Raw genomic sequence first — 144179 nt, 5'->3', positions numbered from 1 at the left:
TCTGTTCAAGCCCTGGCACCTGCCTACCTTTCTGACCTCTCCCTCCATTCCACTACCCGTTGCCTCCGCATAGCCGCCTCTGGTCTCCTGCTCGTCCCTCATCCCCTCTGGTCCACCATTGGTGGCCTTGCTTTCAGCCACTACACCCCAAAGCTTTGAATCTCTCGCTGGATCCCCCTGCCTTGCCACCTCCTTCCCTTCTTTTAGATTATAACTGAACACCTTCCTCTTTGACCAGACCTCCTTCTTTCTCTCGGCATTTATACGGTGCTCTTCACGTAGGGCAGTGTCTTGGAGCATTGAAAACCACGAGGGGTGGGCAATAAATGTTGTCCCTGTCAGCATCGTCCGAGATGAGTTAAAACAAAATCCAATGACCTTTACCATGTGAGAACAGCTAGAAGTCAATATTATGAAGAGATTCTTATGATGCCCAGTAAGAATAAAGGATCCAGTTTTGGACTTCCTGCTTAAATTTGATTATTAATGTGTGAGAGAAGTCGAGAGATCTTTATAACACTTCACACACTCCATCCTCTTGGAGGAAGGTAAGAGATAGATGGATTGAATGCATAGATCCATAGATACATTCATCATCATGTGATAATAATAATCCCTGCATTTAATATAGTGCCTTATCACAGCTTTGACACGTCTCAAAGCGCTTCACAGAATACACTGTAAAGTGAATTGACTGTATATTTTGTGGGTGAAACGCAGCAGTCAATTGCGCACAGCAGCGTCCCGCAAATAGTCATTGATTGAGTGACCATTATTATTATTATTTAATTGAAGGAATTATTACCCATCAAAAAGCGATCCGCCCATCGACTAACATCCAGGTTCCTACTTAGTGCTGGGTATACAGAGGCGTGTGGAGTAAGGAAACTTGCCCGATATTTTGCCCTAGGTTCTTCCTTGCGAATTGCATGCTCTAATCACTGAGTTACAGGACTCCTGTGATGCAATGGAGTATACAAGTACTGTTTTGTGTTATCATTTTGGGACTTATTCCGAGTCTTGTGATTGTATTCCAAGTGTGGTTGAATCAGAATTACATTGTTATAGCATAGGAACGGGCCATTCAGCACAACCGGTCTGTGCTTACACTCCACATTGACCTCTTTCATCCTGTCTTCCGTACGTCTGTATAGTATTCCCTTCTCCCTCTTTTTGCATCAAGTTTCCTCTTAAATACACTATATAAGATCTCGCTTCATTTCAAATAATTATATTTTGTACTTGCTTTGCAAAATTTATTTTCGTATGAAAAATGAGAAACATACATAAGATTTCGAAACCACAAGACATTCCGGCTGACGTGTCAAAATACAACAATGATGTGGTACAGGTTTGGGGGTCGATGTGAGAGCATTTCAGAAAACATCAAAGGTCAGGGTGTACATAACCAACACTTGTAAATGTAAAGCAGCATGTTGAGGTTTCTCTTTAAACATGTAATAACAAATTATCTTACAATATAATCGTGCAGGTAAGATGTTTGAGTGTCAGCAACCAAGGCTAATGAGAGCAAGGGATTAACAACAACAACAAAATTACATTTGTAAAGCGCCTTTCACATCGGGAGGACGTCTCAAGACACTGAACGCTCGGCCCGAGTGTGGGTGGTGGGGGGGGCGATGCAGGGTTGGGATGAGGGGGGGCAGAGAGGTACGAGGGACCAATTAAGACCAATTTGAATTCCTACCTGGCCTGGCAAGGAAATCATGCCCTAAATTCCATTTGTATTCTCAGTTTCTGAACTGAAATAATGCAGCTCACGGCTGGAACACATTGAATCGAATCCCAACAGGCAAATAAATGCAAGTCAACATTCGAGGGACAGTCCTTTGAGACTCAGGGTAAAGCTGGAGTCTATTCAATTCCACTGCAAACGAACAAACAGAAATACAATAAAAATGAAAGCATATGCTATATTCCGATGGTAAAAAGGTGTATTATCAAAGAATCATTGCACAATATTAGTTTGCGGACAGCTCAATCACATCACTAAAGATTTGGCCTTGCTCTTCAAACTCAATATTGTGCAATAACAGTGTGTTACCAAAGGTGCACAGTGTGCAGGGACCGTATGAACTTGTTATATGGAGCGCTTTAATCAAGTCAATTTCATCAGATCCCTAGGAACTCCTTGGGGAAGACTTGTGGGCCCCTTCAAAGACATTGTTACTAATTTACTACAAATGTATTTGATAAAGTACAAAATAGTTTGACTGTAGCCTTAACATGTCAACAAAAAGTAGAAATTCTTTGAAAAGTGAGCAAAACCCACCAGTCCATCAAACGCTCCACAACCTTGCGGTTGCGACGACGACGATGATGATGATGATGATGGTGATGATGGGAGGAACTCGCTGCTAAACATTTTTAAGACTAAGACAGTGAGAGAATGTTTCACAACCAGTGTATTCGTCTTTCTCACTGTTTTCTCCTGCCTACAAAACCGTAACTCAACACAGATCATTGATTCAAACCTGCGACATTCTGGGAAGGCATGGCCACGTGCTGCATTGGGCAGGGCGAAACTTTAGGCAAGTTTCCTAACTCCATCTGCCTCTGATTACCTAGCAGTAAGTTGTTAGTCGATTGCCGGATAATAATCCCTTCAAACAAATAAATAAATAAATAAATAAATAAATAAATAAGGTGGTCACTTAATCCACGACTGTTTGCAATTGGCTGCTGTGCTTCACCCACAATATATACAGTCGATCCACTTTACACTATATGCTGTGAAGCGCTTTGAGAAGTCACAACTACGTGATAAGGCGCTATTTCAGTTGCAAGGATTATTAGTATCGGGCAGCGACACTCAGCTGTCTCAGTTGATACAGCGTGGACAGTAGGGTTTTCGGGAGGGATGAGATCAAACGGAGCAAAGAACGTTCTTCCGAATGCCTTTTGTGATCTCGTGAACACCATCCTTTCTACATCCTTTGCTCTGGGGCCACCTTGAGTGGTAATCCCAGTTTTCAGGTCATTCAACCGTTCTATATTTTTTGAGTTGAACAAACAGAGGGTGTAAATTTAAGGAGATTAGGAGAATTGTTTTTACACAGAGGGATATTAGGACTTGAAATCCCCAGCAAAAACGATTGTAGAAGTCAAATCCATACACGCTTTGAAAGGGGAAATTGGATAAATATCTGAAAAGGAAAAATATAAAAGGTTATTGGGAAAAGATTGTGGAGCTGGACTAAAGTGATCACCTTTACAGACAGGCAGCCCAAATATTCTCCTTCAATTCTATGATCCCCTTGAGTGCAGAAAACACACCTATTTATACTCTGTTTACTTGTGTTTGCTGTTAAATGTTTTTAATTCCCGGAGAGAACAATTTCCTTCCTTTAATCAATTTGATCAGACGTGTGAAATATGTATAACCGACCACAGTTTAGCAGGTGCCAATACACACTTTATCAATGTTCTAACGCAGTGTTGTTGAACCCAGATTTGCACTGAGACACATGTGTGGCTCACAGAACCAATAGTGTGAGCCACACCGGTCGAAAACTGAAACACGTCACAACATTTCATCCGAAAGATTTATTTATAAGGAGGTCATACTCTTTTGCAACAAAGATAACTCCAAGAATTACCACATCGACAACAACAAAACTCAAACATAAGCACATTTTAGCGGTATAAAAACAAAATGACGTATCAGGGTGTGATTTGACAGTTGTTTTTCTCAAAGAATTTCCGAAGACGATTGCGCGTCCTCACAATGCAGTTCTGCCACCAAATGTGCGTCTGCCTGACTCACTCGGTGGTAGAGCTCTCGCCTCTGAGCCAGAAGGTTGTGGGTTCAAGCCCCAGGTCAGGACTCTGAATCCCATAGTCTAAGCTGAAACTCCAGTGCAGTCTGGGGGTTGATGGGGTGTGGGAGGGTGCTGAGGTTTTGGAGGTGCCGTCCTTCAGATGAAACATTAAAATTGTTCACTTCAACCCGCGACTGTTTGTGGGACGCTGCTGTGCGCGATTGGCTGCTGCGTTTCGCCCACAAACATACAGTCGATTCACTTTACAGTCTACTTTGTGAAGCGCTTTGAGACGTCTCGAAGGTGTGAAAAGCGCTGTATCAAACGCAAGAGATTATTATTATTACTAAGGTCCCGTCTGTCTGTTCAGGTGGACATTAAAGATCCCAATGCACTACTTGAAAAGAGAAGGGAGTTTCTCCCGGCGTCCTGACCAACATTCCCCCAAATAAACTTGGTCACTCTCCCCTTGGCTGTTTGTGGGACATTGCTTGTATACCGTTTCTCGCCATTTGCCCTCCATGGGCTTTAACCTCACACGTGGAACCTTATCAAATATCCTCTGAAATCCAAATATATTATGTGGCACTTGTCAACTACTTTAGTCGCTGTTCAGTAGATTTGGGAAGCCCACTTATTGCTTCGAAAAGGATTACGAGTTGCAATCCTCTTCATTGGTTGTTAACGACATTGTTAAAGGCACCTGCTGGCGCCCTCTGTCCACGTGTGTTTGCACGCGGTTTACACAACTCGTAAACGAGACCCCGCTGTCTTCTGAGCTTCTCTTGTTTGGTGATGGTGAAACCAGCTGACGGGGTGGGGTTCTGTCTCTGAAACCCTTCACAGCCGTCGTTCTACTCGCCTGTGTTTTGTTCCGTTATTGAGTAATAGTCGGAGCAGAACGAGCACGTCATCATTTCGACTACACTCCGCAAACTGTGTTGTCAAAGGTTTTCTCCCCCCACGCACCAACCCCCCTCCACCCGCACCGCCCCCCCCCCCTCCCACCCGCACCACCCCCCCCCCCGCATTACGGGATTCTTAAATTCAGTTTAATAAAAGCTGCGGTGAAAAGGTCAGGAGTCGATTGGTTCTAATTGCAAGCACACAGCACGTTGCAGAGCGGCACTTCAGCGATCTGAGGGAACATTTGCCTCTCAACCGAAGGGCTTTGCTGAGGCACAATGAAATCAGTCAGCGCAAAAAGGGCCATATCGCGCAGGCATCAGCAACCAGCGAAAAAAAAAAATCACAAGGACGTGCTTTAAATTTTAAAAGGCGAATGGAAAACCTGCCTTTTGTTTGTTTTTGGCACAGGTTTGTGCTCTCAAGGCAGCAAGGTGTAACAGAGTATGGCCACAGCCATTATTAAGAAATACAGGAATTATTGTAAGCCCACATTGGAAGCGAATTTGATTCCCTTTAATGGAACAGGCAGGTTCAGTGGTTAACGAAACTCCCTTTAAATCAAAGCCGATGCTGCTCAGGTCACCGTATTGGGTTAACTGCAAAAGCCTCCTGCCCAGGTCCCTGGGTGATACCTGACACATCCAGGCACAAACCCGTCAAGCTGCAGGCAGGGAAGATAAGGTGCAATCACAATGTGGTTGCTTTGCATTTGACCCAGCAGCAAAGTTTAAAAAAAAGTACAAATAGAGTGTACTGAGTAGCGGCTAAATTACTTAAATGTCAGGCCTTTATTGTTAAGTCCGTATCTAAGTATCCTGTACTATCATGTATACAGGCCAAGGCAGATAGAGTACATTTCACATTAAATGTGTACCTGATAAGTGAAAATGGAACTGAAAGACAGTATGGTTTGTTTTAGCAGTCAGCGAAAAAATTTCTCAGCATTTTAAATAAAGACTGCTGTATGAGAATTCCAGTTTACGGTTTTATGAGAAAAATCCTGTCTTATTTTCCCCCAAACGTACTTCACGTTGAACTACTCTGTTCACTTCCCAAGTCTCCCTTTTCACTCCTAATTTTACCGTTTTAAAATGAAATATAATCTCGAGTTCACTAATATTGAGCTTGATCGGCGTCTGGGCGCCTTGCTTTATATTGTTTCTCGGATTTTGTTAAAATCCCCACAAAAATGCTTACAGCCTCGGTAAGAACTGTGGTCACCAACAGAACTCACGCTTCCAGTTCTCACCCAACAATTTTCACGTAGCGTTGAGTTGGAAGTTGATAGTGAGCATTGAGAGCTGTTGTCGATATGTCTAAATGGAGATGCAGGAGAGATACATATTGGATCACAGGCCCTTTGGATGTTCACAAATTGCAGCAAGGTACTATCCCGGGTCCTGGGAATGAAAAGAGATGACCGCATTGCAATGAGCCTTCTTGGAAGCAGTGCAAGTGGATGGCAATGAGTCACCCGAGATGCTGTAATGGAGAAGGAGCGGAATTTAATCTTCGATTGATTACCAGAGATTAGTACTCCAGTACATCTGATTTGCAATTAAGACCACATAGTGGGGGTGAAATTCCTAGCATTTCATAACCCAAAACATGATAACTATCACGTTGAATCTGTTTTGAAATGTGGCCATTCTTCTGATCTGTGCTTTTATTTTATTTTATTTTATTCACTCTCCCTTTCTCTGAAGTATTTTATCTGTTTTCCGGTATGAATCCTATCTGTGGGAAAATACATGCAGATACAGTCACACCACTTTATGGTATAAGCTGTGAAGTGCTTTAAGATAGCTCGATGACACGATAAGGCACTACATCAAATGCAATGATTATTATGATTATTATTGCTGTCATTATTATAATGTGGATGGGCAGCTTGAAATACTTAAAGGTTTTTGACTCTAAAGCCATTTTGTTTTAAAAGTTATAATCAATAAAAATTATAATCAATCATGTCTGAATTCAAGCTGCATGTTAAAACCCCATTACTGTTATTCTTTCTGATATCTCCCCAATATCAATCTCCTTTTGAATCAGGGACGCTGCTGAGCACAGTACGTCACGGTAATAACCAGCTATTACTTACTTTTCTCACAATACGTTGAAGCATTTTTCTTCAAGCTGTTATGAGAGGGCAAATCAGTCTTGGTTAAAGCTACCATAACAGCCTTTCCTTCAAGGGAGTGAAAAGAGATTGCACTTGCTAGGTAAGCAGATCCAGGAGGCAGATTAACACACTTGAAAAGGTAGCATGAATCGGATAACGCAGAAAAGAAATTTGAGGTGTTTACATGTGTCGCAGCACATCATTACTGAAAGGGCACAAAGTTAAGACAATTACAAAAGGAATTTTAGAAACCAAAACTTTACACTGAGGTTGTTTGAAATGCGGACTTCTCTGCTACAAACCGTTGTTGAAACTACATCCATGAATTCATTTTGAAGGGAATTAAGTCGACGCTTGAAAAATAGAAATATTAAAGGATGTGGAGAGTGACATCCGATTAGATGATTCCTGTGAACAGAAACATGAAGCAATTCGAATATCAGTATTCACGTTGCCATGTTAAATCCAGCCCAGGTAGCAATGCTAATCTGATGGCTAATATATAACAATGCTAATCCCAGAGTTAACATAGGAATGCTAATCCGAGGGGTATACTAATTTCAGTATTAATATTGGAATGATAATCCAGGACTAAAATAGCACTGTAGATATCAGTATTAATCTTGAAATATTAATCTCAGTACTAACACAACAATCCTAATCTCAGTATTAATATTACAATGGTAATCCCGGCACAAGGCAGTGTTCTCATTCAACAGATTAAATGCATTTCCATTTGGGTCTTGTTGCAGTGAGCCTGGAAGAAAGAGTGCTACATGATTGATAGTTTGTGATAATTTAACATGTAGTTGATTTGGGGTTTCGTACCAGAACAAATCTTCTGCTGGTAGTCTAACAAATGTAAATCGATTTTGTAACTGTGAACTTGTAACGGTGCAATGAAGATATATACGTTGGATTTGCCAAATTTGCAAGACAATAAGTAGCGCTCTTTGCAGTCGATAAATAACAAGGTCACAGGTCGAGTTGTTTATGGGTAGCTTTTTGCTCACTACAGTTCCCGGCTCTGTGATATGTTTTTAACTTCAATGATCTTTATCTTATACTTCACTGAGAGCATATGTGATGCAAAGTGCGAATAAGCAGCGGTAAATAAGTTTCACCCATTTGGTTTTGTTGTTTCGAGCAAAGCGTTTTGCAAGTGCTCTTTAAATGGATCTTTAGTCAGATATCAGACAATGGCATAGAATTGAAGACAGTCACAAACTGGATTTGTGGCACTCTCCTTTACAGATTCACAGTTTGACAGATTAGTCCCCACGTCCCAGCCCAGACGCACTGAAGCCAATTGTACCACCATCTCTCCACCGGAGATCACCTAACTTGGTGTCCTCCTGACGTGAAAGGCGCTATACAAATGTAATGTTGTTGTTGTTGTCCTCAAGGTTTTTTTTTAATGAGGGCCTGCTACGATCACAGCAAATTAGAGCAAGGTCCCTGGGTCCAAAAATCCCAAACTAGTGGCCGAGGTGGTAGCTATCAACCTCAGGAGCTGAGCAGAGACAGGACCTGACAGATATATTAATACTAGCAAGGAATAGGATTCCTGGGATATAGTTCCATGCACTGGTTCCTGGGGTTTGGTTCCACAAACTGTTCCCTGGACTGTTTCCCCCTCCCTGGTTAGCAGTATCTATACCTATCCTCCTGAGATTGCCTAACGGCTTTGAAACCTGGGCTGCTCTTGGTACGTGGGACTCGGTTTCATGTCAAGGCAGTATCTTTGGAAGTGAACGATTGGAGGAGTCCGATTGTTTTGTGCTGCTTATTAATTTTCTAGTGCCGTGCTCTGAGGTGAAGAAAAGCAGCTGTCTCCGGTATTGAATAATTTTCACACTCCTATGACCGTATTCGCTCGGTCAATGCCATGTGTCCTGTGGTGAGGTGAATCTCTCCACACAATGGAAATTTTAAAGCAGTGAATTAATGCTCTGTAAACAGAGAATGCAAATAACCGGGACGAACGAAGAATACTCTCATGAACCAAAAATGCAACATAACAACAATGCCCTTCCAGGTAATCAGTCTTGGAGTGTAATATTTTGGAGTAGGGACGTGGGTTCCTGTCCTTATTTAGTGAACTGCACAAAACTAGAACATTTCCAGGTCCCCGTCACTATATCATAGAGTTTAATTAGCATGATAGCAATTGTGCACCATGACAAGTTTTCGTCTCTGGTTTCCTCACAACTTATACGATCATCTCGAGGCTGATTGGAAGAATAAAAAACAGACCTGTTGCTGGCGCACCACGACATTCAGTTAGACATGTTGGAAACACAGATAGGATTGATAATGAGCCATTTCAGAGGCCACTAAAAGCTAGTTAAGAGGCTAACAAGGCCCATTAGAGCTTCTTTCATGCATACGATGAAAAAATACACCACCACGAGATCCGCTGGATTGTCTTGCCTGGATAGCAGCACGCATTGTGTCTGAAAGCCTTCTGCTTTAGTTACTCCTCCTCAGTGTTTACGCTCTGCTGCTTAGCACAAGTCTCAAGTACAGTAGGTAGACAGAGGCAGCTTTGTGACAGGCTCTGCGTGACCCATAGAGAACACAATGTGTGACAAGAAAAGGGACAACAAGACAAGAGCTGCCTACGCACGTCAGTCTCCTGTTTCAAGTTTAGCATCAGTGTCTCTGATAGTGCTTCGGCTCTGATGGTGTTCAGACAGAACCCAGCTCTGACTCCCCAGTTGTAATAAACAAAGGTAATGCTGCTCAGAGCTTTTGTAACTAATTGGTTCAGACAAGTAATTGCTTTTCTATTTGATTTGCCTTCTGAAGAATTATTGCACAACTCGTGGTACCTTAATTGTACTTTAGGGCCAGCTATTAACTCTTTAGCATTGATGAAAGAGCATTAGGAATATGCCTGAAACTTTCGTAACTAATTTCACCTCGCAGGCAATGTAAGAGAGGTTTTCTAACCACCTGACGGGGCTGGATTCACAGCTATTTCCCAGATGAAAGGACAGCTGTAGCATTTTTTACAGTGAAATGAAAAGCGAATGCAAGGTTTCACTTAGGGAGGATGTCCCAAGGCACTAGTCCAGTGAATAATAGGTGTAGCATTAACCCATCCAGACCAGACCACTGCAGGTTTAATTCTGGTCTATGCTGAGTTAGCTGATCTCTGATGGGGAAATAGTTGAATTGCTTCAGATGTAATTGCTTGCAAATGTAGTGACTGTGTATTTGTGGGCACACAAGGAGGCAGCGTAGACGGCCAAGAAGTGAATATCTAATATCTAAGAGAAAGACTCTTCCCTTTTTGAATAGTGTTATGTGGTTCGTTGATTTAATGGCTTATCTGAAGGTCAGCATCTCCAACACTTGAACAAACAGCCTTCTGACCCAGAGGCGACCGGGGCAATGTGATCTGCGGAGGTAAGGAGGCAAAAGATGAAGTGGAGGTGGATAGATATTCTGGTTTGCCATTAAGGTCCAGGTGGTGTCTACAGAATACTTTCCCCCAAAGATAGAGTGGGTGGAGTGAAGCACAATCCTTGGGAACCCCACTCTGACACATTATAATTTGGGAACAGAATTCCAGTGGCTCGATGAGAATTCTAACAGGATTCCTTATTGTGCAAAGTAATAATGCAAATTGGACCAATATATACTCAAATAAATGTAAATATTTTTCGAGTCCATTACTCACATGGCATAATAGGAATTCTGTGAAGTGTTTTGAAATGTGACAACGTGCTATATCAAATGCAAGGATTATTATTATTATTAATATTGATGATGTATTAACATTAGTAATTTATTAATATTAATTGTGTGAGACAGGATGGACAAACTGGGGGAGGGGGACAAAATAAACACTTGAAAAGAGTCTAACAAAATATCAAATTGTATATATACTTTTGTATAAATAGTATCTTATATATATATATATCCTGTTCCTAGTGGGCACAGAGCATAGCACAAAAATCACCCACAATACAGCACAAAAAGGGCATCTTGGACAGGCCATAAGAAAGTGAGAAATCAAATTGCCCAAACGTTCTATTGAAATTAGGATTAAGGACTGACTGTTGATGGATTGGAGTACAGGCAACTTCACTCTAATACCTCATCCTTCTTTTCGTGCCCCAACAGCATTTGATATTAATAATAATCCGTGCAATTGATATAGCGTCTCATCACGTCTTCAAGACGTCCAAAGTGCTTCAGAGAATATACTGTGAAGTGAATTGACTGTATATTTTGTGGGTGATACTCGGCAGCCAACTGCTCACAAACAGCCGTGGATTTAGTGACCAAATATTTTTTATTTGATGGGATTATTACCCCTGGAAAAGTGATCCGACGATCGACTAACAACTACCTACTGCCAGGTAAACAAAGGTGCGTGGAGTAAGGAAACGTGCCTAAGGTTTCGCCCCGCCCGGGAATCGAACCCGGGTCCTCTCGCTTGAAACGAATAAACAAAGCTTTTTATGACTTCTGAAAATGTAGGAAGCATTTTATACACAGAGCAGCAGTTGCACCTGTGTTTAGCCTTGCACTGTTTGCCTAACATTTCAGAGCAGGCAGAATGTGGCAAATTCTTGAATTAAATTGACTTCCAAAATAAGAATAAATTTAGGAATTTTTCAAAAACCTGCACACTTTTGCATTTTCAGACAACAGCCAGACTTAAGACGAAGTCAAGAGAATTTTTGATGATTTGCTTTGTGCTATTCTGTGAATGATTTAAGATCAGCAGAACTGATTCATATTGCAAAGTCTCTAAAGTGTGAAGCTAAGGTCCCATTATTGAAAGTCAGACTTCCATAAATGAATGCACATTTTTTAAACAGTGAAACCTGAATGAATCGGAACGCTCCACGCTTCTGCTAACTACTAAACAGGGACTTCTTCTCCACCTTCTGTGCAAACAAAAGAATAAATGTAATGGATCAGCCACAGATCAGAGCTTCTGCAACCAAGCTCTGCATTTTCATATGAATCTTTTTAGTCCGAACGCTTGAAGAGAAAGAGTAATAGTTGCCGCCAATAGAGTGGTCACTATGCAAAATGAATGGAAAACAGCTCATTGCCAATAATGCAATGCTATCTTGCATTACTCCATACAAAAGATAAAATATTCTGTGCCTCTGTGTCTTGAAAAGATTTCTGTACAAATTATAATATATATTTTACAAACAATATCTGTTTGGTACAAAGCAGTAACAAAAGCTGCTTTATGTAGTAACTAACACAGGCTGATTAGCTGATCAAAAAGAAAATTGAAGAACAAAAAACTCTTTTAAGACTTTTACCTACAAAAAAATGATGAAACACATTTATGAAGAATACATTTTGTCACCCTGCAAAGTCTGAATGTGTCTGGCAGGCAACAAAACGTGGCTGTCAGTTCTCTATAGTCATCATAACAGGAACCCTCCCTTTGTCAAACAAAGCACTTTGAATTTCTCGTTTCCACTATGTATGTGCATTTCCTAACAAAATGCAGATTTTTGTCTGTCTTTACCTGTCTGTTAGAAGAAGACTGTCTGTCTGACAAATAGAATAAATGGCGACTCTCCCAGTCTCCTGCTATGCCAAGTGCCCTCCCCCAACCTGTCCCATGCTGGTAAGGTCCATGTCAGACAGCAGCCCCTGTCATGTACCTCTTTATTTTCCTGTTTGCATTTGAGAGCTGTCACCACCCCCTGGCAAGACTGTTTCAGCACAGACAAGGACCATACCAGCCCTGGCAGCGGGGGAGCCGAGAGGAATCCATTGACATTTTGGATGCTTTTGACTCCTTACTGCGGAAGAACCAACAATGTCTGAATGGGCACAGACACTGGAGACATGTTCTCAGACAGATAACGACTGGGTTAGGTACACACCCGGGTACTTTTACACAGCATTTCAAATGTGACTATTATTCATACACCACATTTTATAAAACCTTATACACATATATATAAATATGTTCCCTTACAACTTTTTCAAAACTCACTTTATGATTTTTTTTAAAAAAAAGACTTAATAAGTCACCTGATGAATTTCCCTTTTTCTTACCTTAGGGAAGTTTATGATAGGTGTCAAAAAAAATAAAATAAAAATTCCGTGACATCCTGTGGCAATTCACAAATCCACAGAGCAGCGCAGAAAGGATTCTGTGGATTTGTGAATTCTTAGGTTATTTTCATGGCACGAGCTGACATCAATATATTCAGCTTCAATGTGCCCGTAGTTACTATGTGCTGAGTATATTACAGCATTACTGAGTTAAAAAGGAATTATCCGAGGCAGGGGGTAGATAATTTGCTAACACATCAATGTACTGCTCTGATACTTTGACAAACACATTGGCAAGAGGGAAATTGCAAATAGGTTTACATGATGTCTATGTTTTGAGAAGCATCTGAAAGAGAACCCGGTTTTGCTTAATCAATGACAGCAGGTGGTCTTCTGACAGGCTGCCAAGACGTTTTAGAGAAGGTGCAGAATATCTATCAAAAATGCAGATTTCAGTAAGTGTAAATAATTTAGATTTAAAGGGGAAAAAGGTGGACAATGCCGAAAAATGGAAGTTATAAACAGAATAGAAAAGCAAATCTTTCCATTTTACACATCTATCCCCTGTGTGTCTAGGTTTTGCCCCACAGCTTCCTTTTCAAATTCATAATTTTGGGCCAATCTGCTAATACTGTCATCTTTATGAAAACGTATGTGAAATAATAATAATGATAATAATTCTTGCATTTGATACAGCGCCTTATCATGTTGTTGAGGCGCTTCACAGAATATACTGGAAAGGGAAATGACTGTATATTTTGCTGGCGAAATGCGTCTGCCAATTGCGCACAGCAGTGTCTCACAAACAGTCATAGATTGAATGACCAAATTATCATCATTTTTTCTTAAGGGATTATTACTCCCGGAAAGTAATCCGCCAATTGACTAAGAAATGGGTTCCTGCTTACTCCTCGGTAAATGGAGGCGTGTGGAGTAAGAAAACTTGACTAAGGTTTCGTCCTGCCCGGGAATCGAACCTGGGTCCTCTCGCTTGCGAGGCGAGTGCTCTAATATGATGCAGGACTCCATGAAAAACAAAGAAGAAAGGTCATGACAAGCAATTCACCCAGTGAATAGCACATATATTAGAAAATGCAAGTAAATCCATCAGGTAAATTGATTCTAAACTATCTTAGAACTTTTAATTCAGTTTTTTCAAGAACTATTGGAATTCTAGGTGGGTCGTTCTCATTTGAAACCTGACAGAGGTGCCTTCCTTCAGACGAGACATTAAACTGACATCATGTCTGCCTGTTCAGGTGGATGATAAAGATTCTGAGGTACTATTCAAGAGATGAGTGAGTTTCTCCTGGTGTCCTGGCCAACAATTCCCTAGATAAAATTTGACATTTGTTTCAGCGGTTGTTTGATGGACGTTGCTGTGTGCAAATCGTCTGCCTTGTTCGCCTGCAACCTATGCACTACAGAAATCCTGCAAGAAAAAAACTTTGAGATGTTCTTTGGATGTGAAAGGAGCTACAGCAAACGAAAAGATCAATATTGGAGCGGAGCGGGAGAAGGGACTAACAGGAGGCCAGCCGAGCGGAGGCAGCGAGTGGTGGAGTGGGGGAGTAAGCAAATCGGATAGGTAGGGAGGTGCGAGGGCATGAAGGTATTTGAAAACGAGTGAGAGGATCGATCCGTTCAGTCATTGGGAGTTAGCGGAGCCTGGCAAGGACTGGTGTGAGGGAGTTTTGTGCGGGCGAGAATCTGGGTGGCGGAGTTTTAAATTAGTTTAATTTTGTGTCCGGTGGAGCTGGGGAGTCCAGTGAGGAGGGCATTGGAATAGTCCAGCCGGGAAGTGACAAACTGTATGCAGTAATCAAAGTGCGTTCTGACCAGCGCACTATACAGAGCTGCCATCGTCCAGATAAGACATTAAACTGACTGAGTATGACATGTGGGGATGTAAACTCAGAACTGATTTTGTAATTTAGCCCAGGACCCGTTTGCCTTGTTTATTGCTGCCTCACATTGAGATGGAGAGCAACGAGTCAACTAACACCCCGAGATCTTTTTCAGATCCCCCCCACCCATGGCAAATTCAATCCCTTTTGAAAACTGCATTGTCACATTCACAATGTCATCCACCCAAGGCAGGACACTGGCGAAATGGATATATTGAGGAGCTCAAGACACAAAGGATAAATAGCACTATGATGTCCGAAGTCTCAAGAGCTAAAAACACCGGTCAGGGGAAGACTGTGCGGGGCATCATCTGTGTGTTTTCTTTTATCAATAGGCAATGATCACTCACTGCTTACTATTGAGGGAAAATGGACTGGACGCAGAAGGAATAATTCAGTTATTTGATCATTTTATAATCCTAACAATCCTACCATTTGACATAGTGCCTTTTCACACTGTTGAGACCTCTCAAAGCGCTTCGCAGAATATATTGTAAAGTGAGTTAACTGTGTATTTTGTGGGCAAAATACGATTTACAATTTTTTTTATTAATCTTCAAATGAAAGCATAAAAATCCTATTAACAATGCAAAATAGCACAGGCACAATATCCAACAGGAGTTTGCGAGGCTGCCAAAGCATTTTAGGGTCTAAGATAATAGTTTGTGAATGCTGGATATCTGAAATCAAAGAGAAAACACTGAAAATATTCAGCAAGATAATCAAAAGCTAAAAGGGAATGGAAGGTTAATATCTTGTGGATGATTCTTCCTCACATTCTCCCTCTCTCTCTCTCTCTCTCTCTCCCAGCAGGAGAGGGAATAGGAGAAATATCTGGGAACTATTTCCACTCCCAAAAAGGGGCAGGGATGGAAACAGGGCCTGAACAGATGGGGCCTGCGACCAGTATGATTACTCTATTTATTATTATTATTATTATTCTCCCTCAATCCCTCCGCCTTGCCCCCTCTCTCCTCTTTTTTATGGAATGCCTGAAAACCTTCCTTTTCGATCGTGCTTATGGTCACCTTCCCCCCCCCCCAAAAAAAAACCCAACACCCCGGCTTGGAGTCAGGGTCCGCCACCGTTAAGCACTCTGAGATGCTATCCTGCGTGGAGGGCGCTATATAAGTTGCAAGTTGTTATTATTATTATTATTATCTGTTATTAATCTAGCCCTCCAGCAAAAATTTGCAGGTTTCTACAATTGCTTGCAATTGGGCCACTTGTTGGTGTGGGAATAGAAATTAAAACATTTATCAAAAAATCTCTGATTTTCCATCTATACACTGTCTTAGTGCCTAAAGGTTTAATTTTTTTAACAGGTAGTGAGAAGCGATCGGAGCAAGAACATGCCTTTTTAAAGTCTCGAGTTGTCCCTCATTTTCAGTAGTTCTTTCACCAAAATGTTAAACTTAATCTCTAAACTGTGTCAACATTTAGTTGCATTATATCTCCTGGTCAGTGTCCTTTACTACCAGTGGAAAGAACGCCCGATTTACCGGGGGTCAAGCTCTTCATTGCCTGTTGTTAAGCTGATGGTTAATTAGTTTACTACTTGGCATAAATTAACTCTATAAACGACAAGGCCAAAGTGTACGTTGTAGACTGATGGGTCTGTACCACAGTGAATCACATTAGATCACATCTGGAATGCAGCCCTGTCAATCCTTAATGGTTCAGATTTTCATTCGGCTGTAAACCCCGTCAGCTTCTGTCACTTTTTCTGAGTGTTTTTCCCACTTTGGGCGGAAGAAAAGAAACACATTTAAAAGCTTGAAACGGTTAAAGAAAATGGGTTGGACGCAGTGTAAAATTCTGGCCAAAGCAAAGTTAAAATTGAAACAAAATAGGACATGAGAAAATAGGCAACGAGGCAGAATAGGAGGAAAAAAAAAGGATGTTCGTGAAAATACAGGTAATATTTTCAAATTTTCTTCTTTTGTAATTTAAATTGCTGTCGTATTTATTTCGTGGGTTAGAATTAATAATTACACCAATGAAGTTTTTTGAATAGCTTTATTGCTGACATATTTGTTTAAGTTGTTTGCAGCTTTAACACAAAACAAAACTTAAAGTGCCCCCCAAAAAACAATGAGATACACAAAATATACCGTCCATGCACACAAGTACACAACACAATCAATACACACAGTCTGCGGACAAACACACAATCCAGGCACACAAACAAAATACAAATGCACTGTCCGTACACACAAACGGTACAACAAACAAACAGACATTGCAAACAGCACACGTGAAATGGCCAAACCAAAAAAAAGACGCAAATACACACACACGAAACACAACCACATAAATAAAACATAAGACTCACTTAAAATTTACATAAACACTTATGATATTGGCTTACCTGCTTCTTTTCAAAAAGTAATAAGCTCATGTTCACCCCATTTTCTATAACTTGTCATGACTGTTCACGTGATATATCGTTGCACAGTGTATATCCCATCATTCATGTCCTGCCATCATAATGGAATAGACTGATTGGTCAAAGGGCTGTCTACATCCAATCTCTGCTGGAGCAGTAATGAATATGCATTCGGGTTTCACTCACAGCAGAGTTAAGGGTCGTTAAAATCAGATTTTATCCACAAAGTTAAAAACCTGGGTATTGCGGGGTCTATTCATGACAAATGCAGGAGAGAACCGAGGGGTAAGCATTTGACACAAAAAGGCTGGTGAAACTCGGTGTCTGGATTTCTTTTGCAACAAAAACTAAAACCGAGGAATCAGCACAAAATGTTTTACAGTGCAATTCCGAGCATCTCTTTCACCTCCCAGATCACTAGTAACAAATGTGGCTTATACAGCATACAATTGCTATGAACCAACTACTGCAGTCGTGACAGTACAAAATCAAGCACCAACAAATGCTGTCCTGTCCCTTGTAAAAGACAGTAAACCAAAGGCCCCAAATTATTGATGATTTTAGGTTCAAAGACCGTTGATCTCTTAACAATTTATAAATCTGCAGAATTTTGGAAAATTCTTCAATCCGGTCTTGATTGGAAAGTACTCAATGAACTACAGCAAGCCAGCCTCCAAATTAAGACCAAATTTAAGAATTTACCATAATTAGAATTTTGGTGCCAAGAAACATGCTCGGGTGTCAAAAACCCACCCTTGAAGCGAGTCACAAACATACAGAACTGTGCACCATCACAGAACACTGAAGGCTCTGAGATGCGGATAAGATTAAGGTGACAATCAGCAGCTCTGATATTGGTGCACATAACAGAAGCCCTAAAAATTGGAAAACTTGAGGGTTGAAAAAAAATAGCTTTAATAATCAAAAAGCTTGATTTTTTTTGTTGAAAATGAGTAAAACTGACTTTGTCAGTCTCTACGGCCAAATATTTAATCTTTTACGAACATGGCAGCTAATTTGCACACAGCAATGTCCTATAAATAGCCATGAAGTCCTGTAGTTCAGTGGCTAGAGCACTCGCCTCGCAAGCGAGAGACCTGGGTTTGATTCCTGGGCAGGACAAAATGTTTTCCTTACTCCATACACCTCTGTTTACCAACAGTAAGTAGCAACCCGGTTGTTAGTCAATTGGCGGATCGCTTCTCCGGAGGTAATAATTCCTTCAAACAAAAAAATGAGTCACTCAATCCACGACTGTTTGTGGGACACTGCTGTGTGCAATTGGCTGCTGCATTTTGCCCAGAAAAATATACAGTCAATTCACTTTACAGTATATTGTGTGAAACACTTGAGACATCTCAAAGACATGATAAGGCACTGTATTAAATGAAGGGATTATTATTATTATTATGAAGTGAATGACGAATTTTGTTGGCCAGGACATTGGGACAAGCTTCCTCCTCTTTCTGCCACAGGATCTTAATATCCACCTGAACAAACAGATGGGACCTTGGTTTAACGCCTGATTTGATGGATGGCACCTCCAACAGTGCAGCACTGCATTGGAGTGTCAGCCTTGATTACGTGAGTTCAAAGTTCTAATGTGGGGCTTGAACCCATAACCTACTGACTCAAAGGCGAGAGCCAAGATGAGGCCAAACAGGATTATCACCTGTGATAATGCTCAGATAATGGTAATGACTGCAAATTTTAGTCCAACAATCTTTATGGACTGGTTATGCATGGCCCAACTCTGCCAACCTGCTTCCCGATTTGCCACAGTGATTTGGACCAAAGACTCCAACCGTGTTGCCCTCACCCACATTTGAGTGCCGCTTCATGGAACTCAGGTCTTACCTGATCTCGGTTGGATTCAAAGGATTGAACATTCGGCTTAAACAGAAATCTTACAAAGGGTTTTTGTTCGAAACTATTGTGATTCCTCTGACATTGGAAAGTATCAACAGAAAAAACTTTCATTTGAATTACGCTACTTTTAGACTACACATACGCCGTCACTGCACCTGACAGAAAACTCTGTGAAGCACTTTGAGATGTTTTAACGTGATAAGGCGCTATATCAAATGCAAGGATTTTTAAAAACTCTCTTTCGACATTTTCAAAACAATTGCCAATTCATAGTGAATTCAAACAATTCAGATGTGCCAAGTGCAAACATAATTCCTTTTAATCCTGTTCAGACTTCTTCTTGAAAAGATGTGAACCGTTTCCTCACTCCTACAGAGTTGAATAATAATTGCGATGTCGTGTTGCCGAGCTGTATTTTAGAGGTACCTTTGATGATAAGTGATTGAACAACTGATCCCAGGTGTGGAGCGATCTATATTAAATAAATTGCAAGAGAGCTGCTCTGTACGTTTCAAAAGATTTCATACACTTCAGCCTTGATTAACTTATTAGACTGCAGTAAAGTCAAATTGAACTTCGAAGCAATTGACATTTTATTAGAAAACTGAAGCAATTGTGGCTGTTGATAGATTTGTCACCTAAGCTGCCACGTTTGATAAAATCGTTCTGTTCCTGTGGATGAAGACACATCTACTAAAGCTGTGTTCCATACCCAATAATTCTATTTTATTTTAGGTGCGTGTTCAAACTTAAGACTGCAAAATGAAAAAAAAGATATATGTGCACCACTTTATTTTGCAGCGAACAATATATACTCCAAAACAGAATGAAAAAGACTTAATGCATTTATGACACATTGAATACAGCTGTAATAAAATAAATGAGAAGGACTAATGCAATTCAGAACTACAGTAACCTGTGCTGGCATAGTGCCTCTTTTATAGGGCCTTTTTAATACTGTTATCATTTCAGCTCTGGGAATTCCCACAATATATTAAGCCCGGTGTGACAATAAGCGCACACAGTGCATGTCTCTTTTGACACACATTCCCTTCCCACACTCATTTTACCAGGGAAACAACTGGGCTGAGGTTTAATTAAAAATTACTGCCCTGAATTAGTCCAGGTCTGAGCCCACCGACTGTGAGAAGCTTTGAGGTGCCTCCAGACAAAATGTCCCCAGTGTCATCAGAGTCTGAAGGAAACATGTGGGGGGGAGGGAGAGGGGTGGGGGAGCAAAAGATACCCCTCACCAGTTAAGGAAATTATATTGCCAGATTACACGTGGAAATTATTGGGGATAACTTAAGACAAGAAAACTTCGGACAAATTAAAGCTTTGCTGCTTTCTGAATCCAACAAGACAAGTAATCACATTGGTTGCTTACGAGTTTATTCATTGGCTGGAAAAAACTTGCTATAGTAAGTTTTTTAGGAAAAATGGGACTACATTTTTTCAAATGATTGGGGTACTGTAATGTTCAAATGTTTTCTAACAACTTGCACTTATATTGCAAGTTGTAAAATGAGCCTCTCAAAGTAATTAACAATTACGAGTAATGAGCAGGGAAAGTATGGCCTAAAATGATTGTTTTATGGATGGTTTTCAGGATGGAGGGAGAGAGCGAGAGAGTGAAAGAGAGAAGAAAAGAAGTTTTGGAAGAGAGTTACAGAGGGTTAGGGTCATGGTGACTGAAAGCTCAACCACCAATGGTTGGACAAAGTCAGCGAGGAAGGAGCAGATCAGAGTTAGCGGAGAACAATCAATATACACTCCAAGACAGAATGAAAAAGACTTGATGCATTTATGACACATTGAATATAGCTGTAATAAAATAAATGAGAAGGACTAATGCAATTCAGAACTACGGTAACCTGTACTGGCATAGTGCCTCTTTTATAGGGCATTTTTAATACTGTTATCATACTTTGTTCTATTGACGGAAAAGTGGATTAATGTAGGAGAGGGGCAAAGAGATCGTATGAGAAAAGATTAGCAGGTAACATAAAAGGGAGCCCTAAGGTATTTTATAAGCATATAAAGAATAAAAGGGTTAGTCAAAGATAGGGTGGGTCCAATAAGGACCAAAGAGGAAACCTTCTTGTGGAGGCAGAGGGCACGGCTGACGTACTGAATGAGTACTTTGCATCTATCTTCACAAAAGAAGAGGATGCAGCCAATGTCACAGCATCGGAGGAGAGGGAAGGGAAATTGGATAAGAATAAGAATAAACTGTGAGGAGGTACTAAAAAGCTTCATGATACTCAAGGTAGATCAGTCACCCAGTCCGGACAGGATGCACCCTAGATATATATCAACATATCAAAATACTCATGATGAAGGTTACATGCATATCAGTATATCAGGAATCCTCAGAAAAACAACATCTGTGATTCTCGATGATGTTGCAGGGATTCCCCAATCATGAAAAATCAGGACCAACTAATGGTATGTCTCCAGGGAGAAAGGCGGTGAATGTTATAAATTAGGATAGCTCCTGCAAGATAGGCTACTTTTTACACCATATTTTAATATTTTGAGGTGATGAGAAAATACTGTAGGCTGAGAGCTCTCCCTTTCTACCCTTTGCGTCGAAGCATTAAATTAATGAACCACGTAAGAGAGCTTTTAGCAATAGTCTGTTCTAAACCCAGCCTAAATTAAACAATATTTGATTGTTTTAAAATCCTGTATGGTAAACGTGATATTATTACAGCTCCGTCCACTTTGTAGAGAAGTCCGTTCTGCATACCAAAAGAGCACAGTGTATTTAAAGGTAAAATATAAAACAATTGCATAAGGATTTGAGAGGAAATTATATAGTTATTTAGAGAAGAAATCAATAGAGGGAGGGGCATGAGAGACAGAGTAAGATAGGATTTTTTTTTGCCTTAGACTTGCCTGATTGCCAGTGCTATAAAATCCTATGTGCCCATACCTCACTGGATGGAGGTAACAGAGAGATTGGATTTGATTAATTAAAACTATAAGTGTATTGGGACTCTCACTTTTTAAAAGGGAACGGCCAACACAAATTTTAAGTTGAGAAATTAATTTAATTTTGATCAGCCGACAAATGTGGAAACCCATCATCACCAAGATTATCCAAACCAGACTGAGATTCCCATACGCAAAGCCTCCTACGTACGGATTTTCTCGTGTTCTGGAAAGTATTAGGTGCAAGTTGTCGAGCGCCAAGGTTTGGGGACCCCAGAGAGTTCATTGGGTCACTACTGGTGTTTAATGAGCTAAAATCACAGAGCTTGCCATTGGGAACACTGTCTGGCAAGCTTCCCTCTGTTTGCCCACCCAGTACCAGCCAACCTGTTAGGGCTTTGGTTTGTAGAGTTAACAAGAGTCGAGTAGGAAAAATACACTCAGATATTGTGTGAATTGGCCCCAAATGGCTGAATATAGTTGATTCACTGTTATTGACATAGGCAGTGGTACAACAATTATATTAGCAAGAATAAACAGGTGAATGTTGGAAATTTAAAATAAAATTGCTCTGAATCAACAGTAGGACGATAATGATCTGAAAACAAAACTAAAAACGTTTCAAGTGTTATTATTCTTTGTCAGAATAGAACCTATGGCCTGTGGCAAGCCTTTATATAAGGGTGGGGGATAACACTGGCAGAAACTCTCCTCTTTTTGAGTAGCACCCTGGGATCTTTAACATCCATCTGAACAAACAAACTTGGTTTAACGTCTCATCCAATGGACAGCGCTCTGACAATGCAACTGTCCACCAGCACTGCATTGAAGCGACAGCCTACAACACTATGAACTCAAAGTCTCAACGTGGAGTTTGAATCCACAATATTCTGACACGAAGCAAGAGCACGACTAACTGAGCCAAGCTGACAATTTGTAGCAGGTTTGAGCATGCTGATGACACTTGCAGGACAGATACACAGGTTTCTCCATTCCAGCCAGGTGAATCCAGATCTATGAACTAAGTCAAAATGGGGGGGAGGTATTGAGAGAGGTACCTCAGGGGTCTGTACTGAGACCCCTCCTGTTCCTTGTACATACTAATGTCCTGGATTCACAGATCCAGTGTAACATAGTTGAGTTTGCAGATGATGCCAAGTTGGGAGGAACTGAGGAATTAGAGAAGGCAACAAAGATCCTACAAAAAGAGCTTGATAGGGTATGCACATGGGCTGATAATTGGCAAATGAAGTTTAATACAGATAAATGCAAGATCCAAGAATAGGAAACACAAATACTTCATGGATGGGATAGAACTTGCTAAGGGCGAAGCTGAAAGACTCCCTCACTATATCAAAACAGTGTGAGGCAGCAATGAACAAGGCAAACAGGATACTGATATATACCTCTTAGTCAAATGAGTTTTGGTGACCACGATACAGTAGAATGTCCAGGCTCTAGAGACACTGCAGAGGAAAGCAATGAGGATGATCCCCAGTTTTAGGGGAATGAGTTATGAGCAACGATTAGACAGTTTAGGGTTCTTCAATCTTAAGATAAGACGACTTGGTGGGGACTTTGTAGCGGTGTGTAAAATTACTTTTGATAAAGTAAACCCAGATTATTACTGTAGGGTGCACCGAGATAGGAGCACAAAAGAACATAGGTTTCCAGTGCCTTGGGACATCCTCCTGACATGAAAGGCGCTCTACAATTGTAATTTGTAGTTGGCCTTCTTCATACAAAAGAATCCTGTGATCCCCTCCCTGCCAATTATTGCCATTGTGGACATCTTTTCATTAGCGATAAAATGCAAGCCCTGAACATCATCTGTACTTCTTTTGAGATCAATGTCTTTCAGATGAGACGTTAAACCGAGGTCCCGTCTGCCTGTTCAGGTGAATGGTAAAGATCCCATTATTGTCCAGTACTATTCGAACTATTCGAAACACGATTTGAAAAGCGAAGGTTGTTTCTCCCGGTGACTTGGCCAACAATCCCTCAGATAACATTGATCACTCACTCCGTGGCTGCTTGTGGGTCACTGCCGTGCACAAAACTGGCTGCCGTGTTTCGCCCACAAAATACACAGTCAATCTACTTTACAGTGTACCCTGTGGGGAGGCTTTGAGACAAATCGACGAGGTAAATCAAATGCAAGGTTTATTATTTTACTATTATCACCAGTAACAAAATTCATCATTGAAAAAATGCTATTTCTACCCATCTTACTGTTTGAAGAAAAAGCTACTCCTGGCGAATGAACTTAGCAGAAATCATGAAGTAAACTGTCTCATTCACCTGAAACCCAAATAAATAAAGGATGTAGCAATTCTCGCAGCAGGATATGGAAGGAACGAGTTAGGGAGCAGGACTAAGCTGATGTACTGGACAAAAATTAAAACAGACAGTTTAACAATAAAAAAACGAGGACTTAGAAGCCCTGAGGGAAGTGGGATGGAAGGAAAAGTAATAAAAGCAAAACAAATAGACAAACCATGTAATGTGACACCACAACAGCACATTGACGCCATTTGCACTGGGTAATAAATTCTTCTTTCAGTAAAACAGGCATGATTGAGTTTTCAAAGCAGGTAAACAGCAACTAATATCATAACAAACTCTTATTATAATAATCCTTGCATCTGATATAGCACTTTTCACGTCTTCTAGACGTCTCAAAGCGCTTCACAGAATATGTTCTAAAGTAAATTGACTGTATATTTGTGGGCGAAACACGGCAGCCAATTGCGCACAGCAGTGTCCTACAAACAGTCATGGATTGAAAATGACAAATTTATTATTGTTTTGTTTTTTGGAGGGATTATTATTAGGCGTGTGGAGTAAGGAAACTTGCCCAAGGTTTCACCCTGCCGGGAATTGAACCCAGTTGCGTCACTTGCAAGGCGAGTGCTCCAACCCCTGAGCTACAGGACTCCACATTATTGATTCTTATCAATGCTAACATTTTGTTTTGTGGAATCAGTGTACAATATAACTGAATATTGTGGGAACTGTGTGCCATTTCTGCAGGAGATATAAATGATTTGTATGGCTTCTGTGCCTTTACTGCAATTACTGGAACACTAATCCAACTTCTTCTCACCAACTCAGCTTGTCTCGTGCTCCAGAGTTGGCCACTTTCCTTTGGTGGGAATACTATTTACCCATTTTCCATCATAGATAAGAGTTGACATTCTTTTACTCACCAAAGTGCATTTACAACTGCTTGATGTGAGAATAGCAGAATTTGGGTATATTTCACAAGTGGAAATTGACCGTAAATATTAAGTCATATTATCAAATTACAAAAATGCATTTCAACGTATAGAGCGATGTGTGGAATTTAGAAAACAGTAAAAATCACATAATAAAATATGATGATAATCCTTGCATTTGGTATCGCATTGTATCATATCAGAAGGATGTCTCGAAGCACTTTACAGGATTTACTGTGAAATGGAGTGACTGTGTATTTGTAGGGTATCTGAGTTCCAACGCACAACTTTCTGACTCAAAGGCAAGAGTGAGCTAAGCTGACAATAAATACAAGCGTGTTGCAAGAAACAAATATGACTGAATGACAGGGAAATTTATTTGGAGCAGGTTATTTAAACAATTATTTGAGAAATAGACCATGGATTGAACAAGACCAGGGCATTGGTAAGAATGATCCCGAGTCATTGCTGAGTTAGTTGATCTCAGTTAGCTACAGTAGGTCTCGGTTCTCAGGTTAGCAATGAAAAAATTAGGGTCCCACCACTGATTACGCTATAGCGATGTCTGGTGGCAGTGTACAACAACAATAACCACAAAATGACATTTGTATAGCGCCTTCACAATGTGCAAATGTCAAACAAGGATAGAACTGGGTTGTTTGAATAACAACAATTCTTGTGTTTGGTGAAATCTTTGTTCGCACAAGATTTGGTTGTTTAATAATAATGTTATTGTTATATAATATTATTATATGATTAAAATAATATTATATTACATATTATGATTAGTATATGATTAATATATTAATCTGTTCAAGTAAATAGCCGGATGATATTCATTACAAAACTGGCGCGGAAAAATGAATAAACGAATAGAGAAAGTAAACTCAGAAAAATCCTTTCAAGTTAGTTCAAGGAAGAAGGACATGAGGACACAGATGCAGGGTTATAATGGGCAAATCAAGTTATATCCTTTACACAGTACAATGGTTTACCAGGAAGACTTATAGAGGCTATTACACTGGACTGTTTAGAAACAACTTGATGATTTGAGTTGTAATCAAAGAGCCTTCTTCAATTAACCTTTTTTAAAGTGGTTTGGAAAGCTATTGGAATGTGATCATGATCTGTGAGCATAAATAGAAGAAAAAAATGCCTTCAGGATCGGAAGGAGTGAGGACAATCGAGTGTGAAGAGTTTATTCAAACTCTTTCAGCAATATTGATGTTGAAATAACTGTCCTCATAATGACTGACAACTATCAAGCGTTCAGATTGCATTGAGATTCTTTGAAGGACAGAAATATTGAAATGTACCTTTATACTTGGGTTGCACTTGGATCAATAAGATAAGAATCTTTCAATTGGATAACATCATACACCAGCCTTTTACTCTACAAATTTCTGCTATATGAACTAAACTCTTCTGTTTGCCCATTTTCTTGCTCTTTCATGCATATTCTTAATGACTGCTTAATTCAATTAGTTTTCATTCTGCTGTTAACTTCCTCCTCTGCCCCCCCCCCCCCCCACCTCCAATATCAGTGTTTCCGTTAACGGTGCCAAATCCTGTACACAAGCTTCATGTGACAGCATTTGAGCCAATTCTGTGACCTAGGAATGCCCAAGAAATACTCACATTTGTCACTGTTGGTGGTTCCTGGACCAAAACAAAGTGTACTGCTAATGTACTTTCTATGTAAATTCTTTGCTGCTCAATTTAACTCCTGCTGTTGTAAAATACCAGAGGAATCCAACTCCACTCAGCTGGATTGCAAAGCAAAATTTAATATGGCGCCACCCATGGGTCCATTTGGAAAAGGCTCTATGGCCAATGACAGTCTGCTGCTGTTGTTACACCCCTGACATTAATTCACTGATAATTGGACTCTGTGGGAGTTAGTGCAGCAAGTTTAAATGCCAGACCTGGTACCTTAGTGATCAACTCCTCGTGCCGCCATATTACCGCAGGAGAGCTTTGCTGGCAGGATGACAGGCACATCAGGTTGCATGTAAAGCATGTGACCTTGGACTCCTCGCATATGACCTATGCACCGTAAGTCACTGTTGTCTGTGTTTTGTGCAGACAGAACTCAGGTAGCTGTCTCTTGTAATAAAGCTCCTCAGGAGAAAGGTCTTGGGTTGCTTGCTTCTGAAACAGTGGCCACAATGGGACCGCAGAAACAAGGGAGGAAATATTTCTTCTTAACCTTTGATTTATACGAACCAAGGGGAACCACTTTTGGAGTATTGTCTCATAATTATTCCTCTGACAAGTCTTGACCGAATGCTGGTGCTTGACTGAAATGAAAATAATTAAAAGGGTAATTTGATGGACTGTTTTTAAAAGTTTTGCTGAAGAAGAATCACATTTCTATGTCTTTATAAACAGCAAATATCTATCGTCACCAGATTCTTAACAGAACGGAGGAACAGAAAGATCTAGGGACGCAGATACATAGATTTTTAAAAGTGCAAGTGGAATAGATAAAACGATAACAAGTAGACAGCTGTGGTGGGGGAGCTAACACTAGAAGAAATGAACAACAAAACAGTTCAAAGGCTTGTGCTAAAGATCCAATTGAAATATTATAAACTTTTTTCTGATATGCTAGCATTCAGAAATGCAAAATTGAATTGCTTTATTCTAGTGGGTGTTTAAATCAAATGAATGTATACTCCTCAACCTTATTTTAAAGCATTGTACATAATCGCTGATGGGTTATTTGAAATACATCACATAAGCAGAATGAATAAGGTGCCAAATTGAATGGAGAAAGTGAATGTGGAGTTGTCAAGCAAGTGGACGACCGTGACTTCTGCCAGCTGTAAATTACTTATGTGCAATAAGTTCAATGCAGCTCCCAGTGGTTATACATCTGGCACAAAATAGTGCTAAATTATCCACAGAGGCGAGAGCAAGAGGTGGAAAAAATCATACTGGTGTAACACAGCATGTGTGATTCTCGATGACGATGCAGGTGTAGTTAGAACATTTCTAACGTTGGAGGTTCTCAGCCCATCGCTGTTCAAGTCCTATTTCTGGACTTTGTGTTCACGGTCTAGGCTGACGCTCTCGTGCAGTAGTGGTGGCTCACTGCAATGTCATTGTTGGCGACATTTGAATTGGAATTAAACCGAGGTCCTTTCTGCTTCTTCAGGTGGATTTTCAAGATCCAATTGTGCTATTCAAAAAGAGAAGAGAGTTTCTCCGAGCAAACAATCAACCGATCAATTGATGATTCATTTTGTACCTTGAGTGCCTCAACAACAACAAGGTTACGTTTGTATTGTGCCTTTCACGACGTGCTAGTGACTGAACCACACTGACGCCGAGTCAGACTGATACCAAATGTACTTACTGAAAAAGTAATCGAGAGAGTTATTTTTTCCACTACTTGAGCAAAACAGACGTGGGGCAAGTTCCACAGAAACAGAAACGTTGAAAAGAGTGGTAAATTTTGACGATGCATAAATAATTGATGGAAAAAANTCTTTTGCTCCCTCATTCATTCATAGCACACTTCCTCAGTGCCGCGTTGTTCCCTCGTTGCACAGGTTTGTAATAATCTGCTCAGAATTGGGTGTGTCTCTGAGTCTTCAAGGCTCTAAAAAACATATTCAGGGAGAATTGATCCAGGACGAGAAGAGCGTAGTACATTTTTGAAACCATCACATTTTTTCATTATAAATTATTTCAAATGATGAGTTAATTGATAATCAAACGTTCAGGTTTTCTTTCAATAAGTTGTTTTTTTTCTACTTCAAATCACGAGGTATAATCACGTTGTATAATTATAATGTCCTTTCCCTTTGATATCCCAGTTCTCCTCCCCTTTCCCTTATCACAAGCACTAGCTGTCCATTATCATGACATTCCCTGTGCAAACAAATATACCCACACAAAGTAGTCCCCTGTAGACCCTGAATATTTAAAGCAAAGACACCAGCAGTCTGTCCCAGCAGGACTTATAAGAGGGAGAAACCTGGGAAACGTGAGATTAAATTAAATGTCACTGTCACTCATTTCTTCAGCTCAAGGAACTGGATGGTCAGAAGGTAGCCATAGTTACACCGCTGTCCAGAATGCAATGTAATGACTGCTGTTATTGGGGAAAGCTAAACCTGCAGGATTTATGTAAGTGGGCTAAGAGAGTAAAAAAGTAAACTTAAGTCATTAAACCCAACAACATATTTCCTCTCCTTACACTTACTCCTAAAACGTTCCTCCTCACTGATTTGACGCAGAACACAGCGTGACGTGATGTAACTGGGAAGCCAAAACAGAAGAGGAAATGTGTGCAAAATGGTAAAACTTTAAAATGAGTGGAAGGACAGAGAAAACCAGGGGTTAACATACAAATCATTAAAAGTGGGAGGGCGTGTTGACAAAGCTGTTAAAAAAAGCTATCAGCATCCTTCAAGCAATGTTTACACTCCTTATTTGGTATTAGACTGCCATTCCCACAACTTATATTCGGAAACCTTTTGGCTTCCTTGCCTTTTTGCTGTGTTTTTATTTTAACTGTGCTGCCAGCAGCTGAACTGTAGGAAAGTGATGCGAGGATCTGAGACCAGTGCACTCATCACTCAGGTAAGCCAATGCTAATAAACTGATCAAATTTACTGATATTCTTAAGGCATTCCTTGCCTTAATTAACACAAGAAACCCTTCAAGGAATCATGCACAATTATAGTGGATGATAAGATGAATACGGTGAAACTATTTTGACATGTCAGGAAAACTAGTAAATTTGACCTAACCAAGAAAGAGCGTTTTATAGATTGGGTATTAGGATATGGAATGCCCTACCAAAACAGTAATTGAAGTACAATCCAATAATAGCTTTTAAAAGGACATTGGATATTTAAAAAGGAAAATATAAAAGGTAAAAGCAAACGGCTGAAGAATGAGACCAAATGCATAGCTCTTACAGAAAGCCGGCAAAGTCAAGATGTGCCTATTTTCTGTGCTGAAACATTCTACGACTCTACGATCAACATTCACTCTGTGTGAAAGATAGATGAAGCCAAAAGTGAACCCAAGCTAAAAAAATAAACTTTCCCTGATCTTAAACAAAAATGTAAAAGATTTTATGACAAAAGATGACAAGGAATGAGAATCAGTTTACAGGTAAATTGCTTAATTTTGAACAAAAGAAATATATTGCGTTCACACTGAATCTGAATCACAGCGTTGTTAGACAATAGAGGTAGTTCAACATCATTTTTTAACATTTAATTTTCATAATTAACTTGTCCAGTTGTTCCATAATTAACTTGCTAAATATTGTTATATTTAGTAAGAGTACGTCAAAGATGTTAAGATTTTCCCAGAATTAACAAAATATATTGACATGCTTTTGTCTCAAAAGTGTAGATGGCCTTAGAATAGGGAGAATGCTACTCATTGCTACTTTAATATGTGCTGCATTTATCCTGGTAAAGGTTATACAGTACTTAGTTTTTTTTTGGTTATACTATGCTGTTTTCTCACACAATGTGGAAATGAGACTGACCTAATAACTCATTAATCACAAAGTCTGAATACCAATCAAGGTGGATTTCAAGCTTCGGCAATACGTCTGTGTGTTCAAAACTAGACTCCAGGTAACACCTAGATAGGCTCAAGGGTTTTGCAAACAGCATATAAAAAATAAAATACCTGTAAATAAAACCTTGCATTTGATATAGTGCCTTATCACGTTGTTGAGGTGTCTCGAAGTGCTTCACAGGTTATACTATAAAGCGGATTGACTAAGTATTTTGTGGGCAAAACGCGGCAGCCAATTTGCACATATGGTATTTATTTTGAGCATACTGCAAGTTACACTAGGCATTGGGTAATGCACGTGAACATGAAATACAGTAAAAAATCTAAGTGGCAATCACTGTCACAAATAGCCCTTTAACAGTTTTTTTTAAAATGCAGCAAAGCCTTATATATACACACAACGCCTGCACTTGAAGCTAAAACTACTGAAAAATAATGCTACAAAAAACAAATACTGGAACTGAATTGTGTGCCTGAAGGTGAACTCCAAATATAGTGCGGAGAACTTTTTTTAAAAAAAAAATCTGCATTAAATGCAAAAAACGTCAATGTGCCAGTCCATAGTTTGGAAACGATGAATGCGTCACCGATGTCATGCATCTTTCAAAGTTGTCAAATAAACATGGCAGATCACTATTGCGCTGATCAAATTGAATCAATATTCTACTGCTTTAAATTAAGTAACACTAGGTAGCAAATGAAAACGTACTTTAAGTAACACAAAACAGTGCAAGACTAATCATTGTGCAAAATTCTGCCTCATCACATACTTCTTTTCTCTGTTTCTTTTTTTTTAGCCTGGGCATCATTGCAGTCCGGGATAGACACAGCAGTGGCAGAGACAGCAGAGCAGATTGTCTCAAGTTTGGACTTGAGGAGTACATCATTTCCTCGTATATTTAGAATTGGGAGAAAGTATGAGCAGAGCATTGGAAGATGGGCGAAGGAGATGGTTGATGGTGGAGCCTGTGCTTGTCCTTTGTCTCCAGGATGATTATGGAATAGGACAATTGGATGAGGTGAGGATGGAGCGCTAGGATTTAGTGAAGTTTAACCCGATCTGGTGGTGGTATGGAGTCAATGATAAGAAACAACAACAACAACAACTTGGATTTATATAGCGCCCTCAGAGCGTTTCACAGTAACGGATCCCGGGGCCGAGCCAGGGGAAGTGGAGGGGAAGGTGACCAAAGGCGTGGTCGAAAAGAAAGGTCTTCAGCAGACGAACTGAGGACTGGGATGATTGGGGAGGGGAGTTTTGTGCGGGTGAGAATGCGGGCGGCAGAGTTTTGAATGATTTGGATTTTATGGATGGTAGTGGATGGGAGACCGGCGAGGAGGACGTTGCAGTAGTCCAGCTGAGAGGTGACAAAGGCATGGACCAGGGTTTCAGCGGCTTTTGGGGACAGCTATTGGCGGAGACGGGCAATGCGTCGGAGGTGATAGAAGGCAGTGCTGGTGAGCGACCAGATGTGCGGGAGGAAGGATAATTGTGGGTCGAACCTGACGCCTAGGTTGTGTACGGGTTCGGAGAGTTTCAGGGGGAGGTCGGGTAGTGGAGGAGGTGAGAGCCGTGAGATTTTAGATGTTGACGAGAGCCAAAGAGTATTGCTTCCGTCTTGTCAACGTTCAGCTGAAGGAAGTTTGCACTCATCCAGCCCCTGAGATCTGACAGGCAGCTGACAGAACATCAGGGGACTGGGGGGGTCGCAAAGAGAGGTGGAAAAATAGAGTTGGGTGTCATCTGCATACATGTGGAAATGTACCTCATGTCTACGGATGACATCCCCAAGAGGGAGCATGTAGATCAGAAAGAGGAGGGGACCAAGGATGGATCCTTGGGGTACCCCGTAGGTGACCGGGTGAGAGCGGGAGGAGGAACGGGAGAAGAAGAAAGATTGAAAATGATCCAATGAAAATAATCTACTAAATGACAGCCAACATAGGTTTCAAAAGGGTATATCTTGACTGACCAATCTCATAGACTTTTTCGAGGACGTGACAGCCCAAATTGACTATGGTAAGTCCTATGATGTAGTACGTGAAGTGGCCAATTTTATTTAGCGGGATTCTTAGCCAGTACACTGGGAAAAACTCCCTTCTCTTTTCGAATAGTGCCCTGGGATCTTTAACAGTCAGAAGGAAGTTTTCATAGTTAACTTGTCCACTGCGGTAGGCTGACACAAATCTCCTATTATGCATCAGATGTATCCCAAGATACCGTTAGACAAGGTAGGAGATTTATGCAGCACCGACAGACATTATGAAGGAGTCAATCAGAATTGGGGAGTTCCGACGGAATGGATTGGACAAGCTAATTATGAAGCCAACTACTGCAGTAGTTGACTTGTCGCTCACTATGTCTTAACAGTGTGAGGCAGCATAAAACACAATTAGATGCAGGTTTATATTGCTAAATTAGTTGAGTTCAGATCCGCAGACTTCATACTCAAGCTGTATAGTGCTCTGGTCAAACTACACCTAGAGTACTGCATACAGTTCTGGTCATTGCGCCATAAGGGAACTCTCCAAGCCCTAGAGATAGTGCAGCGAAGAGCAACAAGGATGACCCCCAGTTTTAGCGGAATGAGATATCAGCAACAATTAGACAATTTAGGGTTATTTAGTCTTGAGAGAAGACGACTCAGAGTGAACCTTATACAGGTGTATATTAATGATTGTACATTAATGCCAAACACTTGACTGATTTGAAAAGCAGTTTGTTGCTTTGATGGGGGGATGGTAGGGTGGATGTTCTGGAAGGATGAGATCGGATGGACTGAAGTGTCTTCTTCATCTCAACTAATCTTGTAAGGTAGCCTGCAGTTGTGTAGGGATAAGCTAGGGAGGTTGGCAAGCAGTGTTGCTGTTGTCAAGCCTGGATAAGAGTCTTGGCAGTCTAATGAGAGGGAGAGGTAGTGGCTTAGGCGGGCAATGTGTTGGGAGTTGAGGATAAAGTTATAATAATAATAATAATCCTTGCATACGGAAAAGCACCTTATCATGTCGAGACATCTCAAAGCTTTTCATAGGATATACTGTAAAGTAGATTGACTGCATATTTTGTGGGCAGCAGGTTTGCGCTCAGCATTGTCCCACATGGAGCCATGGAATGAGTGACCAATTTTTTATTTGAGGGATTGTTGACCAGGACACTGGGAGAGAGAAACTCCCTTCTCTTTTCGAATAGTGCCATGGGAACAGGCATTAGGGACCTCAGTTTAACGTCCCATCCAAAGGACAGCACCTCGGACTATGCAGCACACCCTCAGCACAGCACTGGAGCGTCATCTTAGACTATGTGATTCCAAGTCCTGATTCCAAGGTGAGCGGGTAAGAGTGTGGATGCGGGGTCAGGAGTTTGACTGTGTATTTCGTGGGTGAATGTGGCAGCCAGTGTGCACACAGCAATAATAATATTACAGTATATTCTGTGAAGTGCTTTGAGACGTCTTGAAGATGTGATAAGGTGGTATATCAAATGTAAGGATTATTATTATTATTAACGTGAAATGTGGCAGCCAATCGTGCACAGCAGCGTCCCACAAACAGTGACCATTGAAGTGACCAATTTACTATTTATTTATTTTTTGTTGAGGGATTGTTATCAGCTGCGTGGAGTAAGGAAACTTGCCCAGGGTTTCGCGCAGCCGGGAATCGAACCCAAGTCTCTCGCTTGCGAGGCGAGCGTTCTAACCACTGAGCTACAGGACTCCTACAATATCCCACAAACAGCCATGGAGTGAGTGATCATTTTTTTTTATTTTGGGGGTTATTGGCCAGGACACCGGGAGAGAAAAACTCCCTTCTTTTTTTGAATAAGAGCATGTGTGTGTGTGTGTGTGTGTGTGTGTTGGGGAGAGTGGGGGGGGGGGTTGAAGGACAGTCGAGAACCAGACAAGACACTGCTTTTTTGGGGGGGTCGGCTGGGTATCTGACGCACGCGGAAAGCCATCACCATGCTTAAGAGTATCCAAACCAAACACGTTAATAAATAACCCTTGCATTTGATATAGCGCCTTATCGACGCCTCAAAAGCGCAGAACGTTACTGTAAAGCGAACAGACCGTATATAGCATGCGGTGCGTAACGCGACGGCCAAATTGCGCACAGCGGCGAGCCCTCGCACGGCGGCGGATCGAAATGAGTGAACCGATGACGAGGACGATCATTCGTTTCCCCGTGCCCTCCCCGCCGAGGCGTGGGAACTCCAGAGGCGTTTATTATAATCAGAAATAATTATCATCATCAGAATAATAAGTGATTTAGTATAATTACAATAATGATGATGATTATAACAATTACATTTATAACTTATTGAAATAATAATAACTCTCGCATTTTGACGCGGCGCCTTTGAGGCGTCTCCGAGCGCTTCGTGGAATATACTGTAAAGTGACTTGACCGCATATTTTTTTGGGGGTGTGGTGTGGGGGGGTTGTGGTGTGGGGGTGTGTGTGGTGTGGGTGTATGGTGTGGGGGCTGGTGGTGTGGGTGTGGGGAGGGTGGTGTGGTGTGTGGGGGGTGTGTGGTGTGGGGGGTGGTGTGGTGTGGGGGTGGTGTGGTGTGTGGTGTGTGGGTGTGGGGGGTGGTGTGGTGTGGGGGTGGTGGTGTGTGGGGGGTGTGTGGTGTGGGGGGTGGTGTGGTGGTGTGGGTGTGGGGGGGTGGTGTGATGTGGGTGTATGGTGTGGGGTGTGGGGGTGTGTGTGGTGGGGGTGGTGTGGGGGGTGGTGTGGTGTGGGGGTGGTGTGGTGTGTGGGTGTGGGGGGTGGTGTGGTGTGGGGGTGGTGGTGTGGTGTGGTGTGTGGGGGGTGTGTGGTGTGGGGGGTGGTGTGGTGGTGTGGGTGTGGGGGTGGTGTGGTGTGGGATGTGGGGGGGTGTGTGTGGGGGGTGGTGTGGTGTGGGTGTATGGTGTGGTGGTGTGGGTGTGTGGTGTGGGGGGTGGTGGTGTGGTGTGGGGGTGTGAGTGGTGTGGGTGTATGGTGTGGGGGGTGGTGGTGTGGTGTGTGGGGGTGTGTGGTGTGGGGGGTGGTGTGGTGTGGGGGTGTGAGTGGTGTGGGTGTATGGTGTGGGGGGTGGTGGTGTGGGTGTGGGGGTGGTGTGGTGTGGGTGTATGGTGTGGTGGTGTGGGTGTGTGGTGTGGTGGTGTGGTGTGGGTGTGGGGGGTGGTGTGTGGTGGTGTGGGTGTGGGGGGTGGTGTGGTGTGGGTGTATGGTGTGGGGGGTGGTGGTGTGGGTGTGGGGGTGGTGTGGTGTGGGGGGTGGTGTGGTGTGGGGGGTGGTGTGGTGTGGGTGTATGGTGTGTGTGTGGGGGGTGGTGTGGGTGTATGGTGTGGGGTGGTGTGTGTGTGGGGGGTGGTGGTGTGGGTGTGGGGAGGGTGGTGTGGGTGTGGGGGGTGGTGTGGTGTGTGGGTGTGGGGGGTGGTGTGGTGTGGGGTGGTGGTGTGGTGTGGTGTGTGGGGGGTGTGTGGTGTGGGGGTGGTGTGGTGGTGTGGGTGTGGGGGTGGTGTGGTGTGGGATGTGGGGGGTGTGTGTGTGGGGGTGGTGTGGTGTGGGTGTATGGTGTGGTGGTGTGGGTGTGTGGTGTGGGGGGTGGTGGTGTGGTGTGGGGGTGTGAGTGGTGTGGGTGTATGGTGTGGGGGGTGGTGGTGTGGTGTGTGGGGGGTGTGTGGTGTGGGGGTGGTGTGGTGTGGGGGTGTGAGTGGTGTGGGTGTATGGTGTGGGGGGTGGTGGTGTGGGTGTGGGGGGTGGTGTGGTGTGGGTGTATGGTGTGGTGGTGTGGGTGTGTGGTGTGGGGGGTGGTGGTGTGGTGTGGGTGTGGGGGGTGGTGTGTGGTGGTGTGGGTGTGGGGGGTGGTGTGGTGTGGGTGTATGGTGTGGGGGGTGGTGGTGTGGGTGTGGGGGTGGTGTGGTGTGGGGGTGGTGTGGTGTGGGGGGTGGTGTGGTGTGGGTGTATGGTGTGTGTGTGGGGGTGGTGTGGGTGTATGGTGTGGGGTGGTGTGTGTGTGGGGGGTGGTGGTGTGGGTGTGGGGAGGGTGGTGTGGGTGTGGGGAGGGTGGTGTGGTGTGGGGGTGTGGTGTGTGGGTGTGTGTGGGGGGTGGTGTGGGTGTATGGTGTGGGGGGTGGTGGTGTGGGTGTGGGGGTGGTGGTGTGGTGTGTGGTGTGGGGGGTGGTGTGGTGGTGTGGGGGGTGGTGTGGTGTGGGTGTATGGTGTGGGGTGTGGGGGGGTGTGTGTGGTGTGGGTGTATGGTGTGGGGGCTGGTGGTGTGGGTGTGGGGAGGGTGGTGTGGTGTGTGGGGGGTGTGTGGTGTGGTGGGTGGTGTGGTGTGGGGGGTGGTGTGGTGTGGGGGGTGGTGTGGTGTGTGGTGTGTGGGTTTGGGGGGTGGTGTGGTGGTGTGGGTGTGGGGGGTGGTGTGGTGTGGGGGGTGGTGTGGTGGTGTGGGTGTGGGGTGGTGGTGTGGTATGGGGGGTGGTGTGGTGTGTGGTGTGTGGGTGTGGGGGGTGGTGTGGTGGTGTGGGTGTGGGGGTGGTGTGGTGTGGGGGTGGTGTGGTGGTGTGGGGTGGTGGTGTGGTATGGGGGGTGGTGTGGTGGTGTGGGTGTGGGGGTGGTGTGGTGTGGGTGTATGGTGTGGGGTGTGGGGGGGTGTGTGGTGTGGGGGTGGTGGTGTGGTGTGGGTGTATGGTGTGGGGAGGGTGGTGTGGTGTGGGGGTGTGAGTGGTGTGGTGTGTGTGGGGGGTGTGGTGTGTGTGGGGGGTGTGGTGTGGTGTGGGTGTACGGTGTGGGGGGGTGTGTGTGTGGGGGGTGGTGTGGTGTGGGTGTATGGTGTGGGGGTGTGTGTGTGTGGGGGGTGTGGGTGTGGTGTGTGTGGGGGTGTGAGTGGTGTGTGGGGGGTAGTGTGGTGTGGGGGTGTGTGTGGTGTGGGTGTATGGTGTGGGGTGTGGGGGTGTGTGTGTGTGGGGGGTGTGGGTGTGGTGTGTGTGGGGGTGTGAGTGGTGTGTGGGGGTAGTGTGGTGTGGGGGTGTGTGTGGTGTGGGTGTATGGTGTGGTGTGGTGTGGTGTGGGGGTGAGTGGTGTGGTGTGGGGGTGTGAGTGGTGTGTGGGGGGTGGTGTGGGGGGTGGTGTGGTGGTGGGGGTGTGGGTGGTGTGGTGGTGTGGGGGTGTGAGTGGTGTGTGGGGTGTGGTGATGTGAGGGGGGTGGTGGGGGGATGGTGGTGGTGGGGCATAACCATGTGTTTGTATAATATATATGGTTGGAGGAGGGAGGGAGGGAGGGTGCGGGTGGGGTTTGGGGGAGGGGGGGGGGAAGGGGTGGCTGTACATGGCCTTTAACCTCCCCTTCTTCTTCTCCTCCTCCTCCTCCTCCTTCCCCCCGCCCCCCTTCCCCTTCCCACGGGAGCCGCCGATTGGTCCGCCGCCTGCCGTCTCCTCCAATCGCGGCGCTCGTTGCTGCCGGGTTGCGTGCGTGCGTGCGGTGCGTTGCGTTGCGTGCGCGTCCGCCCCGTCCGTGCGTGCGTGCGTGCTTACGTACGACCCGGCCCGGCCCGTACGGCTTTCGCGTGGTGCTGGTGGAGGAGGAGGAGGAGGAGAAAGGGGAGGGGGGCGCGTGGGGTGAAAAACACACACACACACATACACACACAACCCCTAAACCACCACCACCACCACAACAACAACAACAACACCCCCCAAAACGCAGAGAGAGAGAGAGAGAGACTTCGGGGCCTTCGTTGAAAATAGAGACGGGGGAGTGGAGGGGGAATTTATAGATATATATATATATATATCTCAACGATGGAGAAGACAGAGGCTCGTGAATAAGTTCGCGTTTAACCCACTACCTCAGGCAGGTCTCGTGTGTGTATATATATATATAGAGAGAGAGAGAGAGTGAGTGAGTGAGAGCCGCGCCGCTCCTCCTCCCCCTCCCCCTCGCGGGCCTGAGGGCCGCTTGTGACGTTGCCGCAGTAACGGTCGCCCGTTCCGACTCCCGCGTTCAAAAAGGTGCGACCGCACGCGCGCCGCCGCCGCCGCCGCTCCTCCCCCACCCCCCCCCCCCCCCCCTCCCTCCCTCCCCACCGCCCGCCCGCCCGCCCGCCGCCATGAGCTGCCTCAATCTCGAGCGCTTCCGTTACCACAAGACAGGAGAGCGGCTCGAGCCCAGGCCCGGCGAGCGGGGCCGCTCCCGAGCTGCCGCTGCCGCTTCTTCTTCATCATCATCTTCTTCTTCTTCTTCTTCTTCTTCTTCTTCTTCTTCTTCTTCTTCTTCTTCTTCTTCTTCTTCTTCTTCTTCTTCTTCTTCTTCTTCTTCTTCTTCTTCTTCTTCTTCTTCTTCTTCTTCTTCTTCTTCTTCTTCATCATCGTCGTCGTCGTCGTCATCATCGTCACCGCTTCCGCCGCCGCCGCCGCCATCATCATCATCATCACCGCCTCCGCCACCGTCGTCATTACTCGGCCACGAGGAGAGTGACTCCGGACCCCCTTCGCCACCTGCGCACGGGGAAGGGGAGGAAGAGGAGGAGGAAGAAGAAGAAGAAGGAGGAGGAGGAGAAGAAGAGGAAGAGGAGGAGGAGGAGGACGCCTGCGAACTCCCTTTGCCATCACAGCCCAAGGACCACACGGCGGCAGCAGGTGAAGTGGTCTGGTCTTGGAGGCCCTCCTGACCTGAAAGGCGCTCCATCAGTGCATGTTGTTGTTGTTGTGGTGGTGGTGGCGGCGGTGGTGGCGGTGGCGGCGCCGCAGCTGCGCTCCACGTCACGTCCCACAAAGTAGAACGGTCGATTCGCCTTCCGGTAATATCCCGCGAAGCGCTCGGAGAGAGGGGGCAAAGACGCGATGGGGCGGCGGTATCAAAATGCAAGGATTTATCATTCCCTTTTTTTTTCACTGTTAGTGTGATCATTGTTATCGTTCCATCGCCTCTCGAAACCCAGCATCACCCCGATGAACCTCACCGCCCGCTGCCGTGAACCCCCCCACCGCCACACCGCCACACCCACCCCTGCTCACTGCTGGCACAATCGACCAGTCTCTCTCCTGAGACTCTGACACGCCGCAGGCCACCAAAACCCTCATACCCGCACGCGCTCGTGACATCCAGGCTTGACTATGCAAACTCCCAGCTTCTCCCCTCCGTGGGCCCGCCCGGATCATCCAGAACTCTGCAGCCCGTCTCCTCGCCCGCACGAGGCTCCTTGACCCTATCATCCCCATCCTCGGCCAACTCCACTGGCTTCCTTCCCTTCACCCACAGGATACGATTCAAGATTTTGGTCCTCACCTTCAAAGCTCTCCGGGGTCTCACTCCCCCCCCCCCCCCCCCCCCCCCCAGCCTCCCAACTCTGCGACCTCCTGACAAACATCGTACCCTCCATTCCATCATTTGTGGCTGTGCTTACAGCCACTATGTCCCAAAACTCTGGAACACTCTTCCTCTATCCTTTTGCTTTGCCCCTTCCTTCCTCATCTTCAGATCGCGCACGATGACCTTCCTCTTTGGCATTTGACACAGTTGATCACGCCATCCTCCTCCACCACCTCATCTCCCTCATACACCTTAGTGGCACTGCACTCGGAGTCCTACTTAACAAACCGCCAACAAAATTACATTTATAGAGCGCCTTTCATGTCGGGAGAACGTCCCGAAGCACTGAACAGTCAGGTGTCGGGGCCCGAGCATGGGGGAGGGGTGGGGTAGGGGTGAGGGAAGGCAGAGAGGTGGGAGGGAGACCAAAGGCACGATCGAAGAGAAGGGTCTTGAGACCGGCCTTGAAGGTGGCGAGGGAGGAAGCGAGGCCAAGGGACCGTGGGATGGGGTTCCAGAGTGTGGGGGCAGAGAGGCTGAAAGCCCGGCCACCGATGGTAGGGCGGGTCGGGCGGGAGACATGGAGCAGCCCGGAGCTCGCTGAACGGAGGGAGCGGGCAGGTTGGTAGGGAGTCAGCAGGTCAGAGAGGTAGGAGGGGGTGAGGCCATGGATGGCCTTGAAAGTGAGGATGAGGATCTTGAACTCGATCCTCTGGGGGATGGGGAGCCAGTGGAGTCGGGCACAATACATCTCAGCAAATGTTTTTTCCTCCCGCCCCTGCCCGGTGATCCGTGGGGTACCCCAAGACTTCATCCTTGGCCCACTTCATTTCCTTATCTACATGCTTTCTCTTGGCGATGTCATCCACAGACATGGCATCAACTTCCACAGCTATGTGGATGATACCCAAAACTACTTCTCCTCTTCCAGCTGCGATTCCCAGTCTGCTGATTTCCTGTCAGAGTGTTTGACAGACATCAATGCCTGGATGAGCGCAAATTTTTTTCTGCAGCTGAATGTCGGCAAGATGGAAAACGATACTCTTTGACTCCCGTCAATGTTTTCTCACATGCAGGTCTGAACTTCCTCAGTCTCTTGAGCTCTTCCTCAGACTCTCCGAACCCGTGTGCAACTTGGGCATCAAGTTCAATCTTCAGCTTTCCTTTCTGCCCCACATCCGTTACCTGACCAGGACCGCTTTTTTCCACCTCTGTCACATTGCCAACTAATGCCAAGATGTCCTTATTGTAAATGGGGATAATCAAACATTTATAATATAATTTATCATTGCAAAATAACTTAGGAAACAGCAAAAGATACAAATTCACTCTTTGAAAGAATATCTGCTGGTTCAGGGTAGACAGCATTATAATTAAACCATACAGACTAGATGGTCACAGGTTTGCTTCTTGGCTCTGTGATGAATTAGTTGATCTCAGCTGGTTAGTATATGGTGGACGGGCTGCAAGAGCCCATGTATTTTTGGCCTGGGGAGGGGGGAACATTACTCAGTGTTCCTGCTGGTTGGATACTGGGTGAGAACAAGTTTAGGTTCCGCTATCATGCACTCCACAGTTTAATAATAATAATCCTGGCATTTGATATAGCATCTTATTATGTGTAAAACCCATTGTCTATAGAATTAGCTTCAAAGTGCAATTTATAATTTGGGAAATGAAACAAAACAGGTTCTGTGTTGTGAAAATCCTTCAACCCTTGTACAACAGCATTCTGCTTTTGATTGCTAATTTTTTTTCCAAAAAACCCTCCTACCTTTCCTCTAGATTTAGTGACCAGTATACCAGAGACACCAGAAGCAAAACGGTCAGGTATTTTATCATATTTCCGGAGATGTGAGAAAGGAGTCCATTTTATAGACTCGGAATCTGACAATGAGGAATTGAACCATAAAAGTTTGTCTAGGACTGAAGTGACTATGCGGCCAAAAAGATGGATTCAAAAAATGTAAGTAACTGTTTTATCACTTTCCGTTCCCCAGGAAAATAATTTTTTGGAGCAGGGAATTTATCTTCATACATTGTAATCATGGAATCTTCAGTGTTAATTTATGCTTAAAGGTGTTTTAGTTTTGAGGGTATCAACACTAGTAGCTTAGTTTGCTTGAAAGTTCCCACTTTGTTGTAGTTCTTTCTTATTCTTGAATGAAATGCATTACTGTTGAAAATGTTAAATTAGATCTAATTTAATTTGGTTATCTGATTACACTGTAGAATATTTTTGTATTGGTGTTTGGATTTGTCTAATGCTGTTAAAATGCATCCGTTTTTACATGGAGTATTGTCACCGAACCGGTGCGCAACCTAGGCGTCAGTTTCGACCGACAGCTTTCTTTCCTTCCCCCACATTTGTTCCTGACCGGGATCGCCTTCATGCACCTCTGTCACGTTGCCTGCCTCCAACCATACCTTATCCCAGACACAGCCGAAACACTCATCCATGTGTTCATCACCTCCCACTTTGACTATTCAAATGTCCTACTCGATTGGCTCGAGTGGCTCCAACCCGCTGCATGTCTGTCGTACCCTCCATTCCACCATTGGTGGCTGTGCTTACAGCCACTATGTCCCGAAACTCTGGAACACTCTTCCTCTATCCTTTCGCTTTGCCCCTTCCTTCCTCATCTTCAGATCGCGCATGATGACCTTCCTCTTCGACCGTGCCTGCGGTTACCTCCCCACCCGGCTCAGCTTTGTCCTCTGCCACTGTCAAGCGCAGTGGGACGCTACGCTGTGTTAGGGGAGCTATATAATTGCAAGTTGTTGTTATTTATGATGAAATTCTACAGTCTCTCAATTATACATAATGTAAAGTGGAAGGTGCAAATTCCCCTCTTCCCTCATGAAAAAAGTAAAAATGTGTTCTGCTTGTATCGAGACAAATGTTTACACACACTTGTATTTGCACAGTCGAAGGTAGATGTGTGACACTTAAAATCTCATTTTAATTTTACACATAAAATATACATTCAATTCACTTTACAGTATATTCTGTGAAGTGCTTAGAAACGTCTTGAAGATGTGATAAGACACTATATCAAATGCAAGAATTATTATTTATTATTACAAGTAACAACTCTTGAAAGCTGTAATTTTATAGTACATCTGTATATTCATAGATTGTGTTATATTTCACTGCACTGGAAAGTAAAACATTAAAGTATCAGTTCTTAGAAGTAGTTTTTTTCCCAACAACCAAAATAACCTACAATAAATCTTCTGTTTTGAAATGGATATTTTAACCTCAATGCCCTTAGGAGTAATAAATCATACAGATAAACAAATGTGTCCAAACTTAACGGAGCCGATAATGATCATTCTTGGTATATCTCAAGACATGCCTTCAAAAGAAACATGCAATGGGGACCATTACATGTTGGCGCGGTGGGGAGAAGGTGAAAATATCAGGTGCTTGTCAGACAGTGTTCTCCATGATAAGCTGTTTAGCTGGTTAAACTCCAGCAGTGCCCAAAAGCATTCTGATATTCCCAGGCTTTGATACTTAACAACCTGTTCCAAATACCCCTGTAATTAACTAGGCTGGGCGCGTCCTTCCAAGGAGAGAGCATACACATTCTATTTCCAAATACCAGTTCGTCAAATTAGATTTTTATGGGTAAGAGCAGAAAAAGAAATTATCGGTGGGGGAAACGGGAGAAATGAGAATTGCACCGACTTTTTTAAAATTATTGTTTGAAGGTAAACCATTTCCTTTTCTAATCTCCCACAATTTGTATCCGCTCTGTCTGAAGTGGCTATATTGGGATGTGAGAATAACCAGGGTATGTGATGTAGCCATTAGTTAGCAGAATAAGGAACCTAGGGTTGTGGGTCACTGAATTTTACTGCCGCTTGAGTTAGCACATTGCTGGTGCACTTTACTCTGCTCTGATTACTCTGTGGGCCTTCAGAATACAGAAATTGCCAATATGGATCTATGGATTTTTCCATTGTTACAGGTCTGCCCTTGAGATTTTTATTGCTAGGAATGTTTTTAAACAAGATATAGCTTCAGCACTTTGCAAACGATTATGAGGATGTGAGAGTAGTTACACTGTCCGATTTGGGAGAGAAATTTATTTTCTTTTTACAAATATTAAACTGAGCCTTGAGCGTGTCAAAGATGCACCCAAGAGGATGCATTGTCACTCATTTCACTTCTCTGCCCAAGGTCAGGGATATTTGGCATCTTAATTTAGCAGAAGGAGGAGTTGTATATTTAGTTCCAGGACAAATATGATAGCTGTAGCTTGTGCTTTGAATATTCACAAGCGTATATAGTATATTCACTTTACAGTATGTTCTGTGAATTGCTTTGAGACATCTCAAAGACGTGATGAGGCATTATATCAAATGCAAGGATTATTATTATTTGAATGAAAAATGAACTTCATAGCCACTTTGATCCATCTCATCGTTCTGGAATGCAACCCCTTTCCATTAAACTGTTTTTTGTTGAATTAAATGTCCTAATTCCAACCACCATCTTGTTATATCATTCTTAGTGGTTGATCAAATATATAATTTCTGATGTCTGTCATAAGATTGACCTTCACAATCTGACTATCTGTCTTCCAGAAATGGTGCTGCTGACTTTGAATCGGAGGAGGAGGAGGAAGAGATGCAACTTACTCCTAAAACAAATGGATCTTCTCTAAACTATAGTAGCTCATCCCATTTAAATGTCAATTTAGGTGACTCTGCTCTTACAAAACTACGAAAACTGACTGAGCTTTTCCCACATAGAACCAGTGCTGAACTAATGCAGGTATGTAGAATGGGTACAGTATGCAAATGTTGACTTTTAATGAGTTATGAACCATTAAATATTTGCAGGTGGAATTCTCTGGTTGCTCAGTGTTAATGACACCATGTATTGCGGCACTGAGCCTTAAAAGTCAGGAAGGTTCTAGCAGATATGATTCCTCTGCTGAGGCTTCTCATCTATGGGATGGTAGTTTAAAATTCATCTCAATATCATTCGACTCAGAGTTGTTACTGTCTGAAATTTTTACACAGAGAGTTGTTACGGTCTGGAACGCACTGCCTGAAAGGGTGGGTGGAAACTGATTCAATAACAACTTTCAAAAAGGAATTGGATTCCTTTCGACCATGCCTTTGGTCACCTTCCTCCCCCTCCCCCTGGTTCGACCCCGGGATCCGTTACTGTGAAGCGCTCTGAGACGCCGTCCGGCGTGGAGGGCGCTATATAAATCCAAGATGTTGTTGTTGGATAGATTCTCGAAGAGGAAAAATTTGCAAGGATATGGGGAAAAGAGCAGGAGTGTCGAACTGATTGGGTTGCTCTTCCAAAGATGGGCCAAATGGCCTCCTTCTGTGCTGTAATAATCTGCGACAGGACCTTGGTTTAATGACTTATACGAAAAACAGCACCTCCAACAATGAATACACCCCCAGCACGACGAGTTTTGTGGTGCTCATATCTTCATTTTGTTCTTTCTGGTACTTGAACCCAAGGAGGGATACTATTAACTTTTGTGCAACAATTGAAAGTAAAGAAAAATGACACTGAGATAAAAACTGCTGCCACCATTTGAGCCATTATTTTTCCATAAGCGGAATCAATAACGTAATTCAGTGTCAGTGTAAGTAGATACTGTGTCATACAGTTCTGATCAAATGAAATACCCCTTGACTTGCATGTTCTCTTGGATCAAGTGAAATGTCCCTCGACTAAGCCTGAAGGTTCTTTGCCTAGTATGCTTTAGGAACTTTTCAACCCAGCCAGATACAATATGACTAGCAAAAACAGGAATCGCTGGGAACACTCAGCAGATCAGGCAGCATCTATGGAGAAAGGAAAGTGAGTCAACGTTTCGGGTCCACGACTTTGTCAGAACCGTTCTTTCAAGAAATTAAGTTAGGTTTCTTTACTTATAACCTGGGCCAATAGAAAAGTTCTTAAATATTCGCCCCCCAAATTACGGCGTGCTTTGGAAGTCTTGCGGGAAATTGCGGAGAGCTTGCTGAATTTTGCGGGGGTTGATTGGTGCTGTTGAGAGATGTGTTTTGCTGCTAACCCTTTATTTTTTCTCTTCTCACTCTTAAAAACTAAACCTGAAGAAACACATCATAGATTATTGGAAGAAACAATTTATTAATGTTTTTTTCAACAAAAACAGAACACCACCTTTCAAAAGATGCAAAAGTACAGTTTCAACACAGTTTGCAGAGAAATTAAAATTTTCAAATCAAATTTTTACAGAAACAAACAAAAAATTGTCAGCCAAAAGTTCAGTATTAGTTAAATTTTAACATGAGAAGAATCTTTATATTTTCTTCTGTAGGCTTTGTCTGATATCTTTGAGGAGGTCTGCATAAACAGAAAATGATCTTTCAACGTCAGCTGTGCTCAAAAAATGTAACTTTTTGCAATTTTAGCAAGTTTCACAAGTGGCTTAGGCCGAGCTCCCCACCATGCTGCTATTTGTGGTTAGCTGGGATATTTTCTCCAGCTGCTTTATAAGCATGCCATTCGAAGTTTTAAATAGTTGAAAGGGAAGGAATCACATTACTATATAAGTCTTTTTTGGCATCCATTGTTGCTAGCTGGCGAGGATCAAAAATACAAACTGCTTTATAGGTAGCAATTGACGGATGCTTATTCAAAATCAGGCCCATCTTTTCACTGCGGTCTTGTATGATTCTCTGGGAAAGGTTGACACATGCTTCTCATTCTCAGAACAGGCTGCAAACTTTTCCACTGTCTTTGGAAATCAATAAACAAATGTAATTTTTTGCACCCATAAATGCAAATTGTGGCTCTGAGGCACAGATGTTTCCTGATGTTCTTCAGTGAGTTTTATGAGCTCAGATGAGTGCTCTGTGACAAAGGTTGCTTGGGCTTGCAACTCTGCAGTGTTATTGTTCAAGAGTGTTTTAATTTTTTTCACTGAGCCCTCTGATGTAATTCCTCAAAGTAATTCTGCCAAAACAGGCAAGTACACATACAAATATTCAACAGCCTTCACTCAGGAGCACCAACGCGTTTGAACAGCAAAGACTGGCATTTGTAGTTTAATTTTATCCTTCATCTTCATAAATTCCAAGTACTGATGCCGGCACAATAGACTTTGGCAAAGGACTTTCTTAACCACAGCAACCACTGCGTTTAAGTCCTCCAATATAATAGGCTAAATTTCCAAAATCAAGTTTAGAAGACGGGCAATGCGTGTAATATGTATTGCGTTTGGAAACAATCCCGACAGAATTGTGTTAACTGCTTTGATCATATAGCTTGGACTGTCTGTGGCAACTGCAAGCACTATCAAAGTTAACCATTTCTACATTTAAGACTCTTAGAAGAGCTTGTGATACAGTGGCATGGTTGACTCGCTGCAAGAATTCTACTCCAATAAGAAGAGGCTTCCGACAGCTTTCTGCAGTGTCTGTGTTAGCACTGCCAAAACACTGCGCCCACTGGAATCAGTGGTCTCATCCAGAAACAAGTACACATCCATGTCCTCAACATGTTTCTTCAAAAATGCTTCATGCTCAGGAATAAGCTCCTTCAAGTATGTATTACAAAGCTGTGATGGTGTTGGAGTAGTCCCACCCTGTTTTGTGTACTTGCATAAAAACTCTTGGAAGGCAGGAGCTTTTTCAAGCAGCTTATCGATAGTCAAACACTGCACAAAGTTCAATATGAATTCTTTCTTCTCCATAGATGATTCAGTGACTCTAGAGAAGCAGGTTGTCAGAGCAAAATACTGCAGATGCTGAAAATCTGAAACAAAAACAGAAGTCGCTGGGAACACTCAGCAGGTCAGGCAGCAACTACGGAGAAAGGAAAGTGAGTCAACGTTTCGGGTCCACGACCCTTCGTCAGAACTGGGACATGTTGGGAGGAAACATGCCCCAGTTCTGATGAAGGGTCATGGACCCAAAACGTTGACTCACTTTCTCCATAGATCCTGCTTGACCTGCCAGGTTGTCAGAGGAAGTTGTCTTAGAGATCCACCTAAGAAAGGAAAAACTAGAAATTTATCTTCATGATGCATCTGTCATTAGAAACGTTCTGTCTATTTGTTTTTGTCTGCTGTGGTTTTATGTCCTTTTAAAATTCAATCAAAAACCAGGGAGATTAACTTTTGTAATCATACCAATTAAGATTTTCTTTCAAAATTAACGTGAAAGCAGATAATGATGCATTTTCATTATGTATGTATGTATATCAAAAGTATTTGACCTTCATTTTTGTTCTTTATTGTCGCTGCCTTGCATTCACAATGTTTCCAAGATTTCATGCGCTCGTGTGAATGTGGCAAAACAACTGCCCTCCTGCTTCATAAAGGTCACCTGGATAGAGTACAATTCTATCTGAGGAACAGACGGAAAATGAGACGTACTGTCTCTGTTTCCTCACGGGATTTCCAAAAACATTTGGACATTTTTGTATTGTACAACCTAAAAAGGGAAACAGCTCTGATTAAAACTATAGGTATATATTTCCTGAAAATGTAGTTATGTTTAAAATACTAAATATTTGAATAGTACAGCACTTATCAAAAATTTGTCGCAGTAGTGTGACGCAACTGTTTTTCCTATCGAGAGTTACTCACCAGCGAAGTCAATTTTCCGCACATGCTGTTTCCGCGATCCCAAAATTCCTCGCATTCGTGACGGCAGCCGCTCCAGCTATGGTAGCCGCGTTGAGCAAACAGCGCAAGAGACTTGGGGCTAGCGCACTGTGTGTAAAGGTTAGTGCCCGAGGGGCTGAGTGTAGAGGGGATTTTAGCAGGCGAGGCTCGTTGTCACGGAAAAAATGCACCCGCACTTTCCCATTGGCCCAGCTTATAACTTGTCTATAAAGTCACTTTATCTAAAATTTGGAAAATACAGGGAGATCCACCACTGATCTATTGAGAACTGCAAAGCTTGTTAACTGTACCTTATACACAGTAGCTTGCAAAATGTAAAGAATTTTGCCCACAAAAATATACAATCAATTCACTTTAGAGTATATTCTGTGAAGCGCTTTGAGACGTCTCGAAGACGTGATAAGGCGCTATATCAAATAAATGGATTATTATTGTTTATGCTACAGTGCTTAATACACAGCCAATTTAGGACGATGATGGCTATGATTGTACAAATGGTGTCAGCATGTTGTACAGGAGAGTGGTCATTTTGTATGGATGACTAAATGTATGATGCAATTGCATTTCTGTGTGCGTAAGGGGCATATTTGCTGCTGTAAATTCTAAGAAAGGCAAACTTCATTTAATCCTTTGTTTTTTCGTATTGCACAAAATGCTCGTCATTGATGAGCTGCAGGCAGAGGTGATTGGAGGCAATTATTGTGGGTTGAATATTTCATTTGACATCTGAGATTGATTTGTTTGCAATAAGGAGGTTTAATGGGATTAAAAACTCTCTTACACTTCTTCCTTTTCATTTCCATAAGTTAGATTTAACCTATATCCTGAACAAAGGTGACATTTCTGCAAGTGAGTTTTTGGGAAGATGAACTCTGCATCCTGTAATGCTTAAAATACATTTTCAGACATTGAAGTTTAACACTTAAAATTAAGTGTCTCTGCTAGATCTTATTTATGTACAAAAGTATTTGGAAATTAATTATTCAAATCTATTTTTTTCCTAAATTAGACATTTGGAGGAATCAATATATAATAGTTTAACGTATTGATGTAGTAAACTGATTGTGGGAGGATAAATGAAAATGTATGTACTGTATTGTATATATTGTATGGAACATGATTCTGTTTTAAAATGTTCTACTTCTTACGCTCTGCATCAAGGTAATTGAATCAACAAGCACACTGGATGGAGCTGTAGCTTCAGGATTAATCTTGTTTGGAGAAGAAGGTATGACCTCTTTCACATATCTGTACTCCAAGACATACTACCCATGTGAAGGGCGCTATATAAATGCAAGTTGTTGATGGTTGTGATTTTTTAAAATATAGAAATGAACTAAAATAAATCCCCTTTGTGTGTTAAGTTGCACAGGAATCTTTTTAATGAGAAAAATAATAATCCTTGCATTTGATATATAGCCTTTCATGTGGGTAAGATCTCAAAGTACTTACGATCTGCTATAAATTGTAGTGGGACGTCCTCCCAACGTGAAAGGCGCTATACAATTGTAATCTTGTTGTTATTGTAGTGACTGTATTTTTGGGGGTGAATGCAGCAGCAAGTTTGCACGCAACAATGTCCGCACAGCAGTGCGCCACAAACAGCCATGAACTGAATGACCAATTGTATCTAGGGAATTGTTGGCCTGGGCTGGGAGAAACTCCCTTATATTTTCCAATAAGTGCCAAGCTGATCTCTTAACATCTATCTGAACTTCAGACAGGATTTGGGTTTCATGTTTTATCCCAAAGTTGACTCCTCCAACTATGTAGCACCTCCCCCACCACAACATTGGAGAATCAACCTAGATTTTGTGTTCAAAGTACCAACATGGGGTTTTGTACACACAGCCTTCCGACTCAGAGGTGAGAATGCTACCAACTGAGCCAGGTAAATTTAGTGCTGCTTTGGAGTTAGATCTCCAGCTGAGAGGAAGTGCTTTACGTTCTCCAAAAGAGATGTTTCACTATCCATCATTAGTGACAAAATTCTACTAATGAAGACTGAAGTGTTTCTTGGTTTTTCATCACTTTTTAATAAAGTCTGACATCCATTTTCAAAGCTACAAGAAATAAGAAACATTTGAAGGGTTCGTGTGCAACATATTGCCATTTAGGGCATTAAACTTTATTGAAAGATCTTGAATTAATAATCCAAGATTTATTGGTTGAACATTTAACAGTGTGCACTTTTGCAAAATAATCTCGTAAATGTTTTTTTCAATTATTCTGAAGAATGTCAAAAGAATTTCTCTCTTTTTAGGAATGGTACCTGGAATTGAAGTTTTTCCGTAATCATATGCTTTTCTAAAATTAGTTAGTTCGGGTGAAAATGCAAATGTACTTGCTAAGTAAAATATTAGCAATAACAAAATCCTTGCATTTGGTGCAGCACCTCATAATGTTGTCAAAATATCTCGGGAGAGTTTCAGGATATCAGGCGGGTTCAGTAGGTAGCACACTAACGTTTGAGTCTTAATATTTTGGGTTTAAGCCTCGTGTCTGGACTTTGAGGTCACAGTGTAGGCTGATACTTCAGTGTAGTGCTAGGGAAGCTGCATTTTCATTTGGATGAGACTTTAAGCAAGGTCCCATCTGCCTGCTCAGGTTGATGTTAAAGATCCCATGGCACAGTTGGAAAAGAGAATGGAGTTTCTCCTGGTGTGCTGCCAACGTTCTTCCCATACACCCCAAAAAAGTCATTCACTTCAGGGGTGTTTGTGGAACATTGATGTGTGGAAATAGGCATTCACTCTTGTCTACAAATAACAGTTACTATAATTTAATGTAAAATCATGTGAAGCTGTTTGAGATGTTTTAATGCTGTGAATGACTGGTACATGAAATGCAAACATTGTTTTATAGCTTATATCTTAATTGGATTGTGCTCTTGTATCTTTAAAATAATTAGTCTCTTGTGCTTGCAATGGTTAGACAGGAAAGATTACAGCTTTTTTAAACACCTACCAAAACAGCATTGTTTTGATGTGTTTGTGCATTCAATTAACACTGCAGTTTGCTGGAGGCATATGTCAAAGTGCAGTGCCCCAACTTGTTCACCTTAAGTGTTTTTTTTATTGACTATATGTTCCAAATTGACAGATGTTCACTCTTCCAGTTAAAATTCAAATACACCTTTCTTTAAAAGCGGTTAAACTCATTTATTTGCTTTGAAAAAACACTCTTAAGTTGCACGGAATATAGTTGCCTTTTAAGCTTATCAAATTTCATCGCTGTACAAATAAGTTTTCTAATCTGATTGAAGTTAACTTTCTTCAAGAGCTTTCCTATTAAGGATTATTTAATTGACTGATTTTATTCGTAAGTACAAAAGACCTGATTAAAAAGGTGTTGCAATAATTTAATATGTCAGATTGGTCCTTATTTTATCCTTTAAGACCTTTTGCCAATCTGAAAAGGTGTACATTTAAAGCTATGAACTCATTTGTCTTAGTAATTTCCAGAAATATCAGTATCTTTCTTAAAGGCTACCAAGGATGATCAATTGCATATCTTTTCTCAAAGTCTCAAGATATTGGCCATTTGGTGTAAGCAAGAATACAGTAAAAACCCTCAGTATCTGAGTCTCTGACTTGGGTTATCTGGAATTTTAATCTAGCCAGACACCAAAAATTAAAATAATAATAAATAATAATAAAAAATTCTCCAGGCCAAAAAATCCTGTGATCCCATGTGTAGACACCTGTTAACCCCAAAACTCTTCTAGCAGTGCCAACGCCTTGCTTAGTGACCCACGCGATCCCCACAGCTTCCCGTCTCACTGTCCTTTCTCTGGTACCCAGTTGTCCACCTGAGCAACTTCTTTGATTTACAGCACTAGAAATGCATATCCAGTGCTGTAAATACATTGTCAGCATTGTAATACACTTAGGCGGAAATTCCGTCTCGCTGGATCGGATCTCCTCCCAATTAGGCCGGCTAGCAGGGCTTTGTTTATCTGTATTGGGAAGAATGTGTACTTTTCATGTGAAAGTTCCTTGAAATGTGAATAAATTGTTTTATAATTATAAATGCACCTCAACCTTAGTTATGCTCTAGTTCAGTTCACTTCAATCCACGACTGTTTGTGGGACATTGTGGTGTGCAAATGGCGGGGTAGGCTTGAGGGGCTGAATGGCCTACTTCTGCTCCTAATTCCTATGTTCCTATGTACTTTCAGTGCTTGCTATATAAATGTAATTTCGTTGTTGTTGTTTTTCTAGGCGGGTATCTTGCAAGTCATTTGTGATGTCTTGCTGGTTACTGAACATATTTCCTGTTCGGGACTATTCTGAGTTGCTATTAGTGAATCCTTTTGAAAAGGTGCCTATTGGATTGAATCAGGCTAATTCTCTAGTCTGACCAATTTTTACTACAACAAGGACTTGCATTTATATAGCCCCCCCCCCCTCACAAGGGTAGCGTCCCAGAGCGCTTATAAATACATCTCAAGCTTACTTATTAATTAGGTCATTAAACTTATCTTAATTGGTAAAATTTACAAGATTGTTTTATTTTACAAATCCAGCTATTCATTGGTTTTCTGTGTGATTCCATATGTATGCAGCACTGAACTTTACCTGTACTATTACAACAACAACTTGCATTTACATAGCGGCCTTCGCTCGGGATGGCGTCCGAGAGTGCTTGACAGTGGCGCAGCCTGACACTGAGCCAGGGGGAGGTGTCCATAAGCACGATCAAATAGGTGGAATTTGAAAGTGGGGAGGGAGGGAGCAAGGTGGAGGGATTGAGAGATGAGAGTCCCAGAGTTTCGGAGCTGAAACTCCCAGAGTGGCTGAAGGCACGGCCACCGATGGTGGAGCGGCTGGAATGAGGGACAAACAGGACGCCAGAGCCAGCCGAGCGGATGCAGCGGGAGGTATAGATATATATATATATATATATATAGGGAGGTCGGATAGGTAGGGAAATGCGAGCGCATAAAGTGATTTGAAAACGAATGAGATGATCTTAAAATCCATCCGTTTGGTAATTGGGAGCCAGTGGAGGCTGGCAAGGACTGATGTGATGGTGGTACAGAGTTTTGTGCGGGTGAGTATCCGGGTGTCAAGAGTTTTGAATTATTTTAATTTGTGTATGGTGGAGCGAGGAGGGCATTGGAATAGTCCAGCTAGGAAGTGAGGAAGGCGTGGACGAGTGTTTCGGCTGCATTGGTTTTGAGGTACAGACGGAGGTGGGTAATGTGACGGATGCGATTCTGCCTATTCTATAAATCTTGAATTAAGGTTTAAATTTATTCCTATTCCCTCATTTTTGTTGCCTTTTTTCACAAGAGGTAGATATGCTCCAAGAATGTCAATGTATTCATTTAAAGATCACATGACTTCTGATTCATAAATGTCTTAAAATTAACCTTCCATTTCAATATTTTTAATGAAAGCTATTTGTTCTTAGCCACTCCTCGGAAAAGAAAACTGGAAATGTCTGGTAGGAGCAGCTCTGAAGAAAGTGATGGCCCCCATATTTCATCAACCAAGAAAAGGAAACCTAATCGTGTATGGCTTTTTAATTAATTTTCTATACTTTATTTTAACTAACCAAAACACTCAATAGAATTGTGTACCCAAACCATTTTGTAATAGATCTTGTGTACACAGATAGAAATTATCAAGCTAATTCCACTTGAAAGAGAATAGTTACATGCTCTGACACTGATATTGCAGGAAAGTCTGGAGCAGAGGTGACTTTGGCAGATTTTTGGGAGTGGCAGCTCTGGCTTGTTTGGAAGTTTCAAGAGTTAACTGGGTTAATAAAGTTTTGCAGCACGTTTCTGTGGTTATACAGATTTGGGAAAAAGTTTAGTGGCGCATCTTGCATCCGAGTACGTTTGTGTGACGAAGCAGCTTTTGTGACTTGTTTTGGCTGTTTATGAAATAGTGGTTGCATTTTAAGATTTGTGATGAAGACAGAAAGGAATTGCCCCAAGTTCTTGGTTTTTCACATGCCATATTTGTTCACGTTGCTATTTACATTTGAGCTGCATCTGAACTAGGAAACTTCTTCATAAACTGTCTCTATTTAGAAATGGATGTACATAGTTTGGTGTTTCAAAGTAACACTACATATTTTAATATCATAATTAGTCATTTTGAAGGCTAAGGTGAAATAATATGACCATTTATTTGTGCTTCAGTCTCAGTTAATTTGTACTGTGACTTTAAAGATAGCTGAAGGCATTGTATTTTGGGATGTTGACAGAATTGCATTGATAATTTTTTAACTAGCACCAACAGTCTTATCCGCCAGATGTGTTTGTATTTGCCTGAGGGCTGGACCTGTTTTTCCAGGTAGGGTGCCGCACAGTGACAGATGCCTTAAGCTTATTCATGTAGCTGTTTCACAACTGTCTGGCGGAGCCACATGGATTATGTTACTAATTTATTTTATAATAACTACTTTCATGTGGAATGAGGGATTATAAAATGTAAGAAACGTATTGTGCTTGTGGATAATTGCCTTGGTGTGTGCTTGCATGTGGTTGAGCCGGGTTAAGGGCCCTTGGTTATGAATTCTTCTCTCACTCCCCCTTCAGGCTTCAAGGTACCCACAGTCTTGCCAAATGGAGAGTTGTGGGCTACTGGAGGGGTGATGGTTCTCATGGAACTTTAGCGACCGTTGATTAGCTTCTTGTGGCTGGAAGTGGTGGGGCAATGAGAATTTTTTGCACTGGATTACACATCACTGCACTTTAGAACATAAGAATTTGCAAGGCAAAAGAAGACCAGGGTTCATCCAATTTGTCTTTCACCATCCTGGCAGTTGCTTGTACACTTCAAAGGGGACAGGAGAAGTTTCACAACACTGGCAGTTGTGTTTGAGTGATTGTAATTGGCAGGAAATAATATGGCTAACATTCATCATAATGCATTAATGACGGCCAGCTGGATTCTTTGACCATGCTGACTGTTAAAATATATCTTTTTATTTATTTCTGTCTGAAGAAAAAAAACTACAATCCGTTTTGCTGATAATTTTGTCACGTTTGTTTAAGTCCAAAAATAATGAAATTTATGACAGTTACTGATTGGAACAGTCCAATTTGTAGCCAAGTGTGAGAATAAGTCATGATCATTCACAATTTCCTTAATTTCCAAAACGATAGATAGTTTATTTGCTTTGCTTCATGTATTGCAAGGCAACAGTGGGAGAACAATTTATCTCCTTCAAGTGGACCATTCTGTGGTTGAAACTTAGATGAGTGCAAGTGGTCCAGGTTGGTTTTGCTCTCTGCTTTCTCTCTGGGCATGAAATGTTCCCACTACCTTCTTGTGATCTGGAACCCACGTTATGGGAAATTGTGGAGTGTTGGACCTGGCTTATCCCTTTGCATTTGGTAGTTTTTCAGGAAGCCTATGAAGATGCATTTTATGTTTTTTGGTAAGTTATTATGAAGAATTAAGACTACTTTTTTTAAAAAAAATTCCATTTTGTAAACGTTTTGAGCTCATTTCAATCTTAAGAGCTCCCACTATTCACCGGGTAAAATAGAGCAGTAAACATGAACTACTGTTCGTAAATCTTGCAAGCAAGAGTAAGTACAGTCCGTATTACCTTGTGTTATAGTTTGGCACAACAGACTGGATTGTATTCTCTTGTTCCAATGATCAGTAGCAACAGCAGCGCACCTGCATAATGCATTACTCAATAAACTATGAGATTAAGAGTACGCTATATGGGAAATTGAGGCCCTAATAATCTGCTGCAGTTTGTTAATTAATTGTTGTACCAGGCTGCTTGAAGTATTTGAAACACTCCATATAGTTTGCTAATGAAATTTTGATAAGACTGAATAACTAAACGTGGCTAGTTCAAACTGTTTACAGGCTCTAATAGCTAAGAAAGTGGTAGCAAATAGTTTTTTTTTAACGTTTCACGAGTTTTATTCAAAAAAAATGGTTTCATGAAATCTTATTCCTAGCTTGCAAGCCAAAACCTTACAGCTCCTGTTGACTCTGCAAGCCTAAATGCAAGTGATTCTAGCCAGACAAGCAGTAGAAAGCTTGTCAGGCAGTACTAACAATGACAAGCTACTTGGTTTTCGCTCGTTAATTTCCAGCATTACTTCAGCACACACTCTGGGGTACCTAAGCCTTGGTTCTCACCAACCTGGTCCTTGTACTTCAGGAATTAGGTAAGGATGGTGAATCTCTTTGGTGAGAAAGTGAGCCACTGCATTCCAGAGGCAGGGAAGTGTCCATGCCTAGGTGGAATCTTATATGGAACTCTGGCTGCTTTGGATATGCTTAGGCAAGGTGTTAAGTTTCTGAATATGTGAGACGGCTAACAAAAATATAGAGTGAAGGCCTGCCAAGGATTAAGTCTTGCTCAAGATGCAAATTTTTTATTAAAGTGGGTACCAATCTGATGATTTCTGCATGGGTTGATGGTAATTTCTATTTGTATGTCGAGGGTGAACTTTCACAGGATTAGAAAGGCTAACTGTGGGAATAAAGTTAATTTAAACAATTCAAAATTAAAGTCTGCATAACAATCTGGACTTCAGTTGAGGTTATATACTGCCAGCTACATTATATAATTGTGCTCTGATTTTTAGCTTGAGTCGCAGGATGACGATACACTGGCAGATGAGAAAAAAGAATCCATTCTAAAAAAACTTCACAATAACTTTCCAGATTTAGATAAAGAGGTAAGTTCAATTCTAATTTTTTTAAAAAATGTTTTATTGTGATATTCGGGGGAGAGACATTTAATTTCAAGGACTGAATTTATCTTGAATTCCAAGGCTAACTGGATAAAAGTTTTCTGAATGTTGAGTTCTTTGATACGTTTTATATATATATAATCTCAACCAAGTTGCATTCATAGCTCAAATCAGCATTAAATTGAGGTTTGGTATAGGAATTACAATTTCAGCCTGGTACAGTAAAATAGGTGTTTTTATGGGCAAACATCGCAACCAGTTTGTCACAACAGTTTCCCACAAATAGATATGAATGAACAAACAATTTTATCTGGAAGATTGCTAGCCAGGACACCATGAGAATCTCCTATCTGTGTTTGGGTGGTTTCGGATCAGCTCCCAGACTGGTTGAAGTCTTCGTTCCAAATCATAGAATTGTGGAATTATGCAGCACAGAAGGAGGCCATTTGTGCCGGCTCTTTGAAAAGAGCTAACCAAATCAATCCCACTCCCCCCGTGCTCTCCCCATAGCCCTGCAAACTTGTCCTCCCCAAATAATTATCTACTTCTCTCTTAAAAGCTGTTATCGAATAAGCTTCCACCATCCTTTCAGGCAATGCATTCCAGATCCAACCAATTCGCTGTGTGAAAAAATTTCTCCTCACCTGTTTCTTTGAACAACGATTTTAAATCGGTGTCCCCCTACCGACCCACCCGCCAGTGGAAATAGTTTCTCTTTGTTCATTCTATCAAATCTCCTCATAATTTTGAAAACTTCTATTAAGTCTCCTCTTAACCTTCTCTGCTCCAAGGACAATAATCCCAGCTTCTCTACCGCTCCTGATAACTGAAGTCCCTCATTCCTGGTACCATCCTGGTCAATCTCCTTTGTACCCTCTCCAATGCCTTGACATCCTTTCTAAAGTGTGGGGCCCAGAACTGAACCGAGTCTCGCTGAGGCCTAACCAGTGTTTTATATAAAGGTTCATCATAACTTCCTGACTTTTGTATTCTATGCCCCTATTTATAAAGCCCAGTATCCCGTATGGTTTTTTAACAGCTTTATCTACCTGTCCTGCCACCTTCAAGGATTTACTTATATGAACCTCCAGGTCTCTCTGTTCCTTCATCCACTTTAAGATGCTACCATCTAGCTTATATTGCCACTCCTCATTCTTCCTCCCATTTCTCCACATAAAAACTTCATCTGCCACATGAATGCCCATTTTAGCAATCTGTCTATGTCCTTTTGCAGTCTGTACTATTCTCCTCACTATTTACTACTTTTCCTATCTTAGTATCATCTGCAAAGTCCAGATTATTTATATGGATCAAAAACAGCAGTGGTCCCATTCCAGAGCCCTGGGGTCACCACTGCACACTTCCCTCCAGTCAGAAAAACAACCGTTCCCCACCACTCTCTGCTTTCTGTCTCCCAGCCAGTTCTGTATCTGCTGCCACTGTCCCATTAATACCGGGGGCTTCTATTTTGCTTACAAGTCTCTTATGTGGCACTTCATCAAATGCCTTTTGAAAATCCATATAAACTACATCAACTGCACTACCTTCATCCACCCTCTCCGTTACTTCATTAAAAATACTCTCTTTGTTAGACACAATTTGCCTTTAACAAATCTGTGTTGGCTGTCCTTTATTAACCCATATTTTTCTAAGTGAACATTTATCTTGTTCCAGATTATAGTCTCTAGAAGTTTCTCCACTACTGACTGGTCTGTAGTTCCCGAGTTTATCCTTCTGCCCCTTTTTGTACAGGGGAGTAACATTTGCAACCCTCCAGTCCTCTGGTACCACCCCAATGTTCAAGCAGGATTGAAAGATTGTGGCCAGAGCCTCCATTATTTCCACCCTTACTTCCCTCAGTAACCTAGGATGCATCCCGTCTGGACCAGGTGATTTATCTACCTTGAGTACCGTCAACCATTTTAGTACCTCCTCTCGGATTATTTTTATCTTATCCAATGTCTACCCTCTCCTCCGATGCTGTGGCATTGGCTGCATCCTTTTCTTTTCTGAAGACAGATAATAATAATAATCCTTGCATTTGATATAGCGCTTTCCACGTCTTCTCAACGTCTCAAAGCACTTCACAGAATATACTGTAAAGTGAATTGACTGTATATTTGTGGGCGAAACGTGGCAGCCAATTGCGCACAGCAGTGTCCCACAAACAGTCATGGATTGAAAATGACCAATTTATTATTGTTTTTGGTTTTGGAGGGATTATTATTAGGCTCTGTGTGGAGTAAGGAAACTTGCCCAAGGTTTCGCCCTCTGCCTGGAATTGAACTCAGGTGTCTCGCTTGCAAGGCGAGTGCTCCAACCACTGAGCTACAGGACTCCACAAATGATGCAAAGTACTCATTCAAATAAAGTGAGCTACTGCAGATCACTAGTAGTAGATATTAGTGATGTTACCAGAATGGTTAAGGAGAAAAGACCTGAAGTAATGAATCACAGATTGCAGGAAATATAACACAGAAATCATTGGTTCAAGAGTACTTCTAATTCCCAATATCTTCAGTAGCGCTTTCTGTTAAGGCTGGATTCTCCTGTGTGCTGAAAATATACGTAAAGTTTGCCTTCATTTTCAGAATCCTGCCTTTTTTTCGATAAAGTCTCAGTAATATCCAGAAACTTTATTCCATTTGGTCAAGTTGAGCTGGAAACTGATGACATTTGGGGAGCTTCATCATCCATTCAGTGTGATAATTTTGAATTACAGATCAAAGCACTGATTACACCCAGACTCTATTGCCTGAAGTTCAAGAAGATTTTAGAATATATCAGTTGTCTTTCAGAAGTTTATATCGTGCATGGTCACACATCAAAAGATCACAAGATTGTTTGGTTGAAGAAGGACCTTTGGCCTTTACAATCTCCTCATTCCAGAATTATGTCCCCCCATCATTGGATTGCCTTAGCCTCAACCTCCCTTTCTGGAAACCTGCTCCAGTTATTAATTAGCTTCATCTGAAGAACTTGAGAATTATAACTGTTTATCTGCCATCGATGAGTAGTTTATTCATTTTCAAATTTTAACTGACTCAATCACTTTTTCATTTTATAATATGATGGTAGTCTTGAGAGGTTGAAGAGCTGAATGGACACACCAGGATTTGAACCTAGAATCCTCTGGTTCTAAGTGACTTTGCCTTGTCTAACCCGTTGTTTAAATATTAAATCAACTTGGTTTATTCTGAAAATTTCTGATTGACATTTAAGTGGCACTTTTTCTGAAATGTAGACTATTTAATTGTTGTGATTATGTTTTGTTAGTGTTAAAGTTGCTGTTCTGAGAATGCGACAATGTGAAGGGATTATATGATGTTAAATAAACTAGGAATTTGTTTTTATACTTAATTTAGCTGTGTAAGTATGAGAGGGTCAAAATTCCTGGATACTAAACAGATGAAGAATTTGTCTTCATTCCCTGAATGTGTTACTACTGCAATTTATGCCTTGTCTTTCATTAGGAACTCCGGGAGGTTCTAAATGAACACGATTGGTCCTATTGGGAAGCCCTGGAAGCCTTGCAAGTGTTTGCCAATCAAGGTAAGACTTTCTCACAACTGTGTCTTTCTAAGCAGCTGCTTTTGCTTAATAAACTATTAAAAAAGAAGAATTTTTCATTTTTCAAAATATTTTGCAGTAATAATTTCAATGTATTTGCTTCTGCGATCGGTTTCTGCTTGCAGTCAAATCAGTGAAATATTTCAGCCCAAAATTGTTGCATTATGTTTTTTGACATAGAGGATAATCACTTATCTAAATCTCCGTAAAGCCAGAACTTCCCTCCTAATTTTATCATTCTGTAGATTCGTACGTTTAACCTTTTTTTAAACATCCAGATGATTTAATAATTCCAATTTATTCAATGAAAATAAACTGAGGGGAGCTTTGGCGTGGGATTCTATACTGGGAACTGTGATTACATACTGCTACCTCACACACTATAATATTTTCATTTGTAATGAAAAGTACAATACTTATTTCAGGACCTTGAAGAGGACCTACGTTCAACAACTCATGCAATGTTGAAGTATCTTCTACAAAAATAACGTAGAAAAAAAAAAAGTAGAGACCATTCAGAGAATCGTAGAATTGTAAAAATCTACAGCACAGAAGAAGGCCCATCGAGTGTGCCCCAGTTCTGAGCAAGTTTCATTCAGTCCCACTACCCTGCCCTATCCTCATACCCCCTTCGAGCCTCTGGCATTCATATACCTCAACTTCATGAAACCCATAATGAACTCTGCAGACACCCCTTCAATTTCACATCCTTCTCATCAACAATCCATCACCTGGCATATGTTTGTATGGAATATCGCAGAAGCTACAGGGAGCAATGCTCAAACAAATTGCTTTGTTCCTGGAAGCATTTTTTTAAACAAAAAAAGCCAGGTACTATGCAAAAAGATTGTCAGCCTGACCCAGTGGCAACACTCTCACCTCTTGAGTCAGATGGTTGTGAGATCAAGCCCCATGTCGGAACTCGCAATCTGATCGTCTTAGCTGACGCTCCAATGCGGTGCGGGTGGGGGTGTTGCATTGTTGGAGATGACGTCCTTCAGAGGAGATGTTAAACTGAGTTTCCTTCTGTCCATGGCACTATTTGAAAAGAGAAGGGAGTTTCTCCCGGGGTGTTCTGGCCAACAATTCCCCCATATAAAAATTGGTCGTTCATGGCTGCTTGAGGGATATTGGCTGTTTATGCGTTTGCTCACAAATACACAGTCCCTCCGCTTCACAGTAAATCCTGAGGTTTGGAATGACCACCTGATGTGAAAGGTGCTATACCACGGGCAAGTATTATTATCCTGGGGAAATCCAAAAATTCTTTGCACTGTATTTGCTTTTGAATTGAAATCACGCTTAAAGTGATACATTCTACAGCGGTGTTCTTAATAAACTTATTCATTGTTGCAATTGCTTGCAAATACACCAACTTCCCACATATATAATCTTAACGTTGCAACAAAAATATTGCAATGAATTTTAAGCTTTTTTTCTTCCCCTCATCAAAAAGATAACCTACATCCTGTTTGCAAAATCGCAATAGTGTTGCCCTTCATAAACAGGAATGTAGTGGGTTGGGTGATGCAAGTTTGCGATTCAGTGAAGAGGAATAACATTTCTTTCTTTTCCTGAGGGAGGTGATTCTTGCTGAGGTGCGTTGCATAGACGTAAATGGGTGGTTTTGGGAGCCTTGCCAGGCTTTTTTACTTTGACATCACAGCCAAACACCACCTGCACACAATGTACAATGGAATTCACTCGTTACTTCTGTGACATCCTCAGCCAGTTTTGCTTCCACTGTTTCCACCACTGTAAACACAGTTGAGATTTCAAACCTTGGTGGGGTTTTTGTGGTCAATGTAGCTTACCATATGGTATATCCACTGAGCTGCCAGGCAAACGTATAACTTTTTAAAGAGTCTGAAAACTGTTCCTTTGCTGTAAGGGTGCCCAAACCAACTGAAGAACAGATATTCATTTAGTTTTCAAAATGTAATGCAGCATAAAGTCTCTTAATAGACTACATTTTCAGGCTTTTGGTAATGCAGCTATTTCTAGTACAGAATGAATTGCATAAGGTAAATGTACAAAAGTATCTACTGTAAGTAGCTTCTACAAAAAGCATTTGTAAATGTTCTTCGGATCTTAAGCGAACAATGCTATTATAGCTGATAATCTGTGCATTTCAGTTAGCACTTTTACAATCATTTTTTGATTCTCTTTAAACATTATACAGCATTGCCCGAAAGACCCAAACCGACTTGTGAACATACTGAACTGTCATATTTTTGTTTTATGACAGTCCACGTTCACTATCCAGACACATTTAAATACTCTTGTCTCATTGGCTTGAAACAATATGATTCTTTCAGATCCAGTTTTAGTTTTTAGTTTGCGGCAATATTTAAGTAACCTTTGTACAAACTAGTTTCAAAGAGTGCAAAGTTATTTGCTTTTTTTAAGTCTACTAGGAGACTTAGTGCTGCATTGAATTTGGGAAACTGAAGTAATATTCGTCTTTAGTTGGTTTGGAAATTCTTACTTGCTCTTGTTGTTCATTTAAAAGGTATCCAAGTCAACACTTTGAATCCAAGTCAACAGCCTCACTGTACTCTGGAAAAATAACTCCTGTAGAATTTACTACAACCATTCTTGATGTGAAAAGCTTTGCTTGAATCCCACTGTATATTAGAATGGGTTTTTGTTTGTTATGGATCTTTATCTTCTCTTCTGAACTCTAAATTATAAGATTAACCTTGAACTTAATTTTCTTGAACCATTCTCAAGTCTGATACAGAGAACATGGTAAGTTTGAAAGAAATGGTAGAACTTGGTGAAGTAAAAATATTAATGTAACATTTTTTTCCAACGCAGCAATCTGATAAAGATGAGATAGCAGGCAGTTGTTGACTAGTTTAAGGCTTTGGGTTCCAAAAGCAAAAATATGCTTGATTTTCATGTGTTGGTTTTCAAATTTTAGAAACTCAAAAAATGTTGGAAGGATTCATCAATTGCTAGTCTTATTTTTTTTTAAATTTGGGTTTTGTTGCTCCACTTCTTTTAAGATTTGAGACCACAATATACCCTAATAGCATCGCTACTTCTTGCTTTTAAGAAGATAAGATTAACAATGAACATCTTACTTCAATGATTTTGAGATGTAAAGTAAACTTATTCTGGGTTTTACTTTCTCAGTGTTCCAAACTTGTTTGTATTTAATTTTTTTTATATCTTCAGAAGATGAAGTGCCTTCTGAATCAGAAGCTAAAAACATAAATGGAAACGAGATCACCTCAAACTTTAAAAAGCAGCCAAAAGAGATGCCACTTATGCAATTGAAACAAACTCCTGCAGCAGAAGAGCAGAATGGTAAAATAAAAAAACACGACAAAAGTAGAAAAGGTGGCAGAATCATTCAAAGAGAAACCAGCGATTCCGAAGATTCAGAACCCCTTTCTTCTGATGGTGACAGTTCACTTGACGAGGACTACAGCAGTGCAGATGAAGAGGTGGAAGGTGTATGCAGGACTAAAATTGTCAGCTTCCTGCAGGATGCTACACTGGATGAACTTACACTGATACCTCAATGTTCTTTGCGAAAGGCTCAGAAGATCACGGAGCTCCGGCCCTTTAACAATTGGGAGACATTGGTGAGCCTGCTTTTTTTTTTGAAAAAAATAATCCCCAAATCATTAAATAACCAACATTTATTGCACATAGGGAGACTTTAAAGGATGACCTTCATGTGATGAGATTCAAACATTACACTCATTCTGAACCAATAGCATTTGAAATAAGGATCATATGACCTTACTTTGAATACTATATGGGATGATTTTTACTTAAAAAGCCAAGCTGATTGGCTGGTAATCTGTCACTCATTCTGGTAACAGAGAAACTATATATGTATGTGGCTGAAGTGGGTGAAAGAAGAAGTGGCATTAAGGTATGAGGTGCTTGCAACCCAGTTCTTTGCTGTTTCAGCTCCAAAAATTGCAGAAGAAAAGCATGGGCTATGTTTTATTGCTATTTCAAAGTCTGAGTATGGACAGAAACCTTCCTGGGCAACAATATGGCTCAAGAAGCAGTCAATGATATTTTTGGCACCTTCTAGGAGGAACAGTTGTTTTTATGTTGAATTTTTTTTGAGCATTGTATTGATGGAAAAAGGATGGCTTTTGCAGTCAGGTTGCAAGGTTTCTACTGGTTATAGCCAGTTCACAGAAAATATCCTGGAAACCCAACGTTTAGAGAAAGTAAATTCTTAAGACATAGAGCCTGCAGGAATGAGAAAGCTTCAGTGGTAAGTAGCCATTTTACCTTTACAATCACTGTTCTGTTAATCCTTAAAAAAATGGCGAATCTGTTGTGAATTCCTCTAGAAATCTTGCAGGATGATAAATATTGTATGGTATATCAACTATTTAATTTAAACATTTGAGACTGGTTTGATTGTTCTTAAGCAATATTTTATGCAGTTATACAGGCCTCTGCTTCTTTGTCTAAATTAAATAATTTCAAATGTCTGTGGGTAACTGAAGCTTTTATTTTGCATTTTTTTAAAATCCAAAGAGTAAAAGAAGAAACGCAATCTACTGTTGGTTGCAAAAGAGACTTAGAAATCCGGTAAGCTTTTTTTTTAAAAAGGAAAAAAAGCCGTAAGATACAATCCAGGAGAAACATGTCAAGTATGTTGTTTTCAAACTTGTTTAAATTTGTTTCTAGCGGTTTTGATTGATGGCCCAAAGATTGCTCAATGCAACATAAGAACTTTTTTGTCGATTAAATTTTAAACAAATTTTTAAAAATGTGCAGTACAGTACAGTCAGCAACCTCACCCACATTTCAGATGCTGTTGCAGCTTGTCTAATCTAAATTGACAGTTTTATTACTTGTTCTTTGGCAGCTGCCAAGCATTCATGACTGAACATGAACTTTCTTCCCCTTTCTTGTATTTTTTTAGCAATTTGTCTTGCCAAAATTATGTGTCTGTATTACATAAAAAAAACTTCAAACAAGTCGTTTACATACTTAACCTATGAAACTAACAATGTGTTTGGATTTTATTTGACTGCAAAGCAACTATTAGAGTAGAGGGTTACTATGGAGAGTTTTTTGTATTTCTCCTGTAAACAAAGTGGACCACCATTACTTAAACCTTTATACGCCTTTACTTTTGTTAGAGCACTTGCCTCGCAAGCGAGAGACCTGGGTTTGATTCCCGACAGGGCGACACGTTGGGCAAGTTTCCATACTCTACATGCTGATAATGATCCCTCCAGAAAAAAAATAATAAATTGGTCACTTCAAGCCACGACTGTTTGTGGGACACTGTTGTGTGCAATTGGCTGCTGCGTTTCGCCCACAAACATAGTCAATTCACTTTACAATATCTTCTGTGAAGCGCTTTGAGATGTCTAAAAGATGTGAAAAAGCACGATATCAAATGCAAGGATTATTATTATTATTGAACTACCTTTACTTAAAATATTAGAGATTGAAAATGCGAATGAGGTTTAGGAATGTTAATTGGGAGAAAATAAATGTGAAACTCTGTAATATTATGAGCCTAAGGTAGTCTAAAAACAGATGAAATGGCCACCTAGTTATCTTGATTGCAGCTGATTTTCTGATTAATCAAAGAAAACAAGCAGGAATGGTTTCATAGAATGCTAGTTACATGAAAGCAGCAAACGTGTCAAAAAGTGAACAAATTCAAGTTTTTTCTTCAAGATTAAATTTCCCTCCAAATTGTATACATATTTAACAAACAATCTGTTTCAATTTTCTTTGAGTACTTGGCTATAATATGAAACTGTTAGAGTGCTGCTTTTGAAGTGATACTTTGAAGTTTATTTAAAATGTGTTTTTCAGAAAATAGCTTGCACCACTTGATTGCGCTATGTGGTTGTGCTGATGTATGAAATGCTGACATTAGGGAAAATTGGTTAGAAAAGCAAGCAAGAGATATATTATCTGATTTCATTGTATAGAGATCTTCAAAACTTCACAATCTTTTAGTATTGAATTGACTTTGTTTGAAGAAGGAGTTAATTGCATTCTACAGTTCTTTATTCAAAATGGGACATTTATTTCACAAGTTGGATCTTGCAAGACAGGAATTCAAATAAAGGGTTTTCCTGGAATTGGGAGATTTGTTCAGGCAGGTTGAGAACATAATGTTTGCAATCGAAGCGATTATTAAATTATAGACCAATAATTATATGTACCACGGGAAAACGGACAAATAGTGAGGTCATTTACAAAGCTTTTAGAACAAAATTTTAAGTATTTTAATTGAAGGCGACTAAGGTGTTAGTGTACAAGTCTGGTCAGAGTTGAGAATTCCAAAGGGGATATTTTTACATTTGCGACATTTGTACGCTTTGCAAGCATGGATCTACAAAACGCCGGTTGGGTGTGTACACATGAGTATGCTTGCAGCTGCTTTCTGAAATGCATTGTATTGCTTGAAGCCATATTCCAGCAGTGGCTTGAATTTTAATAAGACAAGCTCACATTGTTGTCATAATATTATTTAGTGGTGCCAAAAATGCAAGTTTTTCTGGATTGGGGTATCTGTTTTACAATATCATGGAAGGAATTCATTGAATCGCTAAATGTCTTAACTGTTTTCCTGTGTAAAATACTATGTTGATTCAATAGTGGCACCTCAACCAGAATAGGAAGTCTTCAAGAACAAAAGATTTAAGCTGACTCGGGCTTCCTCAAAGTCCAGTTAGCCACCTCAGATCCTGCACATGTACTATAGAGATACTACAACTTGGAGCCCAACATTGAAACTGATATGGAAAAGAAAGGAGAATTGTAGCTGTTCTTTTGTGGCCCAGGTTGTGCCTGTGAGCCTGCACCAAGGGTTGGCAATTAAAAATGCGTTAAGTGACATTGCAGGTAATTTCCTGGTTCTGGGTCCAATAGACAGTACAGTAAGACCGTCCTCGGCAATTTGCAGTAAAATGGAAAGAAGTCACCAAAGATGCAGAGTTCTTAAAGCAAATAAGTCTAGATTGTCCTTTGGACTCTTGTTTTTGCAGGATTCTTTACTCAGACCAGATGAGGGATCCTTGGCTGGTTACTGTTGGCTTCGGAAATAAGAAAACCTACTGGCCTTGATAAATATCTAGCAAGTTAGTGTGGCAGGATTGGCCATGGCGTGGCCCTCCAATAGAGGCCTCTGCAGCTGAGCATGAGTGCTCGCATGAGTCACAGAACCCCCTTGTGGCCAGGGAGGACCTATGACTAACTTGCCACTATGGATAACTTATCACTGTGCTCTTTGTTCTTGGAGTGAGAGTTATCTGGACTTAGAAGAGTATAAAACCTGGTTCTCGTGGTGGTGAATAACCCTTACATTTGGTACAGTATGTTTCACGATGGGAGGATGTCTCAAGGTGCTTCACAGATGTAAAGTACAGGAGAAACTTCCTTCACTTTTGGAATAGTGCCACGGAATCTTTAATATCGACTTGAGCAGGCAGAAGAAACCTCCGTTTAACTTCTTATTCGCAGGAGTGGTACCTCAAACAATGAACTGCACCGGAGTGTCAGCCTAGACATTGAGTTCAAAATCCCGTTGTGGGGCCTGAACACACAACCTTCTGACTCGGAGGCAAGAGTGTTACTAACTGATCCAGGTTGACATACTCGATGCTGAGGATTGAAAATGAGTGAATGTGGTGGCCATGTTTTTTAAAAAAAAAGGTGTTTGAGCCATACTATAGATTGAGCTATAAGATCAATTCATGACAATTTCTGAAATTTCAGTGATTGCTCCCCACTATCAATGTATTAACGAAGAAACTTGATCCATACGTGAGGGAGAATGGAATAAAAGGTTCAGGAGAGGGAATTGGGAGAGATGGAGGCTCATGTGGAGTATAAACACTAGTTGGGCTAAATTGCTTGTTTTTTGCTGTAGTAATTTTCTTTACACGTTTCTATGACTCTGCACAACCATTGGCTGAACTCCTTGATATTTAGGCGACGGTGGCCATTTGATTTAGCTTACGAGAGTTAAGTTAAACTAAGCATGATCATCATCCACGTTTTGCCAGAAAATATTGCGTTCACTTAAAAGGTTTTGTACTTCTCAAGATAGTATGATTGCTCTTTTTCTTTTTCTCCCACCATTTCTTGTATGAGTTCCTGCAAAACCACAGTGGTAACAATTTTGAAATCTTACAAGTAAATTTCTCCCAGATGTGACGCAACTTTCTCCAATTCAAAATTGAGAACACCAAGGCTATTCTGCTTAGCCCTAGTCGGTAGCTCTAACTTCAGGTGCTGACTATATTGACCTCCCAGGTTCCTTTCAGCCACTCCCCAGCTCTCTGCTTGGGTTCCTGTTCAGTCTTTGTAAAGTCTTTTGAGATGTTGTCCTAACATAAAAGGCATTATAAGTGTAAATTGTAGATTTTGGGTGGCTAATCAAAGTGTCATTCTACAGGTTTTTTTCTGTGTAACATAGTTCTTCCTACTCGTTCTGTTTGATTTGTGGATGACAGATTTTCACTGAACTGTACCGAATAAGCTACAAATGGCACATAAAATACAAAGGGTACTTTTTCTTCTAATTCTTCTAATTGAAAAAAACAAATGAGTTCAGAAAGAGATGCTAAAAGTCTAATACAATGCTTTCTGCAGTCCCCTCTAAATATATGTCAGTAGTATTTGGGAGAGGATTTTGTTATGTGGCACTGGTATTTATATCGTGTTTCAAAACTGCTTGATGTGCATCAAAGATAAAATTAACTTGCCAAATAAATTTTAACTGCAAATTAAGTAGATTTGCTACTGCAACAGGGTTTTAAATGTGGGTTAACTGATCAGACGGCAGCTGTAGACTGAGGTTTGTTTCATTCCTCAGGCAGTGCTAGTCCGATTTAATGCCACTCCTGCGAGTCAGGAAAATAAACAAATTTGCTGGGTGCAATTTGGTTGCTGCATTCACCTACAAAAAATAATAGTCACCACAATTTTGCCCACAAAATATTCACTTTACAGTATATTCTGTGAAGCGCTTTGAGAAGTCTAGAAGACGTGAAAAGCACTAAATCAAATGCAAGGATTATTAATATTATTAATTTACAGAAAAATCCTGGGAGGCACTTTCCTGATGTGAAAGTGCAATACACAATTTTGCCCATACAAAATAAATACAGTCAATTCACTTTACAGTATATTCTGTGAAGCTGTTTGAGACACCTCGAAGACATGAAGCGATATATCAAATACAAATATTATTTTTACGACAAGGCACAACACCAAATGAAAGGATTATCATTTTAGCAAATTTTAAAATATGTTTTGGTAGACTTGAGTAAACTGGACAGAATGCTGCAGCCAACACCAACTATTTCCATGTGTATCTACATCAGGTGCATACACTTACAGCCATCATAAAAAATACATTTTCAGAAATTGCTAAAGCTTCCAACTTTTGATCTGGGAGGAAAATTCATGCAAACTGAATTAAGAACCTGTCTCATTTGTAGATTATTGTTTATAATCACACAGCGCAGTGGATTGTCTTGAGAAAATGCTGTTTATGTCATCACAGTTGCATTTCCGCTAATTCTATAGTGATCTTGCTGCTAGTATTATTTCTAGTTGCCTTTGTCTGAGGGTGTCCACGATTCATGTGTTTTAATTTAACAGCAGTTCAACTCCTGTGAACAATCATCCTCGTTCCACACTTCTCAATTTAAAAGATTAATTCAGCATTAACTAAATGTCATAGTGTGCACTTGAGGAATCCATAATCTTTCAAGGATTTGGAACTATTGGTACCTTTGCATCAATCTAAATAAATACTCAAGTATTGTCAATACTTGCCGCAAATGGATGTGATATTGGAGTTTAGGGAAAAAATTCTTCTTGGTCTCCAGTTACTCTCTAAAATGAATTCTCTGGAACCTATGAATTTGTTCAGGGACCTGGAACACTGAGAAATGCTGAATTATGGAACATGTTGCATCAAGATCTTGGGTCTGTGTACTCTGGGTTATTAAATAGTCTACTTCCTTTCACCAGGGCAAAACAGGTTTGAGTTGATATTTGACCATTATTGTATCACTGATCTTTGAAAAACATTGTGTAGAAAAGGAGGAAGATTGCCAACTTGTGCTGGAAGTGAATGAATGTTTCTCAAGTGTTGATTTAATTCAGTGCAGCATTGCATCTAGGTTACAAAATCAAAGTCAAATCCAATAGTAAGCAAATCCTTGCACAAACAAATCATCGGCAGCAGCAATTTGTCTGTGCTTGTATTGTTAGGTCCAGGTTAATTTATTAGCGGTGTTCTTATTCTATATGTGTGTACATATGATCCTTGAATTATATGAAAGAAAAAAAGTTATCTTTCTTGTAGGATTCCAAGAGCCCTTTGTAAAATAAGCTTATGATGAGCAAATATGTTTGCTCTCATTGCACAGAATAAACGCATTTGCACATTTATCTTTTGAAGCTGATATTCTGACTAGTCAAATGTCTGAAGCATTAGTGCATAATTGTGACTGACTGACTAAAAATGTTTACTGTATTTTGTATAGATGCCTATTGTAGATTGACAATGGTCAGCAGGTTTGCTGATGAAACAAAACCAGGATCCTGGAATTAGTGATTTAATAGATGATCTTTTGACCTGGCTTCAATTTTTCAAGGATCACATTGTGCTCTTATTTTTTCCTCTCTCATTTTCGCTCCCTTGTGCACATCTTTTTTCTAGTTTGCTTTTTCATTTCCTCTCACACATACCACACACGTTTTCCTGCTAGGACCACCCTTTTCAAAGACTTTGGTTTACAAGATTATTAGGAGCCAAACAGTAACGTTTATGTTCCTCTAAGTACTGCCAATGAGCTGGTCTGTCATGAACAGTACTAGTAACTCCTTCCAAGTCTCAGCATGAAATGCACTAGAAAATTGCCATCATCCTCCTGCCACGCCCTTACCCATTGAGCAATGTTTCCACCAGTTAATAGTGTGGACTTCAGCAGCAGATGCTTTTCTTTGCTCATTAATCAAGGTGGATCCCAAGCCCTGGATAAATAAGCATGTGATTCTGAACCTGGACTCCAGGTAATGGTGTCTAGCAGCTGTTATGCCAAGTGTCAAACTTTCCTTATCAGCTATTTGATGAACATCTGCCTTTGACATGGTGGAAAGCAGTTGCAGGACAACTTGATGTTCTAGATGTCCACGTTCAGTGCCACTTACCAACTGCTTAATCCAGTTCCACATGTGAGGAGCTTTGTCAGAAATGTGCCAACTGTGAAGCCAACTTTCCTTCATTTCCTTAATTGACCAGTCAGTGTAGTCTGGAGCCCTGCCTCCCTGTAACCCAATTTATCATAAATCCAGTTCATTACTTGGTCGTTCAAGCAACTTTCACGGTAACCGAAACCTACCCAAATTGTGGACTTCACACACCATCCCATGGAGGCAGGGGAAAGAATTCTAAACAGATGTTCTATGTTACTCATGTAATTTGCTCAATCTACTTCACATTTAGCCTATTTCTATCTGCAGACAATTTCTCTTTCCCAACACCCTGGCTCCAGTCATGTAGTTTCTATTGAAATATATATTCATTTCAGTATGATTATCCTGAAAACCTCCAATGAAATTCCCAAGCACCCAGATTCTATTTTTATTTTTAATTGATGCATCTTGGCAGTCTTTTCCATATATCCGCTTTGTGATCAAATTCTCGTACTACAAATCTCTCCTTGTGTTGAGGCGTTTTACACACAAAATATGCAGTTGATTCACTTTACAGTATATTCTGAGAAGCGTTTTGAGACGTCTTGATGACACGATAAGGCATTATATCAAATGCAAGGATTCTTACTGTTGATAATTGTAACAATATGCTCTTCTGTACATGCACTGTAAAATCAAGTAGCCCCTCAGCACTTTAAAAATCTTATCACATTGCCCTCCTATCTGCCCTCCTATCTGCCCTCCCTCCAGTACTCTCTCAGATAAAAACATTTTTTTTCTGAATATCTCTCCTCATAACGTAAAATTCTATGTTTGAGACTAGTCCTTCTTATTCTTTAAACCCTTTCCCAGTTCATCAGTGGAGTTTATTAACATATATAAACATGTGTGAGAGATAGCGGGTACTCCTAATTATGTAATTAAGCAAATATAAAAGGGTTTATTATGTAATTAACAAATTAACCCTAACCCTAAGTTTTGAAGATGATTAAAATTAATTTAAACAATTTAATTAAAGTGAATTACTACTATAATTTTTGTTCAAGTTCCAAAGTGCATACATTTTCTGCTGTGTGGTAAACCTGAAATAGTTGTGTTGATGTTTGAGATTGGTATGACTAGTTCTAGTGTTAAAACAATATTGCTATTTAATGAAGAATTTTCTATCACCACTGCCATTAATGTAAAACTTTATGGATTAATTATGTCAAGTGGTCATTAATGGTATTTGTCTGATCATTTATACTGTGCAGTAAGGTAAATTTAAAAATATTTGTCCACTTACTGCTAGCAGATGTATTTGCATATTGTGCAGTATATAGTGCACTAAATTTGTGGTATTGCTCATTATCTGCATGGTTTCCTCATTTGAAAATGTGCATTTTCCACTAAAATTTGTAAAATGAGACGGGCTGGAAAATCTACCACTGATATTTGTTGAGAAATTGAGCGCGTTAAGAGGTAGAATTGCTACTTTTCTAAAAATTTGGGACCAGAGACAGATGTTGCACATTGGTCTCTCCTGTTTCTTTCTCATAAATTTTAGCTTAGTTTGGTATAAATTCGTTAGTCTGTTAAAGACCATGTTTCTATTCTGAGTAAAAATGGCTAAGAATATTGTGAGTTACTGAATATTTTATGCTGTGAAGCTTTACAATTTTTTCCCTTTGCGTTCAGGATTATAAATTTCAGAAATATGTTTTGGAACCTTTTTTGGAATGAATTAGTAGGAACAAATCCTATCTGTGCATGAGTACAGTCTCACCGGTTTGTACAACCATTGATGAATTCTAACTTGAGGCAAATTTAGGAGAATGCAAAATTTCTATCCAGACATGATTTATGGGACAAATAAAAAGAAACTAAATGTGAACGATCAAATGCTGTAAATCTACAGTCGATCGAGATCCTCAGTGTTCTGATAAAGGGTACATTTGAAATGTTAACCTATATTTCCTCTCAGGTGACAATCCATTTCTATTTTGATTTATGGTGTTGGGTTTACTTTTGTAGGAATGTGAGCACAATTTTACCTGACAAAACCACACAAAACCGAATTGTGCAGCCCAGAAAACAATGGTATCACTTCACAATTGTTTTTCAACAAACGGTTTCTTGGAAGAAATCTAGCTTAATTCATATTTTTAACAAATTAGAGTTTAGTTATTTTTTCCAGTGAATTGATTGATACAAACAATTCTCGCTTTTCTCGGGTTTCCACACAGCCCCTGTTAAGTACGCTGAATTGTAATTGCAAGTTTTATTTGGAAGTGGAAGCAATTCAGGTGGTAACCTATTGATCTCCTGAGATTGGGGGCTGTAAGGATTCTATCCTAAATTGATTAGACGGTTTCAACCTTGACACAAACACAGTACCACAAACACTTGATGTGACATCTTGTCATGAAGCAATTGAAAGTGCTCAAAACATTATTTTGTTGTGACTTATTTGGGAAAATGTGCAGGTAATCTGCACAGGCCACTACTCACAGTAACAATGAGATGTGACCAATCGATCCATGTGCGCAACCTCATGTACTCCATGAACAGTCATCCACAGAACTAAAATATCAGTGAATTGCACCATGGAAACTAACAGAATTTTTGTAGGAACTGGTGCATCAAAGAGTGCTGTTCTGAAGTTGGAGTTGAGGCCACTTCATCAGAATAGAGGGAGCTTTTATTCTGGAACTTGCCTTGACATATCTGACTTCAGCTAGCTTTATCCTGATAATGGCAAATAGTATGGATCGGGTTGGAGTGAGAGAAACTATTGCCGATGTTTAGCTTGAACATAATTATATACCAAAAATTTCAATACTGACCATTTTTATCTTGCTAACTTTTAACTTATACTTTTTTTTCCTCCAGTTTCAAATGTTCCAGCGGGCAAATGGTTTGTCTGAAGACCTGATATGGCATTGCAAGACCATCATCAACGAGCGGGAAGTAGTTCATAAGCTTATGTGCAGATGTGCAGACATCTCCCAAAGATTGGAAAAGCAAGTGACTCAAATTATAGATGATGGTGAAAGCAACAGTACCATCGAACAACCAGACATTCTCAACAAAAGGTAATTATTGATTAATACATTTGTTGTGTACAAGTATATTTTTCTTGCTCCACACGCCTGATAATAATCCCTCAAGAAAAAAAACAATAATAAATTGGTCACTTCAATCCATGACTGTTTATGGGACACTGCTGTGCGGAATTAGCTGCCGTGTTTTGCTCACAAATATACAGTCAATTACTTTCCAGTCTATTCTGTGAAGCGCTTTGAGACGTCTAGAAGACGTGAAAAGCGCTATATCAAATGTAAGGATGATTATTATTATTAGTTGCTATGCATTTAAAGTTAGACAAAAGCAGTGAAACTGCTTTGTGGGCTTCAGTGAATCTTCACCAAGCCATAGATAAAGTTGAACATGGTTAAGTGCTTATAAAACGTTTTCAGAGATCGAGTTCTGAAATATATGTGCGTTGCTGGGAATTTGACGATAACTATTACATGTAATATGAATTTCAACATTCTTCGTAATAGTCTAGAATTTCAAAGGTCATAGGATGTTTGTTTAATGTTAATTGGTGTATAATCTGCACGCAGATTCAAGCTGACAAACCATTCTTGGAACAGTTCTCCTATGGAGACCTGGAATGGAGAAATGGAATCGAAAATAGGTTGAAGTACAGAATTTCACTGCTGAATTTAGTGAATATATGGATATCATGGAAAAGATGTTTGTCTGTGTTATCAAACTTCAAAAATCCTGCAGAAAATGTGTTGATGCATGAAACGCATTTCCGTGGGACATCTACACCCATTTCAGTGTTTCATACGACTAATAACGTGTTACAGGTATTAAGTTTCATACACCATAACACCCAGCGGTTCAAATGCAAGATTGTCGTTCTCACATTCAAATCCCTCCTTAGTGTCGTCGCGACCTCCTTCAACCCAACCAACCCAGCCGCTACCTTCAATCAACTTCATGTTTCCTGCCCTATCTGCCCCACCGCAAGCGGACTTCCAGCCATTCTGCCGCCGCTCTTTGGAGCTCCAACTTGCTTCCTCCCTCCCCTCCTCATTCATGGTCTGATTCAAGACATACCTTTGTACCTGCACTTTCGGTCATCGCTCCCCTCCCTGCTCCCTTCCGCAACCACCCCCTCACCACCTCCCTGTTTGGGTGCCCAGCAAGCAGGGTCAAGTGCTTTTAGACACCCTCCTGCAGGAACGTTGCTGTATAAATATATATCATATTGTATAACACTGGACCTTAGATGTAATCATGCAGGGAACACAATGGCTTTGTCTCTTTAATGGTTGGTGCCACTATAGAAACTGCCGGACTTGTTGTCTACGACTCAACTAAAGTTGCCTTCGACCTCTGACAAAATCTAACCCAACATTAATATTGTGACATTATGATTCTTGATAATGTTTAAGCATATTGTCTCAAATGATCACAAAAGAATTGCTCTTGATTTCTCCCAAATACTGTATCACCAATGGATACTTAAGCATGTTTCAGTTTGATTTGAATTACGCAATGCATTCCTGTCTTGCCTACAGTTGAACAAGTTTAAATCAGAGATGACAGGTTTTAAATGTCTTCTCAAATGCTTTATGCATTGCATTAATATAAATGACTAATAACATTTAGGGTTTTTAAAAGATTCAATCAGGAGTGGATGATGAGACACGTTTCCTTTAAGCACATGTCTGGATTTGGTTCAGCCTTTAAGATACAAGACATATCAAGTTTCCTTTATTTGTAGTAACTAAACAAATAGTGTTGTCTGAAATGTTCTGTCCACATGCAGTGCATTTAAAACGGTGAGGTTGCGGAGCTCAATTTGAAAATATTCCTTGATTGAGTTTTGAGTGCATAGCCTATTTAAATCATATTTGTTCTTAATGACTTAATTTCCTTTGAGCTGAACTGACTCCAAGGTGACATGTTTGGGAATGGAGTGTTGAAATCAAGCAGCCATCTGTGGTGGTCTCAGTAGTCTGGTTCCTGAGCCAGGAGGGTCCGTGATAGTCCAGGGCACTGTTCATGAAATCACAATCTCGTTGGCTCATCGGCAGAACTTAAAGGACAGACCAGTCACTGGAGCAGGAAATTCTCCCATTCAACACCAACAACTTGCATTTATATAGCTCCCTTCACGCGGATTCCAGGCAGGGTGAAACCTTGGGCAAGTTTCCTTACTCCACACAGAGTCTAATAATAATCCCTCCAAAACCAAAAACAATAATACATTGGTCATTTTTAATCTACGACTATTTGTGGGACATTGCTGTGCGCAATTGGCTGCCGCGTTCGCCCACAAATATACAGTCAATTCACTTTACAGTGTGTCTGTGAAGCGCTTTGGGGCGTCCTCCTGACGTGAAAAACGCTATATCAAATGCAAGGATTATTATTATTATACTGTAAAGTGAATTGACTGTATATTTGTGGGCGAAATGCAGCACCCAATTGTGCACAGCAGTGTCCCATAAACAATCGTGGATTGAGTGACCAAATTACTATTTTTATTTATTACTGTGGGATTATTATTCCCAGAAAAGCATCTGCCAATCGACTAACAACCAGGTTCTGTTGCAGGGCTGTTGCTTTGTACTCACTGGTACTGTACTTTCCTGAAGTTGGGCAATTCCTGATCTGTCTGGTTTGAAGTATACATTCTATTCAAGTATAGGTACTCTGAGATGTACTTGACTTTGGTCTCAAGCAGGTCACCAGAGCAATCCAGTAGCTGAAATGCATGTTAAGTTTCACCTTTGGTTTTAGTTGAGTGAGTAAAGCCAAGAATAAATATCTTATTGCATCAAGGTATCAAAATAAAAATGAAAATAAACCAGTGTGAGCAAACACATAATTGGTAGAACTATTAAAGAATTAAGAAATTAAACTAATCAAAATACGTCGTCCTCAACTTTATTAGATGATGTGGCATCCTGAATCAGATAGCCCAGAGATTGAGAGTTGCGAATTCCCTTACTTGTTTTTATTTTGTGCACAGACGAGACTAGACCGTAGGCTTATTGCTACATTTGACTTTGAGCTAGGAAAACTGTTAATAACTTTAAAGTAATTTTTATTTTTTAAAAAAAAGCTTCCTGAAGGCAAAATTTCTTAAGTCTTCAGGTTAGGATTTGGAGTCTTTCAAGAGTTAATTATTTTCAGGAACGCTCTTTTTAATCAGAAAATAATATTTGGACGTGCCCTTGCGAGTTTGGAATTTCTTGCGTTAATTGACGATCTGTCATCACGTTCAGGATGCACTTGTTAACTTTCAACTAGTTTTGATGTTTTGTGATTGAATGTCTAATACCCAAATCATGCAATTACACAGTACAGAACACGCTCAATGTTCAATTTGAAAAATGTTGCACCTTTTATCCACCCAACTATTAGCATTTCAGATTTTAAATCCTATTAGCTGAATTAAGTTGCCTTTGAGGATAAATATCAGGTGAATAGTATATTTAACAGATGAAATGTTGAGTGAAAGGATTTATTTCAGTATTATTTAGGACTGTCCTCCCAACTTCATCTGTTGTCTGGACAGTTTACGAGATTGGGCCTCAAGCAAGTTGAAATCTAAAGGATTATATTCTCCAAAAGCACTAATAGTTTAATCTGGAGATGTTTTGATATTTCTCCCATTCTTCGTTCTTCGTTTCTTCAATTTATCCTTCAAATAGAAACTTTTGAGGGTCAAAATTAATATTTTAGTTCAGATCTTCTTTCCTTACATAACCGGAAATAAGCATAAATCTAAATGTGTTTCAATTTGTTAAGTTTTGTTTTAATCTTCTTGTCAATTCATATCTGTCTCGCTTCTGTTTCACAGTTTGGAGCTTAAGGCATATCAATTAGTTGGATTAAATTGGTTGGCTTTGCTGCATAAACATCACGTGAATGGCATATTAGCAGACGAGATGGTGAGTAATACTAGTTTGTCATTTTACTTATAATTAGGTTTTGATGGTTGAAGATTTGATCCCAAAACAATACTAGAGATGAACTGAGCAGAAGGAATGAAGTATATAACTTGGTTTCAGGTTCCGACACTGGATAACAATGTTTATTCTGAAGGTGTCAAAATCCCAATGTATTTTTCCCTGGAGAAAATAATCTATGTACAATATTGGCTCACATTCAAACTTCTGCAAAGCTATGACATCCATGGTGCCAAGCCACATGACCACAGATAACAGCTTGAAAGCAGGCTACTTGGTGTGACTCAGTATCCTCCCTGACATTACTGAATTTTACTTTTCATTCTTCATACCTGCAGGGGATGAGTTTGCAAGGTGCTACTGGATGCATTCAACTCTTTAAAACACTTTGTCACTCAACAGCTTAATTGATTTTGCATTGAGACATTAGTTAAGAATGTTTAGACTACAATTTCTGTTCAGACTACAAATACTGGTTTACTTTGTTAAGCAGATCAACTGGTATTCCAAAATCATAACTGGTTTGGCTGAAAAAGTGCTTTATCCCAATTGATCTCTTGCATACTATCCTCTGGATGCCAGTGGAATTACATAAAATGATACGTCATGAAATCAGGTCATTCGGCCCAACTAGTTTGTGCTGATGTTTATACTCGACACGTACCTGCACGCCTCCTATGTCTCTCTCCTATATCCCTCTATTTCCTCACCCTCATCTTGCATCAAGTTTTCTTTATGTTGGATGCCCTTCAACTGCAACCAGTGTGAGTTCCATACATCGCCACCCTATGCGGGAAGTTTCTCGTATCCCTTAAGAAGTCCTGTAGCTCAGTGGTTAGAGCACTCGCTTTGCAAGCGAGAGATCAGAGTTCAATTCCAGGCAGAGGGCGAAACCTTGGGCAAGTTTCCTTACTCCACACAGAGCCTAATAATAATCCCTCCAAAACAATAATAAATTGGTCATTTTCAATCTACGACTGTTTGTGGAACATTGCTGTGCGCAATTGGCTGCCGCGTTCGCCCACAAATATACAGTCAATTCACTTTACAGTATATTCTGTGAAGCGCTTTGGGACGTCCTCCCGATGTGAAAAGCGCTATATCAAATGCAAGGATTATTATTATCTACTACTGGCTGTCTTTTATTTCTGTCCCATTGTTTTGGACTCGCCAACAGGTGGAAACAATTTATCAAAGTCCACCTTATCAAATTCTTTCATAATCTTAAATACTTCTATCTTGTCCCCGACTCAATCGTCCACAACTCGGGAGAGAAAATCTCCAGTGTATCCAATATTTCTTAATCGTTTTATCCATTCATCCCTGATAATAATAGATGCCCAAAGCTGTACAAACCCCAAGTGTGTGAAATTACCAAAAATTCTTACTATGTATCATGAAAAATTCCTTTTAAGAACAACCGTAATAGTATTTCAGCACCTTTGGACGTGAAAGGCGCTTTACCAACGTCATTTTGTTTTTGTTGTTGTATTTCTACACAATCAGATTGGATTAGTTCTTTCAAAAAGTGCTGGTTCCAAGAATACAATAAATTTAAAATGTTCGTGGCAGAGCTAGTATGCTTGTAATTGTAAACTCATTCTCCACTGTGGAGCTGCACTGAGCAGAAACTGAGTACACTAATTAGGAGGTACACTATAAGATGGTTTTGCATGGCTTCAAACATCTCATTTTAAAACTGCTATGTTGGAGGGGACTTCGAAGTATATCGTCTGCCTCCCTTGTAGTGTGGAGAAGTTGTTTTCTGTTTCCATACAAGATTTTAACCATGCAAAAAAAAAAGTCTAACATGACAGACATTCATTTTATAAAATCGTAATTTCATGTTTGAATGATGGACTCTTACTTTGCTTGCAGGGCTTGGGAAAGACTGTACAAGCCATAGCATTCCTGGCCTTTCTTTACCAGAAAGGAGACAAAGGACCACATCTCATCACAGTACCTGCCTCTACTCTAGGTAATTTGAGACAAAACACCATTAATTTAACAGTACTCGAGAGTAAAAAGACAAAATACCACAACTTATCCTGTTGTGACACTTTGCAGGCAGTGTTTCGTATTCTTGTACTGTTATTGAAAGCTTGCTGAATTTTTTTTAGGTGGTATATTTCTAGCAGGATATGTATTGAATTTCAGCTATTGCTCTGTGTTACCAGTTACCAGTGCTTAATAAATGCCAAAAGTCATAAAACGTATTCAGCAATGATGATTTCAGCAATGATGATTGTCTCATGATTTTACAATTTGTTCAGTGATTAAGAAATGTCTGTATAAGCATTGTAGGAATTTCATTTCACATAATATTTGAAATTTTTGAGCAGTATCTTATAAAAGTGATCCATTGACCTAACTTTAGTTCAATATATATATATATATATAAATAAAGATCTTGATCGGGTACCATTTTATTCAAACCTACTGCGATATGAGAACATATTGCAGTAGTAAATAAGATACATTTTACTCAGTGCTGTACAGCTTTATTTTCTATCAATGTGTAACTCACAACACATTGATTAGTTAATCTAATTACTACATTTTTTTTTGTTTTGTGTTTAATGTTGTTTGGTGAGTATTCTGTAAAACAACAGTAAATATTAAGATTTAATCTACAGTTTAAATGAGCATATTAAGTTTTTGTTCTGTGATTTCCCCAGACAACTGGATCCGAGAATTTAAGCATTGGTGCCCTGAACTCAAAATCCTTTTGTATTATGGTAAGAAAAGTACTACTTTTGTCTTTTTTCTCTTCGTTCTTTTTCTCCATCTCCACGTGTACAGTTTGGAACTGTGAGGAATTTTATTGTGGTATCTCTTACTAGTTAATCAGCACAGACTCTTTGTTTTAGTACAGTACTTTCATCCGCCTAGTTTGCAAGCTGAACAATTAACCAAAAAGTCACAGAAGCAAACCCTAATGTACTCGGTCTGCATTTTGCCATAAAGATCTACTTGCCATCTCACAAATTGTCTCTTTAGCACACTACCTTCTGTATATTTGCCAATAAATACAGTCACTGAACTTTACAGTAAAAATCCACTGAAGCGATTTGACACATTTTGACGACATGGTAAGGTGCAATATCAAAAACAGGAATTATTATATTTAACTATACATGGTCAATTAATGGTTAATGGTTTGAGTCTGTCATTTAAAATGCTCCTTGCATCCTTCGCGCGTATATATAGCATCTAATTAATTGATGCTTATGATTGTGTATTTTCTGTGGTTAGGTTCATTGGAAGATAGGAAGCTTCTCAGATCTGACATACTTCACAAGATTGTGGACTTCAATGTCATAGTAACCACGTAAGTTGTGGATTTGTCTTTTTTATTACACGCATTTTTACAACCAATACTAAACGTCAATAAATTATCAGAGATATTCACATCTCACAAAATCACTAGATCAGTTTGGCTGAACAGGATCCTTCAGCCAATCTGATCTCATCCTGCCAGAATAACCATGCTACCTTCACCCCCATCACAGCGTCAAGCTCCTTTTAAATGAGTCCAGTGTTGTGGTTTTTCCACAGTTCTGTGGAAAAATTGCAGCTCACCTTTTAGCCCAACTCATAGCTCATTCCCCGAATACTGGAGATGATGATTATTATGATCCTTATTGCATTACTCTACACTGCCTCTGGGACCTGGTCAGCCCCCTTTTGTCGCAGTGACCAGAGCTGTACGCAGGCAGTACTCTAGATGTGGCCTGATCAGAGCAATATCCAGGTAGAGGATGCCATCGGGGGATGTAAACACAGTTGATTTAGCAGTACACCCCGGCTGCACTGATAGCGGCAGACAAGTTTGTATCTGCAGGAAATAATCAGAAGTCTGTACTTTGAAGAATGTACGTAGAATTTGAAGTTTATTTTAAGCAAGTTATATCTAGGTAAGTAGTTCAACTTTTACAGGCATATTATTTGACCTATTTTAAAAAGTCATCGGAATTTTTTTTGCTGCTGTGGTACCTATTCTACATCACTAGAGGGAGCATAAACTCAAGGTTAGATTTCTACTGTCTAAAAATTTGTCCTAACAAGTCAGTTTATGCTCCCTCTAGTAGCAGAAAATGTGTCCTGCAGCACTTCCTTTCAGGACTCCAATAATCATGTGCTTATTTGATATCCCATCAGTTTTGTAAAAAGCATCAAATGATTTGCAGTAGATAAATAACCAGCAATCTCAATTGTGAGTCCAATGGGGATTAAATGGCTTCATGATGAGGCAATCATATTATAATAATAATAAATAATAATAATCCTTGCATTTGAAATAGCACTTTTCACGTCTTCGAGACGTCTTAAAGCGCTTCACAAAATAGACTAAGGTGAATTGACTGTATATTTGTGGGCGAAACGCGGCAACGAATTGCGCACAGCAGCGTCCCACAAACAGTCGTGGATTGAAGTGACCAATTTATTATTGTTTTTTTTCTTTTCCGGATTATTATCAGGCGTGTGGAGTAAGGAAACTTACCCAAGGTTTCGCCCTGCCGGGCATCGAACCCAAGTCTCTCGCTTGCGGAGTGAGTCTCCAACCACTGAGCTACAGGACTCCACATTTTATGTTCTAATCGGTTATCTTCCTCCTGCCCTAAACATGTTGTCTTATGTTGGGATTTATAATAAGTTCCAAAGGCGGTTCTGCAGCCTTCTGATACTCCCTCTATCCAAGTGATATTTTTATGTTTTATGTATGAGGCAGATTGTTTGTCCATGAGGGAGTAAGCCATCATAATATGTCCCAATTCTATCCTCCTCTGACGTTCATGTTCCAGCAGAAGTCATTGGATAGCGATGAGGACCATTTCTGATCGTGCTCTTCCCCAGCCAAGGGAAATTTTAGCGTAGACAAACTAACTCAAAATACCCTGTCTTCTGTATTAAACTTAATTAAACTCTTAAGCAATAATCATGAGAAAGTTGGACATTTAAAAACAAAAATGCAACCTTGGATTTAATTACGTATACTGTGAGTTTGCATTGAACCAGAAATGCATTCCAGTTTATATTTTCATTATTCCACTCTTCAGGTATTCCTGTTCAATTAGTAATGCAGATGATCGCAGTCTCTTTCGACGTGTAAAGCTCCATTATGCAGTTTTTGATGAAGGTCACATGCTGAAGAACATGAGTACCATCCGTTATCAGCATCTAATGACATTTAATGTAAGTTTAAGACAAATACCATTTGGTCTTCAGGCTATTTTTGTCTTGTTTTAATCTAATGTTCAGTGTCACATGTAATCATCCCAATTTGCTGGTTTCCTTTGGAAGATTTCTAGTGCTTGTGACCCAGAATTTCTGCTATTTTGTTCAATTTAAAAAATCTTGGATATTCTGGATATATTTTCTAAACTTCGCGATAAACAGTTATAAATATTCTTTAAAGAGCAAGAATGTTCTGTATAAATTTTGATCCACTTTTATATATCTCTTTAAATACTAGGCTCAACATCGCTTACTGCTGACTGGAACTCCACTGCAGAACAATCTCCTGGAACTGATGTCTCTGTTAAATTTTGTCATGCCAAACATGTTCAGCAGTAGTACCAGTGAGATCCGAAGGATGTTTTCTTCTAAAGCGGTAAGCACTAGGCAACTTTAAGAGAAATGATTTATGTGTAAAGAGCTATAAAAATATGGATTTTTTTTTACGAGATTGGACATTTTCTGAAAGGATATTTAGTGATGGTTGCAAGACTGGATGAACATTTTTTTAACTTGATTTTCCAAGGGAAAAGAGCTCAGCGACGAGTTATCCGGACTGGCAAGTTAGGGATAGGTCCTCCTGGGCCACACGAGACTCTCTGATTGGTGCAGGTGCTTGCGGAGGTTGCATGCACATGCTCAGATGCATCCAGGGCTTCGGTGGCTGGGCTTTCAGCCTCTCTGCCCCCACCCTCTGGAACTCCATCCAACAGTCTCTTTGCCTCGCTTCCTCCCTTGCCTCCTTCAAGGCCGGTCTCAAGACCCTCCTCTTTGATCGTGCATTTGGTCGGCCTCCCACCTCTCTGCCGTCCCTCACCCCTTTCCCACCCCTCCCCCCATGCTTGGGTCTGACCCCTGACTGTCCAGCGCCTTGGGATGTCCTCCCAACATGAAAGGCGCTCTATAAATGTAATTTTGTTGTTGTAAAGCAAAGTCCCTTATTAACATTTTGCATTTGAAGCTTCTGGGATATTGACACCATGGCGATTTAAGCTGTAGTGACAAGTTAAGCCAGGGTTGAAGTTATCAGTTTACTGTATAAGAACTTTGAATAAACTTCTTGGTTAATGGGAAGTTTTGTGCTGAGGCGCAGTGCCTACGAGGCACTAACTGATTTCAAAGATCCTTACTGATTAAAGAGAACACTTATTCCATCACACTGAGCTGGATTCAAGCCCACAGGTGAAATAACTACATGCTTTTTGTAAGCATATAAAAGCATAGGAAAAAAAACCTGATGTTTCTTTTCTGTTTCTGTTTGCTATTAGTGTTAGCCGATGTCGTTTTTTTCAATATATGTAGACATGCTTTTCTAAGATCCAAAAAGTTAATTCAAGCAACACTTGTAGGTATCTTCATAGTGCTGTTGTCTCCGAACATAACTGCTGTTTTCATATCTGGATTTTGTTTCTGCAATTCAATATGAGTGTTTTGTTTATTTTTAGAAAACCTCAGATGAACAAAGTACCTTTGAAAAAGGGAGGATTGCTCATGCCAAAAAGATCATGAAGCCATTTATCTTAAGGAGACTAAAAAGTGAGGTAATGATATATATACATTTAACAGTGGAATCAGTTGGGATGTTTAAAATAGAAACGGGTAGTGAACATAAGTATTTGAGGTATTAAAGAGTTGGATGAAAAGTTAAGATATTGAGATAAAAAAAATTATAAGATCTATTAAATTAGAACAAACTTACTGAATTGCTCCTCCTATATATAAATCCCAAAGTCCTGTAAATATACAAAACAATTAGAGTATAAAATATTTCAGACATCTTTGGCAATAGTAGAAAACCAGAAGATTGGTACTGACTGACTGTTGGGAAAAAGACATGTATTTTATTGCTCTTAAATTATTTTGAAAGACTTTGGTGGCACAAATTGTTTTTTTGTTTGTTTAGGTTTTGCAGCAGCTACCACCCAAGCAGGATCGTCTAGAGATATGTTCAATGTCAGAAAAACAGGGGCAAGCATACACTGCCCTTTTCAAGAAGTTAAAGAGGTCGATCAACAGAAATGGTAAGTACTGTATCTGGTAAAAGCATAACACCTATTCTCAACCTATTCACCAAGCCAGTATGGAACCTTGCTGTCTTATTTGACCCGCAACTGTCTTTTAAACCCCACATCTGTGCCACGACCAGCTCTGCTTTCCCCCAACTCTGCAACATTGTCCACCTCTGCCACTATCTCTTCCCTTAGGCTGCTGAGATCCTTATCCTATCTTTCATTACATCCAGGCTTGACTTTGCTAACTCCCACGCTAAGCTCTGTGACCCCATAACTCCTATCCTCTCCTGCCTTCACAAGCTCCCCGTACCCCAGATGATCAAGTTCAAGATCCTCAATCTCACTTTTGAAGGCCTTGCACCTCCCTCTCTGCCCTCCCACCTCCAAACGCCCCACCCCCCCAACCTTGCCCCACTCTAGGACTCCAGGTCCTAGCTCTGGTACAAACCCTTCACTTTCCAGACCTTGGGACATCCTCCCAACATGAAAGGTGCTGTATAAATGCAATTTTTTGTTGTTATAGGGTGACAAAAGTCGTGATAACTACTCTTATTAAGGAGTCCTGTAGCTTAGTGGTTGGAGCACTCGCCTCGCAAGTGGGAGACCTGGGGTTGATTCCCGGCAGTGCGAAACCTTGGGCAAGTTTCCTTATTCCACACCCCTGATAATAATCCCTCAAGAAAAAAATAATAAAATTGGTCACTTCAATCCAGGACTGTTTGTGGGACACTGCTGTGCGCAAATTGGCTGCTTCAGTGACATTTATTACCGAGTGGAGCATGTGAATCCTACAATGATGTTGTTACAGTAAAGTACAGTAAAGTTTGCAAAATCCCTGAAATTTTCAGTAAAAATTATGAAACTATGAAATCACTGAAATTGGGAGTCAGGGATTCCGTGAAAAAATGATCATATTATTATATTGGTAACTTGTTAGCATTATTAACAAATAAGTAATACGTTGTGAAAATTAATATTTTATTCACCATAAACTTCATGTGACATTTCATTCAGTGATGAGTCAGATGTTTATTTGTTAACACAAGTGAAGCTTCCACAACACCGGGAGATACATTTTAGCTTTGCTTTTCATCATTTACAATGGTTGGTCTGATATTTCCTCTGACCGCAGTTACACTATGTAAAGCCTTATCCACCACAAACAGACTGAAATGACAGCTTCACCGAGTGACACTGACTTTCCCTAGTTGACGCAGGTCTCTGTTAACAATCATTGTGGGCAGAGGGCTAATTGGTTCCTGGAATAGCGACCCCTCAGGATGACGGCCCCAGTCAACTGCGGGAATCACTTTTTCACAAAATCCCTGACTCCTAATTTCAGTGATTTCATGGTTTCACAATTTTACTGAACATATATATCAAGTTACACTCTCTTTCCTCCTACAATTTTATTCTGTGTTCATATCCTAGAAAAAAGCGATCTATGCAATGTAATGATGCAACTAAGAAAGATGGCAAACCACCCACTGCTACACAGGCAGTACTACACAGCTGACAAACTCCGGAAAATGTCCAAGTTAATGAAGAAGGTAAGGGTAGTAAGTAAGGTAATAAGGGTTTCCTGGGAGCTGACCCGAGGCATTTACCTATTAAGTGAATAAACTTTCTACTGAAAATAATAAAGGGAATACTGCAAGTAAATATGAAAAGTACTAAAATGCTAATAACCCATTGGTTAGCAGTGCAAACGGAAGTTGATTGGGATGAATCCCTATCCCCAAGTAATGGGTCTGCTCCTGGAGGGAGAGGGAAGGAAGAGGCAAGTGAGATCTCCTGGAGCTGAGTTGGCTCCAAGATAACATGCTTGGTAAAGGAATGTCAAAATCGAGTCAATCCTCTGACGGTTTTGGTAGTCCAGTTCCTGAGCCAGATAATTACACAGAACTCAAGGGCATTGCTAATGACAGACCAGCCAACCTGGCACGTTGGCAGAAGCTGGAGGGACAAACTGGACCAGGAGCAGAAAATACCCAACATGACCAGAACAAGCAACATATCTCCCTGTTGGGAAACTGAGCTCCTTCCTCCTGCGTGACACAGCGTTACGTACCACTGTGACTAAGCAAGGCTCTGTTGTAAAAGTAAAGTACAATGACTGATTTTAGTTTCAATAACACTGTGTATGGAATATGGAAAAGTGACAGTTTTGTCATATCTTTGGGAATGTCCTGATTTAAATAGCATTGTTTGGAGAAAGTTTGCTAGTGCCATTTGGGAAATTAATTTCAGATTTCTACTTGTTTTAATCTGTTTAAAGGAGCCTACCCACAGGGATGCCAATCCTGACCTCATTTTTGAAGACATGGAGGTGATGACAGATTTTGAATTACATCTTCTCTGCCAGGAGTTTGGCAGCATCCGTAACTTTCAGTTAGATAAAAACTTGCTGTTAGATTCGGGAAAGTTTCAAATATTAGAGCAGATGCTTGAAGATCTTAAAACACAGGTAAGTAGAATCCATTGCATTCTGGCAAAGCCAGGCAGCCCTGCCGTAATCCAAGCCATTGTTGGTTGACCAACCTGTCATTCTCATCACTGGGGCTTGGAGGCATAAACATGTTCTCCCGCTTGTGAACCAAAGTAAGTACTGGTCGGTTGGACGCATATGGTTACCATTACCTTCTGTCACGTCGCAAGATAGTTTTGGCTAAAAAAAAGTTTTTGATCCATTGGAGCTCCTTCCTTTCAGAATGCCCATACCATCTTTCCATTGCACCATTAAACTGTTTTACAGCTATTCTGTCCCAGCTCTCTGGAATTCCTTTGGGAGTTTTTTTTTAAGACTGAAAGGCCACCTTAGGAATCTGATCTTCAACTGATGTTAAACTTTGTTAATATATCTTGATCCAATTACCTACTCTGTATATATCATAAACCCTTTAATTTGTTTGTTATTAGGGTAGCAGAGTGGTCCTCTTTAGCCAATTCACTATGATGTTGGACATCCTTGAAGTTTTTCTGAAACATCATAAATACAGATATCTTCGAATGGATGGCAAAACTCAAATCTCTGAGAGGTAATCTTTTGAACAGTTTACCCTTCCATTGTTTGTATGATATGTATAGATATTTTTCCAGGGATCCCAAAGAACAACAACTGATATTTCTGTTGAATTCGCAGTCATAACTGCAAACATCTGTACAATATACAAATGTCTTAAGTTTAAAAACACTTTGACTTAAGGGGACCGGTAGTTAGCCATGCATTTCCATGGGTGTTCAGAAACAGACCCGCTGGTAGTTTTGCAGGGCTTTTTGTGATTCTCATTCTTTTCCTTCAGAATCCGTCAATGACTGCCTCTTTATTGTTGACTGAGAAGGTCATTGAAACATTGTTTTTCTAAAAATTTTGTACACTTGAGTTACTAGAAATTCAAGTGAGCTTGTCGTATGGGAGATACAACTCTTTCCTCTCTGCAAAGTTGGACCTGCTGCATGTCCCTTCTGCCCCACTGTTTCAGCTATTGTGCCTCAGCTCTGTGGAAATTGTTCCCCAAATCCGACTCACTCTTGCTCTCTGTTTTCAAAACTTATGTGAAAACCTAACTCTTCAGTCCACTTCTTGTAGATGTTCACTTACAAAATACACGGTTACTACACTTTACAATAAATCGTGGGAAGGATTTTGAGATGTTCTCTCAGTGTAAAAGGTGCTAAATCAAATGCAAGGATTAGAATTATTTTGCCCACAAAATATACAGTGAATTCACTTTACAGTATATTCTGTGAAGCGATTTAAGAAGTCTCGAAGACGTGATAAGGTGGTATATCAGATGCAAGGATTATTATTACCTCTTGCTTGAGTTTCCTATTTTTTCATAAAATTCTTTGAGATGTTATCCTACTTGCAAATTACTCTTTGAAATCACATTATCTTGTTTATGTATTTCCTTTGGAACTTAATTCCAGCAATGTAGCTTCTTAAAGCATAAGTTTGATGAGCAAAACTATTCACATTTTTAATTTAAATTAATCTTTGTGTGGGTTACAGGCAACTTTTCTTTTTTTTTCAGAATCCACGTGATCGATAATTTTAATACAGATATGGATATTTTTGTTTTCCTGTTGTCAACCAAAGCTGGAGGCCTGGGTATAAACTTAACCTCGGCCAATGTAGTCATCCTGCATGATATCGACTGTAATCCCTACAATGACAAACAAGCAGAAGACCGATGTCACAGAGTAGGACAAACAAAGTAAGATGATCATGAGATTGTAAAATCTTTTGTGTTTCTATTGTTAGGATCTCAAGTCTCTTGGTGTATCTAAAATGACTTGCACAGTGATATACATAGCCTGATGCAATTAACAAGAGCTCACCCCAATGCTTCTTATCCTGTGAAGAAGCAATGCAGTCTAAATTGAGTCTCTCAGGAGACTGAATACCTTTTGCAGTCTTTGTAGCAATGCAGAAATCAGCAGATGAAGGGTGTAAAACAATCTTTATTTTACAGACTCGGAAGAAGGTATGACAGCCAAACCAAAACCAAAATATTTATTTCTAACTTCAAACAGTTCTAATCCAACTTCTCGTCAGAACCTTTGGGGCTGGAGTGTAGTGCCACCTCCTCATACGCCACCTCAGTTGTAAATAAATTGCTTGAACAGATTTACTTCAAATCCGAGAGGTAGGATTTCCCTTGTGACAACAATCATACCTCGGCCAAGAGATTTATATTTATTCTACCTGTATTTAAATATTAAAGTATATCTTAGTGATAGGAAATTTCCTGCAGGATATGCAGATGAAACAGATTGGATCTAAACAATCACAGGATGAGCACGCAATATATCAAAGATACAGCAGGTGCTTCCCACCTAAACATGGAAATTGCCTGTGTATTGGAATGGAACATCCCAGTGGGAAGCATCCTGTTTACCTAATTCAGGAGACTATTAGTCACAGGTTGGAAAGAGCCACGTCCTGGGACTCCAAAGTGTGTGTTGGGGTACTGATGGATTTAATCAGCTAAAACCACATAGCTTCCCATTGAAAACATTGACTGGCAAGCTTCCTGATGCTTGTCAGACTACCCGCCACCCCCCCACCTGTTAGGATTATGGAGCACAATGTTAACAAGAGCTAAATGGGAAGAAAATAAATTGCTACAATTTCTTCCCACACTTACTCCACACAAAGAAAGCTTGTGACGTTCATAAACCCTGCACCTTGCCAGAGAAGCTTGGGTTGAAATAGATAAGGTGCATTGCGGCTTTCCAAATACGGAGTAGTTAGGCACTGATTCAATCTTATCATTCTCTTTTTCCAAGTGGACTAGTTTTGAGACGCAATTCTATGCATGTTGCAAACAGTCAGGAACTGGCTTCAGCGTACCATTAATAACCGCACTGATGCAAGGAAAAAAATGTTCAGATGGAGATGAAATATCTTGTTGATTGGACAATAGTTTCTCTCTTAATCCCTCTTTATCCTGCATGTATCCTTATGCCATTAGCTCTGTTTTACACTCTGTCAAAATACCTTGGCTGTTTTTTAAAGGTTTCATGATCTGTCTAACTCCTTTAGCAAGTGTTGCTTTTTGTGGATTTTCTTACCTACGTGAAGCATTTTTTCTTTTAAAAGAAATTCAAACTTAAAATTAAGGGAAGCTAATTGTATTTTTGATTCTCCTTTGCTCTCCCCCCGCCCCACACATTTTTTTTTACAGGACTGTGCACATTATAAAACTGGTCAGCAAAGGAACTATTGAGGAATCCATGCTTAAAAATGGTCAGCAGAAATTGAAGTTAGAACACGATATGACTTCATCAGAAACGGGTGAGTGAAAAACATGGGCTTTCTTTCTGAAATGGATATGAAGTTGGAGGAAGTTGCATCTTTGTTCTGTGTTTCTGGCACTGAGCAAGTAATTAAATTGATACAGTGCCTTCATATCAGGAGGATGTCTCAAATAGGTGAACAGGGTTTACAGGGAAATGTAGTGACTATTTTGTAAGCAAACACAGCAACCAATTTGTAAACAGTAGTGTACCACAAACAGCTGAGAAGTGAATGACTGATTTTTTTTTTGGCCAGGATACCGGGAGAAACTCTCTCGACTAGTGCCATGGGATCTTTAACATTTACATGAACAGGCAGAGGCTTAAGGTTTCATCCAAAGGATGGCACCTCTGACAATGCAGGGCTCTCCTAGTAGTACTGTGCTTGCTACATATGCATGTAGCTTTCGTTTAATAATTTATATTTAACCAATAAATGTCCACCTAGTGAACACTGAAGCACAAATAAAAAGCTTTCACTTCACGTAGGTGTGGCATACTAAGATCCAAATAAGGTCTCAATATCTGGCAAGATTTTGAACTGTAATATGGATTCTGCTCATCTGTAACAAGAAAGCCAAAGTTAACATGGCTGCAGTTGTTAATATTGTGACATTTTAAACTATTAAAAAATGACGTAAGCTGTTAAGTTTGTTGTATATTCTTTCTGTTTTCAAGGAGAGGAGGGCAGTATTCCACTGAACATGGCCACTTTGTTGAAGGCTTCATTAGGATTATAAAGATGTGTCTTTTCCTGAGCACCATTGGGGAAAATCTATATTGGATTCTGTGGGACACAACAGAGAAGAGGAACCTCTGACCTATCTTTGAAAGTGATGAAGCTTATTGAGTGGATGAGAACCATGAATAATTGTTGTAATGCCATCCCGTTTGTCAGCTTTCATATGTGAAGATGGGATTTGGAATTTTTTCTGCAGCAGCAAATTGGTCTATAACACTGATAGTGTGCAAACATTCAATTCCTCGGGCAAATTTAGAGGTTTGTTTAGGAATCTGAAGTTCCAGGTACCATCTGCAGGCCGATTATATTAATGCTGCAGTTCCCTCTAGTGGAAAACAGCGGGTACTAAAGCATTCCAACTTATTTTAATTTTGTCATTTTCACAATCTAACTCTAATATGTTATTTTCTATCAAACCATGCTTTTAAAAGAAGAGTCTTGTTTACGACTTGTGGAATTTCCTGTGCTCATTATATTCTCATTAGGCTACTCACCAAGTCGGAATTTGTCCTAAGGCATTTTCCCAATTCTTTATGGAATTCTAAACCTGCTGAAAGTGCTGTGAACTAACCCACTGTAAGCTATAATATGAACAAGTTGAGATGGAGATTCCACATTTTGTGACTTTCTACCTTAGACATAATAAAAAGTGAATGAACACCAGCTGACCTCAAGATAATTCATGCTCTTTGATTTCGGCTTTTTGTGTATAGAACAATGTGTAACGCATATTGGGGGGCAAACTGGTGTCACAATTGTTCTTTGTTTTACTCAATGTACTGTTTTTGACTTAACTGTCAATATATTGTATTTGTATGGAAAGGAGGAATTAAGTGCAAATAAAAATTCTGCAGTTTTTATTGTGGTTTCTAGCACACTGATCTACCATGTTCCAAAACGTGTTTCAACATTGTTTAAATGTGAGTATTTGATCACTATACATATTAGTCAATCATCATTATGTCCTACCTCTAACAAGAAAACAAACTCTTCAAGGATGCCGTCTCTTTAAGAAACTCTCACAGGAACTTGGGTGGTCTATGCTCCAGTTTCCGGTGGGTTAATGCATTATGGAAGGCTTGACCAAGGCTCCCTCAGCCTCCTCGTCCTCCTTGACCTATCTGCTGCCTTATCGTTGAATGCTCTATCCTCCTCCACCACCTTTCCTCTCACCTCAACCTTCATGGTTTTGTCCTTGAGTGGTTCAGATGCTACCTCTCACACCGTCTCCACTTCATCTCCACAAACAGCTTCTCTAGCACCATCTCGCATAGCGTTCCTCAGGGCTCTGTCCTTGGCCTGACTGTCCAGCAGTTTAGAACGTCTTCCTGATGTGAAAGGCCCTATACAAATGTCATTTAGTGTTGTATTATCACTTTTTTATATCATGAGTTTGCCTGCCAAGACCATCTCTGTTAAGTAACCTATAATTTAGAGCACCAGGAATTCCCCTGCTTCCCTCGAGTGTACCTTTCTTGGAGTCAGTTGAGCCGCTACTTCCACGGTGAAAAAAGTCACTATTCCAGAGCAAGAACTCGGAACACACTATAGTGTGGAGTCCTGTAGCTCAGTGGTTAGAGCACTCGCTTTGCGAGCGAGAGACCTGAGTTCAATTCCAGGCAGAGGGCGAAACCTTGGACAAGTTTCCTTACTCCACACAGAGCCTAATAATAATCCCTCCAGAACCAAAAACAATAATAAATTGGTCATTTTCAATCCACGACTGTTTGTGGGACATTGCTGTGCGCAATTGGCTGCTGCGTTTCGCCCACAAATATACAGTCAATTCACTTTACAGTGTGTTCTGTGAAGCGCTTTGGGACGTCCTCCCGACGTGAAAAGCGCTATATCAAATGCAAGGATTATTATTATTTATAGTGCCACTGTGGAGGCCACCAATGTGTTCCCTGGGCGCCTGCCTCTTCTCTTCACGCAGGCTGCCCCTGAAATTCTTCAAAGAAGATGCTTTGCGCTTAAAGAGAAATTAGGGTCAGGTTTGATATTCAGGCACATCTCAACGAAACTGTCATTTCAGTCACGTTTTTCATAAAATAAACAAAAGCTTTTGCACACGCCTCAAACCACAAGCTTGAACAAGGAACTTGTGCTGTCAATGTGATGTTGTACTGTTGGGTTCTCTCCTCGGGCATTGTGGTGTATTGCAGGAGTCATTGCTGTAAAAGTGACTTGATTGCATTGTTTGCCGCTGAGTTACAGAACATTTAATTTTTTGACACTTCTACAAGCCTACAAACCTCAGGCTTTCTGTCACTTCCGGCAGTGGCTAGCAGTTGGGTTCAGGAACCGCAGAGATCATTGATCGCCCTGGATGTGGGTGTCGGGGCCAGTTGGGAGAATGGCCAACTTCATTTCAACTGTTCCAAGTGCAAGTAGAGTCGAGGCAGATATCAGGATTTTAATATTCGACTTTGTTACTTCCAGTATAATTTGGTTGGAATAAGAGTTGGGCAGCACAGGTGATAGTCTACTGGAGGGAGTTCTGATTTTGTTTAGATTGTATTTGATCCAGTATGTGCACTGTTTTCAAATTCGCACTGAATACGCACTCTAAACCTGACACTGGTTTAACTCGTGAGGCGATACGATTTCCGTTAATTTAGCAGTAAACAGGATTTGATCTGCACTGAAGGGAACGTATTACTTGACTACTGTTTATGGCTTGGTGACGTTCTATTTTTAAAAAAAACGTGTAAGGCCTGGCTGGCCACACACGTGAGCCAAAGGGGATGGGGAGGCCGAAAGCTGACCGATAAAGTGCTGTCAAAGAGGAATGTTTTGAGACCGACCATGATGAGGGGCGGGAGGGAGGGACCAAGTCGGGATGGAGATGGGAATTCAGGATAGAGTGCCAGAGAGTGTGGGGCAGATCGGTTGAACGCTTGATAGGGGGCAGGTGCCGTGATGCCGGCCAGGGTTAGCCGAGCAAAAAAGAGCGACTGGGTCAGTAAGGTTGTAGGAGGTCGCAGAGGTAGAGCGAGGATTTTGAATCGAGTCCACTGGGTGATGGGGAGCCAGTGGAGCTGAGTGAGGACGGGGTTGATGGGCCTGGTGCGAGAGAGGACACAGGTTACAGAGTAATGGGTAATTTGCATCCTATGTAGGGAAGAGCTGAGGAATCCAGCAAGCAGGAATGTGATGAAAGTGTGGGTGAGGATTTTGGCGGCATATGTAAGGGGGCTTGAGGCAGGCAATTTACGGAGGTGAGGGACCACCTGAAGAACAAGGAGACGATCTAGCTATGATGCATCAAGAAAAGTTGATATTTATTTATCATCAAAGAGAAGGTAATAGAGTACGTTACATTTCAAATGATATTTGAAGGCAGTTGAATATTACAAGTTGTTTGCCCGTACAGGAAGAATGTCACAGTAACTGAATGCGGAGCAGATCAAACTTGGTTTTAATTAGCGTTGGGACAAAAATGGAGATGAGCTGCAGACGTAATGGTTGAGCGTTTAAAAAGCAGTTTTTTTTTAAATGAAATGACATCTTAAGTTTTAAATTGATTTAGAAATACCATTACATGTAGAATAACACAGCATTAGAAAGTTTTATTCAAGCTTGGCATTCAAAAGAGGTTCACATTTGATCTTTATTCTAGTTGAATTGGCATTTAAACTTTTTAGTATAATTGCTGTTGGTAATTTATTCATAATTTTACATAACATAATGTAGTAATTTGGCACATGTACAGTATTTTCTTCCAAGAGAGAAGGGTGACTCGTGGTAACTAGATAGATTGGTGTTGTTTTTAACTTACTGAATCTATTCCCTCTCCTTATTCCAAAATAGACAGTTCAAGGTCTTCTTGCCTAGTTAGTTTATTTCCTTTAACTCATTCTTATATTTTACTCGGTTGTACAGGCAATTAAATGCGAAAACAGGTGATATTAAACAAAGTGTTCCCTTGTTACTTTAATGCTGTACGTTGACTTCAGAAAATCTACTTTGATTCATTAACACACAGTGCGTCCAAGCTGAATGAAAATCCTCCTCAACTCCAGCCTAAGTATTCCCATCAGGAAACTAGAAAGCTGATGTGTTCCTGACTTCATTTCCTCCCTAAGATAGGCAATGAACAGCCAGCTCAGGTGGAACAATGTCTTGCATTCCCATCACACGTTAAACATTGCAAAGAACTGATCTCAATGTAAATAATATACATGTTATGTTAACCAGTTAATCAAACGCTACTGCTTAAAGTTCTTAACCTCATAAGCCACAATGATTTTTAAAGCAAATTATTGTTAAATGACTGGTGTAAAAAGTAATGTGATGCTTTTNGTTTAAACAAAGTTGTAGACTGAATCAGATCACAGCTAGAATACGGTGTTGGGTCTTTGTTTTATCCAAAAGGCTATTGAAGGAAGTTCCTCCACTCTCTCTTTCAGAGATAACAGTTTGGGATGGCTACATAAGACGTCGGCCTTCAGATTGGTGAGGGTGATGGAACACACAGCCCAGTGAAAATCAGCCCAGGTAACCTAGAAACAAGGAAAAATGGAATTTGTCACTTCTGAGTAGTCGTTACAGTAATAAATCACTGTTGAAAATTAGCACTCTATCGGCGTCAATGGAAGATATTTGCTTCTGTAGCCGTTTTGTGCACGTCATTTTTTGTTTTTTTTTGTTTTAGGATTTTCTCGCACTTTGTGGGGAAATATCTGGCCCTCTGTTTCTGCCCCAAATGAAAACTATTGGTTAAATTGCCCTTGGATCTATAAAGTGTAGATTGAGCAATGTGGGGGTGATAGGTTTGAAACAATGCCATGACTGAACAACACATCACATCGTGCCTCCTGTTTTTTTATATATAGGCTGTTAACAGTGCCAAACTCCAGTGCTCTTCTGACTCAATGCGACATTGAGAGCTATTGTCAGTGGAATCAAAAGAGCGAAAAGATAAGAGGAGATATGAATTGAAAAATAGTGCCATAAATTCAAAAGCAATAACTTAATGCACTTCCATTTGCAAAAAGTCAGTAGAAATAGATTCTGGTCAATGCATCACACAGATTAAGGCTAAATCAAAGGAAGAGTCACGCAATTGAAGTGATTGATACAGTCAATGCCTTCATATAATATACTGATAATGTGCATTGCTGGGTTTCATAAGACCCATTTAATTTCCCTTGTTGGTTATCTGCAGACCACCGCTGAATGCTAAAATCATTCAGGGATATTTTAATTTAATTATAAAGTACAATTTGAGTTCTCATAATGTTAAGTGCCTGTTGTTATAATCCGCACAATTCTGTCTGTGCGGATTATAACGACAGGCACTTATCTTTGTGTTTGCACGCGTTTGAGATGCCTACAAAAAGCCACGACGCTGAAAGTAATTACAGCGAAGTAAGTGCTTTACGCCAGAAATCTGGATCATTGCTGAAAGTTATTTTTTAGTTTGAAGCCGTCATCCACATTGGAGGTAAAGATTCAACATTTGAAGCAACTTCCAGCAGTAACTGGACGCTCATTGTGCCATCACCTTACAAGCCTGTGACTGGTGCTCAAAGGATTGATCGATTGGTGCTGCATCCAGTCCATAGTACTTCTAGGAATGAAGAATGACTTAAGACTTGCTGCTTCCTCTCCGTTAAAACCTGATTTTGAATATTTCAAAGCTCAAAGCAGCTTGTAATTTCAGAAGGAAATCGAGAGGGAGTGGAATGATTTTTCACGCCCACCTTTTGAGCCATAAAAGAAAAAAAAAAACCTGTTTAAGCTCTCCCCGTTCCATCCCTTCTTAAATGCTATAGTGAGCTGCAATTATCTTATTACAGGGCTGAATAAAGCCACCGTATTCAGATAAATTGGAAACGACTACTTTTTCTCCGTAAAGCAAGAAAACAAATCAAAAAGGTAAGGTATTTTTCACGTTTTTAAATTTGTTATTTTGTTAGAGAAAATTTAACAAAAAAATGCTTTAAGGCTATGTTGAAAATCGCTTAGATATAATCTTGATGCATATGGATCGTACTGCTGAAAAGGAATACACTTTATTAGAATTACTGTACTTTGCAGGCAAAAGAACATCATTTCCGCACAGTTCCTGTTCATCGTTACACGAATAAGAGGCTTTTTATTACTCCCATAAAATAAACCGCTTCAAAATGTTCCTTCGTAATTTCGGTACCATTTCTTTTCAGTAGAAAATGTTGAGATTTTAAACTTTGCATTGGGTGCCAAGCTGAGGACTCTGAATATATTATGTATAATATAATAAGGAAAGACGTAGACTGGATTTGATGGTTATGGTAAAGGAAGATCGGTAGAAGATTATCAAATATACCCTTCACGACTGAGGTTTGACGGTACCGAAGAATCGGATTTGTTGTCTGAAAGGAAATATGGGACAGTTCAACGGTGGGGCCCTAGCCCAGTGGCACACAAATTTATTCAGAGCAAGTCGAGTAGGCAGCAGGTCAACTGTGGAGCCGTGTCAACCAGAAGAGCAGTACACCTAGCCTGACTGGCTTCCAACTTCCCTGTTGTCTGGTTGCCGTTAATGTCATTTCCTGCGTGTCGTTGCCTGAGGCGCCGCTGATGGGACTTCATCAGCAACAACAGCGACAAACAAACAACAACTTGCATTTACACAGCGCCCTTAACGCGAGGCAGTGTCCCGAGAGCTCGACAGTGGCAGAGTCTGACAACGAGCCAAGGGGAGAGGGAGGGGGTGATGTGACTGTATGCACGATCAAAAAGGAAGGTCGTAAGGCGGGATTTGAAGGTGAGGAGGGAGGGAGGGGGCCAGGCGGAGGGATTGGAGCCCGGCAAGGACCGGTGTGATGGGGGAAACAAGAATTTGCTGTGGGTGAGTATCCGGCCTGTGGAGTTTTGGGCTATTTGTGTCTTGCGATGGTGGAGCTGGGGAGACCAGCGAGGAGGGCTTTGGAATAGTCCAGCCGCGAAGTGACGAAGGCTTGGACAAGGGTTTCGGCTTCATTTGTTGTGAGGGACAGACGGAACCGGGCAATGTGGCGGAGCTGGAAAAAGGTGGTTCTGGTCAGAAAACGGATGTAGGGTAAAACGGGAAACTGAGGATCGAACCTGACACCTAAGTTGTGCACGGATTTGGAGAGTCTGAGGGAGAGTCCGGGGAAGTTGAGGTCAGACCTGCAGGAGAGAAGACATTGATGGGAGCCAAAGAGTATGGTTTCCGTCTTGTCGACAGGAAATTTGCGCTCATCCAGGCCTCGATGTCCGTCAAACAAGCTGACAGGACATCAGCAGACTGGGAGTCGCAGCTGGAGGAGTTGAAGTAGATTTCAGTATCATCCGCATACACATGGAAGTTAACCCCACGTCCGCAGATGAGATCGCTGAGTGGGAGCATGTAGCTGAGGAAAGGAAGTGGGCCAAGGATGATGCCTTGGGGTATCCTGCAGGTGACCGGGCGGGGTGGGAGGAAAAAAACACTTGCCGAGATGTGTTGTTGGCAGTTTGTAAAGTAGTACTCGAACCATGCGAGTGCAGTCCCACTAAGGTGTATGAGGGAGGAGAGGTAGTGGAGGAGGATGGCATGGTGGAACATGGCGGAGAGGTCCAGGAGGATGAAGGGGCAGAGGGAGCCCTGGTCACAGAGAGAAAGGAAATCATTTATTACTTTAACGAGCCCCGTCTCTGTGCTGTGGGCTGGGAAAAAAAAAGACTGGAGGGGTTCGAGTAGGGAGTGGAGGGAGAGGTGTGAACGAAGTTGGTTGGCAATGAAAATGCTTGAGCCACAGTTGACGGTGAACCATGTGCCGTCTGCACTCGAGCAGTTGCTTTGGGGATTTGAGGGAGCAGAGGTGACTGTTGTACCAGGGGTAGCGGGTAGGTTTGGAGACGGACCTGGTTTTCAGGGGTACATGAGAATTGAAAGTTGAGAAGAGGTGATCGTTGAGGGCAGAAGCTTTGTCGACGGGTAGGAGGGAGATGAGGAAGTGGTCTAAAATGACCTTGTCTGTGATGGTTATCCATCACACAGAGGATCCAGTTCAAGATCCTGGTCCTCACCTTCAAAGCCCTCCGCGGTCTTGTTCCCCCCTACCTCTCCGACCTCCTAACCCCCTACCACCCTGTTCGCTCCCTCCGATCAGTGGGCTCCGGCCTGCTTCACGTACCCACCCTCGCTCGCCCCACTATCGGTGGGCGGACCTTCCACATTCTGCATCCACCCTTTGATACTCCATCCCGCAGACCCTCCGTCTCACCCCCTCCCTCGTCACCTTCAAGACCCACCTCAAGACCCTCCTTTTCAACCGTGCTTTCGACCTCCCTGCTTCCCCCCACCTGCGCTCTACCCTCCCACACCCCGACCCCCAGCTCGGGTCCGTAACTCTTGGGACGTCCTCCAGACGTAAAAGGCGCTTTACAAACGTAATTTTGTTGTTGTTGGTGGTGAGATCAGAGATGTCAAGACTATGAGTTCATGAAGGAAGCGATGTCAGCAGTGACATGTCTACCCAAAGGTCAGCCATTTTTACACCCTTCATTTATATCACAGCCTCGGGGAGAGACATAATAACACAGTTGTCTTGTATTGGTGATCAGATTGGAGAAAGAATAATGATTTAAAATTTGGGTAACGAGTAGTTAAAAGTTAAACTCAAATGCAAAATGTAGACAGTATTACTGTATGATTATACCGGTGGAATTAGACGAGTTATATAACATAAAAATTGATGCGCTCCTCCTGTCAATAGTACTGGTAGACAGGTGAGTGATTTGCTGAACAAGTAATAGTAATTTCTCTCCAGAATAAATGTACAAAGCACTGCATTTTAAAAGATATGCTGACATGACATCTGACAGACAAATGTAGCAATGCTTTCATGGTTCATATTGTGTAAGTTGGCAAATGGTCCGGTAAATTATGGAGTGATTTATTTGCTTGTCATTTTAAACGTTTAAGTATTTTATGTTAAAAACAAATCCACTGACTGTTCGTTAATTGGAGGTTTTTAGTGTTTGGATCAGACCTTTTGCTGGAAGAAAACCCAAGGTGCTTTTCCCAACTAGAATTCCTGGGGAATGGAGTGCTTTTTCAGCCAAAATTTAACATGAGAAGATTAGTGTACCAACATTTTTCAGTCATCTTACCTGCGTTTAAAAGAAAAATATTCCCATAATTAAAATCAAATGAATCTCAACCTACCGAATCGCCAACGAACCACATTTTGTCTCCCAATAAATTCTCTATCCCATCCAGGTACAAGTTGCTGTTGTTGATGAAGACGTCTTCGATCATCTTTTGCTGTAAGGGAGGAAATCATTGTTGAGTTCCTATTGAAAACACATCCTTTCCGGAATTGATCAATATAAATAGCATTTCCTTTACTGTTTACTCCTGACAACCAAGCAGTGTGCAACATGAGTGGATTGCGTCTCAATAAACTGTTAATGGGAATGCTTTTATAGGCGATTTGTTCCTGACTCTGGAACCAGTGGCCAATTTTTACATGCGTGCCTTGACAGCGTGTATCAGCTGGCTATTCCACCTTCACCACTTGTGATATCAAAAGCTTCCTACACCCTTTCACTAAGCTCTGCAAACATTTAAACCCAAACTTTTTGCAGCAATAAAGGTAAATAAAAACTACGGTGTAAATAGAATACAAGGGTACAAGTGTAGAATACAACGGGTCCGTTTAACCCGTTCCATGAGGAAATTTACTTTAAAATGTGATGATTCGTTCAGTTTACAAAGCATCTTAGTGAAGCGTATTTATAATGAGATAACGTTAGGATGGGCCTAATGGTCGGGTAAGGACACAACGGAAGGTTAAAGGCATAATGAACTAAAGCACCTTTATCTATTACTCTGAGATTTTGTTTGATAGCATTTTGCTCCTCTAACAGGTAAATAATTGTGAATGTTACTTTGGCCACTTTTGTCTCAACAGCAGTCGTGCGAGATGACGAATTTAAACGTCAAACCTACTTTCAAAGTTTGGTCCTTCTCTGTCCAGGGGAAAAGATTCATGAAATCATTAATTGTGTCCGCAATGGCATCCACTTGAGCTTGCTCCAAATTGGTATTCCCCGCTAAGCCTATCAGTGAAGAAACAGTATATCAATCTTACTGCAAAATAGATATACAGTTTTATATACTGTATATATGTGTGGGTAAAATATTTTGGTAATGCATGGACAGCATCTACAAATGATTGCACGAATTTGATTAACACTAACTTTGGTAAAAACAATGTGAGTGTAGTAGTAGTGCAATTTGCAATTTGTTAGTGCAATGTTAGTGTAATTACTATTACAAAGACTACAAATGTTAGTAAGTGCAAATATTAAGTTTTACAAGGAAAAGATTTATTTTTTTATCGATTGGCATCGGTCTCTTGTAATTTCACATCAAGCTGGCCAAACGCTTACCAAAAACATTTATCAGCATCTTGGAACACCGAGAATTGGGACCAGGAGGATGTAATTCTGCCCATCAAGCCTGTTCCACCAATTTATTAGATCTTGGAAGATTGTTTAAGGACAGTGCACAAGCCTTTCACCATAATTCCACCTCCACAACTTACAGTCTACCCAACTTTTCAACAAAAACTTGTGAGTGCTTTGAGCCTTCGTAATAATATGATAAGGGTTCAGTGAACCATCTTTGGATACCTTCCAAGCCCAGTGTATCCTTCCTAAGATTAGGAGTCTAAAACTCAACACGTTACTCCAAATGAAGTACTGACAAGCCCACTCTAAATTCCAGTCCTCTTACAATGAATGCTCGCTTCCCAATTGACTTACTGATTTCACTTCATCTGTAAACTAGATTTGAATGCCACCCCACTTCCCCTCCCCTCCCTTCTCCACCCCTGACCCCCAGCTCAGGTCTGAAATGCTGCACACTGTCCAGCGCCTTGGGACGTCCTCGCGACATGAATGGCGCTATACAAGTGTAATCTTGTTGTTGTTGTTTAATGATCTATGAACTTGCATTCCATCCCCCAGATCTCTCTGCTTATCTTCTCCTCCTAGTGTTGCCCCATTTGGAACATACTCTGTTCTACATACCAACCACTGTTCTTTCATGCATCGTGTTCTACCTCCCACTTTGCATTGTATTGTCGTAGTTCCACGAGTCCTTCCAGTAACTCCTTGCCAAAGTAGTTAATATTGGAACCGTAGAACGTTTCCGCACCAATGGGGGTCATTCAGCGTATTGTGCCTGTGCCTATCCTTCTTCCAGCGTTGCCTTAATTAAGTATTATGCAAAATCTTGCACAGTCTTAAATTTTGAGACATCGGTTTAAGGCTGAGACCATGATACAATTTTGGCTTTTGGGCAAGTTGAGGACCCAACAAATAACAAATTGTTTGATGTATTTTACCTGTTTCTCTCGCTAGGTATCTCGCAATAGCTGCGCTCTGGTTGATAACTACTCCATCCACCTCCAGGATCGGAACTTGCCTGAAAGTCAAAGCTGGAACACAAATCAAAAAGGCCAAATTAGTCTGTCAGTTCAATTCAATCTCTTCATAAGCCATTGTTACATGAGGTAAGATCTCACCCAATGGAGATCATCAATTCTCCATATCTGAATAGAGAGAGAATTGTTTAACAATGATGTGGATTTGTCACACATGTCAGACTGAATGTTTTCTCTCTCTCTTCAAATCCTTTCCAATTGCAAGTTACTGCAAGCTACCAGCCCAGAGCTCGGCCAGTCCATACCCTGCCAACCGGAGACAAAGCCGGTTATTTTTTTCAATGCGGCTGAAGAGCTGTCAGTGTGACTGGAATACCGGCCAGTATTAACCAGCCTAAGGTGGTCCTGTGACCAACCAAGAACTTTTGAACAGAATTGTTTTTGTACTTAAAAATTGTTTGGAATTGGCTGCTGCAGAACGAGATCTGTTGACTGATTCAATTCAAGCGGAGCTCACCACTGAGTTTATGCTACACTTCCGACTTTGGCAGATATCATGCTGCCACTTTAACTCATTGTTTCCCAGGACCTAAAGGTACTTGTCTCCCCAGGCTTTGAAAGCTATGTGTGGGGCGTTAAGCTAATCGTGGGGGGTTGTTGTTGGTGGTGGGGGGTGGGGGGTGGGGTTGTTTATGCAGCCACTTTGATTTCTCTCGTAACTCTGCTATTCTTTCAACCTTGGGTGATGTCAGGTTTCATGCGCCTTAATTATCTGTCCTTCGCGCCTGAAGACCTTCCTGTTCGCCTGTGCTTACGGTCATCTCCCCACCCCCCCCCCCGGCTCGGCGTTGAGTGCTCTGGGACGCTACCCTCCTTGAGGGGCGGGTACATAAACGCAAGTTGTTGTGGTTGCCCTTTTCACTCTGCGCTACTTACTTGGCTTTATGTTGGGCCAATCCGACCATTCTATCCTATTGTCTTCATACTTTATCCCATGATAAGCAAAAATATAGCGAGCGGTTTCGGCCCTTCCTCGCAACTGGAAATAGGTTAACCTGTAGTGTGGCATACTTGAACCTGCCCGACACAGAAAGCAAGGTGTGAGACACAGCACAACACATCCTTCACCGTCAGTTCAATCATTCGGGTTGCAGAAGTTTGACCGAAAACAAAACGAAGGTTCCAGGTGGCAAGGACACAGGGAGAAAAGCCGTTCAATCATTTCATAGCACGTTCGAAAGCATGTTATAACGCCTGATAATAATCCTTCAAAAAAAACAACAATGAAAAATTGGTCACTTCAACCCACGACTGTTTGTGGGGACGCTGCTCTGCGCAATTGGCTGCCACGATTCGCCCGCAAAGTATACAGTCGATTCACTTTACAGTCTATTCTGTGAAGCGCTTTGAGATGTCTCGAAGACATGAAAAGTGCTATATCAAATGCAAGGATTATTATTATTATAGAAGTTCAATAGCCACACATTTCTTACTTTTCTTACTTAAAATTGACAAGAAATATTGCAGATAAGTTCACGTTATCTTTCAGCGAAGATAAAAATAACAAATTGGGTTTCTACCTTTTAGTTTTTAATCTTCGGTGTGATGTTGAAATTCAGGAGGTCTTGAACCACTGCTGCGCTCTGGATAATCTAACCAGAAGCGAAGGATAACACGTAGTTAATCAATCAAACATCTGGAAGAAGTTCCATATGAGGATAAAACACAAACCCAGTTATAAAATTATGGAACGTTTACAGCACAGAACGGGGCCAATTATGCCACTCATCTCTGATGTACTCTGAGGATCTATTGTAATCCTGATTCCCGCCTGCTATTTTTCCATATCTAATACATTTTTTTAGCTTTTTATTACAGTTATAATAATAATAATAATCCTTGCATTTGATATAGCGCTTTTCACGTCGGGAGGACGTCCCAAAGCGCTTCACAGAACACACTGTAAAGTGAATTGACTGTATATTTGTGGGCGAACGCGGCAGCCAATTGCCCACAGCAATGTCCCACAAACAGTCGTAGATTGAAAATGACCAATTTATTATTGTTTTTGGTTTTGGAGGATTATTATTAGGCTCTGTGTGGAGTAAGGAAACTTGCCCAAGGTTTCGCCCTCTGCCTGGAATTGAACTCAGGTCTCTCGCTCGCAAAGCGAGTGCTCTAACCACTGAGCTACAGGACTCCACAAATAATAATAACAACAACAACAACAACAAGATTCCATTTATAGAGCGCCTTTCACGTCAGGAGGACGTCCCAAGGCGCTGCACAGTTGGGTCATGACCCGAGCAGGGGGGAAATGGTCAGGGTGAGGGGAGGGAAGGGAGGGAGAGAGGAGGGGGGAAATGGTCAGGGTGAGGGGAGGGAAGGGAGGGAGCGAGGAGGAGGAAGAGAGTCGAGAGGGGAGCTGAAGGCATTGTAATAATACAATAAGTACATATTTGAAATATATCTAATCTGTTTTACTTTTGTTCTGTGGGTGTGCGTGCGTGTGTGTGTGTGTATCTCTCTCTGTCTGTGAGTGTGTGTCTCTCTATATCTGTGTCATTTCATTCTTTATCGTTGATTTACATCATTTTCTTGGTTCCCGACACCTAAAACACTGCAACTTTTCATTTAAAGAAAAAAAAACAATTCAAACCTTTTGAATTCTCTCGGAGCTTGATCCTGTAAGTTCTCTGCTTTGCAAAAAAAAAAAAGGTTAAAGATTTGTCCACGGAGACCAAACGAGCAGTATTGTCAGGAACTTAGCATGACTAGGAATGTAATGCTCCCCACAAAACTCTGCTGAGCGCAACAGACTGCTCCTAGGTCCTAGTGCTTTTAGGATCTGTTACCGTTGCTTTCATCCGTGAAAATCATTGGAGTGAAGCCACATAGAAAGGGTAACGCAGGTAGATTGTTCTGGGCAGTCCAGACAGAAAACCCGCCGAGCAGACGTAGATCAATGATAAACATTCAAAACACTTTTCGAAATGCGAATGACCAAAACCCCAGGAATTATTTTTGCTCTTCAGGAGACACGTTTGCATTTGAAACTCATTCTTACGGAATCTATTGCTTCGGTTTCCAATTCAAGGTTGCAGGAAATCAGTGCGTTTAGTGGGCGAAATGACAGATCTAGAGAATTTAGATATTTGGAGCCGTGATCAGCCGGCACAGGGACAACTAATGGGTTGTCAACAGATTGTGAAATGCTGAAAAAGGCGGTTAAGAAAATAGATTGTGCTGGAGGTTCATAGTGAGTCACTTGACATCTGGTACTTATTGTTTTTTTTCAGGACTTGTTTCTAATACAGAGCACTGTAAAAACTGGAAAATTGCCCACCTCTTAAGTCAGAAGGTTGTGTGCTTAACCCCCACTCACGTAGTCAAGGCTGACATTCCAATGCAGTGCTGTTGGGCGGATGCTGTGTTTTGGATGAGATATTAAATCAAGGTCCCATCTGCCAGTTCAGGTTGAAGTCAAAGATCCAATAATAATAATAATAATAATAATAATAATCCTTGCATTTGATATAGCGCTTTTCACGTCGGGAGGACGTCCCAAAGCGCTTCACAGAATATACTGTAAAGTGAATTGACTGTATATTTGTGGGCGAACGCGGCAGCCAATTGCGCACAGCAATGTCCCACAAACAGTCGTAGATTGAAAATGACCAATTTATTATTGTTTTAGGTTTTTTGGAGGGATTATTATTAGGCTCTGTGTGGAGTAAGGAAACTTGCCCAAGGTTTCGCCGTCTGCCTGGAATTGAACTCAGGTCTCTCGCTTGCAAAGCGAGTGCTCTAACCACTGAGCTACAGGACTCCACAATGGTACTATTCGAAAAGAGAAGGGAGTTTCTCCTGGTGTCCTGGCCAACAATTTGCACAGACCACCCAGCTTGGCACATTAGCGGGAGTTTGCGGGGCAGACCAGTTACTTAGGGAGAGAGATTCTTCCCCTCTTGGTTCCTGTTAACTCAGCATGACACGGCTGCAATGGCCCCAGCTGGACAAACAGTGGGAACTTGCCAGGTAGTGCTCTCAGCACAGTGGTTTTAGCTCTTCATCTGCAAGAGGGTGAGTGTAGCCAAGAACAGAAAGAAGGTCACGTTCCGGCTACAGACCAAACTGCAGAACCTCCAGCGACGGCAGGCTGATGGAAACGATGTCAGAAAGGAACTCGAGGAGACGAAGGGTCAGCGAACTGCGCACTTTGCCGCCGAGGCCTCCAGGGTCATCTTCCGATCCAGGGTGCGCACGATAGAACAGGCCGAGATCTGCTCACGTTTCTTCTTTCAGAAAGCAAACAGACCCGGCTGTGTTATCGCTGGGCTGAGGGACGAAACGTGTTTGGTGCACGCAGAGCAGGCCGGTGTGCAGAGGAACACCAGAGCCTACCAACCCGCCCGCTCCCTCCGCTCAGCCGGCTCTGGCCTGCTCCACGTCCCCCGACCCACCCGCCCCACCATTGCTGGGAGAGGCTTCAGCCACTCTGCCCACAACCTCTGGAATTCCATCCCCCAGTCACTCCGCCTCACCCCCTCCTTAGCTTCCTTCAAGTCCCGCGTCAAGACCCTACTCTTCGACCATGCCATCGGCCACCCACCTTCCCCTCCCTTCTCCCCCCTGACCCCAGCTCGGGTCTGAAATGCTGTACACTGTCCAGTGCCTTGGGACCTCCTCCCGACATGAAAGGCGCTTTACACATGTAATCCTGTTGTTGTTGTTGTTTTATCCTGTACTGTGAAAAACCCAAGGATAGCACGGCTTCCCGGGATCCAGGTGCTGGATGAGGAGAGCCGGGAGCACTTCGACAGCCCTCTCTCTTCCTTGACGAGCCGACCAGGGCTGTCAAAGCCCTCCAGACCGGTAAGACCCCGGAGGTGATGGCCTCCTGGTGGAGCTCTGCTCGGCTCCGTGGGACGTGATGGGCCCAGACCTGCTGAAGGCCGACAACAACAACAGGGACCATGGCAGAGTCTATGAGGAAAGGCAGCTTCTCCCCACTGTTCAAACAAGAGGGGGAGAAGGAGGAGATAAAGAATTGGCGACTGATCTCGCTCCTGAATGTGGACTATAAGATCCTGGCAAAGGTGATCTCTGGGCGGGTAATGCTCCCAGACCAGACCCGCACAGTTCCGGGGAAGGATCTCGGATAGCCTTGCGCTGCTCATGGATACCATCTCCTCCGTACAGGACAGGGGGTTGAAGGCCTGCCAGATAAGCCTTGATCAAGAGAAAGCCTTTGACAGGGTAACTCACAGCTACCTGGATGACGCACTCTCCAAAATGGGCTTCGGGGGAGGGAACACCCAAGTGGATCCGACTGCTCTACACAGACATCTGTAGCGCAGTTACAGTCAACGGGTACGAGACTGAGCCATTCCCCATCAGGTCGAGAGTAAGGATGTAAGGACTGTCTTAGTCTCTCACCCTGTTTGTCTGCTCCATTGAACCCTTTGCACAAGGCCCTCAGAGAACATCAGAGATGTCGCCATCTCGGGCAGCCACGGCACACAAGCCAAGGCCTTCCCTGTATATGAAAGATGTCACCATCTTTTGCACAGACCAGAAATCGCTCTCGAGCCTGCTGGGCATTTTTGACCGGTTTGAGCAAGTCTCAGGGGTGTATTTTGGAGACCGGAGAGGACACAGTCACGTACCATTTGCGGTGAAGCCAGAACTACATCAAAGTCCTCGGCATCTGGTTCGGGGCTGCCGGGGTGGGGTGGGGAGGGGGGGGGTGCCAAAAATGCTGGGAGGGGCATCCAGGCAAAGTGAGGAAGAAACTGGTGATGTGGCACCAGGTGATAAAGTGTGAGGCCGTCTCGGTGTTACTGTACGTGGCCCGGGTCTGGCCTTTGCCCAGGAACAAAGCCACTGCAGTCACCGGAGAGGTCTTCCACCTGATCTGGGGGTCCAAGATGGATCGTGTCCGCACAGGGACACGATGCACAAAACCCCGGAAAGGTGGGGGGTGGTGGGGGGGGGGGGGGTGAAAAGGGGTCCCTAACATAGCCCTGATCCTCATGCCCACCTTTGTGTGTAGCCGCCTGAGGCTGTGCCTGGAGCCCCGGTACGAGCTGGGTTTCTACCTGTACCCGGTGCTAAGAAGGGTGGGTCTGGCAGAACTGCCCCGAAACGTTCCACACAGTTGGAGCGTGCAGCACCACCTATCCGGTGTCAGGGGGTACCCTGCAGCGACAGCCAGCTACGTCAACCAACCCTGACCAACAGCCATCAGGACACGGCCTGGCTGGCGACGAAAGGAGCTTCCAGTCCCTCTCAGGGCTTTCGTGCCCGGTCGAGGTCTGGGCCAGTCGGCACGTTGCCCTCGGGATGTGGCGGACACGGAGGGGGGTGACTCTCCCGGCTGCTTTAAAGGGAGCGTCCAAAAAAAAAAAACGTGCGCACAACCTGTGTGCGGTGAAGGAATGTACCGTAAGCAAACAGAATGGGTTTTTTTCTATCGGGAGAAAGGGGAAAAATTGTAACGGAAGATGTCGTACTTTGTGTTTGTTTGGACTTCTGTTGTTATCCAAGTATTACATTTATAGATCGATAGATCGATAGATAGATAGATAGAGAGAGAGAGAGAGAGAGAGAGAGAGAGAGAGAGAGAGAGAGAGATAGATAGATAGATAGATAGATAGATAGATAGATAGATAGATAGATAGATAGATAGATAGATAGATAGATAGATAGATAGATAGATATTTTCAAAACAAAAAATAAAGCGGTTTTAGCTCTGTGGCTTTAGTTCCGTGGTTTTAGCTCTGTGGCTTTAGCTCCGTGGTTTTAGCTCTGTGGCTTTAGCTCTGTTTAGCCTCTATTCGTGCCAACATACGTCTAATACTTCCCAGGATGAGGTTGGCATTCTGCCGGGAGAGGGTACGTCTTCCAATTTCTTTGTATTGGTGGTTTGCGCACGCGGAATTGTCAGTCAGGCTTGGATAAGCTAAGCATGTCACAGCCGGCTGAACAACACTGATGTGCAATTCCAGCGTGTTCTCTTCTTAGTCCAGATATCCAGCATTCATCGTTTTGCTTTTCATTTGCATGCGATAAAGGATTGTACTGCTCCTTTGTGTGTGCATTTGGCCTTCGATTTGTTTTATTGATAATGAAGTTCACTGCATTCCCTCGGAGGCTTACTGACCCACATTTGCAAAGCCAGGAGAGCACAAGTCAAAAGAATTTTTAAGTGGGCAACAAACTAATAAGTTTGAGACCATTGCCTTAGTCAAACGAACGCTTTTACTAAAGTTTGCACCTTCTACACAACACAGGAATGAGTTGCAATCCAGCTACCTTCAGTAGTTGGTTGAATTGCCTACAGTTGCAAGAATAGACAGCAAAGATTTTTAAAAAAAACCCAGAAAAGCTAATTCGGCTGACTGTTCAGAAATCTGAAAATAAAACTAGGTGTGATGTCCATTTCCACGTTTGCTAACTTTGAACCCAATTCAAGTGACGTACCAAAGGAATCGCAGGAGGAAATCACAGCAAAATGAATGACCTGTTTCAGTAACATTTACACCCGAACTTGTGTTTACTTCCATGACTAGCAAATAGAATCCTCACCACTACTGCCACTGATTCCTATCAGTAAAATGACTGACCAGATACGTTAAGCCCTGTAGCTTGGATTTTGTAACCATAAAGTCTAAACCACGTACAAGGCACATATATTTTCGGTATCGTTTTCCAAAAAAGAGAACGCTACCGGCTGAGCTGGCCCGACACCAAAAGTACCAGCAACTGAAGTTGATCCCATAAACTTCAGAATGTTTCCACACGAGTACTGACCTGTATTTAGAGATTGTGTACTGAGTGTGGTAGATATTCAACTTTTGCATTTACTTTTGCATGGGGTAACCACAGGCTTTGCATAGAAAGAAATGCAAACAAAATCCATCTCGTTATTCGCTACTGCCATACAGTTTGACGTGAGGTGTATATCAGGAACCGGATTTTGGAATTACATAGGAGTTCAAATGGTAATATTCTTAGAGGATTTCAATGGTTCATGAGTTGAATATTGGGAACACCCGACAGTGTGGCAAATTAAAATCAGAATACATATAGCTTAGGATTTCCTATTTTCCACAATATAGACGTACGTCTTTGAATCAGATCGCAAGTCCCTGCAGTCTAATCTACCTGCCAGGTAAGCAGCTGGTACTTGTGCAGGTAGTTGCTCACAAATGTAAAGGAGTAGTGGCTGAAGTGTGGGGTTATTGAGGAGCCCATAGAAACACAGATCAGTTGCCGCAGATACATTAATTGATTGTGACACGGTAATGAAATGCAATTTGATTTTCCCAGCTCAGCGGGATGCCCAACACACTTAGCCCAGATGAGATGACCAATCAGGCATATGATTTAATACACAAAGTCAATAATTGCAGTAATCCAGCGTCAAATTGGCTTCACATTCTCACCGGGGTATTTTGTGTGGTGAACGCTTCACCATCCCTTGATGCAGAGAACATTGTTTCTTACACGCAGATTACAGGATATCTATTAACTGGATACAAGTTGGAAAGAAGTTTGCAACATGAAAAGAGAAGGGATTTTGGCCACGTTTCAGGTAGGCAACTTGAATTTGTAAAATCTGCGGAAAACAACACCGAGGGACTTGTGGAAAAACGTATGAAAAGTGTGGGTTTGACACTGGAAAGGTGCTTTCCCGTGTGATGGCTGTCAATGCTTATCTCGAATCTATTACAAGAAAAAGCTTTTACATTGTTCGTGCACACAAAGAAATCAATGGAAGGAAAATTTACTGCACTGGGGTTACATGGCATGGATGGAGATGAAAGGAAAATATTATCAGGGGTAAAATATAGTTTAAATGCACCCTAGTGTAGAAGGGAGGGTTCATTTTGGTTAAAGGACTATTGTTTTCATGAAAGATCCTTTTACTCAACATAGATAGCAACTTAAATCGCTTCAGCTCCGTGGGAATGGCACAAGGTTCTGTTTTTCTCTCAACCCTTCCCAAACAAACAATAATTTTACAAAACTTTGTTTTCAACAATAACAACTTGCATTTCGCCCACAAATATACGGTCAATTCACTTTACAGTCTATTCCGTAAAGCGCTTTGAGACATCTCGAAGACGTGAAAAGCGCTATATCAAATACAAGGATTATTATTATTATTTATACAGCGCAGTTTAGTGTCCCAGAGCGCTTTCATTTAGATAGTGGCTCCTTCAATATCCTGTTCTAAGATTCAACCACTGACTGCATCTTGTTTGAGAACGAGTTGACTGATTTTGGCATGAAATTCTATCTTTCCTCGTGTTGCCTTCCAGAAATCATCTTTGCCCTTGTTAAAGGAATTTGTCTGTATGAGAGCGGTGTATATTGTTTAGCATGTTGTTACCACATAGCACTGATAATGTAATTATAATGTAGTTACGCAGTTAATATGGCCACCTGCTCTCCAGGATCAAAGCAGCCATGTATGTGAATGTTCACTTAATCCCTTTAAGAGTCTTGAGCTGGCAACGTACATTTGCTGAAATGAAAATCCCCAAAATATCGATCCAACTGGAGTTGTATTTAGGGCTGTAAAGGGCAGTTTCAGGACAGACAACAGGAAGTATTTTTTTATGACATGAAGGCAATAGTAAGACCAAATGAGCCACAGTAACGCCAATGGTCACCAGATCATTCCAGCACTTCCTCCTTAATAGTACAGATAACGTAGTTTACTTCAGCGTATGAAACATTCATTCATCTTATTCAAAGCAAAACCAACATAAATGCCCTGTACTTATCTTAAATGAAGGAAATAAAAGATCCCAAATCCCTTATAATAATAGTAATAATCCTTAATAATCCTTGCATTTGATATAGCGCTTTTCACGTCGGGAGGACGTCCCAAAGCGCTTCACAGAACACACTGTAAAGTGAATTGACTGTGATTATTTGTGGGCGAACGCGGCAGCCAATTGTGCACAGCAATGTCCCACAACAGTCGTAGAAAATGACTAATTTATTATTGTTTTTGGAGGGATTATTATTAGGCTCTGTGTGGAGTAAGGAAACTTGCCCAAGGTTTCGCCCTCTGCCTGGAATTGAACTCAGGTCTCTCGCTTGCAAAGCGAGCGCTCTAACCACTAAGTTACAGGACTTCAAAAGAGGATATAAAGAAAGCTGTAACATAGATAAGGGATTTTGATGCAGTGCACTGTTGGATTTTAGGCAAATAAAGAAAGGACAGAATGGAACTAAGACCCAAGCCCATGACTTTCATTTAATGCCAAAGTATTTCATAAGGCGCTCAATCATTCTAAATCATCCCTTGAACATTGGGCTAATGTCAAAACATGTTTATTTTGTTGCAGGCTCCAACCATGGATTCCCACCACCGGACCTTTGACACGGTCAATGTTCCTGACTGTATTCACTATATCTTTGGCAGCTGCATTATTGTGATTGGCACCATTGGAGTCTTGGGGAATCTCCTGGTACTTTATGCAGTTTACAGGTAACACATTATTTCCAAAGTGCTTGGCTTCTTACCCAAATTTACGAAAAATCACCTTTAACATCCTTCAGTTTAAACATTTTGGTGCATTTATCGGAAATGTCTTGCATCGCTCAAAGCAAATGTCTAGAGTTTCACAAGACAGTGGAAGGACTGGTTTGATCCAAGCTATAGAAAAGCTGACTTTTGGATTCAGTACTGATAGTGGTAAAAGTAAGAGACACAACAGGAAACTCAGTTTGATAGTGAGGGACAGTCTAGGGGGAAATTTACCATACTTCATGGCGTGATAATAAGTGGATCAGATAATAATAATAATAATAATTCTTGCATTTGATATAGTGCTTTATCATGTCATTGAAACGTCTTAAAGAACTTCACAGTGACAGGGGTGAGATGGGAATTTTGTTTTTACTTGCAAGGCACCAGAAGGTTTTGCCTCTCTGCCACTTGTGGTGTCTTTTGAGTGAATTGTAGCAAAGAAAGGAGGACAGGCCCAGATGTCAAACACCAGCCAGTCCAACCCCAGCAACAGCCGGTTTCACAAAGATCAGTAAACACTGGGTTCAGGTTGAAACCTTACTGCAGAGTGACCAACAGACCAACAGAGGGGAGAAGGAATGATTGACACAGGTTCAGTTTTGTTGCAAATGCCGAATCGGAATTGGAAATAAATTGGATCACATTCCATTGCACGTGAACCACAGCATTGTCTTTGATGAGTTAGGAAACACCAACATTTCACCCCAGTGTTTCCATATGGTTGAATCTGGTTGTATGATACATGAACAATAAAGGGTCTGAAGCAACGTCTCACAATGTAGTCCAGAACCTACTGTTTGTCGTATACAAACTTGACAAATTAAATTCCAAATCTTTGCATTCGATTTCCCAGTTTTTTTTNCCATATCCTTTGATGCCTTTCTCAGAAAATCCAAGTAAATTATATTCCCTGAATTACCCTTGTCCAATAGTGTAAGCTCTTCCCTATTGAACATAAGAATTTCTGGACGAAAGCCGACCAAAGTCCATTCAGTTGGCCTTTCACCCTCCTGGCAGCTGCATGCGCATGTCATGTCCCAAATTATATACTGTATCCCAAGATATTATTTTATTAGTATGTAGAATCCTGTAAATCAGTCGCCTCGCAAGCGAGAAACCTAGGTTCGGTTCCCTGCTGGTTGAAACATTGGGCAAGTTTCCTTACTCCACACGCCTCTGTTTACATAGCAGTAAGTGAGAACCCGATTGTTAGTCGATCGACGGATCGCTTTTTCAGGGGTAATAATCCCTTCACAATAAAATGATAATAATATTTTGGTCACTCAATCCACGACTGTTTGTGGAACACTGCTGCGCTTAACTCACAAAATGTACAGTCAATTCCCTTTACAGTATATTCTGTGAAGCGCTACATCAAATGCAAGGATTATTATTATTACTATTTCCTAATAGAAATCTGCCTAATTTGTTTTTGAAAGATTCGACACTTGAGCATTACCTGCCAATGGTACGAGTTATTGGGTTTTAAATTGCATATTAACTTGTAGATATGACATGAAAAGAAAGGTATGCAAACTAGATTTAATCTCTGAATGTTCAGCCCACACAAATTTTCAGCATTTGCTTCGTACAATTGGGTCAAGTTGCACATTATCAAAGGTGTCTCCTCACTCATGACTTGCAAAATGGTGATAATGTGGTGTTCTCGGGTGTCAGCGTAACCACATAGAAGATTGTAAAAGTTTATCAAATGGGTTCAAACCCAGGTTGTGGGAGGAAAGCATAGTGTGGTGCTAATTGTCATTGTTTTTCCCCTTCCTGCTTTCAGAACTGTTCCTCCAAGTATCTTGTAACTAATCTTGGCATATTGTGTATGTAGGTGTCAGCCGAGTTCAGTTGATCGTTCTCTCGCCCCTAAAGATTGTGGCTTCAAGCCCATGCAAAACTTTGAGCTGACAGTCTGGGATGATTAAATCAAGGTCCTGTCTGTCTGTTCGAAAAGGCAAGTTTCTCCCAATTGCCTGACCAACAATCTCCCCAATAAAACTGGTTACTCACTTCATGGCTGTTGGTTACCACCTTCACCAACAATTCCCCAGTCACTACAGTAAACTCTATCAAATGCTTTTCAACCTGATAAAGCACGATAGCAAATGCAATACTGCAGTATCATTATGTACAGTACTCATGCAGGAAAATAGTTAACTATTTTTAAAAGGTCTGATATCTTGTCAGCTCGTCGTCGTACAATTTTAAGTAAAGTACAATTTAAGCTCAAGTAAGATGTTATCGTTGGAAAGCTGCACGAGGAAATAAAAACAATCCTCTATCGCTAATAATTATTCACAAAAGATAGTGGCTAAATAGAGATCAGTAACTATCAGTCGTTCCTATTGCTAAATAGTGAAAACATTTGAGGAGGAAGACAGCTACTTCCTATAATTCAGAAATATTGAAATAGATTACTGCGCTCACAGCATTTATGAATCTGAACCTTAACAGGAATAATGATAAATTTACCTGCTTCGCGGCAAAACCTTGTGACAAGGCACGAAAATGACAGATATTTTGACAGAAATAAGACGCGATGATCTGTGAACCTTTGTAGCTTTCCCGATTCGCGAAAGAGAGGAACACCGGTAAACGCGAAGTAACGTTCAAACATTTGAGCACATAATGAGTAGGTACTTTTATCAAGCCAACAAAGGAACTCCTGACCTAAATCTGATAAGATTGCACAAACCTGAAACCGTGTGTATTCAAAGTGAGAAAGCACCAAAATTTCCTTGAGATTGGAAAACAAAGGACACATGTATCATGGCAGGTACCAAGGAACAAAAGGTGAAATGAAAGCCATGGAAATGTTAGGTACTCTATATGCAAATGTTGTGCTATATGCCAGAAAGAGTGTGAGAGAATGTGAATGATTGACAGAGAGGGGGAGAGAGGAAGTAATTGTGAGAGCGTGAGGGTGGAGTGCAAAATAGAGAGAGAGAGAGAGAACAGAGAGAGAACGGAGAGAGAGAGGAATTGAGGGCAGAGTTTTGTGGTTCACTCAGGAAAGATGATCAGGAGCCTCCGTCAGCCGTCACAGGAGACCGAGGATAATAATAATAATAATAATCCTTGCATTTGATATAGCGCTTTTCACGTCGGGAGGACGTCCCAAAGCGCTTCACAGAACACACTGTAAAGTGAATTGACTGTATATTTGTGGGCGAACGCGGCAGCCAATTGCGCACAGCAATGTCCCACAAACAGTCGTGGATTGAAAATGACCAATTTATTATTGTTTTTGGTTTTGGAGGGATTATTATTAGGCTCTGTGTGGAGTAAGGAAACTTGCCCAAGGTTTCGCCCTCTGCCTGGAATTGAACTCAGGTCTCTCGCTTGCAAAGCGAGTGCTCTAACCACTGAGCTACAGGACTCCACTGAGCTACAGGATAGGCACCGAGTACTGTTCCTTGCAGCTTCCTCGCTGCCACTTTTCCCAGGGAGAGACTCTTCAATGGCCTTTCCCTGTATCCCACCTCGATATGGAAATCCCAGCGATGGTTATTGGAATGGAATGCGCGCTCTCTCGCTGGAAGTAAACATCCTGCTCACTTAACTCCAGAAACTATAAGCCGCAGGTTGGCAAAAGCCAAGGGTGTGGGGGGGGGGAATCTCAGAGTGTGCGTTGGGGTAAATGCTGGAGTCTAACCAGCTAATACCACACAGCTCACCATTGATATCGCTGTCTGGTAAGATTTCCTGCTGCTCGTCCGATGCTGTATACACCCCTCCCTCCCCCCACCATAATCTAATAAAGCTAAGATTCAGTATTATTATTATTATGATGATGACGATGACTCAAACATATTACTGAGCAAAACGATGACTATGCATTTGACCAAAAAAGAAAAGCTTGATAACAAGTCGGTGTGACAGAACTTTTGAAATGTTATTCTAACAATTACTCTTTGCTGCTCTTTATGATTGTTTTATCACGCTGGGGTGTGAGATGCCATAACAGGTTTGATTTTGGTTTTACCCTCCGTTTCGGGATGTGGATGGCGCAGGCATTTTGCTTTATCCATCAAAATAATCCTGGTTGCCCAGGAAAGCGCTGGTCGGGCCTTCTCTTTAAACCACGGTGGTTTGTGCGAGTGATGGAGCACGTACAGTGCTGTTGAGTGGGGAGCTCCAGGATTTCGAACTCAGCGGCAGTGAACGAAGAGGGGATGTGGGTCCGAGTCAGGACGGTGAGTGATTTGGAAAGGAATTTAGAGAAGCTGGTATACAGCCCCACCACAGGAGGGGGTGTTCATGTCGTTTCTGCATGGTGGATGACACTGGGCTGCAACAACAACAACAACAACAACAAATGGCACTTGTATAGCGCCTTTCAGGTCGGAAAGATGTTCCAGAGCGCGGTGGGTTCTGTGCATAGAACCGCACTGCAGCAACACGGACGTCGTCGATATGACAATTAAGACATCAAATCCTGTGGGGGGGGGGGTGGTTTTCAAATAAAATGTTTTGTTTCTTTCACTTGAAATTGCCCGCAGCGACAAGAAACTGAGGACGGCACCAAACTTCTTCATAACCAACCTGGCAGTCAGCGACTTCCTGATGTCCGCCTCCCAGTCTCCCGTCTTCTTCGTCAGCAGTTTAAACAAGCGCTGGATATTTGGCAATATCGGTGAGCCTGCTCCTCATTACTCTGCCATGTCTATTCCTGGCAGACGTTTTGACAGCTTAATCATTGGGTCTTAGTTCTCGAATGCATTTTACCGCCCGCTGATGAGATTGGCTTTGTTTAATTTAAATGGAAATAAGAAATTGTGCAAGCGCAGTGGAGAGCAATGAGGATGATACAGAAATGATCCGAGCAACAATGAAGCAAGCTCGGGCTCTTCAGTGTGAAAAAAAAGTTGACCCTCAGAAAGGATCGTATGGAAGTATATAAGACTTAAAATGAACGTGTGCGTGTGGTGTGGCGATCCCAGTGTTGTTTCTGGTGTACTTAAGGCAACAAAACAATCCTTAAATTTGATATAGTGCCTTGTCACATCGAAACATCTCGAAATGCTTCAGATATTTTCTGTAGCGTGTAGTGACTGTATATTTGTAGGCGCACGGGGCGATCAAGTTCCAGCGTGTGTTGTTTTTATCTTTCCTTTAATAATCTGTTCCGGGTGGCTGAATATCTACCAAGAGAAGTTTCGTAACCTAGTGTTTAGAGAACAACAACCTGCAAAAGGCTTCTTGCAGCACTTAATAGTGGCCGAGCCCAATGCAGAGCCAGGGGGAGGCGGAGGGGGAAGGTGATCGTAGACACGGTCAAAGGGGAAGGTCTTCAAGCGCGACTTGAAAATGGGGAGAGAGTGGGGGCCGAGGTGAAGGGATCGAGGGAGAGAATTCCACAGCTCTGGGGAGCAGTGGCTGAAAGCACGGCAGCCGATGGTGGGGCAGAGTGTCCCAGGGATAAGGAGGAGGCCGGAGCCAGTCGAGCGGAGGCAGCGGGCAGTGGGTGTAAGGAGAGAGAGAAGGTCGGAGAGGTGGCAGGGCGTGAAGGGATTTAAATACAAGAGGGAGGATCTTGAAACTGATGATTTTGCAGCTGGTAGACTCTGGCTCCTGGAGAAAGCACCCAGTGCTGAGCTCCCCCTACTTACCTGCCCGTACCCTCCGTTCCTCTGGCTCCGGTCTGCTCCACATCCCCCGTCCTAACCGCCCTACCATCGGTGGCCGGGCCTTCAGCCTCTCAGCCCCGAGGCTCTGGAACTCCATCCCCCAGTGCCTTCGCCGCTTCCTCCCTTTCCTCCTTCAAGGCCGGTCTCAAGACCTTTCTCATCGACTGTACCTTCAGCTCCCCTCTCGACTCTCTACCCCCTCCTCGCTCCCTCCCTTCCCTCCCCCTGACCATTTCCCCCCAATGCTCGGGTCCCGACCCAACTGTCCAACGCCTTGGGACGTCCTCCCGACGTGAAAGGCGCTCTATAAATGAAATCTTGTTGTTGTTATTTAGTCTTCATCTGACTTCACCTCCCCTCCTCCAAGATCACAAGGACCCGGGCATGTGAACAAAGGGAAATGTCATACCTCTGACCATAATCTTCATAATCTACTAAGGCCATCACTTCTTTCACATTTCAAAACCTTTGCCAGGTATCCTGAAGCTTCATGTGAATACACGTTATTTTGCACAGCGGCAGATTAAGCAATCTGCAGCAGAAGTTGACACAAGTTTCCACTAAACTGGTTGCAAACCTGAATCAACAAGTTTTTATTTTTTGAACATTTAAGTACATACCCAGCACTTCTTTCACAATTCAAAACCTTTGCCAGGCAGCCTGAAGCTTCATGTGAAGACACGTTATTCTGCACTGCGGCAGATTAAAATACCCATTGCCAAGATACCCAATGGTAGGGAGAAAGGGCGAGACTACGTGTCAGTAGCGTCGCCCCTTGCCCCTCTGAAGCTGTAGGACTCCCTCCTTCAATCCCTACGCCTTGCCCCCCTACTTCCCCTCTTTTGGATCACGACCGAAGACCTTCCTCGTGCTGATGGTCACCTCCTCCCTATCAACGGCTCGGCGTTAGGCTCCGCCAGTGTTAAGCGCTCCAAGACTCCTGCATGAAGGGCGCTTTTTATATGCAAGTTGTTGTTGTCGGTGTTCCGAATGAACCCTCCCAAATGAAGGTAACACTCGCCCAGTTACAGTGGCATGAGAAGGAAAGCACAGAGAGCAGCAAGACATGTACTAATCACAATGAAGGAAGTAGACTCTTAAACCAGGGACTGAACATCAAGTGCACAGAATGGTTGTCTTTCTCGGTGAGAAGTATACTGGGTCTCCTCGTCCTAGTTCCAAGGTCACATACCTAGCAATGCAACCTCACAAAGGGGAGACTCTATATCAATGTAAATGTATTTCAAAGTTACCTGGCGATCAGTTGAGCACTGATATTGTGGGCCAAAGCAAGGCACTTCTCTGTTACATCAGGCGACTGTAACCTTCATTTGTATTTGGATTATATAAGAATGATCTGTGTCCCTCCCTCTATAACTGGGTTGATGAACCCCTGATGGACTAATTTTTCAAAAGAATGGAAATTCCTCTCCCCCGCCCCATATTGTTTTCAAGATTAATAACATATTTTAACTGGCATATTTGATGTTGATGTTTTGCTGCAGGTTGTAAACTATATGCCTTCTGCGGAGCACTGTTTGGCATTACATCTATGATTACTTTAATGGCAATCTCTATTGATCGCTATTGGGTCATAACAAAGCCATTACAATCAATAAGCTCGACGACGACAAAGAAGAATACACTGAAGGTCATCATTCTGGTTTGGCTATATTCGCTTGCATGGAGTCTTCCTCCACTCCTTGGTTGGAGTAAGTGTATCTATTCAGTTTTTGTTTAAGTCTGTTACATGTCATTATGTGTTGAAAAACAAACTGAATGACAGAAACTGTAGCTTGGTTTGTTTTTGCTGAACTTTGGATGGTATTTTCAGCAGCTTTGTAGTCTCAGAAGGAAGTAATGTACACTTTAAAATGTTTTTTCTTCAGCTGCACAGTATAATCAAAGCGCTTGCACAACTGAATGAAAGACGCCTGAAACAAAAACAATCCCTGGATTAGCCTTCAAAGTCCAAGTGCTGCAGACGGTGTGAAATTTGCGTAATAACATTTTCTATGAATATTTTTACACAAGTGTAGAATGTTTGTACGATCCCACCATCTCCTATTTTAAAACATTTTACTCCCATTGTATATTTGGCACAGGTTCCTATATCCTGAAGGTCTGATGACTTCCTGCACCTGGGATTACGTGACAAATTCTCCATCTAACAGGAGCTACACTTTGATGCTCTGCTGCTTTGTGTTCTTCGTGCCACTGATTGTAATTTCCTACTGTTACATCTGTATGTTCAGGGCTGTAAAACACACCACCAGGTATGGAAGACACCGTAGTATTATGGTTAATGTTAAGGCCAATGTGATTGAACACTGACCTTTTGGTTTGCTCACACCAGTGAGTGATCGAGACAGAGATAAGCTAAAGGTTCAGACATTATTCAGAGTTTATTTTACACTGTTGTGTAATTCCTCCTTTTTATATGTTTGATGAAGATGACGGTATAGCACATTCTAACCAGTGGAGCTATTTATTGCATTTGGTGATTTATTCACAAAGTACGCATTCTCAAACCAGACCAGACTAATATCAACATCAATCCTAGCAGTACAGCCCTGATGGGAACAACAAACTACCCGGATCACGTGGAGTCCCATAGCAAGCGAGAGAGCCCGGGTTTGGATTCCCGGCAGGGCAAAACCTTAGGCAAGGTTTCTCACTCCACACACCTTTGTTTGCCGAGCAATAAGTAGGAACCTGGTTGTTAGTTAGTCAGTCGAGAGGATGGCGCAACTCTGTGGTTCACAATCAATGAGTGCAAGTTCCCAGTTATGTAACTAACAACCACTGTGAAAGATGCCAGGCATTATTAAGGCATTAGAAAACCAGAATGAGGATTTTGAAGTCAATCCACTGGGAAATAAATACCATTCCTTGCTTTTGATATATTTCTTTCTCCAATACATGACGCACAGTTTTTTCTCCAAAGCGTAGTGACTGTGTATTTATAGGCAGCCAATTTGCACAACAATGTCCCACAAATCGCCATGAGATGAATGACTAGTTGTTTTATCTGATATAATGTGGAGCCGGTGGAATACAGCGATGATGGTTGTGACAGGCATGTGAAGTCTGGTGTGGGAAAGGATATGGGCTGCAGAGTTTGGAGCTTATGGAACTAGGAAATCCAATGAGGATTAGAAAAAACAAGGCTAGAGATGTCCAAAGCATGAATGATGGAGGAATGGTGTATTAAGGTGATATAAAGACAGTTCTGCCTTAAAACAACACATGAAAATTGAGATTTTCTCCCATAAATCAGATTTAGATCTCTTTTGGACAGTATTTGATGTGTACACTGTATACAACTGTGTAGCAAACTAATGCCTAGTTATCTGCCTTAAGATGTAACAAATCAATTGCTGTATTTAGCCATTATTCCATCATTATTCTCTGTATTATTTTTCTTGAAGTTTGTTTTTTGAAGTTGGACTTGTCGAATTGAGCTAATATTTTGCTCTTAGGGATATTGAGAAGATGGGAGGCTGCAGAAGAAAAGCGTATGAAGCCCATCAACAAACAGTAAAGGTTGAATGGAAATTGGCCAAAATTGCATTTGTGGCGATTGTCGTGTTTGTGCTCTCGTGGTTCCCTTATGCATGTGTGACATTAGTTGGATGGGCAGGGTAAGTAACTCTACTTCATATACACCTCATCCTGTGCTAAATCAAGTTTGGAAATGAAGTTGTCTAATCGTTGCTCGTGGTTCATTCCTCTTGCACGAGGGACCCTCCTTGTTGCTCTCCTCTGCATTGCCTTTAAGCGCTTATGTTGCAGTGTGAGAACTCTATTCAGTACTCCATGTCCAAAATGCAGCCCAAAGGTATTAATTCATAAGTAATGGATTTAACAAAGGCAGTCCTGGGGCAATTTGATGGAGTCTCACCAAGATTCTCTACTATTTCTCTGCGGACAGACTCAATGAGAAAGAATTTGTTCTCTCGCTTGGCTCTTACCTCGACGAAATAATTACTTATTGCACCTGGAATGTCAAAGCACTTACAATCCATAGTATCACGTGCAGTGACTATTTTTTCCAGGTTTCAACTGAGCTCACATACCTATACCTATGAGACTGTTAGTAAGTCTTTTTCTGACCTGCCATCATTGAGATTATAGTGGAATCCTGTGGCGTATTGGTTAGAGCACTCGCCTCGCAAGCAAGAGGACCCGGATTCAATTCCCGGGGAGGGCGAAACATTAGGCAGGTCTCCTTACTCCACATGCCTCTGTTTACCTAGCTGTATGTAGGAACCCGGTTGTTAGTTGATTAGCAGATCGCTTTCTGGGAGTAATAGTCCCTTCAAATAATAATAATTAGGTCCCTCAATCCATGACAGTCTGTGGGACACTGCTGTACACAATTGACTACTGCATTTCGCCCACAAAACATACAGCCAATCCACTTTGCAGTATATTCTGTGAAGCGCTTTGACATGTCTATATAAAATGCAAGGATTATATAATAACACATATAATTATCCTTGCATTTGATGTAACAAAGATATATAATATCTATTTTACATTTAATAGGATTATTATATATCATTATAGTTTGGCATCTGATATGAATCACCAATCGCTGTGCACGCTCTCTTGTTTTTTGTCGTTTGCTTTCTTCTGGTTGAAAAAACAGTGACGTTGTTGAGATACAGATTAAAGATGGTAACAGAAGTCTGACGCCAATCGGTTCATTCCTCCACCCACCCCCCCCTCTCCCCCACCCCCCATCTCGCCTGCATACAGTAGAGTAGAAAGCTGGCTAATTGAATGATCGCTGACATTTAACCCACTTCCTACACTTATCACTAATATGAGCTTTCTCTGAAAAAATATCGAAAAACAAGTACAGACTGGAACGAAGAGAGATTCAAACCACAGGAGATAGAGTGAGGTGATTAGAATAGACTGCAGAACGTACTGTGAATCCTACAACCAAGATACCATAGACCTAAAAGCTGTGACCTTAGTAAAGGTTTCCGCTCCACTGAATTAGTTCCACCTCCATCGACCCTCCTAGCGTCTGGTTGTGAGGACCCCTAGAAAATATGACTTAAGTCCAGACACCTCTTCTCTCCCTGATCCCATAGCCGTGGGCGGGAACTTGTGGCAGTGTGGAGAGCAGCGATGAAAACCCCAACCAGTACACTGTCACACAAGTCTCTAAAGCGTAACTGAACAGTGGGCAATGAAATTATTTGTTATTCATGTCTTTTACATTATACTATTCTTTCTGCCATGAATGCCACCTCTCTCGCTCTCTAAGATCTGCAAGGTTTCCTGCCTGATGTGGCTTTGGTCACTCACAAACCGGTGCAAAAAAAAAACAACCAGTGTTTGGTATCGAACAGGAATTTCATTTAGTTAAAATAAGGTTGGCAGGAGAATGGGATGCCTTATGCTGTTTGAAGGGTGACTATGATCTGCTGAATCTTTAGATCAATCGATGTCAGACTCATGTACAGTGATTGAAAACAACTGAAATCTCAGTTACCCCATTCAATAATTCACAAGATAAAGTATTAGATCAGCAGACAGCTGGATATAAATGAAAACTCTTGGGAAAGCGCACGAGTTTTATCCATCGCCTCTTTATTTGTCTTTGATGCGGTAGTCACAACTGCTGGCTTCAGATTTCAGATTTCATCCTGGCTCTGCGTTGACGTCAGTGCTGGAAGAGAGAGTTCAATGTGATTTCATTAAAATGAGATACCAAAATCTGGGAACAGTCAATGCTGACACATTTTTAATTAATCTTATCAAAATTAGCTTTGAACTACATGTGTTCAATTCCTCATTTGTGCTGACAGCCAGCAGAGTTTTATCCCATTAACTCTGAATTTACCTAAATAAATTTGCATGTGTTGGCCTTCCTTGTCCACCCTCATCATCTCGGTTTGATCCTCACAGCTTGCTTCATTTTTGAACTGACAACTGTCTTCATTTATATCTTATTCACACTTTTTGGTCCTTTGCTCAGGCATGGCGATATCCTGACTCCCTATTCGAAAACCGTTCCTGCCGTATTAGCAAAAGCTTCTGCCATCTACAATCCCGTCATCTACGCAATAATTCACCCCAACTACAGGTGAGTGAGTACCGGATTCCCATCGTGCTGTAGGTGCTTTGTGCAACACATTCCTGAGACAGATGTTCACTCTTTGGAGGGGAAACTCTGTTCTCCGCATGTGTGCGTGCGTACTGATGCTTTGTCATTACCCTTTTAAGTGAAATTAGTAACCTTGTGAATTCACGGAGCATTTCAACTCAGTGATTGGGTGGATATGAATTTGCGACATGTAGACACAAGTAAAAAGGTTTTGCGATATTCTTTGAAATCAAGAGAGCGTAGACTTTGGAGCTTTTCAGTCAAGTTCATCTTTCGCACTGTTTATCATTCCGTGGTCAAGGACAAGTAAGTGTATTCATTGAACTCTCCTTTGCCCAAGGGTACTTTTGTTTTTAATTTCCCCTGTCTTGGTTCTTCTTATATTCTGGTATCAAAGAAGATGACCAGTTTGCCTCTGTTTGTGTTGGATGCCTATTCAAATGTTATGGATTGACATGGCTACACCAAATACTGTACAATACATGATAGTGTTCATCTCCAGTGTTCGGGCTTTAACTTAAGTGAAAAAAACATAACTTTCAAAGGTCATCTTCAGCCAATGAAAATCAAATTTTGTGGCTGCTTTCGCCCACGAAATATACAGTCAATTCACTTTACAGTATATTCCGTGAAGCCCTTTGAGATGTCTTAAAGACGCGATGAGATGCTATATCGAATGCAAGGATTATTATTATTATAAATTTATACAAAAGTACTTCCCCTTTTCAAATGGAGGATGAATGTTAGAAAAATGAAAGTAATTGAGTTAAGTGTTTTATTCGGGTTATTGATTACTGCGGAATAAATGGGTAGAAAGATTTGATTGGGTAGAATCACAGGATAGAAAATGAATGGAAAAGAAACTTGAATAAAGAGCTCCTAATACCTTTGAGCTTTTACTTAAAAATGCATTTTCAGATTTTATCACTGGAAAGTGAATTGACTGTATTTATGAGTCAAGATGCCGAAAACACCCAATTCCCCACCCAACACTCGGACCCAATAAGCGGTCTAGGACGCTACTCTGTGTGAAGGGTGCTAATATAATGGCAAGTTGTTGTTGTTGTATGTTGTGAACCGAACAAGGCTATGCACTGAAACTGATCCGCTTCACCCCACCCTCGCAACTCAGCCTGACAAGACTGAACTCAAATGCAGTCACAAACGGGAGCTAAGCGAAGAGATTTCTCGGGTATCAAATATAAATTTGCCTGATTTCAGCACATCAACATCGACCATAGGGAGATCACATGGCTATTATTATTATTAATTATTATTATTAATAAGAAGAATAAAACTCTGTGATATGATCCGATGAGGATTGTCAAATGCAAGGATTATTATTGTTATGAATAACGTTGAGTGAAGCTGTGGGGGATGTTTTCATTGGAGGGAATTACTCAATGCAGCATCCCTTATTGTAACGGCAGAGTGTTCTACATATAACACTCCACAGAGAAACAATATGATATATTCAAAACTGTTCTGACTACCTCCTGTATACTCAACCTTATATGTGATGAATGTATAAATGAGCTTCTCTCATGGGAGTTTCAGTTATAAAATAATATATCTGACTGTACTAGCTCACCAAATGATCTGTGCTTTATTCCTATATTAATTTTGTCTCTACAGGAGAGCTCTTGCTAAAAGCATCCCGTGCCTCTGCCTCTGCTGTCTGTCGTGCATACGGAGGAAGGATTTAATGTTGGGTTCTATCAGTGATTCCTCAGAAAGAACATTGGTCATCACTCGCCAGTCTTTGGGTTTGAAACCCAAGGTTATGTCTAGTGGAGAAAATGTAAGCACCTTTGCACCTTCTTATACTCTCGGCAGAAATTAGATTTATTTCAACTACAATTTACAAGTGATACAGCCCAGCAGGACCAACTACCCCATTGGGCAGCCCAGAATTTTCGACCCAGAGTTGTCTTTCACTAAAGTTCCACCTGCCTCATTTGCGAAAGGTTTCCTAAGTTCTTTGTTCGGCCACCAAGCAGCGTACTCTCTGAACAACATGCGTTACGAGTTTTGAGAAAAGGTCTGAGTCGGACTTGCTCATCCCTCCTTCTCTAACAGTGTGTGTCAGCCTGGCTCACTCTCACCTCTGAGTCAGAAGCTTGTGGGTTCCAAACCCTACATTAGGACTTAATAATAATAATAATAATAATCCTTGCATTTGATATAGCGCTTTTCACGTCAGGAGGACGTCCCAAAGCGCTTCACAGAACACACTGTAAAGTGAATTGACTGTATATTTGTGGGCGTATCAAGGGCAAGGCATGGGCTTGGATTGTTAATAAACAATGTATATGTAAATAGACTTGCTTTCTAAAGCAAACTTGGAATCATAGTCTTAAGCTGACGCTATGATGCAGTGCTGAAGATGTTTTGCATTGTAGGAGGCACCATCTTTTGTATGAGATAAATAGAGGTCTCATTTGCCTATTCAGGTGGGTGCTAACACTCCTATGGCATTATTTAAAAAGACAAGTTTCTCCTTGTGTCCTGGCCAACTATCCCCCAAATAAAATTAGTCACTCGCTCTGTGGCTGTTTGTGAGACATCGCTTTGGGAAAACTGGCTGTCAATCCACTTTACACTATATCCTGTGAAGCCATTTGAGACGTCTCGACCATGTGATAAGAAGCGATATCAAATGCAAGGATTATTATTATTATTATTATTACTATTACACATGGGGTAGCATTTCGGATGCGCTGGATCTAAAAAAAAATGAAATGGAGAATATCCAGAAATGAATTCACATAGAAAAAGGAGAAATATTGCAGTTTACATAAAAATGTAAAATAAGATCTAATTTGTGCGTTGGTTGATTTTTGTGTTTGTTTTTAGTGATGGTTTTGTGGAGTAGATGTGGATAGTGTGGTGGGCACAGGGGTGTAATGGAACAAACAGTCAGTGCCATCCGTAGTGGGTGAACAAACACATTTGAATATTAGGCCGAAGAACAGGTCAGGTAAACTCACATGTAGAGGGCACCCACAGTGAGGAACAACAGCGCCTGTACCTGCAGCTCTCCAGATTTATCCCGTTTAGGTTGTCAGCCTGGCTCAATTGGTAGCAATCTTGCCGCTAAGTGAGAAGGTTGTCATGCACGACCTTAGAATAAAAACGGAAAGAGATGTTACATTTACGTAAAACCGTGGCTAGAGCACATTTGGAGTACTGTGTGCAATTCTGATTGCCACATACCACGGGAAGGGTGTTGCAGCATTGGAAGGAGTGAAGTAGTCAGTCTGGCTCAGTTGGTCGTTCCTCTGACCTCCGTTGTCGGTTCAAGTCGCACGTCGGGACTTGGAACTCATATAGTCTAAGTTGACGCTTCCACACATGTGATTATTACCAGTGAATAAATAAAATGAATTTGTGTAACAAATAAAACAGTAACTTAGAATCAATAACTTCCTGCTTCTCAAAAACTCCCCAGCGGCCGGACAATGCCAATATTCCAATGTACATTTGTCATCCGTACCAGGAACTCAGTCAATGAAAGCTTCCCGGTATTGTGAAGCACACCTTTTAACGGTGTCAAATTTGTCGTATTCCTTCATATAAAAAAAAGGGGGCCTGTTTATTTAGTAACCAGAGGATGTTACTCAGGAACTGGAGCTGATTGCCAAGAGTTACCCGGAATTCTAATATAACAAATCCTAGGGTGAATTACTGCAAACCCACACACCAATATTACAGTGCGTTTTCTTGAGAAAAAGTATCACTTATATTAGAAATTGTCCTTATTTGGTACTGGCTTTTTCCACTGTGTAATCGGATACCTGGGGGAATCATCTTTCTGAGTTCCGAGCACACATTTTTCATTGAAGAAAGTCGATTTTAAAAAAAACAGCTTTAAAGTAATATGGATTGGTTAGATACAGGGAGACAGCGTGTTTTCCCAGTATAATTGCAGAGGGCAGATTCAAGTCCACCACAACGTGTTTGCAACATGTTAATGCTTCAACGTGTTACTACCTCAAATGTACCAGAAAGTTCGCATTTGTGCCTTGGTATTTATAATCAACATTCAACTTCCTCTGTGCTGTGGGCTCTTCATCATTTGCTGACAAGTAAATGCTGACGAGTACAGTAGTAATAATTACGTGCATTGAACTTTCAAACACAGATTAGATAGTTTTCTTTTAGGAGGTAACATTGTGGGATGTAGTACATAGGTAGTTTGGGACATATGCACATACGACCGCCAGGAAGGTGGAAGGCGAATTGTCCAGCATTTCTTATGTTATGTTAAGTACAGACAGAAGAATACGTCACAGAGAGTACTGAAGCAGCTGCAAAACAGGATTGCTAGGAAACATTGAGAATGGAATGACTGAATTGGCAGTCGTACAATGGATTTGTCTGTTCCTTTAATCCTAACAATCTAAACCTGATTGTGCCTTTTTAGCCTTCACAAACTGAATCTGCATTGGCACAATAGTAATTCTATTCCATCTGTACTGCCTCTGATCAATGTGTTCCGAGCTGTCACTGACCATTTATTCCTACTAAGTCCACTTTTCAAGCTATTAACTCTTGAAAGGGATCTAACATCAATGCTGAGTCTGCACAGAACACTGTCATTTTTGTATATTGTAGGACTGCGTCCACCAAAGTAGTTTGGTTAATTGTTTTCTTCAGTAAATACAGTAAACTACTGATAATTCGACCCTGTCTTAAACTTGTCATTATCACTTAAATCAGGTGGTCCAACCTTTTGGGCCAGATGCCACGTTTGAGAAACGTCCGTTTGATTATTAATTAAGTTATTAATTATTATTAAAGTAGCAATATTTTAGTTTTTCCCTTCCGGGAACATAAAACATACAGAAATCCTATGTTTTAAATTGTGTGACTGTGTTACAATACAAAATAACACTTGTACAGCGCCTTCCATGTTGGGAGGACGCCCCAAGGTGCTGGACAGTCAGGGATTTGGACCTGAGCATTACTTCATAATGATCATCTCAAATGGAAATATCTGCATCAAATTTTTTAATGTATTAAAGTCGAAACACAAGATATCAACTCAGCAGATGGAGGCTCCGATAGAGAATGCTCAACAAAACCAATCCACAATTACAAAATTAACTCTGGAATCCTTCAAGACAGATATGGAAACAAGTCACTGGGGTTTTCCATCACTCAGTTTCAATAAACCAGTAATCCACTTCCCACTTGCAATGAAATCCTCTCGTCTCCATATCCACCTTGCGATTCCGACTGAGACTCATAAGTTCTGTAGTTTTAGAATTGCAAAGTACTTCTGACTGCTGCTCGCTGCATCTCACCAGGTTGCACGAGGGCCTGGTCAGCATGAAACATGACGGGGAGGAATACGGAAGGAAATCTCCCCCCCACCCTTCTCATGGAGACAGACCAGAAGAGAGGTAAAGCAGTGAGGTTGGAAGTGGTTTGCTGGCCCCACAAAATCATCCGTCGGTTGTTTGGACCGTGCTGACTTAAATCACCTTGCTGTCTATATCCGGGCCGCATTTATTTATGTATTTTATACATACGCCTAACTCGCCACTCCTGATAACTCATCACTGAGCCCTCTTCCCTTGGAGTGATGAGTTATCAGGAGTTTATTCAAGAAACGAGCCTTTGGAACAGTATCAAAACCAACGACGCTCAGGTCAGGCCGGGTCAGGTAAGGTCAGTTCTGCCATAGTTTGATATAAGAAAGCCTCGAGAGTAAGAGTTGCACAAAACACACTGACTTTTGTCCGACTACGAATAAGAAAACATCGCACACTTATTACTAGATTGAAACCCTTCAAGAATTATGTTTCAAATGGCTGAATTGCACAGCAGAATTTATTTCTGAGAAATGGCTGACTGCTGTAGTTGCCAGCTGGCGGCAATTTTATCTTAAGTCGCAACTTCTCGATTGAAAGGCAACGAGCTATATAGTAAATCAATTTAGCGCACCAAACTCTTTACAGGAGTGCAAAACAAATTGATTTAAAAAGCTGTCCTCCGCGATGACATTTTTCCTCTTTTTGCTGACATCTTTACGATGTTTCCACAGTTTGTTCATCAGGAACGGTAACGGTTAGAATGATAAGTAATAATCAGTCCGTTTGCCTTTCACGTCAAGGGGACGTCTCAAAGTGTTTCACTCTAAATTGTAATGACTGTACTTACTGTAGGCTTTACTCTAAAATTTAGTGACTGTATTTGTTGGTGAACACGGCAATCAGTTTGCGCACTTAATGTCCAACAAAATGAATGACCAATTTTATTTGCTGGATTGGTGACCAGGACAGCGGGAGAAACTCTCTTCTCAATGCAATTGTTCCATGGGATCTTTAATGTCCACCTGAACAGGCAGTTTAATGCCTCGTCTGAAGGATGGCAGCTCCAAGGACGCACTCATCCCTAGCCCTGCATTAGAGTATCAGCCTGAGTTGAAAGTCCCATCATGGGGCTTGAACCCACAACTCTCTGACTCAGAGGTGAGAGTCCTACCAAATGAGCCAGGCTGATATCAATTTGGGGCTTGAGGTATTGGACACAGACCAGCACGTTGTAAAAAGGTTTTTTTCACTGTAAAAGTGACTTTGTTCTTATTTCTGAACGAGATAAAGACTTCAATAATTGGGGCGTAAGATGCGATATTCACAAAATGGAAACCGTGATAACGGCAAATTCTAGTCTGCGATTCGCAATGTTGAGATACAAAACCCTCTCGAGCGTCCCAAAGAGAAACGCTGGCCACCATCGCAAGCCAGATCTTGCAATTGATGCACCAAACCCGTTTTTTAAGCGTTGCACGGTTTCAGTAACATTTATAAGCTTTAATATTTCCTAACACAAGTTCCTATTTATTAACCTGTTCATATTTGCAAACTATGGGGTAAAAATTCCATTCAGTGTTGCAGACGTCACCGTTGTCAATGCCAAACACTAATTGGTTTCAATTATCGTTGAACATTACCAAAGGCATGACGCGTAATGCTGAGTGGGATTTTTATCCCAATATGTGCTTTCTCATTCTGCTTCATGTTGCAAAGCTCAAAACTAGCAATTTCTTGAAAGATAAATGAGCTTTGCTGGAATTGTTCATGCAGATGAGAAATTGGCCCTCTGCAATCTCCACTTTCCTCCCCTGTAGACGCTGACTCATATTAATAATAATAATCTTTGCATTTGACACAGCGCCTTATCACATCATTCAAATGTCTCAAAGTGCTTTGTAAAGTGAGTTTACTGTGTGTTTTGTGGGCGAAACGAAGCAGCCAATTGCGCACAGTTGTGTCCCACAAAGAGTCGTGGAATGAGTGACCAAAGTTTGCGTGTTGTTTTAGGGGGGATGATTACCCCTGAAAAGCGATCCGCCAATCGATTAACAACCGGGTTCCTTCTTACTGTAGGTAAACCGAGGCGTGTGGAGTAAGGAAACTTACCTAAGGTTTCACCTCCCACCCCCTGGGAATTGAACCCATTCCTCCCGCTTATGGGACTCTAAGTCTGGGGCAATTTATAGTGACCTTGACTCTTGCCATGGATGAGCTGATTTGCTCAAACGCGAGAGAACTTTGCATACTAATTTGTAGTGGGGTTTTCCATCGTAAACACGGAACAAAGCATTTGCCAGCATCAGCGACAGGTATGTGTTAGCCACCTGTGTAAGTGTTTCACGAAAGGCAATGCTTTTATCCAAATGAGCTAATTGGGGATCTCCAAGTAAGATCTGATCCACATTACAGTAGACGTACAGAGATTCGGTCGCTGCAGTTAAAAGAGAAGAGTCCCATTAGAATCCCAGAAGAATGCACTTCTTTATAATGTACGTTGGTTCACTTGTAGCACAATTGGGCTGTGGACCTCGATATTTACTTACCCCACAAAATCTAAGATATGTGTGCTGGCTCCTTTGAAGTTGCAAAATGCCGGCTAGCACATGGCAAGCCAAAAGGGAGACCTGTAGCTCAGTGGTTAGAGCACTCGCCTCGCAAGTTTTCTTACTCCACACGCCTCTGATTACCTTGCAGTTAGTGAGAACCTGGTTGTTAGTCGATTCGCGGGATCGCTTTTCCGGGGGTAAAATAATTCCTTCAAAAAAATAATAATAATAATAAATTGGTCACTCAATCTACGACTGTTTGTGAGACGCTGCTGTGCGCAATTGGCTGCCGCATTTTACCCACAAAATATACAGTCAATTCATTTTACCGTATATTTGTGAAGCGGTTTGAGACGTCTCGAAGACATAATAAGGCGCTATATAATAATAATAAGCCTTGCATTTGATATAGCAGCTTATCACGTCTTTGAGACGACTCAAAGCACTTCACAGAATATACTGTAAAGTGAATTGACTGTATATTTTTTTGGGGGGCGAAACGTGCGAAGCTATATCAACTGCAAGGAGTATTATTATTATTATTATCAGGCCACTGTCAACACTACTTCCTGTGTGCCGTGCATACACAGTGAATATGGAAGCCCTGCTCGGTGATTGTGCCCTGTTATTGTGCTGGTTGAAATTTTATGGGCCCCAGTTACTGCATTAGAACTGGGCTCTACTGTAATGAATCCATTTAGCGACAATTAAATGGCTCGAGACTAAGCTCTGAAAACAAAACCCTGCATTTGTACCTTGTATGTGTGTGTTTTTTTTTATTAGGAGACCTTCACTACTAATCCTGACATGGAAACACAGAGATGCTTGACAGAGTACCACAGAGAATTGGTGTCTGAGTCCCTAAACATGTTATATTACCCAATCTGGAATAGAGCCTACGGGAGAAGTCAGGACTGTGAAATCGCCGTCGCTGAAAATGAATGGAGAGCAATCGAGGAAGACTTAAGTGACGTTACCATCCCTCAAATTGTCACGATCCCCGCCTCACAGACCGGTTTGTATGAGGATGTGTTGCCTGTCGGAGAGGATTCTTTCCCGGAGATGGGCACTGAGACTGAAGTACAAATCCACACCGATTGCGAATGGATCGATTCAGATGTCTTTGGCAGAATCCAAATTTGTCCCAGTTCAGACCAGTTTGCAATCAAGCGCGGTCGGTATGAGATAAGCATTTAAACGAGTGGCACACCCAGGCAAAGAAGAAACAAATTCCTCCGATGCAGGGCCTGTTATGCTAAAAGGTCGCATGATAATTGCACGTGGTTGAGGTAGGAACTGAAAGCAAAATATATACCGTTGTCTAAGAACAAGTATTTTCTTATTACTGAGTGGTGGTAAAGGCTGCACACGCTCATCTTAAGATTTAAAAAAACAATCACATGGAATTTACAATGGCAACTTTCCTTCTACTCCAAAACAACTGTGAGCGCTGACTTGATCCGCCTCCAGGTGAAATCTCGGTTCAAGACCGTTTGCCACAATTCCTAAGACTCATCCATTTTAATGAGTAATTGGCCTTATAATAAAAATAATCCTTGCATTTGATATAGTGCTTTTCACGTCTTTTCGACGTCTCAAAGCGCTTCACAGAATAGACTGTAAAGTGAAAAGACCGTATATTTGTGGGCAAAACGCGGCAGCCAATTGCGCACAGCAGTGTCCCACAAACAGTCATGGATTGAAAATGACCAATTTATTATTGTTCTGTTATGCTATCAAGCACTCCTCCGAGCCTGCCGTGCGTGTTTAACGTTTAGTTAGTTGCAAGACAACATTTCTACTAGAGCGATTTACATTCCACACATAGTTTACGTGTATGAAAATCCTGTCTGAATTGCATCGCAGGGCAACAAGTGGTCCGAATGGTCTTCAGCCTAAGAACAGAAGAAATCTTGGGTTCCAATCTCTTCATTCTACCCCAGAAACTAAGAAGTTATTCTAACTTTGAACTTCAGGTACGGATTCAGAGCATCTGGATTTTTGATAATAATAATAATAACCGTCCTTGCGTTTGATATAGTCAAATGCTCATTCCTACCTTTTATACAAGGAAATAGCGACGCCATAAGTTTGGTGTTTTACAAACACATGACCATTAATATCATTGTCTGGTCATTTTCCTACAGTATTTACTTTTAGCAGAATAAGGTTTATTTAGAGCAGCCTTCGACCTTCCTCGTAACCTATCAGTCCATTTGACGACTGGTTAATGATGGGATCAAAGGTTTCATCCGACACACCACTCTCTTCATACCATCACAGAAACCTAAAGACATTGCATCCTGTTTTGACATAGTATAGATTTTGATTCTATATATTCTTAGTTTCTTACGAACTGTTTTTTCAAGATTTTCTTGCTATTGAAAAAGAGAAATATTGAGGAATTTCCTTATGAATTTATATTTTACTTAGCCGTGTGCTTTCGTTTAGAACTTTTGGGGGTTTCTATTTAAGCGTCAATTCAAAATCTATAGATATCGAGCGAGCACTGTTATGTAAATTAATTTATGAATAAAAATAAGTTATTAAATACTGCATTCAATTTATAACATTGTTTAAAAAAAATTTTGCTCATAATAAAGTGAACCGTAAGGTTGATTATCTGTCATTAATAATTAATCTTTTTTCATAGATAGTCAATCCAACAGTGAAATGTAAGTAAGGTTAAATATAATGCATGGACTGTTCCTACTTTTAAAATAACGACACATGGCAACTGAAATGCGGTGGGTTAGAGCTCTGTGTTTTTATCTAAACAGCCTGGGTTCGAATGCAGACAGAACAAAAGTCTCCTCTCTCTGATGGATGTACTATTTCAGGAGGATCGAGGAAATAAAATATTCAAAGTAACAGAGAGGTCTTGGCATAAATTGTAACCATGAAAATGTCGCGATTGCAATTTATGAAAAGAGGTTGGGATGGTTGGTGTGGGAGGTAACACTTGTTGGGACTAACCTCTCCTGTTGTATTTCTCTGTCTCCCTCTCAGTCACTCTTTGTTTCTCTGAATTGCTCAAATTTTCTCTCCCTCTGTCTGTCTGACTCGGACCTTACACTTCGCAAAAATCTACACACTTACCTTTGTGCTGCAGGCAAAACAAAAATCCACAAAGGGCCATCAGTTTTCCTTGGTCACTATTAGTGGATGAAAACATAGGCAAATAGTCCACCCCCATTCCACCCCCACTCCGAACACTGGGACTTGCGTCTTGTTGATTTTGCCAAGCCCAAGAGCAGTCCCACCTGGATTTCCTCTGGCCTCACTCAAAATACCATGTGGGGTGGCAGGAAAATTTTAGCATCAGCTCTCTGATGAGTCCGAGATCCTCGAGGTGAGACGTTAAACCGAGGTCCCAACTGTCTTCTGCCACTGTCAAGAGCACTGGGACGCTACTACTTTGAGTGAAGGGCGCTATATAAATACAAGTTGTTGTTGTTGTTGATGTTAAAGATCTCGCAGCACGGTTCAAAAAGGCAAGGGAGTTTCTCCCAGTGTCCTGGCCAACATCCTCCAGATAATTTGGTCATTAACTTCACGGCAGTTTGTGGGATGTTGTTGTGTGTTGGTTGGCTGCTGAATTTGCCTACACGGTACGTAGTCTAACTACACTTTACAGAATTTAGGAACATAGAAACATGGAAATGCTAGACGGAAAAAGACCAAGATACATCCAGTTAGTTTCAACGTCCTGGCAGCTGTATGTAGGGGTCATGTCCTGAACAGCTCATATATACTGTATCCCGAACGAAATGTATCTAACTTTATGAAGGGCTTTACAATACAAGAGATCTCAATCCAATTCCTATTGGGTAGAGCTCGTAACATGGCATGGGTATGTGCCATGTTAAAGGGTAATCTCGTTCAAAAAAATCGAGAACCTGGCAGAGTCCAAAATAGAAACCTCACACTGACATTGCATGAGATGATCATGGGTTAAGGGTACTGTAAGGTAAAGGAACCTATCTCTGCGTCTGGCACATATTATGTCTGACCTGAGAGTGCTTCAGGCTTCATTGAACGAAGAAAAAGGACTGATTGGCAAGAAGGTTTCCAAACTAAAGGCAGCGCTATTCAATCAGTCAATCAGTGTTCAATCAATGAGTAATCAATCAGAAGCTGTTGTCAGATCAAGTTTCTGGGGCCTGATTGACAAGCACAATGATGATCACCTTCTGGGTATCTCTGTTGTATATAAATGGCCATTTCAACATGACAGCAAACAAGGCATCCAGTGTTACACTGAGAGTGCGTTGAGGGAAGGTGATGAGGAAGAAGCTCAGTCCAGCAGGGTCCTCACAGAGGAGCTAATGGCCTTCTGTTGCCATGTGGTTGGGGGCAGTGATGCCATTTGCACGGCAAAGCCAAACGTGCAGACCTGACTCCAGGTGTGGTGGCTCATGGTGTCAGTGACCTGCTTCCATGTCGGGGGTGGCATTTGGAGAGTTGAAAGCCAGGGCACAAGTAAAGTCAATGCAACACCAATCTGAATTCACAGCAGCCATGACGTTGCATGGCTTTTATTTACCTTTCCAAGACTGGACTCGTCACGTAGGTTCTGCTCGTACGTTTAATGGAAGTTGCTGAAGACTAAACATTGCTCTCTGCTGGTGAATGAGTGGCAAAGCAGACTTCTAATTCTAATTCATAGCTGCAATAAAAGAAGTTACTTTTATTGCAGAGCAAGGAAGATAGCCCTGAGCAGTTTTGGATCAAGCCTCGTTTGCAGATCTCTATGGTTTTGTTTCCCGTTACCTTAGAAAAAGTAGGACTAAAAGGCGATCTGCTCTTAGGGTCTAGTTTGGGAAGTGTGTGAACAATGCCTTGCGTGGGGGGGAGTTAACTAAAACCTACTGGTCTTTTAAACCTGCAGCAAAGACTAACTCCTTTTGCTTTTTCAGGAGCACGAAAGTAAAAACACATTGAACGAAGAAGACTGAGAAGTAAAAACAGATTGAATTAAGATTATTCCATCCCTCGTGGAATGAGGGATTGCTTAAAGTCTCCACCAGAGGACACCACAGCGTCATCTAAATCCCAGTTTGCAATTCAGTCCTTTAAATTTTTCGCAGAGCTCCATTCACTTTCAGTAAAAGCCTGGTTGCCCTTCAGTCACTTTCACGTGGGAAACGATGGAAGCAAATCGCCACAGTGTGTGTGTGTGTGTGTGTGTGTAAAAAAAAACAGAAGTTACTTTTAAGTACGGTACATGAAGATCAGCCAGATATACTGCAGACCGAGAAAAACACAGTAAGCACTGAGAGAAATAATAATGTCAAACGGGGAGGATGCAAAGTCGAATCAGAAACAGTCGCACGCACATTTGCACGGCATTATTGGAATTGGCCAGAATTTACTCTTTCCGTTCAAAGACTTGGCTCTTTGCGCTTCAAGGAAAATCACACAATCTTGCTTTGGCAATAGCGAAGTCGTCCTGCATGAACTCTGTGGAAATTTAGAAATAATATGCTGACCAGTGACTATATGTGGGTACTAACGCAGGAACGTACAGTGTCAGCACAGCTCTTAAGTTTCTATCAAGCCCAAGTCCATCCAGAATGTGACCATCCTCTGAGCCGTTACACTGAAGGGTGTTATACCCCCTCAAAATACAGTCATTCCACTTCACAGTATATCCTGTGAAGCGCTTTGAGACGTCTGAACGACATGATAAGGCACGATATCAAATGCTAGGATTATTATTATATTATTATTATTATATGAATGCAAGTCATTGTTGTTTCACTTTACGCTTCCAAACTCTCTCTTGGATAACCTTCTCCGTCTTCCTGCATTTAATCGATATTACTATGGAAATGACTCCTCTGAATTTCTCGTGTCCCATCAGCGCTCGAAAGACACCTTTCTATGTATTCTTTCTTCTCCACGCATGTCTGACGTATTCTTTCCCAGGAGTTCACTCCAAGTTGGTCGCCAGCCTTCTTTAGACTTTAGGATCTTGGCACAAATCTAAGCTAATGGCTGAGATTCACGACAGATTAGATCCCAACATGTTAATTTTCTATATTTAGCCACAGTTCCACATCCATGGTCCTACTGTAAACGAGCAGATAATAAGGCCCTCAACGCCTCATTCATTGCCTTCATTTTGATTGCACAGAATTGTGGAAAATTCTTCAATTCCAAATATATTGATAATAATCTGAGTAGCGCTTTATTACATTGGAGAGACGTCCCAAAGTGCGAAGTGGAGTGTCTGTGTATTTTGTAGGCGAATGCAGCAGGTAATTGGTGCGTAGTAATGTCCCACAAATAGCTATGAAGCAAAAGACCAATGCAATTAACTGCTGTTCATGTCTGAAGCAGGTTGGTTCCAGGTTTGTTGAAGGACGCGAGCAATTGCTCCATTACGTCACACGCAGAGAGCTGCAAGGTTTGTGAGCCTGTAAAGCATTCCGCATGCCAACACAATTACAGCTCGACAACAACACAATGAGGAGCTTAATATTACCTCAATGCAATGAAATCTCATCTGTTTCCTAATATGGGAAAAAATAGTTCTCTTAACGTACCAGCCAAGGTTCCACCTTAACTCGAGAGTTGTAACAGGTATGTACTGACTCGGCACCTCCTGCTGTGGTGGTTCAGAAGTGTTAAATATAATACCACGTTGGACTTGGGCCTTCAGAATGATTTTGTCAGTGTCCATTATATATGAATTGTGCAAATGATGGATAGTATAAACACTATTATGCAGCAAACCATTCGTAAACGCTTGAGGGTCCTCTAAGTTGTCTATAATTGTGTGGAAATTCATAAATGTTATGTATATTAAATACATAACATAATAGACTTAAATGATGTATATTAATTGCATGATTTCTCAAAGCATGAGAAGCATGGTATCGTGTTTCTGCATCTGTCAGACATCCACCAGGGCTGGCCAGAAATAGGTAAATAAATATTATGTGAGCTGTGTGTACTAATGAGAGTTGACTAAACCAAGCATAACATAAATGAATGCGAACCAAAGTTGGCACGTGTTGACATCAGAGAATTTTAACTTTGATTTTCTTATTTAACATGTAAAGAGCATCTAGAATCTGGCCAAAAATTCCCAAATGCAACTTTCCATTTGAAACCAGTTTCCTGTACGTTCTTTTAGAAACTAAAGACAAAATGACTTCAAAGCTTAAGTCGAGTTCATCAATTTGCCAAATTCTGGATGCTCCATAACGGGAGGTCGATAGATCCAAATTCAAACTTCTCCGATCTCAACGCATGTAAATATCAATAGAGTAATCTTAGACCCAGGTGGAATTTCTCTGCGCAATCCTGGAGGTTCCAGTGCTCAGAGACACGACCCCATATGAAGCTGCTATATAAGCGCAAGTGGCTTTTATTACTTTGTCAGAAGTACCATCTTTGGTTTGTAACATCACACCTAGATCTGGCTGCCTGTTTACGGGTGGGGGGGGGTGAAAAGGAGTGAGATTTTCCTGGTGTCCTGACCGACAATCCCCAGGTAAACTTATTTTCGTGTGGCAACTGTGTATTTATTTTTGGATATAAGTGGTTTCGTATTTCAGGTTGAATTTCAGGATTCTGCACAATTCTGTGCCGTCTTACCAACGTGGTCTTACAGGCTAAGACGCGGTGGAATTTCTGGACCTCGGGTGTCTTCATTTACTGCTGGCACTACGTCAAAGTGCTGTAAATGGAAATATTTTAATGTTCATGGCTGGCCAAGAAGTCTATGTACTAACATACCACCACTGAACTGTGTTAAGTGTCTGGAGCGCTGACAATGTGCAAACAATCTCACAGAGTTGTTACCAGAATCCACTGAAATAACTGCTATGTGTTAAAGAAAAACTGATGCTTTCCTGTGGATGGATGGCCATAAGTTGTCATCATCTGTCAAAACAAACCATGCTCCAAAAGGGCCTATATTTATTTTACACATTCAAATTTATTGCACTTAAAAAGAATCACAGAAACCAGCAGTCGGATGCTCCATCCAATGGCAAAACATTCACTCGAATAAAACTCTTCCACGTAATGTTAATTATTTTCCCCCACATCTATACAGTCACTGCACTTCACAGTAAATCCTTGTCAAGTGTTTTGAGACATCCTCCCGACATGAAGAGTGCTATCAAATGTAAGGATTATTTGCAGATAGGTTGACACAATCATGGAAAAAAAAAACCTCAGCGAATTCAATTTGAACAAAAAAAAAGTTGTATTAATTTCCCAGGAATTGGACATGTTCCAACAACAACAACAAATTACATTTGTATAGCGCCATTCACGTCAGGAGGACGTTGATCTGTTTCAACGAGCCTTCAACTAGTTAATCCAAACCAGATGTACATGTGCATTCAGATGCAAATGGATGGTCAACCTGCTCAGTGGCCAGTGGACAGCAAATTCTCAACTCCCTCCAAATCTCCCCCATTTGACGTAAGAGTTGAGGGTCAGTGTTAATTTGTGGTCCACAGACAGCACTGTCCTGACTTCATTTTGAAGCACCGAAGACTGGGCTGATGAGTCTACTAACTTCCATTGATTTCATGACAGCTTGAACGCCACTTTCTTCGGGTTAAATCGAGGACGCGGACCTGGTTTGAGTTTTAGAAATGCGGTGAAATAAAACACCCAAATAAAAAAAAAAGTACAATTTGTTATTTGTTTTTAACGAAATGTGTCTTCAAAGCTGTTGAAGCTGAGTTATCGCAAGTTGCTGTTTCGGATTTGTGTGTTTAACACCAAGAGGAAGGAGTCACTATATTATTATAATAATAATAGTAATCATAATAATACGTACACTTGGCATAGCGCCTTTCACGTCAAGAGAACATCCCAAACCATTTCACAGGATTTACCGCATTTTGTAGGAGATCTGCGTGACCCACTGACACTCAACGGAGAATTCCTTTTTAGAAATTTTGTTGAGAAATACAGTACCACAAATCGGACCCCATTATCTCAGGCAGTAAACTGACGGTGATAATATTCCCTCCATGGCTGTTTTTTGGGACACTGCTGTGCGCAAACTGGTTGCCACGTTTCGCCCACAAAATACTCAGTCAGTCCACTTTGCAGTGTATCCTGTGAAGCACTTCGAGATGTCTTGACGACGTGATACGCAACAATTATTATCATTACTATTTACTTCAGTGACGAATAGGCTCAAAATTTTACTTTGATGATAATATAAAGACGATTAAAAAACAAGTTTTTCTTAAAAAGAAAGTATTTAAGAAACTTTCAGTGATTCTAGCAATGGTGGAACAAGGAGTAGTTATATCTGCAGCAGAAGTATAATAGCCCGAAAAGAGGGTAAAGCAACTGGTGTCAGATGAGAGTGGACATGCGACGTTAAAGAAAGTTTCTTCTCAATTTATCAAGATATGGAGTCAGAAAATTGCACCCCCTCCTCCGCCTATCTCTCCACATCTCTCATTCTTCAATGTCAATTATTATATTTGCCCACGTATCACATTATTATTATTATTATTATTCACCATTGGTTCTGTCACTCCATCACATAATAAGGCAATATTTTTTTTCAAATGACCCAATGGTTTTCTTATTCAAACGTAACAGTCAGCTTAAGAAAACATTAAGGGTAATGCTCAATGCATTGCTTCATGCACAGTGACTGCTTCTGGAGTGAATCATAAATAGTGTGTGAATCTATATTTTTTCGAACGGTGAATG

The 144179-nt window shown here is 41.4% G+C and overlaps 3 protein-coding genes across 6 annotated transcripts; 2 read left to right on the top strand and 1 right to left on the bottom strand.

Annotated features, from left to right (window-relative positions):
• The first annotated feature begins 39137 nt into the window (after window positions 1–39137).
• On the top strand, window positions 39138–93754 carry LOC103184490 (SWI/SNF-related matrix-associated actin-dependent regulator of chromatin subfamily A containing DEAD/H box 1). Of its 2 annotated transcripts, none has more exons than XM_042336812.1 (23): window positions 39138–39364; window positions 41823–42003; window positions 44634–44823; window positions 49838–49904; window positions 54095–54195; window positions 57255–57347; window positions 60836–60914; window positions 64116–64528; window positions 74994–75196; window positions 78994–79084; window positions 80981–81080; window positions 81781–81840; window positions 82358–82433; window positions 84163–84298; window positions 84579–84716; window positions 85786–85881; window positions 86244–86361; window positions 87784–87902; window positions 88631–88819; window positions 89272–89390; window positions 90387–90569; window positions 92043–92152; window positions 92805–93754. In XM_042336812.1, exons 2-23 carry the CDS (start codon window positions 41975–41977, stop codon window positions 92972–92974), a joined length of 2880 nt encoding a protein of 959 aa, XP_042192746.1. In that variant the 5' UTR covers window positions 39138–39364; window positions 41823–41974; the 3' UTR covers window positions 92975–93754. The 2 variants fall into 2 exon arrangements, with proteins under 2 accessions (XP_042192746.1, XP_007900700.2); XM_007902509.2 differs by having other exon boundaries at window positions 92833–92968.
• A 2404-nt stretch (window positions 93755–96158) lies between these two features.
• LOC103184489 (hematopoietic prostaglandin D synthase) lies at window positions 96159–117606 on the bottom strand. 2 transcript variants are annotated; one of them, XM_007902503.2, is made up of 7 exons: window positions 117543–117606; window positions 106946–106982; window positions 105223–105363; window positions 104248–104340; window positions 102846–102955; window positions 102060–102158; window positions 96159–97401 (listed from the first exon to the last, which is right to left on the bottom strand). In XM_007902503.2, the coding sequence occupies exons 3-7, from the start codon at window positions 105353–105355 to the stop codon at window positions 97237–97239; spliced, it is 600 nt and encodes a 199-aa protein (XP_007900694.2). In that variant the 5' UTR covers window positions 105356–105363; window positions 106946–106982; window positions 117543–117606; the 3' UTR covers window positions 96159–97236. The 2 variants fall into 2 exon arrangements, with proteins under 2 accessions (XP_007900694.2, XP_007900695.2); XM_007902504.2 differs by lacking the exon at window positions 117543–117606 and adding an exon at window positions 105867–105938 and having other exon boundaries at window positions 106946–107318.
• opn4xb (melanopsin-B-like) lies at window positions 114654–136758 on the top strand. Of its 2 annotated transcripts, none has more exon segments than NM_001292471.1 (9): window positions 114654–114796; window positions 119350–119483; window positions 121983–122189; window positions 122583–122590; window positions 122593–122753; window positions 123960–124121; window positions 126476–126583; window positions 128240–128405; window positions 129817–130000. In NM_001292471.1, coding segments are annotated over 9 exon segments (1206 nt in total). In that variant the 5' UTR covers window positions 114654–114662; the 3' UTR covers window positions 129943–130000.
• Window positions 136759–144179: the final 7421 nt, after the last annotated feature.

Source organism: Callorhinchus milii, unplaced genomic scaffold (assembly GCF_018977255.1).
Source record: "Callorhinchus milii isolate IMCB2004 unplaced genomic scaffold, IMCB_Cmil_1.0 Scaffold1, whole genome shotgun sequence".
In the NCBI taxonomy this organism is placed as follows: Eukaryota; Metazoa; Chordata; class Chondrichthyes; order Chimaeriformes; family Callorhinchidae; genus Callorhinchus; species Callorhinchus milii.
The sequence above is the reverse complement of the archived record's forward strand: the minus strand, read 5'-3'. Positions and strand labels throughout refer to the sequence as shown.

Bases quoted from the DNA above. Each gene is read 5' to 3' on its own strand.
- LOC103184490 (XM_042336812.1), top strand. From the start codon at position 41,975: ATGCGGCCAAAAAGATGGATTCAAAAAAT. The intron at 44,824-49,837 runs GTATGTAGAATG...CTCTGCATCAAG, and splicing joins CCAGTGCTGAACTAATGCAG to GTAATTGAATCAACAAGCAC. The intron at 75,197-78,993 runs GTAATTATTGAT...TCTGTTTCACAG, and splicing joins CCAGACATTCTCAACAAAAG to TTTGGAGCTTAAGGCATATC.
- opn4xb (XM_042334865.1), top strand. From the start codon at position 114,663: ATGGATTCCCACCACCGGACCTTTGACACGGTCAATGTTCCTGACTGT. The intron at 119,484-121,982 runs GTGAGCCTGCTC...GTTTTGCTGCAG, and splicing joins CTGGATATTTGGCAATATCG to GTTGTAAACTATATGCCTTC. The intron at 128,406-135,257 runs GTAAGCACCTTT...TTTTTTTATTAG, and splicing joins TTATGTCTAGTGGAGAAAAT to GAGACCTTCACTACTAATCC.
- LOC103184489 (XM_007902503.2), bottom strand. From the start codon at position 105,355: ATGCCACACTACAGGTTAACCTATTTCCAGTTGCGAGGAAGGGCCGAA. The intron at 102,159-102,845 runs GTAGGTTTGACG...CCTCCCTTACAG, and splicing joins AGAAGGACCAAACTTTGAAA to CAAAAGATGATCGAAGACGT. The intron at 97,402-102,059 runs GTAGGTTGAGAT...CCTTGTTTCTAG, and splicing joins TGTGGTTCGTTGGCGATTCG to GTTACCTGGGCTGATTTTCA.